The 119,823-nt window shown below is 48.1% G+C and overlaps 2 protein-coding genes and 1 long non-coding RNA gene across 11 annotated transcripts; 1 reads left to right on the top strand and 2 right to left on the bottom strand.

Annotated features, from left to right (window-relative positions):
* Positions 1-16,771: 16,771 nt before the first annotated feature.
* On the bottom strand, positions 16,772-69,693 carry TSPAN14 (tetraspanin 14). Of its 2 annotated transcripts, none has more exons than XM_061161944.1 (9): positions 69,576-69,693; positions 43,876-43,973; positions 28,163-28,213; positions 26,346-26,492; positions 24,666-24,836; positions 22,633-22,758; positions 21,298-21,342; positions 19,439-19,558; positions 16,772-18,398 (listed from the first exon to the last, which is right to left on the bottom strand). In XM_061161944.1, exons 2-9 carry the CDS (start codon positions 43,954-43,956, stop codon positions 18,327-18,329), a joined length of 813 nt encoding a protein of 270 aa, XP_061017927.1. In that variant the 5' UTR covers positions 43,957-43,973; positions 69,576-69,693; the 3' UTR covers positions 16,772-18,326. The 2 variants fall into 2 exon arrangements, with proteins under 2 accessions (XP_061017927.1, XP_061017928.1); XM_061161945.1 differs by lacking the exon at positions 69,576-69,693 and adding an exon at positions 55,729-55,865.
* Positions 69,694-69,879: 186 nt separating this feature from the next.
* Positions 69,880-95,115, top strand: LOC133070154 (uncharacterized). Of its 3 annotated transcripts, none has more exons than XR_009696085.1 (8): positions 69,880-70,094; positions 70,968-71,102; positions 81,161-81,236; positions 81,721-81,789; positions 90,770-90,986; positions 93,505-93,636; positions 94,089-94,166; positions 94,723-95,115. It is a non-coding gene; the product is annotated as an uncharacterized LOC133070154 (long non-coding RNA). The 3 variants fall into 3 exon arrangements; XR_009696083.1 differs by having other exon boundaries at positions 69,880-70,121; XR_009696084.1 differs by lacking the exon at positions 70,968-71,102 and having other exon boundaries at positions 69,880-70,121.
* PRXL2A (peroxiredoxin like 2A) lies at positions 91,762-110,509 on the bottom strand. 6 transcript variants are annotated; one of them, XM_061161940.1, is made up of 6 exons: positions 110,319-110,509; positions 99,824-100,003; positions 97,687-97,778; positions 96,904-97,044; positions 96,168-96,332; positions 91,762-92,548 (listed from the first exon to the last, which is right to left on the bottom strand). In XM_061161940.1, the coding sequence occupies exons 2-6, from the start codon at positions 99,999-100,001 to the stop codon at positions 92,435-92,437; spliced, it is 690 nt and encodes a 229-aa protein (XP_061017923.1). In that variant the 5' UTR covers positions 100,002-100,003; positions 110,319-110,509; the 3' UTR covers positions 91,762-92,434. The 6 variants fall into 6 exon arrangements, with proteins under 6 accessions (XP_061017923.1, XP_061017926.1, XP_061017921.1 ...); XM_061161943.1 differs by having other exon boundaries at positions 99,824-99,986; XM_061161938.1 differs by having other exon boundaries at positions 110,333-110,509.
* Positions 110,510-119,823: the final 9,314 nt, after the last annotated feature.

The following is a 119,823-nucleotide window of genomic DNA, read 5'->3' as shown; positions in this document are numbered from 1 at the left end:
CAGGCTGCCAGCCGGGAACTTCATCTAATTTTCAAATTTGACATCCACTAGATATTATGAATATTTTGATGGTCTGTAGCCTGAGCAGGAGAAAACAGAGTTTGGCACTATGGCCTGGGAGGGATGGTAACCTTCACATCCTCTTCCCTCCCCAAGAGGACTAAAGGTGGATCAAGCACCCCAGAGTGATGGAACCCAGGTGTGAGTGGGTGCTCTTTATGCCCAGGGGGTCACAAGAAGTATGGAGGGCCAGGCTGCCCTTCCCCCAGGTCTCGCTGGCCTGTCCCAGGTTGACCCAGACCATGGAGGCCCCACACAGAGGCTCCTGCCATGCAGCGCTGTGGTCCTGGATGCCACCCACCCTCTTCTCTCTCTTCCCCACTCAGGGAGGGCAGAGAGAGGGCACAATACAGGGCTGCTGGTACGGGCCGGTTGCCGTCGGCATGAGGTCTGGTCCTCTGGCCAGGGCGGTGATAGTGTCATCCTCGTGGTGGTGATACGTTTGAGAGAGGGTGGGCGGTAGCCAAATGGGAAGGACGACGCTAGCGCCCCGTTTTGTGCCCCAGCGGGCAGAGAGTTCCCTGGCAATCCCAGGTCAGTAGGGCAGGAGACCGACCGTGGAGCGCAGCCTGGGCGCAGGCTGGATCGGGTTTCCGGAAAGACGTGCTAGGGCCGACGCGGGTGGGAGTTGCCTGGCCCGGCTCCGCGCTCCACCTCTGGCCCGGCTTCCGCCCGCCGGTCGCGGTCCCCGGGCGAAGGAGGCCGCTAGACTCGGCCTGGAGCGCCCCCTGACGGCCAATCGGAGTGGGCGCGCCTGCCCTTGGGAGAGCCCTACAGAACAAGCAGCTAGCGCCAGCCAAGCGCGCCGGGACGCCCCGGGATCTGCGCTCAGGCTAACCCCTTCCCGCCGCTGGCGCGGTGCGACAGTACACGACGGCGGTCCAGGGCCCGGACGCCAAAGGCGGAGGCAGCGCAGACCAAAGGAGCTTGTGGCAGTTGCGGCCAAGGCAGCGCCCAGCGACTGGAAAGGAACAAGGTGAGGAGTCCCAGGGGTGTTTACACATGGCCCTTTACCGCCTTCCAACTGGTTTTATTTTGTTTTCATTTTTCATCGGCTGATGTGATGTGTTTAACTTTGCATGCTAATGCAGTTCTCTCTGGGGAAAGGGTGCACGCAGGCAATGTTCTTACGCAAGTAACTGGAAACCACCCGAATGTCCCTCAGTGGGGTGGGGAGTGGCCTAATGAGGAACACTGACACTTGTCACAAAGAATGGAGTCTGTATGTCTGCTTTGGCCAAGGAATATGTCCAGGGCGGAAAAATGGAAAGGTGACACTCAGAGGATTGTGCATGGTGCAATCCATTAAAAAAATTATATGTTTGTTTTCGTATAAACGAAGAATATGAAAGAAGACACACATGGTTTCTTGCTTTCTTGTTGGAAGGGGGAGGAAGCCCACTTTAGACCGTTCTGTATTGCTTTATACAGTGAGTAAGATAGATAATTCTTATGAGTGAAATAAATATATTTCAGAAGGGCTGAAATGTGACCCAAGAAAACTGGCCTCTGGACACGGGACAGGACATGCACAGTCTCGTCCACACTGGCACCCACCCCCAAAGAGGGCATGCAGACAAAGCCAGACCTTCCTAGCAGGAAGGCTAGAACCTTGGCAGGGATAATCCTTCCTGTCACCAGAGGTTCCTAAGCTGCATAAGGGCTTGGAGACATTTCTCTGAGACAGAAGAGCAGGAGGTTGGGAGAAGTCAGCGGACTCTGGCCAAAGTCTATGAGGGAGGTGGTGAGGACTGTAGCAGCATGTCCAGTGGGGACCAAGGGCACAAGAGAGGGCATTTCCTTATCCCAGAGTTTCCTATCAGGTATCTGCTTACATCTAAAATCATTTTGAAGTGCAGATCACGTCACTCCTCTACTTGAAACCCTGCAGTGGCTCCTGTGTCACTCAAAGTCCAAGGCTTACAGAATCTGCCTCCTCCCAGCTACCCGCCCCCCCAAAGTCCCTGTTAACCACCGCTCCCATTCTACCTTTCCACAGATACACACTCCCTCCCTTATACTGGCTGTTCCCTCTGCCCAGGGCCCAGCTAGCTCCTTCACTCCCCTCAAGTCTTTGCTCAAACTTTTAGCTCCTGTATATTCCCGATCCCTCCTTGGTTGCGTGTATGCTCAGTCATGTCCGACTCTTTGTGACCCCATGGACTGTAGCCTACCAGGCTCCTCTGTCCATGAGATTTCCCAGTTAATAATACTGGAGTGGCTTGCCACTTCCTCCTCCAGGAGATCTTCCCAACCCAGAGATTGAACCAGTGTCTACTGCATCTCCTGCATTGCAGGTGGAAACTTTACTGCTTAGCCACCGGGGAAGCCTCCCTTATTCTGCTCTATTTATTCCTGTATCACTTACTCTGTAAGAGACTCTTTTACAATTGGTTTGGTGTGGTCTCTCTCCCCCCACTTGTAACAAGCATTGCAAGGACAGTTGCTTTGCTGATCCCCAGTGCTGAGAGCTCTGCTGGGTATGCAGCAGGTGTTGAATAAACACTGTAGCTACTAGAAATGAGAATGGATGATGGAACATTCATGTGGGAATTGACCAGAGGCTGTGTAAATGCTGCAGAACAGGGCTCTGGGGAGATGCTGTTGGAGATTCATACCTGGAAGTCGTGGGCAGATGGGCTAAGTCTCTGGGGCATTAGGTGGACTGGCCACTTGCCCTGGCTATCCCCCCAGGCCCTGACCACAGGGCTCCCTTAAAGGCAGGGTCAAGTCATGGTCAGAGAACCCCATCATCTTGACTTCAGGCAGCCCTGAGCACCACATAAAGACGGACTACAGGAAGGCCTTCCTTACCTTCTCCTCCCACCTCCCGGGCACACAGTCACTTGGGGAAACTGGTCCCAAGCGCACATTTAGGATCTTATCTGGTCTCTGTTTTGTGATCCAAAGGCTCAGTGACAGTCTAGAGAGATTTCTGCTTTGTTACCCGTTAAGCTCCCCTGAAAAATCATGGCCATAAAAATCAATAGGGTCCCTGTATGAGTGCAACAGCCACTTAGAAAATACAATATGAAAGACATCCAGTTCATAATAGGAACCAGATAGGAAACACTGCGAATAAATTTAACAAACATTGTGTGGACCTATGTGAAAAAAAGTAAAAATCCTTGCTGAGGGCACACCGAGGATTTAAGTTGGTATAGGGACACACTACGTTCACAATTGAAAAGCTGCAATACCGTAACATGTTCAGTTCACCTCTGTATCAGTTAGCCTTCAAGATGGTTCTTAATGATCCCGGACACCTGGTATCTGTGACTTTGGGTGGCCTCTCTCACACATACCAGGGTTGGTCTGTGTGATCAATAATAGCATGCACCAGAAGTGATCATCTGTCACTTCTGAAATTAGGTTATAAAAGATTTTTCTGCTTCACCCTCGGGTTCTCTCCCTTCCTCTCTCTTTTCTTTCTCTCAGCATTCACTCTGGGGAGACCATGTTACAAAACCTCCATGTCAAGGAACTGAAGTCTCCTGCCAACAGTTACGTGAGTGGCGGAGGATCTGGTCAGATAAGACTGCAGCCCCAGCCAACAGTTTCACTGCAACCTGATGAGATCCTGAGCTAGCATCCCCCAGCCAAGCTGTTCCTAGTTTCCTGACCCTCAGACAGGGTGTGAGATGTATAAGTGCTATTTCAAACTGCTAAACTTCAGGGTAATGTGTCACGCAGCAATGCATAACTAATACAATCTCAAATAATTCATCTATTTCTACAATTTCAAGCCAAACCTGAAATTTAACTGGTATGTGGGCAAGACACTTTGATAAAGTGTTTCCCAAGTTAGCCAAAAAAAATGAACAGATGAGAACAGTCTAGAAAATACAGTGGAATGTTGAACTCTATATTGCCAGTATTCAGACTTATAAAACAAACATTTCAGTTCTCACACATACACACACACACACAAAACAGATAGATTGAAATAAGAAAGCCCAGTTGTTGTTTAATCACTAAGTTGTGTATGACTCTTTTGCAACCCCATGAACTACACCCTGCCAGGTTCTTCTGTCCATAGGATTTTCCAGGCAGGAGTACCAGACTGGGTTGCCATTTCCTTCTCCATGGAGTCCTCGCAACCCAGGGATCAAACCACTGTCGCCTGCATTTGCAGGCGGATTCTTTATCACTGAGCCACCAGGGAAGCCTGAGAAAGCCCATACTCAGATCCAGATACATATGTAATTATTTAGAATGTGATCCAAATGACACTTAATAACGGGGTGAGGGAGAGGATGGATGTTTATTCAATAAACAGAGCTGGGATAATTAGCTAGATCCTTGCCTGTTACCTGTGATTATACCAGGATAGCCCTCAGTGGTCATGACCTTAGGGGTTCTGTGACATACAAAAGAATAACTACTGCATCATTAGTCATAATCATGGGGAATTTCAAAATAACAGATGGATTCAATAAAAAGGGCTTAGATTAATAAGTCATGGTGAGTCTATAGAATGAAATACTATACAGCCATTAGAACTGATGTTGAGCATATCTGTTGGCATAAAAGGGTAATCGTGATATATTACTAGTGGGGAAAAGCATCTGTAGGATGCTCCCAGTTTCATGTATCAGGAAAAAGAGTACTTTAAACCCCAGCGCCTTCTAAAGAGAGTAAATAGGTCCTAATAAAAGGAAAGGCCCAGGGTCTTCCCTAGTGCTCTAGCTGTTAAAAATTCATCTGCCCATGCAGGGGACATGGGTTTGATCCCTGGTCCAGAGACTAGGATCCCACATGCCACAGGGCAGCTAAGCACGTGTGCCACAGCTATTGAAGCGGGCGTGCCTACAGCTTGCGCTCTGCAACAAGAGACACCACCACAAGTGAGAAACCCGAGTACCACAGCTAGAGAGCAGCTGCCACTCTCCGCAACGAGAGGAAGCGCGTGCACAGCAAAGAAAATCCAGCACACCCAGAAAGAAATAATAAATCCTAAAAAAAAAAAAGGAATGGCCCATGAACTTCTGGAAACCGTGCTAGGTTTGGATATGCACATTTGGGAGGCCAAGCTGTGGTGAGCTGAGTTGCTCCATGTAACACAGGACTGAAAACCAGGATCTCTGAGCCCCGAGAAGGCAGGGGAAAAGAAGCAAAGGGACAGCCACACACCGAGACGGTGGACCACTCTGCGCCAGATCTTCATCAGAATGATTTAACTCACAAAGTGCTTGCTGTGAGATTTATTTACAAGAGAAAAAAAAGTGAACTTTAATTCTGCCAGGACAGAGGAGGGACAAAAAGGAACCATTAAGGGACATAGTAGTGGGAGGCATGTGGGCACGAGTGCCTGGTATTCGCAGAGTTCATGAGGAGGGCTCGGGGCTTTCCCCACCGTGGAATTGCTGGGGTCTGAGTACAGGGTGGAGTGCAGGGTGAGGACACCAATGCTGATGTTAAATAAAAACACAGACACACACATTTGTGATTATAGCTTCAGAGCCCAGGGTTGCAGCCAGCCAGACCTGACCTTCCAGTGGGGCAGAGCTTCTTAAGTAATCAGGTCTCTGCACAAGGCTTTGATCAGCATTCACTGGGGGCGGTAAGTTTTGTCAGAGCCATGTGGCCAGGCTCACAGTAGGTGGCAATGGGAGTTGTTTCCTGCTCCTTAATATGGGACTGAGTTCCTCACTAACTTGGTGAATCAACATACGAGGCAGGGGTGGTGGGTGTTGGGAGCTAATTCTCTGTCCCCAGGCTCCTTCTGATTGACAGGAAAAGTCCTGAGTCCTGCACAGGCGTGTTTCCTGAGCCTGGGATTGATACACAAAACAATGAGAAATCAGCTGATTTTCTACTGCAGTTTGAACTTGTGGCTGCCAGCACTCGGGGAGTCTGGGGATGGGCCAGTGTTCCACGAGATGGAGAGACTGATGGAGAGAAAACACGGGGCATTGTGAAGTCTGGTCGTGTCCCATGGTCCCATGCCTCTCTGAGACTGTCCCACCGTCCTCCCTGTTATCAGAGTCCCCTTCTGCTTCGCCTCCTCTCTGTTAAGGTCATTGTGACCAGTGTGTTACTTGGCTAGCCCTGCCTTTGTCTTGCCAAGGATGCCACAGGGGTGGACTGGACATGACACTAAGAACTTGGACCGGACCCTCTCTAAGGGCCTTTTCTGATGGCCCGTTTCCCACTGGAGGTCCCTCCTAGGCTCTGCTCTTTGATGGCAGCCATCCCACCTCCTTGCTGCCCAGCCCCCCTTCCATCACCTCCCCCAGGAAGCCAGTGACACAGCAAAGAAAAGGTGGTTTCCAGAGATGGTCCTTTGCTCATCGGCTGCCGAGTCCTTTGGGGCTGCACACAGCTCATACGGCAGGGAGCTCTGGGTCCTCAGGTGGAAGGAGTATTGAGTTGGCTGCCCTCTCTCCATCAGCTGTCTGATGCAGACAGACAACCTACACTCGTCTGCACTCCCGCTCCCTAAACCTCTCCAGGAGCCCTGGTCCTGCTAATTAGAAAACGCTCAACTCCATCCGAATTCCCCTGGAACCAGGCCACTCAGCACAAGTATAACAGATTGACTCAATGTCAGCCCAGGACTGATTCTTATTAACTCAAAGAGCAGGAGGCAACTCTGAGACCGCAGATGGCAAACAGGCTTGTGCTATGGGCAGCCGCCCACACAGCCCTCCCCAGGTCCCCTGGCACCTACTAAAGACCACACGTCAGCCAGCCCTGCCTGCTGCCTCTCTCAGCTGCAGACAGAGTCACCTCCAAATCACAGGCCTGGCACCACCAGGCCCCTAGGCCGTCCCACCCAGTGGAGAGGAGCAGCAGTGCCCTCACCCCATAAGCAGCTGGGCTCCCATCCGGACCTGGAAGGGCGAGCAGAGATCACTGCTAATACTTTCTGCATGCCCACTATGAGGCCACAGGCACTGTGCTAAGGCCTTTCTTCTCCTAACTTCTTTAATTCTCAGAATAAGATTATGAGGCAGGCAGTTTTATTATTCCAAGGCCAATTTTGTTGTCAAAGTCGACAGCTGCTAATGATCCGAGACCTAAACCTAAGTCTTAGTGAGCCCTAACAGGTTCCTGCCCTTCCATCCTCCACCTCCACCCTCTGGGTTCTTGTTCTGAGTTCAACAGTCCTTCTGGAGCCATGCAGTGGTCTGTCACTTCCCCAGTGTTCACTCCTGGTGGGTATGGACAAGAGTACATGTGCCTCCTGCTCCCCACCCCCAACCCACCATCTGCCCATAGACCACATCTCTGTCCCTGTGGGATCCCACATACCATTCAGCTTGAAGAGGCATTCGCCACCTCCAGGCTGCTTTTGGGAGCAGTGAGAAGGCTGACCAGAGGCTGTGAGCTTGGCAAACAGCCCCCCACAGGTTGGGTCCTCGGTTACCTACCAAGGGGGGATTCCAGCCCCAATCTTCACTTCCCCAAGCTGTGGGACTTAGGGTAGAGATGGCTGGTATCCTTCAATATCTAGCCTCGCCTCTTCTTCCTGGGCATACAGAGAGACCTTGACTTGGCAGCTTGACATGGCTTCAGATGATGGAACATGGGCACAAGTGATGTACAAGCATCCAGGCCTCTTTCCTAAGATTCTCCCTCACTGGGTCCTCAACCTCTTCCCCGCTCCAACCACCAGCTGACTAGACTAGAGCCTTCAAAGCCCTATCAGAGGGTGGGGTCACAAGATGGAAGGAGTCTGGGTCCCTGAAAGACTGTGTGGAGCAGAGTATTTGCCACCTTAACCCCTCAGCCCTCCCCCAGAGACTGTGGCATGAGCAAAAACATTTATTTTTAAAAGCCATCGAAGTTTAGGGGCTATTTGCCATAATGGTTAGTCTATCCTGACTGTAAGGCAGTGGTCTTCTAACTTGAACCTGTGTTAGAATCACCAAGTGAAAGTGAAAGTGTTAGTTGCTCAGTCATGTCTGACTCTTTGCAACACCCCCGTCCTTGGATTTCTCCAGGCAAGAATACTAGAGTGGGTAGGCATTCCCTTCTCCAGGGGCTCTTCCTGACTCAGGGATCACACCTGGGTCTCCTGCATTGCAGGCGGATTCTTTACCACGTGAGTCATCGGGGAAGCCCCAGAATCACCAAAGGGCTGGTTAAAACAGTGACTGGTGAGCTCCATTCCTGAGTTTCTGATACCACAGGCCCAGAGTGGGACCACAGAATTTGCATGTCTAATGAGTTCCCAAGTGACACCACAGCTGCTGGTCTAGGGGACACACATTGAGAACCATTGCACTGTTGCCGAAGCTGCAATGTTACGCTCAGTATCCCCACTTTACAGAGGAAATGGTCCCCAGTTCCTGTCTGTTTCACTGGCACTGTGCTGCCTTCACACTAGGCCACATCAGTGTGTGGCCCCCCCACATCTACCCCTTCTATGCTCACTGATTGTGTCCTGGGAGTTGGTGTCTTCAGACGGAGTGAGAACAGTCCTTGAAGTAGACATCCTGGGCTATAAACCCAGCTCTGCTACTCAACATGCTTGGCACCTGTGTGGTCAGTTTCCTGTAACGCCAGACATACCCCACCTGCCCAGCAGTGTTGCCCAAAGTAGGTATTTTAATGAGGCTATATGACTATTGCCCTTGAGCAGCAGATACTTGGAACAGAAAGCACAAATATTGGTCCTAGATGAGCCCATTCCAGCCTCACTCCTGAGAACCATGTGGACGTTCACCGGTATTGCTGCCTCCAAGGCCAGTGACTGACATTTGTCCCTGTACAGTATTGGGGTGGAGGAAGGTGGGGGGTGGGATATAGAAAGAGAAAACAAAAACACAGTCGAAAACTTTAAATGCACACCTTTGCCAGGTGTAAGAATTGTGTTGCTGGGAGGAAGGAGGGGAGTTCACCAGCCAGGGACTGGGCCCCCACACCCCAATTTCTTAGAACATCCTTAAAGAGTCTCTTTTATATGAAAATCCTGCAAAGACCCCCCAACCCCTGCAGCTTCCAAGAATGGTTTTAAGATCCACAGAGAGGGCAGATAAGCTCACTTCAAAGTGCAGTTATGCTTGGAAAGAGATTCAGATGCATGTGAGATGTTTAACTTTTAGAAGAGGTGACTGGATGTTCTGTTGACTGTAGAGGAGCCAATTTCATCCTCAGGGCCCTGGTGACCCCACACTCCAGGATCATCCCTCCAGGAGCCCTCAAATCCAGGCTGTGGCCTGGATTTAGCCAACGGGTAATAGTGGTCTCCTTGCAATGGCACCCCACTCTAGTACTCTTGCCTGGAAAATCCCATGGATGGAGGAGCCTGGTAGGCTGCAGTCCATGGGGCGGCTAAGAGTCAGACACGACTGAGCGACTTCACTTTCATGTATTGGAGAAGGAAATGGCAACCCAATCCAGTATTCTTGCCTGGAGAATCCCAGGGACGGGGGATCCTGGTGAGCTGCCGTCTATGGGCTCGCACAGAGTCGGACACGACTGATGTGACTTAGCAGTAGCCGCAGCTTAGATGGGCGAGACTGGAAGGAGTAGCTTGGGATATGATTGAGATTTAGGATTGGAGAAACAAAGACAAATTTGACATGTTCACAGGAGCGGGTGGCCCCGTGGGTCTAAAGTGGCTTTGCTGACAGTGGGCTCTCTGGGCAGCAGACAGCCTGAGCCATCCAGTCCCCACTGAGAAGGCAGCCAGTGCCCTTCGGACCCCTCTGACAGTGGCTGACCCTGACTAAGGGCACCCAGGAGACACCCTCACCCCCAGGCTCCACTTCACAGTGAGAAGTTGGCTCCTTTGGACTCCCTGCCTGGGTCCTATTTTTTTTAAGTGAACTCTGCCAGAGAGACAAGAAGTGCGAGGAAATTTGGAATAAGCAAGAGATCATGGGTGGAAAACTGCATGGTTTAGAGCACAGCCTTCAGTTATCTGATCCTGATTCTCAAATTTCATTGCCTTTGAGCTGTTTTACCACTCTAAGTTGTAGTTAATGCAAAATACTTCTTGTCTATGGACATGCATATAGTATATTTGAATGATCCTTCAGTAAAGGGGAATGACCATTGACCCTTTCCCTCTGAAAAAAAGCCAGTCTCAACATTCCTTTACTCTGCAGATTTACAGTCCACTGCAGTTTCTCCTTTGAACTGCTTGTTAATCTTACCAGATCCATCATTTAATTAATGAGTTAAATCTTTCACATGTGCACGTTTAACATTTAGATGAGTGATGCTGCATTTTTAAAAAATAATCTCTGACAAAATATACAGGAAAGAGGGCCTCTCAGGGATGAGAAGAGTTGCCATGCTGTGCAACCCCCCCACCCGCAGCCCCATCCATATCACCCCCAACAGGAAGTGTCCAGCCTGGATTTGCCCACCTCCAGCAACAAACAGGGTGCTCGGTCCCTCCCGGAGGTCAGTTCTCCACATGTATGATCACAGCTGTGCTGACTTTTAAAAGTAGAACAAAACAAGAACAGATCTAAAACTAAAAAGAAAACACAGCCCTCCTCCCAGCCTCAGACTGCTTGGATCCCCAGAATCACCTACAAAAAAAGCTTGCAACCCCAGGCTCCCTGCAAAGGCACAGTAAGGCTGAAATGGCTGGGTGGTGAGGGCTAGGAGAGAGGGGATGACGTGGCCCAGAAGAAGGTGCCGCCACGAGGTGGAGCCTGGAGGTGAGACCGCTGGGCTCATGTGCCTTAGAACAGTCTTAAGACACTGTTAACCAGATGCCTTCCTGACCTTAGGGCTCTAAATAAAATCCACAAGGTCTTGGAAACAAAGATTTCCTCCAGGGGACCCGGGCTAGCACAGCAGGACTGCATGCACATGCAGACACACATACATACACCCACATATATACACACACACATACGCCTCCAGAACTGCATGAACATGTCTTACACATACACACACATGCCTCCAGGACTGCATGCATGTCTTACACACACACGGGTGCCTCCAGTCCTGCTGCGGCCATCTTGTGTCAGGGTTGGACACACTCGCTTGTCAAGGTGGGAGGTGCACAGACCACCTCCTGGCCTTGGCTTCAGGCCTGCTCCAGGCCCCTCTGTTGGACTCAGCCCCTCTCTCTGAGGCCTGGGGTCCGGGGGGGGGGGGGGGGGGGGGCGGTCCCAGCACTTCTCTGGTCTCTGTTCTCCCTGCCTGGAATGGAACCAGATGAGGTCTCCAACCACAGGAGCCTTCCCATTCCATCCAAACATGTCATCCTGCTAGTTTCAGAGCATCTATTCAGGTTCTTTCTCGTCCAAGCTCCTTTAACCCAGGCTCCTTCCCTGTTCTCCCCCAGATCATCCCTTCAGGAGCTCTTGAAGGCAGGCTGTGGCCCTCTGCTGGCCCCCTTGGCTGGAGAGGAACACTGCTTCCTCTGGGAGCTTCAGGAGCTACATCTCAGGCTGTGTTGGTTTGTGGCAGGGTCCACACTCTCGGCAAGAAGAAACCCCGTCTTCTGCCTCCCCACCACCACGACACAGAAAGCTAACAGACCTTGAACTCCAAACATTGGCTGAGCCCCTACAGACCTAAGTCTTCTTCCTGAAAGGACAAGGAAGTGGGGCTTTTCACTTCAGCCCGGCTGGGAGCTTGAGCTGTGTTTCCCATAACCCAGGCAGCTGAGCCCAGTGGGGACTGGTAGGATAGAATTTCTTCAATAATTGCATTAGCAGTGGTTTTGAGGGGTACCTACTAAGTAATCCATCTAAACCTACGTCAAAATGCTTAGATGAGCCACCTCATCTCATTTAAAGCTTGAAACAACCTCATGTTGGTGTTTTTTCACACACACAAAAAAACCACTCCAAAAAAAAAAAAAAAAAACCACTCAAAGCAGTTAAATAACTTGCCAAAGCCTACAAGGCTAGTGAGTAGTAGGTGGCTGGGAGCTGATAACACCTCTCAAGTTTACCTCAGTCTCTCCTCTACACAAACTCATCAGATACTCCCAGAAACCTTGTGAAATCAAGACCTCAAATTATTTCTACCTGAGAAACGAAGAAATTGAGGCACTGAGGTGTTTGGGGTTTGTATCTGTTTGTGCTATTTGTTTTCAAGCCCAAGCTGACTGAAGCACAGGCCTTAATCTAGAGCAGTGATGCTGCTGGTGCTACAAAGGAGACAGATCAATGCAACCCTACTCAGTCTCCATGGGAATACACCCTCACAGAGCCAAGACCGCCCCCTGCTTCCCCACCTACCCTGGGTTCACTGTCTAGTTGGCCTCTGGCACGTAGCTGCCTGTCTGGGGAACTGGCTGATCCAGTAGGCTGAGCCCATCAGGGTGATCTGCCCTTCTCCAGGAGGTGGGCCAACCCAGCAGTCAGGCAGTGAGCCATCTGGACCCCAAAGCCCCACCGTAGGCTTGTCTGCCGGGCTCTGCCGCTCCCTCCCTGGCAACCTCAGGGCGGCCCTGGATCTCCAGCGCTCATGTCCTCATCCGTACACAAGGATGCCATTCAAACCACTCCTTTCTCACAGGACGAGCTATGTCCGAAGGCAAAGGTGGACTGCAGGGCCACCTCGCTCAGCCTTCCTGCGGAAGCTGTGCTGTCGCGGGCCACAGGCTGCTAGAGGACATATCACCCATCCCGCTGCCCACCGCCCCTCACCCCAGAACTAGTCCATACATCCCAGGTGCTCAGGCCACCCTTACCACTCAACAGCCTGGCAGCACAGGCACACCCCAGCCCTGAGTAGCCGCTCATTACACCGCCAGCCCACCTCCCTGGAGAACTTCTTTAAAACATGTTTTCCTTACAAAAACCTTCCTGGAAGTAATTCTAATAAGAAGATACAGTGGGGTTCTTAATAGCACTTCTAAGAACCAAACACCCTGTAACCAAAATGTTCATCCACAGGAGTGTAATAGGGGTGATTGGCAGCCTTTCCCTTGTCCATCTCCCCTACAGGGGGCTGGTGGGGGGGATCCCCTCATGGCTTTTCCACCATGTCGTCCTCTTCAGAGGCTCCAGGTGGTTCGTGGTAGGGTCTTGCCTCCCTCTGCCTGGGGTGATGGGAATGGGGTGACAGGTGGAGCAGACAGGACAGGAAACCAGATCCTCAGTGCTGGCATCACTGAGTCACTCAGATCAAACCCTGAAACTCACCCCTCCTCTGGAATTTCCAGGTTCAGGAGCCAAAACCTCCCTTCATTGTTTCTGTCAGTTTGAATTGGGTTTTCTGTTACCTGTGACTGTAAACACAAGCCCCATTCTAAAACTAGGTTCATTCACTCATGGCAGTCCTGCAATGGACTGTGAAAATGCGTTGTGGATGGGTATTCGGCCACGGAGAAATATTTCTGAGATACAGTAAGTAGAATTAATTGCAAAACACAATTCTCATTTGTGTGGAAAAGATACTTGAATGTGCACGCACATTTCCAAGGAGGGTATTTCGTGGTGGATGTCACTGGGGAACAGAACACATACTTGTTACTTTACACTCTATGCTTGGACTGTCTCGACTTATACTGAAAAAGAGATTAGTTTAAAAGTCATTTGAGGTAATAAAATTAAGACTCTTAGGTGATAATTTAATTTGGTAGTTATTAAACCATGCTTTTGAAGCCCCTGCTGACATACAAAACGCAGAGCATAGCAAGAAAACAGAGGAAGAGAGAGCTCTCCCAGACCTGTGTGAGGCAGACTTCCTTCTTCTCCAAAGCTGGAATCTCTAAAACTGGCAAGTTCACCAGTACAGTATCCATTTGAATCCCAAAGGTGTATCACAGTCGCTGTTTTATAGTGCCCATTGTCAGGTTGTCCTGAGGTGCCCTGGAGACCCTAAAAGCATTCTGAGAATGAATATATCTTTACTGTAGTCTTTCAGGGCTTCCCTGGTGGCTCAGATGGTAAAGAATCCACCTGCAGTGCAGGAGACCTGGGTGTGATCCCTGGGTTGGGAAGATTCCCTGGAGAAAAGAATGGCTACCCACTCCAGTATTCTTGCCTGGAGAATCCCACGGACAGAGGATGCTGGTGGGCTACAGTTCATAGGGTCACAAAGAGACAGACAGAATTGAGTGACTAACACTTGGGTTTCCCTGGTGGCTGATTGTAAAGAATCTTGCAATGCAGGAGACCTGGGTTTGATCTGAGGAGGATAAACCAGGTCTTGAGTTTACAGGAGCTAAAAGTGTACAGTTCTCTGCATCTTTGGAGTGAGTGCCCAGATGAAGAACGGTGCTGCAGGAGGCCCAGTCTGCCCTGGAAGGCTGGGCAGCATCCTCTTGGATGGCAGATGAGCACATGCAAGGGCCTGTATCAAGGTGGGTCCCCGGGGACGGGTTACCACAGTTTGGGGGCAGACAGCCTACAAACCCTGCGGATGACCCTAGAGCTAGAAAACACCCACCCAAGGTCATACAGCTACTCCACTCACCCAGGACAGCTGAGGGCACTGGACCCTGACGTGGCCTGGCTGAGCTCCGGACACCTGGGCAGAAGGATGTCCTGGGACCACTGGGCTATCTCCTTCCCCTTTTTTGCAGTCTACACTCTGAGCTTGCCAGCCAAAAGGCAATTGGGTGGTCCCCACTGCCGAGACTCAACCCCTCCTCCGCTGCCTCTGACCCAGCCTCCTGTTCTAAGGAGCTCTCCCCCTGGGTCCCTGAGATTGCCAGGGACATGCCCACTCCCAGACATGCCCATTACTGCTCTAGTAGCAGCCCCAAGTAGTATCTCTGGGAGAGAAAGCTATACCCGATTCCTTACTGCATAGCAGGCTTGCTCTGGTCATGGAGGGGAGTGAGGCTGCTGCTCATGAAGGTAAGTAAGCTGCCCAGATGTTCAGCTCTGGTCATGAAGGTCAGAAGTGAGCCTCCTGCTCAAAACCAGGGCCTCTAGCCCAGGGTGGGACAGAGGTCCTTCGGGATGACATCATGCTCTCCCAAAGGCCCACCAAAGCCAACCAGGCATCCAGATCCAGGTACAGAGCTGGGGATCTTCACTTTCTCCAGATGGTTGTCAACCTGCCATAGAGCTCAGTAACTGGATCACCGTCAGGAAACTGATACTTTTCACAGCCTTGCCCTTGGTGCTGGTTTTGCTCAGCAGGCACCAATCAGTGGTTCAGAAGCAAGGCTCACAGGCACCAAATCTATTTTAATTGCAGCTGCAGGTTCAGGGGCAAGGCTCCCAGAGTTTCAATCCACCTCTTCCAAATCTTAACTCGTAACTTACCTTTTTCGTGTTTTGGACACAAAAATGGCTCCTCCAGAGCTGTCCTGGTGACTGAATCAGTTTTTAACTGTTAAGTACTCTGGGTACTTCCTTTGTTCCAGGAAGTTCTGGATCCATTCATTTTTATTGTTACTCCTGTGGGGAAACCCATGCAGCAGCACAGATGGCTTTCCTGCCCCGCCCACAGCCCTGCCCTGGGGTCAAGCGAGCCCAAGGAGGCTGGTGAGTGCCGGCAGGTGCAGCTAGAGGCGGGACAAGCGTGGGCAGGAGAGAGTCAGGCACCTGGGAGCTTGGGCGGCAGAAACAGAGGACTTTGAGGATGGGCTGGTCCAGGGCGTCAGGAGCCACAGGGGCCAAGAGAGAGGCACTGAGTCTGGTGATTGGGCCGAGCAGCTTTCAGGCAAGTGAGAAAAGCAGCGGGTAGTGGCGGGAGGTGGCCAGAGCCAGACAAGCAGCTTCCTGGGAAGGAAAGCTGGAGCCTGGCAGCACAGAGGTCGGTAGGCAGGCTTTCTGGGAGGTGGATATGTGGGATGGGACAAGAAGGAGAGCAAGTGGGAAAGATAATAGCATGGCAGTTCCAGGAGGAGGAGGTGGACAGGAGAGTCACAGGAAGGATAGACAAAGACCCTGAAACTTTCAATCTAGAGTGTATGGGGGCGGGGGGGGGGGGGGGTACAGGAGGGGACATGCAGAGCCACAGGCTGGCCTCTGCCTCAGTCTGAGAGGACTGGGAGTGGCTGGGGACTCAGAGGAGGCTGGGCAGGGCGTGACCGGGAGGGCTGCACTGTGGCTGTGTGGAGAGAGGCCAGAGCGTTGGAGATGCCACGTCAGCACTCCTTGGCCTGCATTTCTTTTCTATCCTCAACACAACTCAGAGTCAGAGGAATGGCTGAAAGTGGTCAGCAAATTCTGTAAAATAATTAAGAAACAAAGCCAACTCTAAATAAGTTACAGGTAGGTAGACTTCACCCTGAACTGGGCTGGGACCTGTGAAGATATTTGCAAGGGGTCGCCAGGTCCACCTGAATAGACGGACGGCAGAGCTGTCGAGGAGCAGCCGCGGTGCACACACCAGCAATGAGAGCCTGCAGACACTGACCCCCCAGGGCGGGCTGGATCAGACGCACCTGGCAAGGTGGGCACAGCCGCTGACCCTCTCCACAGATGGGCCAGCAGGTCTAGGACACACAGCTCACACAGTCGCAGATTCCAGCCCAGTGTTCCCAGGCTCTTTTGCTTGGACCTTACCACCTGGGGCTGTATGCTTATGACCTAAAATAACATTTCCTCTGGGCCTACAGAGTCAAAAGTCCCTGCGCTTACAGCTGAGCAAGCCAGCTTGCTCTATCGTAACCTCCAAGCAATCGCTGAAAGTGGCACGTGGAATCTTAAAAAAAAAAAAATCACCCAATGAAATTTATTTCAGATTGTGTCAACTGGCTACCTTCCTGTGGTGCTTACCCACACCCAATCCCATTGGTTCCCTTGGCAACCAAGTTTACCACCGAGGTGCTTAATGCCATCTTGATATGACCCCAAACAAAAACAACCAAAGCAGCAGCATTAATATAAAGATATATTCCATAAAAGAGTTTGGCAGTCAAAGAAAAGCGTCACACTTCCTAAAAACACAAGCATTCTTCTTCCCCTAATCTACAAAGAAAATTGTAAAAAACAACAAAACCAACGTCATCAACAAACACCCACCAGTATACACCACGCTAGCATGTACACTTCGGCAAGTAAGTAAAGGTAGTGCTCCATCCCTGAACGAGGACAGAACTGGTAGAACAAGATCCAGAGAGGCATTAGAGTGTAGCCCAGCCAAGATGCACAGACACCCCAGCTTCCCCCGGGAAGTTATTCAGGACATCAGACAGACTTCATTTCCAAAAGCAAGCCCCCAGTAAAACCTGACCCAAAGGGTGGACACAATGACCACAGATATCCCCTTCAGGGGTTGGAGGGTCACCACGAAAGTCTTCAACGAAATATATGAGCCTTTATCCAGCTGCAGGCTGAGGTCCATGGCTCAGCCCAGGGGCTGGCTACAGGGCTTCTCTGTCCAAGGAGAGGCAAAAAAAAAACGCCAGGCCGGCCAGCCGGCCCTTAGCATGCAGCCTGGAGAGGAGCCCTGGCCAAAGGTCTCCGGCTGGCTGTCTCTGGATAGGGTTCCCTGGCCTTGCAGTAGCGGAGGGTCAGGATTCAAGTTCTGGGTAACAGTTTCAGTAGCACCAAGACCAGGAGTCAGTGAGGCCAAGTGGGGAGGGGAGTGATGGTATGCGTGTTGGGGGCACGGAGACGAAGGGGGAGTCTGTGAGTGCAGCTAGGTGATGAGGGATGACAAGCTGATGGAGCTGGTTTGTGAGACACTCAAGGGAACTCAGAGGGCTGGCGTCAGTCCCAGACACCGCGTAAGGCTGTTGAGAGGAGAATTCCAGAGGAAATGAAGACGTGGTGTGAGAACATTCTTACCCCTATAAATAAACTATTTACACACTTTAGGAAAAGGAGAGCTGACGCTCAAGAGGAAAGCCATGCCCACCGCCCCCCCACCCCACCCCCCGTGCCATCAGGGCATAATGCTGTTAGGCTGGAGCAGTTCCCGTCCTGGGGGGCAGTGGGGGAGACAGGGGACGAGGCACTCCCGTGGCACCAGCCACGTGCTGGCTCAGGCTTACTTCACTTGGATGTGGCTGAGGATCCTGCCCACACCCTTGACGTGTGCAGACACTGCAGGCCGCACGGGCACTCGGAGGTCCACAGAAGATGGGGCTGCCTCTGAGGCCAGCAACAACCACATGTGCGATGGAGGCCTGGGTGCAGCCACCAGAGCCGCTGGTCCCTCAGAGTCACCTCCCCCACTTAAAGACGGGGCCTCTGACTCCAGGCGGACCCCCGTGGGGGTGTCAGTCACCAGTCTGTGTGGGTGACAGGGGGCCCCTCGGTCTTCGGCATCGGCAAGCAGAAACAGGCCACATCACGCGGATGCTGAAGGCGGGGTGCTGGCTCTGGCCAGGTGCTTCTGCTTCTCTGCCTGTGGACATGACGCTAATGGTGGCGAAGGGCTGCCGCCCCCATGGTGTGGCTCAGCTCTGCTTGCCTGCCTCCGGCTCCTCAAAAGTGGTGGCCTGCCTTCACCGCCTCAATGTCCGAGATCAGGGTCCTCGCCAGGAAGATGCCAAATATCTGGAAACAAAGGGCAGCAGAGGCAGCAGCTGTCAGCATCAGGGCCCAGAGGGCATGGTGGAGAGGGTAGCCCACACTGCCCATCACCCCCACACCTGCCCGCGGCTGAGGACCGAGAGCAGCACATGGGCACCTGCTGAAGGAGACCAACCCACAGTAAAGACAAAGGAGCCCAGGGTCTGCTTTGCCAGGTCCCAAGAGCCTGGAAGAGGTGAACAGCAGCACCGCGGAAGCACAACGGATGCTCTGGCCTGCCCGCAACATGACCCTGCACGTCCCAGACTGCAAACCACGACATGCTTTGTGCCCTGGGTGAAACCGGAAATGACAGGGTCACTGACTGGTTCTGATTCCCAAAATAACAAATCTTAACATTTCCCGTAAACCTGGATTCTACAATAAATACGAGGTTGTCCCTGGCCTGGACTGTGCTACACTTCTGACCTCAGTGACCGGGATAACCGTGTGGGAAGAATGATGTTTTTCTACCAGGAACAGACTAATGTAAACTCGGTGACCTGAGGAAATTGGCTTTTTCACCAGTTTTAAGTTCTTTTTGTGGTTGGTATTCGATGAGCCACTCCTTCTTAAGTCTGAGCCCTTGCCTGCTTTGCAAGTAAATTTTTTTTCTTTCCTTTTCCCAATGCTTCTGTCTCTCGGCCTTCCTCTGAGATCAACCAGCCACTGAGCAAAGGAGGGAAAAGTGCATGGACAGCTGGTGACCCCGAGTCCACATCAGTGACCCTCCTTCCAGGAAAGGTCAGAGCTGTACATTTTCTAAATGGTGTGTTTTTCCATACAGCAGCAGCCTCAGTTGCTTCAGAGGTTGCTTACAAGGCTGCCAGCTTTTCCAAGCCCTGGGTAGTACTGGAAAACTCCTGGTTTCTCTGATTCACTAAATTCTCTAGCTAGTTCTTCTCCTGGCAGACACTAGCCAGCCTACTCACCCCAGGCCTCGGGCACCCCCAGCTACCAGCGTCTTTCCCCATGTGAAATCTGGCTCAAGGGGAGAGCAAGCCACACAGGCGGTGGGAACAGACCTGCAGCAGTGAGATGGCGATGAAGACGCCGGCCACAATGTAGATGTTCCGTGGGAGCCAGCTCTCCAGGGCCTGGATGCAGCCTTTCGTGAAGATGGACTCATCCCATTTGCTCTTCAGCTGCAGGGAAAGACAGCGCCCTGAGCCTGTGACATGCAGGCTGTCTCCACCCCGTTTCCCCAGAGGGCTCCCGCCAAGGGCAGAGCAAAGCTCAGTGGGGAATGAGGGATCTTGGAGGAAGGCGCCAAGGACAGACGGACAGACAGAACTCTCCGGGAGAAGTACATCAACTGGCCTTGGCCTCTGCCCCTCCCTGGACAGTCTGCACTTTATAACCTGCCTAAGTAAAGGCTCCCTCACTGTGATCTTTAACCTTTTCTGTCAGGGTCTCCACAGATTTCAAGATCAACACACTCCACAGCCTGTATCTGGAGAAAGGGGAGCAGGCTGGGAGGTGGGCGGGAAGGAAGATGTGCCTCAAAGAGAGAAACCAGGAGAAGAGGATTCAGCGTTTTCTGAGTCAGCAGAGGGAAGGGAAGGGGCTTCTCAGATCGTGTGCCCTAGCCCATGGGAGACCAGTTCCAGGAAGCAGAGCCTGCGTAAGTGGGCACAAGCCAGCCGGCTCTTTCTAATCCTGACCCCAAGTGGAGGCTCAGGAAGCACAGGGACGGGCCAGGAGCTGGTCCCTATGCCCCCCACCTCCCCACACAGCAACCAGCTCCGGCCCCCTCCCCTGTCAGCATCACCCATGAAACACTGACAGAACATTCATTTGTTAGCGGTGTTAGGGGCTGAATTATGTCCCCCTAAAATTTGTATGTTGCAGTCCTAACCCCCAAGACCTCAGAGTGTGTCTGTACTTGATGACAGGCTTATAAAAAAAGAAGTAAATACATTAAAATGAGGTCCCTGTAGTGGGCCCTAATCCAGTATGACTGGGGTCTCCTAAGAAGAGGTCAGGACACAGAGAGGGAATCCCATTTGAGGACACAGGGAGAAGACATCATCCGGGCCAAGGAGAGAGGCTTCAGAAGGGACCAACCCTGCTGGCAACTTGATCTCAGACTTTTAACCTCCAGAACTAAGAAAATAAACCTGTTTCCACATAGCCCAAGCGCTTCATTACAGCAGCCCTAGCGACTAACACAAATGGTGACAAAATTCGTTAGCTGGAGAAGCTGATGCTGACACAGGCCTATCTCTGTCAAGTGGAGCTCACTGCAGAGGGGGCTGAGGTTTCCCAAACAGGAGGGTCACATCCCCAGTGTCCACCTCGAATAGGAGGGGTTGTCTGCAGGTTCCCTGAGACCCCTCTCTTTCAGACCAGCTGTCATTCACAGCAGCAGAGGCCATCAGAGCAAGGGCTGGGGGAGGCCTCACCTCTTCACATCCGAGTGGACACTCCCTGCAGCCTGAAGAAGCCCTTAGAGGACTGAGCCCCTGCATGCCCTGTCACCACTGTCTCCACGCGGCAGCTGGACCAGGCCATGTGCTCCTGCAGCTCCATCCTGGACCCCTAGATAACGACGCCTCCTAGGATTCCAAGGAGCCTCTTCTCAAACTTATAGCCTTTGTTCCCCCAAACTTCCATCTGACCTCTTTCCACTCATGTAGCAACTGCTAGATTTTAGGATTGTGGTTCACAGAGCGTGAAATCACAGCCATCACTGTTCTTGGGAGGGTATGTGCGTGACCACGTGTGTGCCCTCGCTTGCCTGGTTTCCAGCTTAGGAGGCACGTCTGGCTCCTTAAGTCTCCCCTGGCTTTTCCATCCAGTTTGCACTTTTGCTAAATCAGGGAGTCAGACCCTGGGGAACAGACCTGAAGAATTCAAAATTCATATGCACTGGGGCTCTCACCTGAGTCCTGACGTCATAGCCACACTGTGTGTTCACAACTTTTTGCTGTTAGAAAAACAGAAAAGATTAGTCATTTTGTCTTGAGAAGCTGGTGGTAGAAAGCTCTAGAAAAGTCACAACCAAACACCAGCACCAACTCCATTACAGCACACGCCCTTCCAGCATACTGCCAGCTAACCTTTCATGCCAGCACAGGGTCAGAAAACCTTTTGTGTGAAGGACTAGATGGTAAATATTTCTGACCCACCTACGTAGCTGCTTTTTAACTCTGCTGTTGCAGCATGAACACAGCCATTGACAATATGTAAATGAATGGGCATGGCTGTATTTCAATAAAACTTTATTTACAGACAATGAAATTTGAATTTTGCATGATTTTCACATGTCACAAAATATTCTTCTTCTTTTGATTTATGTTCAACCACTTAAAAATGGCTGAAACCATTCTTGGCTCACAGATGATGCAAAAACCAACAGCAGGCCGGCTCTGGCGCGGGGGTTGCAGTCTGCCAATCCCTGTGCTAAAAGGGAAAACCTACACTTGCTGAAGAATTCACAGTCACTGTGGAGTTGTCAGATGCTGGCTCTGCGGCCTCTGTTGATCTGAGCGCTTCCCGGGCTGAGGAACCTGCCCAGGGCCTGTGGCCCAGCACCGAACAGTGTGACCACGCTGATGGTGCAGTTGTGACTGTCCTCTCGGCTCAGACCCTCTTCAGGGAAACATTCAGTGCTCCTTCAAGGGAACCCAAGGAACCTCCCTGGGCAGTCCAGTGGTTAGGATTTGCAGCTTTCACTGCCAGGTCCCAGGTTCAATTCCTGGTTGGGGAACTAAGATCTCATAAGCCACGCAGTGTAACCAAAAGAAAAACAAAAAAGGTCACCCAAGAGCTCAGTTTCTGGAACTCAAGGATGTTGGTCTGCAGACCAGAGAGGAAAACCCATGAAAAAGAAAGAACAGTAAAAGAATTCTGCGTCACCCCAGATGGCAATGTACTCCACCATCCCAGGCTTCTGAGGATTGGGCATTTTCTTCAGAGAAAGGGGTTCATTACATTCATAGTATCCTGTTCAGGCTCCTTGAGTGAGAGCCCCTCCCGGCAGGGGGAAACATTGTTTTTCTCCTGCTTCACCCAGCCCACTAGAGCCAGGGTGGGCCATGTGAAAACTTTCCTGGAATTTCTACATACAGGATTTCAGAGCTGCACAAGCCCCAGGCAAGTGGAAGGGGAGCCAGGCGCTCATTGCGTCTGCAGGAGAGAAGTGGCCAGAGCCCTCAGGGAAGCAGGAACTGCTCACTCCACTCCAGAGGGACTGTCCACAGGTGGTCAGACTTACTGCGGGGTCAGGCACGCAACAGGAGAAGGGCACCCCACATTTCTCGCGGCTATAGCTGGCGCCACTGCAGTTGAAGTAGACATTGAGGTCCCAGTCTTCAGGGCCATACGCCCCGCAACACTGGTTCTGCAATCATAAAGGCAGGAACCATCAGAGATCCAAGCACAGGGTGGGTGTCTGTCTTAGGGACACGGGATTTGATGTGCCTCCATGTACCACACAGAGAAATCAAGGCCCACCCAATGGACCTGCCATCACAGAGATGTAACCGAAATGACCCTGGTGGTCCTAAAGAAGGGAACTGTGTCCAGGGCCCAACACCCCAGGCTGGCTCAGCAGCACCCTGGCCTCAGCTCCACTCCCTCCTCACTCTGGAACTTCCCCTTCTTCCCCAACTGCCCCCCAAGCAGCCCAGAGCAGGCTTCTGGTTCTCCTTCCTATATGGTCCTCTACTACCCCGCAAGAGAACACCTCCCATGGTCAGTGCGCCTTCCTCCCCAAGAAAAGGCCAAGCTGACCCCAGTCACCTTTTGTGTCTCTTTACAGAAAACAGCTGCTGAACCCCTACTCCCAAGGAAAGAGTTACAACTGGGGTGAGCGGTAACGCAATCAAAGCTTTGCCCCTGACCCAGGATCTCTGTCCTCCCTTCCCACAACCCCTCTCTATCTGGGGAAGCAGCAAAGAAAACCTCCCTTTGTCTAAAAACTCATAAAACCAAATGCACTGAGAGCAGCTTTGTGACATCAGCAATGTCCCAACCAGATGTTGTTTTTGCACTTGTCCTTAAAGCTGATATAGTTACAGCCCTAATTACAAGCCCACAACCAGGATTTCTGCTTCACTTTCATTTCTGAGATAAAAGTCCATCTCTCCCCCCCAGCCACCCTCCACAGTTCCAGGTGCTCTAACGAATATCCAATATTTCACCATGAGAAAAAGAAAGCTCCATCATTTACTGACTACCCCTGAAGAAAGGTTTTTTTTTTTCAAGGAGAGGAAGGCAGTGGCGAAAACTACAGTGTCTTTAAGGCCAATGCAGAGATCCAGCATCCTTGACACCAGCAAGCCCCAGGCTATGTGGAATTGAAGAGCCTTGAATAGAAAAGGAAAAGCTGCAGTAGGCAGTGGTGTCAGGAGAGGGTGGGGTGACGACTTTCACAGATGGACGCGGGTCTCTACCAACAACACAGGAAGGATCTCTGATCTCATAAATGGGTTTTGCTGGATCGAGCCCACGGTACGTGAAACACGGGGCAAACAAGCTCTGTTTAATAAGGAGAACAGATCACAGTTATTTTTAATGCTCTCTATTTTCTTCTCAGAACCAAAAGGTTCCCTATAAAAAGTTTTTGAGGAAGCTAGGCTTTCTGGCAGAGCAGAGATCAAACAATAGCCTTGAAGAGGCCGGCATGGTGGGGAGTGGGTTTCTCCCGGGGGAAGAGGGGCAAGGGATGGGGGACAGCTGTGGTCCCAGCCTCCAGGTGCAGCCACACACAACGGGGATGGAGGTCAGATAGAGAAAAGGTCACCGCCTGGGACTGCTTAGACTAACCTCCGGGTACATATTCCAGGAAGGTTACATTCTTCTTGGTCTGAAGAAGTTTGCTCCAGGCGGCTCTGTCCTCTCAAACAGGAAGGGGAAAAGGTCCCAGGAAGGAAAGGGACAGGAATAGCCTCAGACAGCGAGTCATGTGCCCAGCTCTGCCCCTCAGTGCCCACAGGGCCCAGGGACGGTGGCTGTCTGGGTGGTCCAGGCCTGAGGGAGTGGGGGTGGTCACGAGTGAAGCTAGACTGCCTGCCTGAAGCACCTGGGGGACAGCACCCTGAGAGCAAGCCTGGCCCGTCAGCACACAGGCGTGGACAAAGCTAACCTATACAGAGGCAGGGGTGGCACCGTCCCAGCCTCCCTGCCGAGGGCAGAGCTGAGGGGGGAGGGTCCCATGTTCCCCACCAGCCTGGGCCCCCAGCCGCGCACACAGATGAAGTCAGGACAGTTAAGCTGTCTTAGGGAGAAGGCGGGCACAGTACTTACGGCTTTCTGAAGGGAGTCGATGAGGTTCTGCAGGTCAATGTCGTCCCGGTAGGATCTGATGTTGCTCTCGAAGAACTCCCGGAACCGGTCCCTCACCCAGTCCTGGAACAGGAAGGCCAGCACGGCCACGGCCAGCTCCAGGAAGAAGATGAGCACAATGGTGCTGCAGAACTGCAGGGGGGACACGCAGGGAGCGGGCGTCACTGCACCTCAGCCTCCCGGCCAGACCGCACCCCCACCTGACCCAGAACCTCTGCCTCCCTCTAAGAGCACGGGCCTGGCAGCCAAGAGACCCGCGCTGGAGCTGGGGAATCCCACGTGATGGGCTGGGTACCCTGGGCACCTCATCCCTGCTCACATAGCTGCATTGTTGGTTAGAGTCAGATAAGTGAAAGAACGAGCAAGCTCCAAGACAATGGGCCAGCCATCTCCTGTGAAGGAGTGCCCCCTCCAACAAGGAAACACCCCCACAGGAATGAATGGCTATCCTGGCCCACCAGGCTGTCAGCTCCTTTAGTGTAGAGACTACACTATCTGACCTCTCTCCTCGCACCTACAACCATCGCACTTGCTAAAAACCTGTCACTCCTCCTTTAGGGGTAAGGAAACAGGCTCACTCAGGTCACATACCTGAGACGCAGGCCATCTGAGTTTCCTGGCAGGGCTCTTGACAACTCTGGAATTGCTAATGTTATCAGTACCTACTCTGTGTGCATATGATAGTCAACTGCGGTAAAACATCTGCAGGGCACAGGCAGCACGGGGGTGGAGTTCTGGAAAGGCCACTGCAACCACAGGTCCACACCCCTCGATCAAGGCAGGGTTCCGGCCTGCGGAGCTCATGTTATCACAGCCACTAGCACAGGCCACACCACACACTAAGCATCTATGCCACAGCCAGCAGTATCTCAAAATAAGACACACACACACACAAACATACATACACACAAGGCCCCCCAGAATGTAATCTCCATTCACAGAGAAGCAACATAACCAAACAAAATTGAAAAGCAGGGGAAAAAACAAAAACAAAAAAAAAACCCACATGTTTTCCTTTTAAAATTAAGCCCAGAAAAAAAGGCTTGGCCTAATAAATTCAACAAATAATATACTGCAAAACATGATTATGTGTTTCCCCCACCAGGTGCTATTTAATTTCAGCTGAATGCATTTCAAAATGAATGTGTATCTAAATATAAAACTAACTCTTAGTAACTCAAAGTTCTGCCATAAAATCAAGGATTCTGCACTGTATATCCAACAGATTCATACCCCCTGGAGGAGGCAAAAGATTTCCTAACATTATTGACATCTTCTGATCTTAACCAGGAAGGGCAAAGGTGATTAGCAAACAAACAACTGGAACTGCAGCGGGGAGATAAAAGGTGAGGGAGGCACAGGTGACTCTGCCCACTAGGAGCTGAAAATTAGAAGGGCTCAACGTCTCTCCCGCTGAGAACCTACTTCATCTGATTGTCTCCCGAAACCTTACCTTTTTCAGTGGGCAGCAGGGTATAGAGGGCTGCCTCCTCCCCTCACTGCTGGATCCTGGGGCAGGCTTATAAGAGTGGCTACCTCACCCCACCCACTCCAGCAGGTAAGGGCTAAGCCTGTCCTACAGAGCCCGCATCCTACCTCCCCCACCATACTTCCTCCTACCCCCACGTCCGGGCCACTCACAAAGTTGAGCAGGCAGATGTTCTCCCGCAGGGCCCCCACGCAGCCAGCGAAGCCCAGGGTGAACATCACCACGCCCACCATCAGCACCAGCACCACTGGGTCAATTCCATGCATCCGGGTCACTTTGGTGAGGTCGGAGAGCACCCCCTGAAAGAGGCAGAGAAAGCAGGGTAACATCAGCCTTGAAGAGTCAAGGGTGCCCTGGGGGGGCTGATCTGCAACTAAATGAGGACAGGGACCTGCCTTCTGGGGCTCAATCTTCTCATTAAATGCCAGGCCAGAGCATGGCCCCTGCCCAGCTGCCCTCTTAGAGGCCCAGCAGATCTTTGCCTCCCTCAGCTCCCAGTTGCCCTCCTGCATCACATCTAGGCTGTCAGTTCCTCACAGGCAGACCCCATGCTTCTTTTGTAGCTTGTAGGCTATTGATGGGGTGAAAAGGGGCCCTGGGGGACCCTGTGGTCAAGGCACCCAAAGGCCCTGGCCTTTGGTCATCTGGTGGCTGACCCTGCATGCTATTCATGGAGAACGCCATTATCTTGAGATGGAAACAGCTTCAACTTGAACAGGCTTGCGAACAGCACATGCACCAAGGACAAATGAAGATAGCACTGTCCACTGACTTTTTGTGATGATGCAGATGTCCTATATATATCTGCGCTGTTCAAAATGGCAACCACTGGCCACACGTACTATTATTGAGCACTTTAAATGAGGCCTAGTGGAACTGAAGAAGTGAATTTTAATTTGTTTCATTTTAATTAATTTAGATATAATCAGTCACATCTGGCTAATGGCAATCGGAATGGACAGAGCAGCTCTACAGGATTCAACGGAGGACGAAGCAAACAGCAGCCAGGCCAGACACCCAGCGGGAACCGGGCAGCCAGGGTCGCCAGGCCTAGGCTCCGGGTCTGATCGGCTGCGATGCTGCTGCTCCGTCTGGTCACACGGTGGCGCTTAAAGCACTTAAAGCACTTAAAGGGACCCAAACCTAAAGGTAGACCTTATCCAGTTCCCAAGGCCATGGCAACAAAGCCCACAGACCTAAGTGCTCCTGCCTCCTTCTTCTGGAAGCAAAGAGAGGCTCCACTGAAGGAACAGAGGCCCCTGGGCCTCAGGCTTAAGAGAAAGCTTTAGCTCTCACTGTTTCCTGCCTGGCCTCTCCACCTCCCGAATCCCTACCAACTCACAGTGCAAAAGGTGCACCAAAGGTCCACTCTGCTCACATCCGGTCTAGTCCCCTCCTAGGAGTCCCAAATGCCCCTTGTCCTCCCCTGTCCTCCACAGGCTGGGGGATGAGGTTCAGGAGTGCTAAAGATGTGCCCCTGCAGCACAGGGCACCCAGGGGGCACAACCCAGAGCCTAACTCCCTGACTCAGGGGTCCTATCCGTGGGCGAGAACGAGAGCTTCAGGAATCACCACATCTGTGCTCAGGGAGCTGCCGGCTCCAGAGGCACAGTTAGAGTCCACTCCAGAAGGTAGCCCCAGGCCTGCCCTGGACACAGCTGTGGACACGCCCCGGGATGACTCGGGGCTTCTGGAAACAGAAGAGACGGCTCTCCATGCTCATGGGGCTCAAAATCCCAACTGGCCCAGCCTTGGTCTCTAGCAGCAACCCTGCCACAGGGAAGCCAGGCTAGCCAGGAGTTTTCATCACAAGTTAAGTAACTTCCAAGAACCGTCTCTGTAAAGGTTAATGACCACAAATCATTGCCCTGCACAGGAGGGGCTCTTTGGGGAGGAGTTTGGAGGAAAGGACAAAGCTGAATGAACCTGGTGGACTGCCGCTCAGGGTTCCAGGGACAGCCACACCTACCTTCTCGCTCCACGCCCATAGTCCAACTCCGAGGAAGACAACTCCAGCCAACTGAGCAGGGGCAGGGGAAAGAGAGAGAGAGAAAGTCAGGTCAGAAACCAGCTCCATGAACATGCTTCTCAGAGGAGGGGCCGGACTGCAGGTGTCAGAGGGCATTCCTGGCTCATGTCCACGCTGGGCAGAGCAAGGCGGCCCCTTGGTCCCTGCAGATGACAGGGACTCCAGCAGAACGGTGGGACAGTGAGGCTCTTCAGGTAACTCACACCTGTTTTCCCTGACTGCTGGGACAAAGTTCTTTAACCCCAGCCGGCCCCATGCTTGGGAGGGCAGAGACAAAGATCTCGGAACAGTGTCTGACCAGGAGAGTCTCTGGGGTCAGAGACACTGAGCCACACTCTGCTTCTTTCCCCTTCCACAAGCCCCCTACTCACTTTAATGCACTGTCTGGTGTGTAAGAGGACATCATCCCTTGTGATGCCTGCAAGGGCTCCCAGTGCAGGTAAGGCTCTGCACAGGACTGCCACCCTCCTTGGGTCTCCAGCCCTGCAGACAGACTCCAAGCACAGACAAGCAGCTGCCAGGCTGAGCTTCCTCCCCTACCGTACTTACACTCCACGTGGCGGGACACACCTGTGCTCAGGGAACGCTGGGTTATGTTACTGAATTAAGAGGCCTGCACTGAGCCATGTGCTAACCCCAGAACTGTTTCCCCCAACCCTGACCTCTCATCCACAGGAGCCCACTGGCGCCAAGGTGCCCCACATGCCCCATGACAAAAAGAGACCCCCCCATGTACACCCCACAGCTTCCTACACCAGGGAGGGTTTTTCCAGAGCAAACACCTCCTGGCCTCAGAAATTAAGTGGCCCCCTGTTGTTCTGCTAACTGCCTAATATTCTGCTGGCATTTCGCTGCCATTTATCAGGACCTGGTGATAAAAAACAGGGCAAGGCTCTCTGTGACTGCACGTTTCCCAAGTGTGTTCTCCAGCTTCAGGGCCTCCCTGCCCACTGCAAGCCCTAGGAGGCCAGACTCGGAAGAAAGGCCTTCGGAGAAAGCCCGGGAGTTCCCAACCTCCTCTGGATCACAGGCCACTTTCAGAAAATGTGCACATGCCCTGTATTTTGGAGGGAATTTCAGAGGGTTCACAGACTCCTTATTGCAGGTTCCCAAAGCAGTCTGTGGACTTCAAGTGAAAAAGTCCTGCCAAGACCTGATCTGCCCGCCCCCGGCCCCCCAAGTTGACTAAGTACCACAGGGACTAAGAAGGCCAGGTCGAGAACTCTGAACCCAAGTCCCCCTGAAACCAAGTTCCCTGACAAGTTGATGATTAATCTCTCTATCCACAGCTTCATTCCCTTTCTTGTCCGCCCCTGTTCTCCTTAAGATTAAGGAATATCAAAGAAAAGGGGAGACTGAAACGGAGCAGAACCCTGAGGGACCTTGCCGGGAACAAGCCCCTCCGTGGCCCCTGCTTCTTGCTGGCCTCCCCTCCCCCTGCCTGTTCCAAAGAGCAGACTCAAGCAGTTAATGATTAGAATAATGACACAGGAGTCACAGGACTCCCGATTCCTCCGGAAGGGATTTAGATAACAATCTGCCACTATCTTTAAGTTGTTCGGCAGAAATAAGACCACCACCCTGTGGAGGAGGGCGATTACACACTGACCACAAGAAGTGTGGACCCCAGACTGGTTGGAACCAAAAGGCTGATGATTCAGATTCCTGAAACATTACCTGTTACCTCAACATTAACCAATCAGAAGAAAGTCCACAAGCTAACCACATACCCTGTGGCCCTCACTACTAACATCTGCCTTTAAAAACACTTGTCTGAAAGCCTTCGGGGAGTTGGGGTCTTTTGAGCACGAGTTGCCCATTCTCCTTGCTGGGCATTCTGCAATAAACCTTGTACTTCCCTTCACCATAACCTTGTGTCAAGTAACTGGCTTTGCTGCAAGTTGGGCAAGTGAACCCAAGTTCAGGTCAGTAACAATTCAGTAAGCAGTGAGGGAGAAGACCCAGATCCTAAGTCTCAGTTTAGTTCATTCATTTACTCACTCATTCATTCAGTGGACATTGAGCAAATGCTAGGTACCATCTCAAGCACTGGAGACAGCACTGTATCACGTGGTCAAAGATCCCTCTGCTGCTGGAACTTGGGTGCCATGGAGCTGACATGAGATTCTTTCCACCACATCACACCGATCCCCCACTTTTCAGTCCTCCCATTGGATTAGCCAGCCGATAAAGGGCTTCATTTTCCTTGATGGGGTGCATGACCTTCCATTCCTGAGTGTCTGACACTGTGTGGTAAGCAAGCTGGAAGGTGACCAGTTGCTCTCTGCTGAATCCTATAGATATCCCTCCCCACCATTCCTCACAGTCTCTGATGACTCACTTCCCTCTTTCCAAGCTGGGAGGTCAAGTCTTTTGCCTTAGCTTATCCACCCTCATCCACCACAGTAGTCATTCCCTCCTCCACTGAGGCACTCAGCTTTGGGGACACGAAGGATACACACATGGTTGTCTTCCACTCTCCCTGTCACTCCGCCTCAGTCTCTTTTGAGGGCCTACCCTCCTCTTTCAGAGCCCTCTAAATGCTGGAGAACCTCACTGCTTAGTCCTGACCCCTGGCCTCCCCTAACCCTCTGGATGATGTCATAACTCACACAGCTGACGCACAAACCCCAACCTCCAGCCACAGCTGATCCCGAGTCAAACACCCCAATGTCTATTTGATCTGTCCTCTGAATACAACCAGCAACATTTCAATCTTCACACTCCCCCAAAGAGAGCTGTGGTCTCCCAACTCCCCAGCAGCTCCTCCCAACTCTCCCATTCTCACTAAATGGCACCACTGACCATCTACTCTTAAGATAGAAAACCTAGACCTCAGGCTTGACTGCTCTATCCCTCAACTCCACATTCAACCTACTAGGACCTGCTATTAGTCCTACCTTCAAAATACATAGAGAACCCTCTCTGCTCCCACCTGTCCATGCCATCACCCCTGCAGGGGCCTCCCCACTGTCTCCCCACAGGTCCTGAGCAACTAGAACAATCCTTTAATAACATATATCAGATCACCCACCTCCTCAAAATGCTCCGATGCCTTCCTTTTACACTTAGAATTCAAACTCCTTGCTGTGGCTCACAAGGGCCTGGGTAGCCAGGCTGTAGCCCGCATCTCCAACATTATCTCCATCTCCAACCCAGCTCCCCGGCCCCAGTCCCACCCACCCACCCACCCACCCCCGATCCCTGCCATCTCTGCTGAATCCTACAGACATCCCTCCCCACCATTGTGACTGTTTCTTGAACTCACCTACCTCATCCCTGCCTCAGAACTTTGACTCAGTCCCTTAGCCTAGAATGTTCCTCCTCCACATCCCTTCCTGGCTTCCTCCCTCACTCCACTCAGGTCTCTCCAAATTTCACCTCCTCAAACACACCTCCCTTTGCCATCCTGTGCAGACTGTCTCCGCACGTGCCAGTCCTGACCTCCCTCCCTGCTAGATCTTCATGGTACTCATCCTAGACCACGTGAGCTGTCTACTGTGTCTCCTCCTCTGCCCTCTGAGGGCAGAGATGTTTTCTATTTTGTTTAGGGTTGCCTGACCACTTTCCAGGACAGCCCACCCACCACCAGGTACCACATGGGATGGTGAGGGAGGTCTGCCCCCTGCAACACTCTCGCTGAACACAGTCAGCTTGAGACACCAGCTCCGCACCACCACAGCCCAGTTTTCCTTCTCTCAAAACAATGGGGCTCCAAGAATAAGAGCTCATGTTTTTTTTTTCCATGCTGTTTCAAAGGAAGAACTAAAGTTAACTTGCAGCAGAAAGACAGGAACTGAGGTGGGGGGGTGGGGGTGTCACATGCCAGATCATGGGTTCAATGAACACTGGCCCAAGGCAGGAACTTCAAGGACCAACAATTGTTTTAGAGAAAAGACGACTGAAGGAGGACCAGACAGGGGAAGTGACCTGTCTGGGAGCTCACACAGCAACCTCTTGAATGAGCCAGGACTCTGGCCAGCTTGGCATGGCTCCCTGTGGAGCCCCTTCCCTGCCCCCCACCCCCCTCCCCAGGACAGATGGTCTGTGTAGTTGGGCTGTCCTCTTGGCTGCCAACCATCTGGGAGTGCCTTCCAGCCTCAGAGTAACCTCCTTTGTTTCTCATCTATGACCTGATTAAATTCCTTCTCAAAGAACGGAATCTAACTCCTGCCAAGCCCACAGAGGCCAGCCTTGGACCATCAGGTTCGCACGCCGTGGTGGTCACCAGGGCAAGTAGCACCACCCTCTCCTGGGTAACTAGTGCTACGTTAAACACAATACACCTAAAGAGGCCCTCCACACCCACAACACTGGTACTATTACCCCCGTTTTTCAAATGGCAAAGTTCAGATGTAGGATGACTTGGTTATTGCCTAAACTCACACAGCGAGCTGGTGGAGAAGTCAAGAAACAAACCTGCGTGTCTCTGACTGTCCTGACATCACGTTATCTCACTGCACAGGGCGGCTGCGAATAGTGGGCACCAGCATACGCCCTCCACCACAAGGGGCAGTCACAGTGCCCGGTGGCGTGGGAGGCTGCAGAAGGGGCTTCTAGGCTGTGCAACAGTAAAGCCAATGGAGGATCACTCTGTGTCCAGTCAGGGCCCCTGTGGGGGTCACTGTGAAGATTCAGGAGTGACCTGAGGCAAAGGCCCCCTGTGTAAGAAGGCGAGAGGTTTCCTCTGGGGCATTCTGGGCTGGTCCAGCCCTGCTTTGTTCTGGAAGCCCACATGGAGTCAACTTGCTAAAGTGAGCAAGCCTTTACCCAGCAGGTTCCAGACATGATGGAATTGTAGACACCTGGCTAGGTTCCGCCAGACCGGAGGAGGAGTCCAACACCAAGCAGGCTGAAAGCAGCCCCTCATCACCCACAATTTAGTGGCCCTGGTCTCTTGCAAGATTTCTTTTCAGTGTGAAAGTGCTCAAGCAATTCCTGCAGACATCAGAGCCTTTCCTCCACAGGATCAAGACAAACCACCAGCAGCCGTGAAATGCTTTCAGGTTGCTGGCCTGCTGGCCCCTGACTCTTGTAGATTCCTTTAGCTGAGGCAGGCTCCCTTGGGCCACCTGAGGGAGCCTCCGAAAAGAACCAGAAGGAAACCCAGGAAGAAGCACTGGAACCCAAAGGAGTCCTGAGCAGCGCTGAACAAACAGCATGGGTCAGTTGGTCCTGATTCCGGCTCCAGCCCACAAGTTCCTTGTGACAGGACTTGTGTGAGTCCAGAAATTTCTCTGAACCTGTTTTCCTTTGCAAAATGAAGGTGACCCCTCCTGGGTCAAAGGAGGGTCTCTGGGGCACTGAGCAAGCCCTGCCTTGCCTTGGAGGCAGAGCAGAGTCCTGGGGGACCTTTCAGACCTTACCAGCATTTGCTGGATTGAAGACACTATGCCCCACCCTCCAATGGCTCACAGCTTTGTCCTGACACAAGGTCAGAAGCATCTGTTTTACAGGGCTTCTGGAGACAAGAGTAGAGTTTAAGGAAATAGGTGCCTCCTAGAGGCACTTTTCAAGTGAAGTGGGGAAAGGATGATGGAAAAAAAAACAGGGCAGGAGTAGAAAAAGCTATAATAAAACTTTCAGCTCTGTTCCTAACTCACCTTGTGGATTTAAGAAAACCATCGCTCTCTTCGACTTCAGAGGAGACCAACGATCTCCAAAGACCTCTGCTTCTCCTGCTGCCTAAGCTCCGCCACCATAAATCATGCCAGGTGGAAACCCAATGGTCCTGGCACTCACTCTCCAGAACTGGACATCCTGGCCTGGCAAGTCCAGGGAACACCAGAGATGCTTGTGGTCATGTGAAAGGATGCCAGAGATGGCACAGACCCTAGACCCAACCTGGCCCTGACAGCCAGTGCACTGAGGTCAAGATGAGGAGGGCTTGCCCTTCCAGACTGCATCCACTCTGAAGCATAAAAGGTCTGCTTCTTTAAAAAAAAAAAAAAAAAAAAAAAAGGTTAAACTCAGCCACTTCTGGGTGGGAGTTTGGAAGTTCTGGGGGCCGGAAGGGACGCTGGAGCCCAGCTTCCTCATCTCAGAGGGAAACGGGCCCGGGGCGGGTCAGGGCCTTGGCCTGGGTCACACAGTTATCACACACCAGCCTTTCCTCCTGCCGGAAGGGCGGTTCTGAAAGCCAGAAGCATGTGTGCCCTTCCCGCAGAGCCTGTGAACCCCTGCGAGGGGTCCCTCCGGGATGGGGAAGGACATGCCTCAGGGCTCTGGGGCAGCTTCCACAGACACTCTGTACTCCCAGATAACAGGGGCTCACGCACACAACGCCCCGCCCAGGGATCTGACTCTGGTCAGCCTTTGAAAGAAAGGAAGACAGAGGAAGGTTACAGGCAGCAGCCCCAGGCGACAGCGAGAAGGAACCCCCAAACCCGCCTCACCCCCACCCCAGTCCCTGCCATTGCTGGCACAGTTGGATGATTTACAGTGAGTAGAAAACAAGATACTAAGCTGAGGGTCGGCAGTTCCATAAGCCAAATAGGAAGTATTTTCAGCTTTGCCGGGTGGAAGGTCTCTGTTTCAGTTACTCAATTCTGCTGTCTTAGCAGGAAAGCAACCACAGATAATACCCAAACAAATGGGCAGGGCTTGTTCCAAAAAAAGGCGTATGTGCAAAAATGGGCAGAGAGCCAGGTTTGGCGTGCAAGTCATAGTCAGCCACGTCCTGCACTAAACTATCATACCGAAACCATATGAACCTAGACAGGATTTCCTTCAGCTCAGCCACGTGAACCCCAGGACATCCTATAATTCGGGTTGCCAACCCTGATAAGTTTCTATATTACTTCAACAGGTCTTAATAGCCTAAAACTACAAGTAACTCAAATAATATGTTTCCACAATGGAATATCCCACAACAATGAGAATCAACGATCTACAGCTATGTACCACAGCGAGAATGAATTTCAGACAAAAGATGCAAACTGAAAAGACTTGATATGGATTGAAAGTTATGTTGCTCCAAAATTAACAGCCGCAGCCCCAATGTGATGGTATTTGGGAGGTTAAGAGCGGTTACATGAGGTCATGAGGGTGGAGCCTCCATCATTAGAGGAAGAGAGACTGGAGCTTGTGTTTTCTCTCTCTCTCTCTCTCTCTGCCATGTGAGAACACAGCAGAAAGGCAGCCACGTGCGAGCCAGGAAGATAGCCCTCACCGGAACCTGACCATGCTGGGCACCCTGATTTCAAACTTCCAGCCTCCAGAAATGGGAGAAAATACATTTTGATTGTTCAGGCAACAAAAGCGATGGCATGTGGTAATGGCAGCCCAAGCTGACCAAGACAGAAAGAATACTCGGGCAGAAAAACTGTATCTAGCATCCAAACAAAAGTTACCAGATAAGCAAGAAGTAAAACAAAAACATGACCTATAAAAAGGAAAAAAAAATCAGTAACTGGAAAGAAGACAGGAATGAGAGAGAAGATGGAATCAGCAAAGACTTAAAAACAGATACTGTAAATATGCTCAGATTTACAGGAAAACAAGCAAAGAGAGAAGTAGAAAATTAAAAAAAGATCCAAATGGAACTATTAGAAACAGAAAAACCAACATTAGAAATGAAAAATTCACTAAATGGGTTTAACTTCCAGTTAGACACTACAGAAGATGAGTGAACTCAAAGAGAAAGCAATAGGAACCATCTAAATTAAATGATGGAGGGGGTAAAAAACAAAACAAAACTGAGCAGCATCTCAGTGACCTGTGGGACAACAAGGAATTCAAGGGGGGATGGGGTGTATATTAAAAGAAATAATAATTAAAGTCATCCCAAATTTGATGAAAAATATAAACCCACAAATCCAAAATGCACAATGAACTTCAAACAGAACACAAAAAAACACACCAGCACACATCATGATAAAATCGCTGGAACCCAGTAAAAAAGAGAAACTCCTGCAGCAAGCCAGGAAGGGAAAGAAAAGACGCGTTGTATAAACAGTATACATTTACAAGACATTTAACCAAATGAAATGAAAACATCTCAGAATGTGTGGGATACAAAAAACCATGGAGCATCATCAAACACAGGCATACCTTGGACATATTTGGGTTCGGTTCCAGACCACCACAATAAGACAAGTCACACTAAATTGTTTGGTTTCCCAGTGCATATAAAGATTATCTTTATACTATACTGTAGTCTAATAAGCATGCAGTAGCATTATGACTAAGAAAAAAATGTACATATCTTAATTTAAAAATACGTTACTGCTAAAACATGCTAACCATCATCTGAGCCTGCAGCAACTCATAATCTTTTTTACAATAGTGATTAATCACAGATCCCCAGAACAAATATAATAATTAAAAGTCTGAAATATTCCAAAGATTACCAAAATGTGAGAAACATGAACTGAGCCATTGCTACTGGGAAAAATGGTGCCGACAGACTTGCTCGACTCGGGGTTGCCAGAAAACCTTCAGTTTGTTAAAACTTCTGTGTCTGGGAAACACAATAAAATGAGGTACTTACACTATAGGAAAGAAGAAAGATCTAAAATCAATGACCTAACCTTCTACCTCAAGAAGACAGAATAAGAACAGCATAATCCCAAAACACATAGAAGAGAGGAAAATAATAAAAAGCAGAAATCCATGCAACAGGCTGGAGATGGATGGTGGTGATAGATGAAGTGCAACATGAATGCACTTAATACCACTGAACTGAGCACTTAAAAATATTTATAATTCTAAGTTTTGTTACATAGGTTTTACCACAATTTTTAAATTAAAAAAAAAATTTAACTTTTTAAAGAAATTCATGAAATTAAAAAAAAAAAAAACAGAGACGCATCCCCTAAATTAAAGGAAGCCAAATCCGAGAGTGAAATTTAATTTACAGTGACAGGAGGCAGATCAATGGTTCCTAAAGGCGGGGTGGGGAGAGAATGACTATAGAAAAGCACAAGGACCATTTCAGGAGTGATGGAAATCTTTGATATCTTTATTGTGGTGATGGTGATTATAGAGAGTATACAGCTGCCAACTCAGTGAACTGAACATCTGAAATGGGTATACATTATTCTATTTAATTTACACCTCAATAGACATGATTTTTTAAAAACACATTTCTGGGAGGGGAAAGGTATAAACAAGGTGGGAGTAGGATACTCCCCCACAGATGACAAATCACCCCGTCAGACTGGGCCATGCTGACTATTTGGTGGAAGCAGAGTTACACACACCACCAGTTACTCAGACTTGACACCACCCTGTGAGCGTGTAATAATCACATGTCCCAGGCAATAATCATAGTACACATACTGCCCATCCTTGCAAATTCCTCCTGGTGGTCCCAGCCTCAGATGCTCCTGAACCAGTGAGATCAAGAGCTGAGGGCCTGCAAGGATCAGCCACTCCCAGTTCAAGTGGAGTCTATAATTAAGCAATCCTTGCCCTCTGTATTGGCAAGCCAAAATATGGAAAAATACACAGACAAACACATACCCGTGTGCACCAAACGATAAGGCAATCTATTTCCTATGAACTGGGGCAGACCTTCTGGTGAATATGACTATATAAATGTGTCAGGCCAGTCACAACAATGGACACACCTTCTGACCCATTTAATCTCACTCCTGGGAACCTATCCCAGCAAATAATTTCTTGTCCTTTCCCCAAAGGCAAGAATCTGTGTTACAAAAGCTAATCACTGCATTGTTATCTAGGATAGCAGAAAAATTGGAAAAAACCTAAATGTCCAATAAGGGAATTTTCAAAAATATGATCAGAGAGTCTATTTGGCAACCTGGAATGTTCTATCCTAAGTGATGCTAATATGAAAATGCAGACTGCAAGATGACAAAGATACTTTCACCAAGTGAAACTGAGTGACTGCAGACAGGAAAATGGAGCCTGTAGAAGGGAACACAGTAAAGCTGGGGATGCCTTGTGTAGTTCCCTAGAACTTCCAAGCAAATACAAAAGTTCAGTATATAAAATTGGGAGGGGAAAAGGTACTACTTCTCAGCAGTGAAAGCTAAATATTCTACAAACATTATTAAAACACTAGACTTTTCCATTCTGATTGCATTAAACAACAAAGAAATGGAAGCAGAGAAACCATCTGCATGGGGATCAGGCCTTGGGGTCCAAAATCACGTGGACAGAGTTCAGCTCAAATAAGGGCAATTCTCTAGTGGTTAGAATGATCCAGAGTCAACAGCCCATTGTAGGGTCAGACAAAGAGACCATCCACCCACAGAGATGCCAAAACAGGAGCAAGGGCAGGGAGCTGCTGTTAGGTCCTTCCACGTTAGACTGGCTTTGCCTCTCTTGGGCAGGGTTAGGATTAGGGACTGTCCTGTTTTGCCTGGGGCAGGCCTGGGGCACATCTGTTGTTTCGGCAAAATTCTTAATAACCTCTCTTTCATTCTTAGAAGTTTCCCGACTTGGACCACAAATTACATGCTTACCCTACTCATGGGAGGCATCTGTTACTTTGAAGGAAGGGGCCTCAAGCCATGCTGGTCACAGAACACAAATGTCCATGTTTCTCACCCAGAAACAGGCTGCACAGGAGGCTCAGAAGCGAATTCCTGCATTTTACAAGCAAGGAAGCTGTGGCTCATGTCACTGAGAAGGCCCCAGGCAGAGGGCTCTCTATGAAACACAGGCTGATCATCTGTGCCTACAAGGGGCCTCAGTTCTACACTTTTAATCCATCTCTGAAACAGATCCAGGCAAGGGCTTCATTAGAACCTTTGCAGATTAAACTCAGTGTTTGTGCTGGTAAGCAGTCCTGGAGTTGCCGGCATCATCGGAATCATCCATCATTGAGGATACACTCAGTAAAACCAGGGAAGCCCAAATCCTCTCTGGAATCGGGTGGGGTGAGAATGGACAAAGACGAAGGCTGTATGCCTTGCTCAGCTTCCCTTCCTCTGCAAGTCAAAGTGAGATATTTCAAGAATTTTAATCATAGTGAGGCTTCCCTGGTGGCTCAGTGGTAAAGAATCTGCTTGCCAATGCAGGAGACATGGGTTCGGTCTTTGGTCCGGGAAGATCCCACATGCCACAGAGCAACTAAGCCCGTGTGCCACAAATATGGAGCCTGTGCTCTAAAGCCTGTGAGCAGCTACTGAGCCCACATGCCCCAACTACTGAAGCCCTAGAGACAGTGCTCCTCAACAAGAGAGGCCACCGCAATGAGGGGTCTGCGCACCGCAACTGAGAGTAGCCCCCGCTTGCTGTAACCAGAGAAGAGCCCGTGCAGCAATGAAGACCCGGCACAGACAAAAATAAATAAATACATTTTTAAAAAGGAAACTTAATTGTAGTGAAGTACACATAATATAAAACTAACCATCTTAACCATTTTTAAGTACGACTACTCAGTGGCATTAAGTACATTCACAGAATTGTCAAACCATCACCTCCATCCACAGATATCTTTCCATCTTGTAAAAGTGACACTCTGTCCCCATTCAACAATAACTTCCCACTCTCTCTTCCCCCAGTTCCTAGTTCCCATCATTCTACTTTCTGTCTCTGACTACTCTACGTACCTCATATTAGTGGAATCATAGAGTGTTTGTCCTTTTGTGTCTGGCTCATTTCACTCGGCATAATGTCCTCAAGGTTCACCCATATGGGAGTACATGTAGGAATCTCCCTCATTTTTTAAGGCTGAGTAATATTCCATGGACGAGATGGTTGGATGGTATCGCCAATTCAATGGACACGAGTTTGAGTAAACTCCAGGAGCTGGCGATGGACAGGGAGGCCTGGCGTGCTGCAGTCCATGGGGTCGCAAAGAGTCAGAGACGACTGTGTGACTGAACTGAACTGAAACTGAATATTCCATGGCATGTATAGACTACATTTTGTTTATCCATTCATCCTTCGGTAGACACCAGGGTGGCTTCTGCCTCTTAGCTATTGTGAATAATGTTACTATAAACAAGGGTGCTCAAATACCTCTTCAAAATCCTGCTTTCAATTCTTCTTGATATATGCCCAGAAGGAGAATGGCTGCATCATATTGTAAGTTTTTTCACTTCCGGAGGAACCATCATACTTTTTCTCCACAGCAGTTGCACCATTCTCACCAATGGTGCATAGGGATTCCAATCACTCTGCATCCTCGCCAGCATTTGTTATGTTCTTGTTTTTAATAATACACATTCTAAGGGGTGAGAAGTGATATCTCATTGTGGTTTTGATTTGCATTTCCCTATGTCAAAGTGAGATTCTACCCTAGGAACAGGTCTAACACAACCAAGGAATGATTATAATTTTAAAAAACCAAAAGAAGGGTAAAAAATGTTAGTGTCCTTAAAATGCTGTGTTGGCAGCATTTCCCTGACATCCCTGTGACGAAAACCCCATGAAGCCCAGCTCCATGCTCACCTGGTAAAACATGCAATTCAGAACAGACACAAATACTGGGGCATCCATGTTTCTTGCCTCCAGTAAGATTTTTCCATGGAAAAATCTTGGTCCTGAAGTTGGAAAGAGACAACTTAAAGAAGCGTACTATAGGTATTTGCTACAAAGAATGTTACTGTGAAAATAATTCTGGATGGGGCAACCTGCTAAATAAAACCTCTGCTTGTTCCAGCACCTAGAACTGCTCAAAGAATCAACAAGTTGCTTCTTCAAATTCAAACCCGCCTACTGAGCCCAAGTCCACCATTCAGGCTGTCATCCTGCTCCACTGCTCAGTGTTAATTCATCAAAATCAAACAAAAACTCTCTGCAAAACGATCTGGCAAAATAATCCAAGGTGGAAGAAGATATAAATTAAACAAGATTGGCTCAGTTGGTAACTTTTGAAGCCAGTTGATGGGAGCATGGTGGTGGTGGTGGGATGGGGTTGGGGAATGTTTCATTATATTGTTTTATTTTTATATTTTCTCCATTTAAAAAAGAAAACTCCTCTGAGAAGGCATACCATTTTACACATTTTCAGCAACCTTGTGAAGCAGGCAGCAGGTAGGTGAGAGCAATTCATAAAGAAATTAGCTTAGATGGGAGTCCAGACTGGCACCCAGGAGCCCCCCATGCACCATGTACTTCTCGAAGGGCTCTACACCCCAGTTCTCAGACCTCATTCCACATTTCCAAACCCTGCACAGAAGACAGCAAATCTTTGCCTAGAACTCAGCAGGGAGGGGCCAGGCAGCCTCCCCCTCTCATTTTCCCAACCAAGCTCTCAGTCCTTGTTTTCCTGACTGTTCTTTTTTGTTCCATCCCATTCTGCCCCAGTGGACACCAACTGAAAAATGATTAGCTCTCGACCACACACATTGCCAATTCTGCAAAACTCTGATAACACTGCAGCCCCCTTCAATAACCAAACTGACCTGCTACAATTCTGGACTTTATGAACTCTGCAATTTGAATTTGCTGCTGCCAATGTATTATACTGGGTAGGTTAGTAAAACTTCCCAAGAGCAAAGAATCTGTTCTGAAGAGGCTCTGAAGAAACGGAGATTCCCAGGCCCTCGGCCACGGCGGCCGCAGGAGAGTTTCACTCCAGATGCAAAAATCAGGATGAGAGTCAGAGGTCGAGATGTAAGGCCAACAAGCACAGCTGGCCAGCTGACTAATGGTTACAACAGCTGGGTGGACAAGGCCGAAACGGTCACACCACCTGTCTAAACCAGGTGACCCTGAACTGTGCATCTGGCTGGCAGATGGGGACTCCAGGTGGGGCCAGAAGGCTCTCCTCCAGACAGGTAGCGATGCAGGTCCGGATGTCACACATCTCAGGGAGAGGCAGCCACAGCCCTCCCATTAGGTGGGGTCCACAGGAACCACCTCAAATGTTCAGCACTGCTCTACTACAGGGGCAATGAGGTGGTTGCTAACAAAAGGTTGTCTGGGACCAGAAAAGTCCTGGGTAAACAACCAAGCCACTGAATCCCACCCTGTTTCTCCAGGACAGAACCTCACCCCCCAACCCCAGCCCAAAATTTGGGATAAATCATCAGGAGATGATGCTGGGAAAACAAGGGCAAAAGGCTGAGAAGTTGTGGTAAGTCTGCCTTATTGTCAAGTGTTCCAGTCCAAATAGGCAATGTCAAAATCCTCAGTAGAGGCAAATGTGGCATCATGACCACTCATCCCATCCCTCATTCTCCATCTGGTCCCCCCCAACACTAGCTGCAGACCCAGACACCAGAAAGAGTGCTTATATTAAAGGGAGGTTTTAAAAAGTTTCTGTATATGGTCATGTTGTCTTGTTCTCCTGTACAAAGTCAATGCCTGCCTCTCTCTGAACCAATCCCACCAATATGATCTGATATCTCTCTTAACCCCTTGACCATCTCCAGCTAGTATCCAATTTCTCTACTTTTCATTAAGGCAAGAGTCCTTGAAAGGACTGTCATGAGTCACTGGTCTCCACTCTCTCATGTCCCATTAGCTCCTGGGCCAACTCCAGGTGGGTTTCCACTCCCGGACAGATCTGGTCAAGGTCACAACCTCCACCTTGTCAAAGCCAATGTCAATATTCTGTTCTTACCCCACTCCTCCCTACATGAAGGGCTTCCTCTTGAGACTTCCATGACACAAAAATCTCCTGGTCTTCCTTTGATCTCAGGCCACTCACTCACAGCTAACTTTGGAGTGGACTCTCCTCCTCAGTCCCACCTCTAGCATCCTCACCTCCATATTCAGACTCCTCCTCTCCTCAGTCAATACACTCTCCTTCAATAATCTGGTCACCCTTTCCTCAGATGGTGGCCAAGACTTTCATTTCCAGGAAACTGACAACTCCATGTGTCTGGCTAGGAGATCATTCTAACTCTTCTGCCCCAAATTTCATCTCAGAACTTGGGACCACCACCCACCCCTTCACTCTTCAGAATCTTTCCAAAATCAGATGACACCATCCAACTTATAACCTACTAAGCATTATTAAAAGGAGCAGAAAGTAATTCCAGCTACTTACTGGGAACCATTGAGTCCTACATGACCTGGCTTCTTTGTGCCCATGTCCAAACCTCTGTCCCCTATGCCCTGTACTCACTCAGATCCAGCCAAGTGCATTCCTTTTGTTTCTTGCACATGCCAAGCTCATTCCTGCCTCAGGACCTTTGCACATGTTGCTCTCCCTACCCAGTGCTTTCTTCCCAAGACCCCACATGGCTGTGTATTCATTAGTATTCAGGTCTCTGCCCACAAGCCTTCTCTTCTGACTGTCCTTCCCAAGCACCCTGGCCAAGTGGCTTCTCCTTCCCTGCTCTGAGGCTCTTAAGCTAATACCTCTTCCAGTTGAACACCAACATTACAAGGGCAGGGCTTTACTACCCTTGTCCACCCTTATCTCTAGAAACCAGGACAGGGCTTGGCCCACAGTCCAGTGTGCACAAAGGACCTTACAGCTGATGTCTCATTGAGGCATTCCTGGAGTATGGGTGGAGGGAAACTGACACACATCTGGGTCAGAGCCCCAAGCCTTCCTGAACCCCCAAGGCTGAAGAAAGGCACCTTGATCTGGTCTTTAATCACCTTGGCCTTCCCCATCACAGCACTTTATGGTCTATTTTATAATTTACTTGTTACTGGCTTCAGGAGGGTAGGGCCCTGACTGCCACTTCATGGAGGGGCCAGGTAAACCCAAAATATGTAAAGAAGCACAGTTTACTAATTAAGGACAGAGAACATGGCTGCTTTCAACCACTCACCCAGAAGACGATGTTGTAGCTGAAAAGGAGGTACTTGTACCAGCAGCTGACCTCGGCGTTAGAATATCTATAATAGTGCATCTTCTGAGAAGCAGGATCTGTGGAGAGAGGAAGAGTGATGAGATGGCAGGTTCAATTTTTCGAACCATCTCCCCAAAATCTGCTCCCCAAGGAAGGAGCAAAGGCAAAATACAGATTCAGACTCCAGAAATTCCCAAATTGCCCCCTGTGTTTTTTCAGTAGTCCAGACATAGGTTTAATATCAATGCCAGCTACAGGTTAGACAAAAATCAGTGAAGTCAACTTTCCATAAACAGCCAAAAGAATAAGAGGAAAATTTTGAAAGAATGGAGAATGGCAATTTCTAAAAAGTGTCTTGTGGACTTCTGCTGGGAACCTTCCCAAACATTTAGGTCATCACCTCTTCACTGGGTATTTATTCCCCCACTTCACAACAGTGAAATAGGCGTTCAGAAAGGTCATGTGGCTTCCCCAACAGCAAGGCAAAAAGCCCAGGGTTCAGGACCCCAACCAAGGCAACATGGGGGTGGAGACAGTGGTCCCCACAATCCACGTTCTTCCCGCCCACCGCTACCTGGGGCTAAGCAACCAGGAGTTGAGGGAACCAAACAAAGAAATGAGGGCTCGACTAGTCAGAGTTGAGTTTGGGAAGAAGAGATGAAAGAGCAAGTCTGGGCATGACCTAACAGTGGCCAGTCAGGAGAAGTCACATTTGTTCATCTAATATTTTCTGAGACAACCTCTCAAGCTCAGCCCTCAAGAGGTGAGGAAGGCGGAGCACCCTGGCCTGGGTGGAGAGATCCTGTGAACCCACAGCAGCCAGTCTTCACCCCACTCTCCCTTCCCCTGCCTAACCTCCCACCCTTCAGGACCACTGTTTTGGCCTCCCTGGGCTACAGTAAAGCTTAATTATAGAACACTGAACTGCACAGGGTGAAGGGTGGGGCCACTCTCCTTTATCTGTGTCCTAAGCCTACAAAGGAGGGTGCACTCAAAAGGAGTGAACTCCGAGGGCCTGGTCCACCTTCACTGTGTTCATAAAACACAACGGCAACACAGGGGGACCCTTAACTCCTCCACTATCCGCTGCTCCCAACAGTGGCTGAATGGTGGGGAAGGTGCCTCAAACTGACCCTCAGGGTGGCATCTGAGGCTCACTGGAAATGCCCACGCCTAGCCCCGGAACTCACCCTACTTCTCAGGGTGAGGAGAGGAACAAGAGGTAACCCAGGGCCTAGAGCAAAAACAAACAAGGCTACTCTGGCAGTGGGGAGACACCCCACCCACGGCTGCCAGTAAGAGACCAGCTTCTGCGCCTTGCCACGGAGCAGCCACCACAGAATCCCTTCCTGCTGAGGCAGCCTTGGCGGCCTGACCCCTGGTCTGTAATGTTCTGAGAAAGTGCTGCCAGGCAGGCACATGAAACCACATCCCTCTGGAAATGGCTACTCTGACTGCTCCACCATCGTTCCCACAGAGCAGACCCAACCAACAGGCAGAGACTGGACACCACTGCCGACTGGCCCCCTCCCTCCCAGACGGACGGGAGTATGGTCAAGGCCCAGCTGGGAGTACCCAACCTGCCTGGCCTGAAACCAGCCAGGGAGGGGGCAGTGACCCAGCAGCCCATCCCCACCTCCCCGTCCCACCAGCAGAGCAGCATTTCTACAATACTCCCCTCCCGGAATGCATGTGAACACATGCATAACATACCAAGGGAAGATACTGAACCCGGGGACACAGAGGACCTGAACACAGCCTGGGCCACACAGGATGGCTGCAAGGAGATGAACAGGAACTCTTGGGCAGAGTCCTTCCTTTGGCCACATGACCTGACCCTGAGCAAGGTCTGCCTCTCAGGGCCTCAGCTAAAATGGGGCCAATCCCTAAGGTCCCCAGAGACTGGGGAGGGCTGCTCAGGCACAATACCCCAAAGTTCAGGAATCCTAAAGGGTGCTCCTTGGAGTCATTTAACCTAACCATAGTAAAGAACTCTCCTCCAAGCTCTGAAGCAGTAAACAAAGCCAGGCTCCCTTCTTTCTCCTGGACCTTGGCTCCACAAAGACACCAGCTAATTAGCACTGGCCTGTATGCTTTCCATAGCATGGCAGACCTCATTCCTGCCCCCTAGCCCAGGGCCTCTGAAAAATGTTGACCCTGAGGTGACACACGGACTCTCCACGTGGAGATCCCTGATCTCCTTCTGCTCCGGCCAGGTACATGGGGAGAACATGGAATGGCCAGAGGGAGCTCCTTGACAGGCAGGCTGCAGGAAGCCAGTGCTCTGAGTGTGGGTTCTCTGCAGGGGGCTGGTTTTCTCACCATCTGGTCCCCCCTCTTCCACTGGGCTCCCAGGGTCTCACCCCACAAAGACTCAACCAGGAAATAACTCTGCCTTTATAAATGTCAGGGTTCAAACCCAAAGAATCTCAACAACTGTGATATAAACCCCAAGCCTTCACTCCATGGTAACTTAAACACTCAGAACTATACTAGCCAGGTCCATGCTAGGGAATGATCAGAAATTAACACGCTAATCATCCATGAGATAATGTATCACACTCAGATATGTCACCTTACATGCCTGCCACTCACCCCCAGAACACTTGCTTGAACACTGCACCATTTTCATTGGACCAAAATAACCTTATGAGGTCTTGAGGTAGGGTGTTTTAATGACACTTATTTCCCAATTCCAACCCACAGAAGAGGAAACTGTTGAAGGGAAACAGTGCCGTTTAGTCTTTCTTCACCCACTTGTTTATTCCTCCCCAGGGGAAGAGAAGGCACTCAACTGACCAGGAGGTGGGGAGAGGGGTCCTATACCACACTTCATCAAAGGAGCAGCAAGGAAAAGCTGCCTCTTGCTCTTGACCTGCCAGCTCTGTCCTGGGACCAGGGTGGGTAGAGAAGCAGGTCTTAAGCTTCAGCTAGAAGATCGAGGTCCCCGCATAGGCAAGTTCTGAATTTAAATGGAAGGAGGTAACAGTGAGATTTGTTTGGACCCCAGCCTAAGCCACATCCTCCAACACAAAGCCTTGGGTTTGGGGCAGAATGAAGGCAATGAGCATCTGGCTTGGCAGCTTCAGAACTTCAAGGAAGGAGAAAAGACTGATGAGTGCTCCCCCAGCAGCCTGAGGTGTTACCCACATTTCAAAGAACCCCAGAAGGTGACAAGGATGGTGGTGCTGAAACTAGAACCAGATCCGACCCAGAAGTCAGCCAAAATGACTCCAGAGTGACTATGGTCCCTCACTTCTCACCATAGTTGCTAACCCGAGTAGAGTCACATCAGAGGAAGGCAAAACTCAGCTCTGTACCAGCTAATGAATTCAATCAACACCAAAAGCATTTACCCTAAAATACATACACAGACTAAAAATTCTGCTTCTTAACAGAAGATAAATAAATTTTCACAGCTACTAATGACCACCACAACTGAAAACTCTCCAAAAGCTATGTTGTGTTTTCTGCAGAGAAAACAATTATTTAATTCCAAGTGCTCAAACTGTCTCAACTCCAGAAGTTATTATAACAGAATAAAGCGTTTACATGGCAAGTAGGAAGCATTGTGTTTGTCCAAACATCAACTTCTTAAAACAAGGGGGAAAGTCAGAATTATTTAAGTGTTAAGACAGCTGGTTAGCAATCTGAGAGGAATTGAATAATACACTAAAGTCAATCTAAATAGTAAACACACACACACACATGCAAGAACAGGGTATCCACATTTAAGCTAACTGAAGTACAAAATCATCAATATAAAACAGATATGCTTCTAAATTCCCATATAACAATTAAAAGTAACATAAAATTAAAAAGGAAACAAATGATAAATTATCTGCAGCTGTAGTGATTATGACAAAGGGTAAATACTATGTCCAACACATAGAAATTCATACTTAACAAAAGACTCTGATTTTAGACCAAAGGACAAAGGATATGGGCATTATACTAAAACTGAAGAACAAAACAATTCCTAGATGGAAAACTATTCAAAGTCACCGGAAATGAAATTAAAGACAACTCACAGATAGTGTTTTACACATTTTAGCAAAATCACCACCACTATTGTTGGCAATCCCATGGTGAGGCTGTTGCACTCATACCTTGCTGGGAGTGGAATAAGCTGTTACTACCCTTTGGTAAGCAATACAGTTACAAACATTCAAATTAAAAAAAAAAGAGAGAGAGAGAAGTCCTACCCTTAATCCAATAAACTCATGACTCAGAGTTTGCCTCAAGGAAAGAAACCAAAAGAAGAAAAAGAATGAGTTAAACATTCGAAATCTAAATATCCTAGCTTGCAATTATGAAACAATTTGTAAGCATGCGGTTAGAGGTCAAAATGGAAGCTAAAACCATGAAAATGGCTTCATGGGTCCGTAGGCTTACAAGTGATTTTCTAAAAAGGCTTCTATTGTGGCACTTACCATGACCACCTTTGTCCTAAAATGTAAACTGTGGCCACTGCTGGTGGAAGATGCAGGCCCCACAAGTGTGATGACCTCTGCAATCACTGTAAACAGGGCTCATCTACTTTGGGATTATATTAACTTGTAAGATTGTTTCTTCCTCCATCTCTCTGCTTTATTTAATGAAAAAGGTAGCACATGCTGAACTGTAAAATACTTAGACAATTCAGAAGTGTACAAAGAGAACTGGCAGTGAGAAGCCAATGACAATGGCTTTCAAATTTTTTACGATGCCCCACAGTAAGAAGCTCTTCAGTATTCTCGCCTGGAGAGTCCCATGGACGGAGGAGCCTGGTGGGCTACAGTCCAGAGGGCCTCAAAGAGTCAAATACAACTGAAGCAGCTTGGCACACACAAGAAGCACACTGAACAATCAATCCAGTGCACACATACTCCCATGCACATCTGAGCTCTGTGAAACAATACTTGCCCTTATCACAGGCCACGTGTTCTAGATTTGCTATTTTCATTTTTTTCAAAATTATTCCTGAACATATCCCTGCAAGAATCAATGATCGTAAATTCTGTGTTGAGAAAAAAACAAACAAAAACAGATCCTTGGCCCCAAGGCCCTTTCCAGGGCCTCCCTTAACTTCTAGCTGGTCTTGATGTTAACATTCCAAATGTCTTAGAAAATTCAGTACATGCTATGCTTGTATTACTCTTCCCTGGTTTTTCATTGTTAGGTGTTACCTCTCCACTTCCTGCCCTGGAAGACGAAAATGTAACCGAACCACTCCCCTCACACTCCTTTCCCATATCTCCACTCCAATCACACCCACGGCGACACTAATTTTCAGAGTCTACATTATCAGGACCACGTGAGTCATCACAGTGAGCCATGTAAGCCACGATTACTTTTCCTAGACAACTTTTTGTTCTCTAGAGTTAATAATTCTCATTTTTTCTGTTTAATTTTCTATGAATTATTAATATTCAATCCCAAATTCAATTCAATTGTCAGTTGTCCAAATCTCCTCTCAATAAGTTCACTCACATCAGATGTTCTATTTCTAGTTCTTCTTCCAGAAGAAATTTCTCCTGGAACCTTCTGAGCTACTTTAATCTGGACTGGTGCCCAGAACTCCCTTGGCCTCATTTGGGATACAGCCTATGAAAGAGCCGGTCTTTGCTCACATTTGTGGAAGAAATCTTCAAGGCAAAAGGAAAAATTTTCAGACCTTGTATGTCTGAAAACATCTTTATTTTACCTTCATTTGTGAATAAAAGTTTGGCTGTGTATAGAATTCTAGGTTGGGAGTCATTTCCACTGAGAACACTAAAGGCAGTGCCCTACCATCTTCTACATTCCAGGGTATTGAGAAGTCTGAAACCACTCAGATTCCTGATTTTGTATTAACCTAGTTGTTTCTCTCTGTAAACTTGTAGGACCATCCCTTTCTTCCCAGCACACTGACATTTCAAGGTAATGCTCTAACTGGTCAGGGTACTGGCCTATCTTCATCCACTCAGCTCAACATCTGATGAGTCCATCTGATATGGAAACCTATATCCTTATAGGAAATTTTTTTCTGGGTGATTTTCCCACTTGCATTTTTCTCTGCAACTCCTATTAATGGATAAGGGAACCTGAGCTGATTCTTTACCTTACCTCTTCTGCTCTATATTCCATCTCTTCTTCATCTTTCTTGTCTATTTTCCAGAAAACTCTTTCAAATTTATAATTATTCTAATGATTTGATATTTTTCTCTGCCCTTATTCTTTAAAAATTTTATATATATATTTTTTTTGTTTCCTAAATGTTCCTTTTGTATAATATCCTATTCCTATTTCATAGGTACTTCTTTTATCTCTCTGAGAAAATGTCTAATTTTTTTCAAAATATTCTCCAAGTAGAATATTTATCTCAAGTTGCTCCCCCGCCCCATTTGTTTTGCTTCCTTTCACGTTAGGTACTTTCTTCAGGTATTAGCAATCATTGGTAATCCTCATGACTAAAAGTAAATGCCTAAGAATTGACTAGAAGCCCTGAGTCCCTGGGCAGGTGAGTTTCTGTGCAGGGCGATCTGGCTGGCCCATCTGGTAGAAAGTCCCTGTTGTCAGCATCTTTAGTTCTTTCCTTTTAGGTCGGTCAGGTTCCTCAATGAGGGCTCTTAATCTCCTGCTTGGAAGGTAAGGGGCTGGCTGTCAGAGTTCTAGAAGCCAAGTGGGATAGAAGGCTGGGGAATGGAGATGTTCTTCATATGAACTACTAAGAACAACTGGAATCTCCCAGGCCCTTGGTTTTTCCTTCAGTAGAGGGAATCTCCAATGTCCTGCTAAAGGGAAGAGGCAGTCACCAAGCACCATGGAGAAAGGAAAGGGGTTTAACCACATGAACTGCCTTCAAACAGTTCTTATATTTAGCCACCTCTGAGGCTCCTCCCCTTCAAGCCACCCTGAAACAATTCCTACATTTCAAAGTGGGTCACTCACCCATCCAATTCCTGATTTGCACATTTTTTCTTGCTTTTGTTTCCTTTGCCATTCTCCATGTCCTTGTAGAGTGATTCCTTTTTGAAAATTCCCTTTATCTTAACTTTTGTGGGGTTTTAGGATAAAGTAAAATTAGGCGTGCTCACTCAATACACAGATCTCTGGGAAGATTTCAAAAATATCTTAGTTGCCATCTTTTTACTGAGCAAAGTTAAAAAAAAAACAGGAAGTACAATTTATAACCATATAAAAGGACAAATGAGATTTTGTGGATGTAATCAAGATGAATAATCAATTTACTTAAAATAGGGAAACTATCTGAGTGGGTCCAATGTAATTAGATGAGCCCTTAAAAGCAGAGCTTTCTCCCAGCTGAGGGTAGAAGTAGTCATATTCCAAGTATGCAGAAGGATGCAATGCATTGTTGCTGGATCTAAGACAGAGGAGCTACCTGCAAAGAGCAGAGAGAAGTTCCAGCAGTTCAGGGGAGCCCTGGCTGACAGTTAGCAAGGAAACACAGCCTCAGTTCTAAAACAAACAGCAAGGAGCTAAATTCTGCCCCAAATCCTCCCTCCAGGAATGAACACAGCCCTGCCAACCCCTTGATTTGGGCCATGTGAGAGCCCCAAGCAAAGAACCCAGTTGAACTGTGCTGACCTGACAACACCACCCACCCATATCCTGAGCTAAAACTCTACCAAGTTATTCTGCTGGCTCCTCCCTGCCTCATTCTCCAAACTTAGCCACTGACCAAGATTCAACCTTTCCACCTGAACTCTGAGGCTCCCAGTACTTGTATCTGCCCACAGGCCGATCCCCAGGAAGCGCAGCCATATTCCCAACAGAGTTGGGGGCCCTGCTGCACCTCTAAACAGCGCACCATAGGCCTTCGACTTTCCAGGTCCTCAGAGCCCACTGTGTACTGGGGACCATTCACAGGCCAAAGAACAGGGAAGCCCAAGGTGAGAGGTCTAGGAAGAGACAGGTGACTTTCAAGGGAAATGGGTAAACGGGATGGTCATAAAGGCAGGCCAGTAGGCTGCCTCACTGCCCAAGGGAATCTCACACACAGGAAGGATGTCATGTCGTGCCTCAGCCTAGGGGCACTATTACTCTTAGAGGGGAAAGAGGGCCTCAAGTCCACAGGCTCCCCACTTGGTTCCGACTCACCCTCAGAGTCAGAAGTGTCTAAGTCCTACTCTAACCCATGCCCCTTAGGACCAACTCTCCACACTCAGGGTCTGCCACAAACAGTGCAAAAATGGACATGGTGACAGCAACTACCACAGGGGTCCGGAAGTTTGACTCTTCACCATGGGAAAACACGACAAAGTCAGCCGGGAGTTAGGCTGGGCCCCTCAACCCCCTACCCACCGTCCCTCATCACCGGGTGACAAGCCCTGCCACACAGGTGTGGGGGAAGGGAGGTTCCGAGCTCAGAGACTCTCAGGCCCTCGACCGCCGGACCTGGGAAGGCCTCCAGGTGGAAGTCCAGGAACACCTGGGCTGCCAGCTCTGAGCCCCACCGGGCTGTCCAATGGGCCTGGGATTCTAAGAGCTTGGCTTCCTGTCTGAAACTCTGTTTTTAACCAACACTGCATTATGAGCTTCCACCACCAAAACCCCACAACCCCCAGACCTGCTGAGTCTGAGGAGCACCAAGGGGCCCCTCGCTGATCTGGGGAGGAGACATCTGTCTCCCTCAGTGCTGACACTAGGAAAGAAGTCAAGGGACGGAGGGACGTGGGACAGAGGAAGCAGTGAGGCGAGGACTCAGCGGGAGACATGCTGGGCCTCGAATGGAGGTCACCTAATCCAGCGATTTTCAAACTTACTATTTTTATTACTTTTTAAGCTACAGGAGCTTTTGTACAAAGAGACTCTGACCCAGAAACCCAGCATGAAGTGTGCAGAGCAGTTCTCTTTAAGTGGCTAGGGGGAAGGGGAGGCTCTATGACATACATGCTTGAAAATGATGGGTCTGGCCCAGCTGATCCCAAATTCCACAGAACAGGGGAATCACTCAAGGAGCTTTTTCCAAACTGCACATGGAGACTCGTTCAGTAGTGAATGTGACAGACCTGGAAAGCCACATTTTTAAGAGCTGTCCTTCACAGCAGACAGTTTGAAGGGACTCCCGACTGGCCCAATCTGCAACTGTGTGTGCATCAGAACAAATAATATTAATGCATTTTAACTCACTGGATAAAGTAGGAACCCATGAGTCCATTTTAATACATATAAATGGACAAATAATATATAAATGGAGGGGAAGGGAAAGTTCTTTACAGCAGAAGGATAAATGTAAAAATTCATGTCATTAAATCATCACCATTCAGTAACCATAGAATTTGAGGTTGGGGAATTCCAGAATGACAGAAATAACTGATAATGGGTTCTTAAGTCTGTTCTGGCTATTATAACAAAATCCCAGACTGGACCAAACTGACAGACCAGGCAGCTTCTAAAGTACAGAAGTTTATTCCTCATAGTTCTGAAGGCTAGGAAGTCTAAGAGTAAGGCACCGACAGGGTGGGGTGAAAGCCTCATCCTGGTTCAAAGCTGGCACCTCTTCACTGCGTCCTTACATGGTGGAGCAGCAAGGGAGCTCTGACGGGTCTCTTGTAAGGGCACTAATCCTATTCTTGAGGACTCCACCCCCATGACCTAAGCTCCTCCCAAAGGTTCCGAGTCCTAACATCATCAAGACAGGCACCACACAGAGTTTCAATATGTGAATGGGCAGGGTGGGGGAAACACACAAAAACATTTAGACCGTAACAGGCTCTAAAACTAGTCAATGACAGTTTGATTAGAAACAGCATGTTTACATGGTCTCAAAGTATCTCCCCATAGAACACTTATTAATTACAAAGACCATGATAGTAACTTAGCAGTGGAGAAACCCTGCAGATATCACCTTTAACGGAATGACCACCACTGTCATCACCAGCAATGAGTCAAGCCAACGGCTGTCCCTCCTGACAGGATGCACTGAGGAGAAGTCATTTCTGTGGTGTTCCTGGCGAAAATGCATAACCTGAGTCTTACCTTGGGGAATGATCAAAAAACAAACAAAACAAATGCAGAAAGAGTTTACAAAATTAACTTGCCTCAAGTAAAATGTAGAAGTTGTGGCCATGTTTCTTTTAAAAAAGAGAAGAAAACATTTGGGCAACAAACAATCCTGGGGCCCAAAGAGAGATCTTGAAAATGATACATCAGGCAAGTCATGCCTCACCTGCCTGCCCACACAGGTGAGAGATGGCCAGGCCACCCACAGCTGCTGCCGTTTTACCTCTCAAAGGACTGTGGGGAAGGAGGCCGGGCACCGTGCTGGCCTCCCAGGGGCCTTCCCTCTGCCGCTGAATGTGAAACCACCTGTTTAAATGAGAATGGGGAGCCCTGAGCCCAGGTAACCACAGCAAGCCTGTTTCTGAAAACCCTATGTGTACATGAAATGTCTACATTCACAAGCAGATGCACACAAGATGTGGTAATCCGGGCCCAGTTTAAAGTGACATCTCCAACATGGACAAGAACCCATGAACCCTACATGCTGTGATCTCTGGACCTCAGGACCCAGGGGACTGGGCCTTTTGTCCACCCTGAGGTTCTCCACAAAGGGCTTGAGGCAAGGCCACAGTCACGAATGAATGAAGCCAAGTGTCCAGCAACCCATGAGTGTACTAACTCGCTCTGCGAGTCCCTGGGGGGAAAGGCTTTTACTGTGGGAGATGAACACCTGGGGACCTGTTTCTACATGTCCTGGCTGCTGCTGCTGTTGCCAGGCACCTAGAGTGGGGCTGTGGAGACCGAGAACTCGAGTGAGACCTGCACCTGACACAAGGGGCTCAGGACACGCTTCCCCCTGCTAAGTGGTGTCAGGCAGGTGCAGGAGGGCAGGACGGGGCCCAGGAAGGGAAGAGGCGGCAGGAAGCTGGTCAGGAAATGTTCCCTAGAGCGGCAGCTTTAACCACTACAAGCCAGCATGGTGGCAGCCAGGAGTCTCAACAGAGCTCTGGGTCAGGCCCTGTGGATGGCACCAAGGCACAAGCACTCGGGGGGCACCCCCTAATTCTGCCCAGAGCTGACAGGGCTCGCCAAGCTCTGAGCAAGGCTGCCAAGCCAGGGCAGAGCCTGGCTCCTAGCCTCTGAGCAAGGCAAAGAGCCTGGGGTCAGTCTCACAGAGGGAAGAAAGCAAACTTTCCCAACAAGCTATAAAAGGTGAAGCCTCCTGGACAAAATAAGTAAAATGAAATGCGCTGAAAATGTAGAAGAGAAGAAGAATAAGCAGGGAGGGGAAGGGAGAAGCAGATTTTTTTTTAAAAAACACAAATCAATGATGGGACTCTAATGAAAAAAGCTGAGAAAAATCTGCAAAGAGATTAGAAGCTTAGTACCTAAAACAGTTCCAGACAGCCAGGGGCATCCCCAGGCTTGGGGCCCCACACTCACCCCCAGAGGCCCTCCACCCACCTCTACCTAAAGGCAGGGGGAGGGCAGGCCATCTTAGCGAAATCAGGAAAATCATTTCAAGCATTTTTCCCGCTAAAAAAAATACTACAAAAAAATAAACTTACAGTCTGTTTTCTGGACTATTTATTTGAACGTCAACATATACCAAAAATCTTTTTATAGAATGCTTCGTGTGTCTACAAAAAGCAAACAACATTTACAACCTGATTCTGATCTCCTTGTCGCCCAGCTGGGATGGATGGGGTGGGGCAAGTGGCACCAGATGGCCGAGGGAGGCTCTTAGCCCCCTTTCACAAAGAAGGGCTCCAATTACCTCCTAGGCCCGGTGCCCCAGAGTTGACCTCGCCGACAGGCTTGGAGGAGGCACCCGCAGCTGCCAGCTCAGGCGGCTTCCACGGTTCCCAGACCCACCTCCCAGACACCCCCAGTGCCCTGGGCTACCTGCTGCGATCTTCGTGTCCCAGAGACGAGCTGCCAGACCCCTTTAAAGTTGGCAACTTAAAGCAGGGCAGGAGGGTGAAGACAGCTAAACCACAAAAGAGAGAAAACAGTCTTGAAGGTGGGGCAGGGCAGGATGGAGGTGTCTGAGACAGAGCCTCTCAAACTTGAAAGTGCATGCAAATCACCAGGGAATCTTGTTAAATGCAGATTTTGCTTCAGCTGCTGTGGGGTGAGTCGGCAGGGCAACAGGCTCCCAGGTGTTGCCAGCCCGGCCCACTGACAGGCCTGCGGGCAATACTCTGAACCGTGAGGGTGTAAGAGGCCTTGAGTGAAAAGAAACAGCGCTGACGGAGCCAAAGGACCTTTAGGGCAAGTGACAGGGGCAAGCTCACCCATCTTAACTAGGGATGTCATCAGCTTTCTTGGAGGGATGTTTTAACTGTGGAATTTATTTGGTATTTTAGTGCATCCTCACAGGTTATTTTTATTCCCATTTCACAGCTGTGGAAGCTACTCTAACCAAATGTTTATCAAAGCTGGGCTCCCTGCCCCTTGGATGTTTTCCAAGAGCACAGGCCTCCTGTGACGCAGGGCAGGGCAGAAGCACAAAGCCCAGAGCTGTGACAAGGAGGCCAATCCCAGCCCAGCAGACAAAGACAGGAAAGCCAGGGAACACAGGAGGCCCCCCAGGGGGTAGAGGTTGGGTGGGGAAAGGCAGATGAAGGGCCAGAAACCCATTTTGCCTCCTGGAATTTTTAACAAAATAGAGACAAAATGTAACCTCAGCCTCCTACCCCCTACTCCCCTAACTCCCATCCCCACCTCCCAGAACTAAAGAGGATATTTAAATACAGAGGGTATCTCTGTCTTATAAGTTTTATTTCTACTTTTAACAGCCTGGCCTCATTTTGGCAGGACATAAACAGCCTTCATTCCCCCCTCCCAGGTTTACCAGAGACGGAGTGTGGTACGTCCAAGAAAAGGGTCAACGCTATTGTCTAAGGCAGGACTGTCTGTCTGAGTGGGCTCCCAATGCCACACTCAGCCCCGAGGGCTGCCGTGTGCTTTTGGGCTCACGGTGGGTGGGTTTCCCTGTGAAAGCCACAGACATCTGGGGAGGTCATCATCACCACTGCCAGCCCCTCAAGAACCTGAGGGAAAAAAAACCCTGGGAAGAGATGCCCTCCGTTAACCCCGTCCAATGATATTTCTCCCAAAAAAGTACCCAGAGTTGGCGAGAGGGGCTCAGTGTAGTGAACGAGCATTTTGGACTTAGGTTCATAGAACTCAAAAAGAGTCACGGCTCAAAAACAACCAAAGTTCATCTGAGCAACCTTTCCATTTTCCAGAGACCTTTGCCCATGGAAATGAGTGACCGAGGTCACCCGGAAGGCCAGCAGCACAGCTGGGACACAACGTTTCACCTTACCTCCCTGTGCTTTTCCGGAGCAGCATGCTGCCTCACTCATGGCCTTTCCCACCCTCATTTGGGCCCAACTACCCTAAACACTGGGCTTCCCTGATGGCTCAGCAGTAAAGAATCCGTCTGCCGATGCAGGAGACAGGGAGTTGATTCCTGGCTTGGGAAGATCCACTGGAGAAGCAAAAGGCAATCCACTCCAGTATTCTTGCCTGGAGAATTCCATGGACAGAGGAGCCTTGTGGGCTACAGTCCATAGGGTCACAAAAGAGATGGACATAACTTAGCGACAGAACGACAACAAACAAAAAACCCTAAGAGGTGCATCTGTGTTTCAACATATATGACAGCGAACCTAGCTGTTTTTATTGAGTCTGGTTCAACATTTGCTGCAATAAGGGCACTCCAAGGAGGCAACCCTATCCAGGCCTGGGACCTGCTTCCTAATATATAAGGTTGGCTGATAAAGAGTCAGATAAGACAGCCAGGCTGATCTCAAGATGGATGGGTTTTGGAAAGATAAAATAAAATGCTAAACACGGAAAGCAGTGAGAGCTCAGGAGTTCTCATACCAAACAACTCTATGTCAAAGGCAGGGGGACAATTACAGACTTCGGCTGCAGTTAAGAAAGTTGGAGATTTGTGACCTGGGGCAGGCACACTTTCAGAAAGAGTAACCCTCTTTCCAGAGTAACCCTCAGCTTGGGCTGTGACCTCACACTGGGTAAAATCAGACCCCCCAGGAGGAAGCTCAATTTGCCTATCAAAAACTGAGGATAAGAGATATTCAGATGCAAAGGGGCAGGGGATGATGGGTGTGTATGTGTGTGTGGGTGTGGGTGTGTGTGTGTGTGTGTGTGTATGAGGCGCGTGCACACTATGTCATGTCCAACTCTTGCGGCCCCCGCCAGGCTCCTCTGTCCGTGGAATTTTCCAGGCAAGAATTACTGAATACCACAAACATAGAGACCCTTCAAAAGAAAGAAAAAAAAAAAAAAAACACAAAAATCACTGTTTTCTCAACTACCCCTGCCACTAAATGCTAAGTTTGTCTTGACATGACTCTTTCATGCAGAAGGACCAGGAGGTAAAGGAAGATCACATTTTGCACTTGGGAATGGCTTTTTCTGCCAAAGATCAGAAGGACAGTGCTCCCAAAGGCGTCCGTGAATTCAGTCCTTCTTCTCTCACACGTCTTCAGTGGCACAAACAGGCGAGCCCTTTCTCTGTCCCCACTGTACAAGCCAGCAGCACTGTGATCCAATAAGATGGCAAGACCCTCTTTAAACAAAGAGAAATCTCAGCACCACTGGGAAGCCGGGGGTCCAGCTGAGGGAAGTGACGGTACAGCAAGCAGACCGCACAGCATCGGCTCAGTGGGGAGATTCATGTCACAAGGGCTTCCGCTGGTGCTGTGTGCCCGCTGCCTGCTGCCTGCCCAGCCTGCCACCGCCTGCCTGAAATTCAAGAGCCTGGAGATGGCAGAACAAAGAAAAATGGCTGTGGCTCAGGCAGCGAGGAGGCTGCAGGCCGGCCGGCCAGCCAGCAGGCTTTTCTGCAGCTGAGTACTCCAGCCAGGCACAGGGACACCGGGCGCTGGGGTACAAAGGAAAGTGGGGGCCTAAGACTGACAGCTACCCAGGCACACGCCTGGCCCCCACCCAAGGATGCAGCTGGGCCGAGAGAGCTCAAGCAGAAACCCACTCCCAGAGGCAGTGGGCAGGTGGCTGGGCATCCCCACTCCTTCCCCAGATGCTCAGCACTCTTACCCAGGGAGGTTCCAGGCAGAACCTGGGGACTTGAGAGGGAGGAAGGGGAGTCTTGACAGAGGTACCCAAAGGGCAGGATCCTTCCAGACTTCCGGTGATGGGGAGTGCTGAGAGAGGGCAGGGTCGGGCTAGGCAGCTCACCCAGCATCAGAGAACAGGAGAGGGGCCCTGGAGTGGCTAAGATCTGTTCACCAGAGGACTTCTATTAAGCATAATGGGCTCCCACTGCCAGGAACAATAGCTGCACTAGCCACCCCCTCTCCTCCTCCCCTCCCCTCCCCCCAAAATTGTTCACAATGGGAGGCAGCAGGAAACGGGGCAGAGCCCATGAATAGTTCCACTGTCAGGCCCCAGGCCCCACCTCCTCAGCCCCACAGGTCAGCCCTAGCTGCCACCCGGCCACAATAGAAACTTGTATGCCGCCAAGCTCCAGGCCCCATACAATAGAGCTGTGGGCATGGGAAGCTGTGGACTTCTCACGGGGCGGCATGTAAGGGCAATGGTGGGAGAGACAGGGCAGAGACGCAGGCCTCAGACTCACCAGGGCAGGGTCATACCGAGCACATGGCTTTTTAGGGGAGCTATCTGCCAGCCAGTCCCAAAATCTCCTCCCTTCTTGCCCTGTCCTGTCTAGGCATGAGGTCGCCAGAGCCAGACAGGGGAATATTATGGTCATTTCAGGGACACACGGTGGCCACAGGGGTGGAGAAACTGCCAGAGCACTCTCAAGACCCCCAGAAGGATTCCCAGTAGACATGAACCCTCAAACCCACCCCAGGAAGAAAACCTCACCTGCCCTCACCCCCTGCATCTACTCTTCAAGGAAGCTGCCTGCTCAAAACAGAAAAACTCATCTATTATTTACACCAGGTGCCCTCTAGACCAGCTTTTAAAATCACAAGGTGGCAGTCCTCTCCAGAGCAACCTGAAGTTGCACAAAGCCAGGCAGGGCTGCTGGGCAGGTAGGAGATGGGGGATCTCAGGGCAGCAGATGGTCTAGTGAGACCTGGACAAGAGGCTTCACACCAACCCCTGAAACCTAAGGAGGATCTTTTCTTCTAAAAACTGATTCGCAGCTCCTTATTTGTTTCTCCAAGACTCCAGGCTTCATACCCAGCTCAATTCCTGCAAACTCCTGGGGTCACTCAAGCCCATGTATGAGAAGTTCCCCACTCCCAGCCTCCCCAGACCCTCCCCGGCACTGACTGCCTTCTTCACACTCTTATAATCACACTTTTGGGTGCACAGGCTGCATGGCCCACGGGGCACACCCAAAGGCCACACACACCAGGGGCTCCAGAGGCAGGCTGACCTGAGCTGAACCACATGGGAACCACCCAGCAGCACAGCCCCTCCAGCTCTAGGGTCTGACGGCATAAACACAAGATCCTTCCACAAGGAAAACTCAGAAATGTTCATTCTCCCTCTTGGAATCAAAACGGCATGTTTCTTTTCTGGTCAAGCACCCCATGCCTGGATTCCCCATCTAGCCATCACTACAACAGACCTCTGAGTGTGTACATGCAAGGCATTCCTGCAGCGTGGCTTGTAGCAGCAACCGCTGACAGCAAGCTCAGTGTCCATCCATAGGGGGCTGATAAAGTGAACCATGATTGACCACACAGAGGAATACCATGCCACTGTTAGAAAGAATGGCCTGAACTGCGTGTGCTGAAATCGAACAATCCCAAGATAAACTTGAGGGTAGAAATCGGAACACTGTTAGGTGTGTACGGCTTGGGGACAAACAAGAGGAGGGCAGACACGCTCCACTAGGCACCCAACATCTGGTGATGCTTATTTGGCCTCAGGGGAGCAGAAGTGAAGGAGTCGGGGGTGGAAACATTAATTTTCACTACATATCATATCTTTGAAACAAATATGTATTTTTTAAAATAAAACATGTATTTTTAAAAATAAAAAAAGTTAAAACTGAATTGACATTTAAAACCCCTTGTTTATAGCACAAAAAATTTGGCTTGTAGCTCTCTGCAGGCGGTTCCCTAGAACAAGAAGCGGCTGGGGGGTGGGTGGGGGGGTGTCAGTCTTTGAAATAAAGACAGACATACCAACTCATAGAGCTCCCTGCTCACAAGTCCTCCCCAGGTCCCAAAATAGAAAGTCTTCCTAGGAAGACCAAGAGCGGATTCTGACTAAGGCAGAAGGGAAACCTAAGTTATTCCATACAGAGGACCATCTGTAGCCAGGTCCACTCAGTCTGTGATGAGACTGTAAGACCCCCAGGATCAGTGGGTGCTGAGTCACAGGCATCCCAGGCTTAGGCAGGGACCCTTCTCAGGGCCCTCCCCAATCATCAGTGAGGCTCAAGGTCCTCGTGTTACGAACCCATCCCAATTTTAGCAGCTGAAGAAAGCTGTTTCAACAGATTTCTAGGCCTGGCCCAACTCCAAGGACAGGCTAAAAACAGTTTTTCCAAAATCCCAGCTCTAAACTCCAATCCCTTAACCACTAAACTCCCTGCACCTTTCAGGAAATGCAAGCTGCAAAATGGAGCTATGAGATGGGTGTGCACACTTGTTCCTTACTAAAGGGATACATGCATGTTGTTTAAAAGCCTACTTTAACTGACACATCAATAAATAGTCTGCACTCAGAAGCACTGATGTATTTCCTCCGAGTGATTTTCCCCCTAAGGGACAACAGAATAACTATCTCAGTCTCTCTCCTGCTTCTGAGGGGTATGACACAATGCCTATTAGAACCAGGATGGGCCAGACCATTGGAGTGAGGCCACTTAGAAGGCAGGGAGCTTCCTGTATGGAGCTGTCTCTACCTAGCAGAGGTCCCCTGCCCCACCCCCAGCCCACCACAAAGATCCCCTAAGGACTTGCAGAGTGCCCAGGCCACAGAGAAAGGTAGCTAGACATGGGGGAAGTATAAGTTTGGCTCCCCTACTCTGTAAGAGGCTTTCTGATGAGTGTTCAATGTTCAACAGGAAGGCTGGAAATAAAGGAGTACAAATGAGACTTCATGACAAGCAGAATCACGCAGGCAGCTGGAGCCCTCAGACCTCAGCTACTGGAAACAAGTTCCTGGCCCTTCAGAGGGCCCTCAGGAGCTGTGGTCCATCAGACCACCAACCCTCCATCAGATCAAGGCTGGTCTCTCCCACGGTCTTTGTGCATGAGTGGGCAGGGCTCTCACACCCAGGTAGGCACTGATGCTCAACACACTGAATCCCAGCTGGCACCTCCCCCTTGCCCCCCCAACATCTGTCTTCCCATGGAGAGAGTATCAGGACTCCCCAGCCCAGAGGAGCCCCAGAGAGATCTGCACACCGCACCCTTGCACCAGGGTACACGCCACTGGCTCCTCCCTACTCCCTTGGGAATGAATACCTCAGCACAACTACCAGCCCTTTTGTTGTTGACAGGCCCCTTGTTTACATCATTACTTGCATTTCACAGGAAGCAACCAGGACAAAGGAGAGCAGAGGCAGGACGGGTGCACAGAGCCACTGTTCCCTGCTGGGGTGGAAGCCAGCCTTCAGGAAGTGCAGAAGGCTCCGCACCCCGCAGCCAGGAGGTTTTCTCCACACTCCCCTTTTTTCTCACAACAGCGGGTGGCCTCGTTCCTAAAAAGCTGGCTACTGAGACACGAGCACCTCCAAGAGTAGCAGACACACCCAACAGGGTCATCAGTGCAGGTGTGAGCAAAGAGACAAGAAGGGCAGAGAGAACCAGGAGGATGGGAAGGCCACAGAGAGCAGATGGAAGCAGCTGGGGGTAGGGGGGGATCCGGCCAGAAGGGCCTGGAGCTGCAGCAGTGGAGGGGGTGGGGAGGGGAGAGTCACCCAAGGCACCTCCCTTGGCCCAGGTCAGGCAGTTGAGATAGTTGTATCCAAGGCCTGTGGGAGAGAAACAGATCCATAAAGTTGTCGGACTGGTTTGTCCAGAATGCGGAGAACAGGAAACACAAGGTACAGAGGCCAAGGAAAGAGGGTCAAGTAGTGAGGGTTGTCCAGAGTCAAAAGGCTCCCAAAAGATCTGGAAACAAGGGCAGCCAGCACTGGTGGGCCACAGGGAACCAAGGCCGAGGAGGGTTCACCCAGGGCTGTTTCCTGGGTGCAGAAGGTGGTCAACGGGCCAACTGTGAGGGAGCCAGGGGCCAAGGAGCCAGTAAATGTGAAAAGTAAAAGACTAGGGTTTCTGGAAACAAGAGAGTGATGCCCGCAAAGAGGGTACCACTCTTGAGTGACAAGCATGAATTAGTGATGAGCTCAGGCCAATGCGAGAAGCATGGGCAAGACTGAACAAAGGCTGAAGCTAGCCTCATACATTGACAGTCTCTTTGACCAAGCTAGTCAGGCTCCTCTGAGCCCTCTGCCCCTTCTGTCTCTGTCCTGGTAGATTCCAGTTTTAGCAAGAATCCTACTAAGGCAGTTTAGCCAGGATCCCCCACCCTCCATCGTTGGTCACCTTGCACATCTGACCAAATCCTCACCCTCCTAGTGCAGCATCCCCCACATGTTATCTGATCACCCTAGCCTGACTTCAGCAAGAATTCTGTTAGGTCTGTTAACAAAGAACTACCCTACCCTCTCATAAATTCTCCATCCATCCACCCTTCCGCCTACTATACTCCCTGGCTGTAAATTCCCACTTTTCCCTGTAATATTTGGTGTTGAGCCCAATCCCTCTCCCTTACTGCAAAACCCCATTGTTATAGTCTTTATACCTATCATGACAGTCCTGAAGAAAGTCTACCTTACTGTGTTCACAGTGTCAGAATAATATTTTTTTTTTCCTTTAACAATATGGAGCTCTAAGTCTTCCTGGACCTGGAGTGTGAGAACAACTGGGGCTGGCATTTGGGGCTGGATGCTGCCCTCCCCTAAGAAGCCCCAGGGACAGATCCTGTCTGCCTGGCCCAGAAGTAAAGGGCTGAAACCAACTACAGGGTAGCCAGACATCAGGGAGGTCACCTGGAGAGGAAACAGAGTCTCTTTGCAGCAATGGTCACTCAGTGGGCAATCGGAGCCTTTCCTTAGAGCAGCTGGAGGCTGCAGCCGGGAGGCCTGGAAAGAGCTGGGTTCTGAGCACAGCTTGAGTGGGCACCCCAGACTGGGGATCAAAACACACCCAAAGCTGAAAGTCACACCATGGCCTGAACTGGAGCAGGGTGTGTGGGGTCCAGTTGCCCCTCCATGGGAGACCAAATCTGAAGCTGGTACGATCATATTCCTTACTCCCACCTGCCACTTTCCAATAAGCCTGAGTTTCCCACGGTGCCTTGGGGGGCTTCTGATGCATAATTGCAGACCCTGCCTTAGGACTGTGTCCAGGGATATGCTGCTGCCCTCGGCCCTCCCAGGCTCACCACCCGGACCTCAGGGTATGGATTGAAGAGATTCAGGGAACACTCATGCAATTCCAACTGCTGTTTGAGGGCCCGTCCCCTGAGTATCAGGACAACACATTCCTCAAAGCTTTTTTTCTTTTTTAAGCTTTTTGGGCCCTGCAAAATAGACTGGCCCAGGCCCCAGTAGTTAGTACCGGTAGACAGGGAAAACCCAGAGAGGGGGAGGTTCATCAACCATTTTCTCGGAGTCAACCTTTGCTCAGTCCCACAGCGTGACTTCTCCCCAAACCTTACCCATGCACTAAAGCCTGGCCTCAGCTCTCCCAAATTCCAGGGGAACACAGACAGGCAGCACCAGGAATGCACCTCTGACTAGGATCCCAAAGGCCCCACCACCACAGCTCACAGCCACTAGGCACAGGTGGACAGAGCCCAAGAAGGCAGAGGCCGGTCCCTCCAGCCATCCAGCTGATGGACATCAGGGCTCCAGGAACTTCTCTCTGGCTGCTGAGTGAGGGAGACAGAATAGACCTCCAGAAGCCTGCCCAGGCCCATCGTATCTCAGATTACCAGGCCTGCTGCCTCCTAAGAGAAAATCACAGCCCTGCCCAGCCCCGCCCAGCCCCACTGGATCCCCACCAGGCCCAAGAATGGAGGAAGTGGGGTTCCCAGAACCCGCAGCTGGTGAGCACTTGGCTGAGAGCTGTCAGAGTCATGGCAGCAGTCCCAAAACAGAGTATATCAGCCTAACTCAAGAGCTGCACATACTGCATCTCAAACCTGAAGTGTGTATGCTTCACAGTAACTCCACCAGGAACAGGGAGGGCAGATTCTTCTCACTTTACAGATGAAAAACCCAAGTCCAAGAAAGGGAGGAAAAAAATTCAAAGGCTTGTCTAGGTCACTCAGCTACAAAGTAGGTACAACTCGAAAGCTGGTCTCATCACTGTCCACTCTATGTGATGGACAACATTCTTCACTGGTACATTTAACCAGCAAAGGCACTGACTGTTTCCCACTGGCCAGGTCAGACCCTTTGCTAGTCCAACATACCACTTTCCTGTCTGAACCAAAAAAACATGCTGTTAAAGGAGAAAACAGATGTTGACACATTATGAATTACCCCCATTGCTACAATGAAGATAAGACAAACCAGGAATGTTGGCATTGACTTAGCCCAAAGACTTTCAAAAAACTTGTGTATGTAGTCCCCTGAGCACTCTAATGACCAGCCAAAAACAAGACCATTGCTGTAGACCACCATTACCTCTCCCTGTATTCCTGATAGGAAAACAGAAGCCCTGAAAAAGGAGGAAACATGCCTAAAGATAGTTAACCACAAGCAGAAGAACCTGAGGTCTCACCACCTCCACCAGTGTTTCCTGGCGCTGCTGGAAGTCACCAGGGACACAGCAGGCAATAAAGCACAAAAGCAGGGTCCAAAGTGTAGCCGGCTCTTGGACACCCTGCAAGGGTGGCCCAGGTGGGAAAATTCAATTAACAGAGGGGTTCCACCCACTTCACAGGCCAGAGAACCACCTCAACCCCACATCCAAGCCTGATCTCCATGTGACTCCATCCTTTAGGTAACGTCACCAGTTTACCTTTCCACACCCCGAGGCCTGCAAGCTCAGCCTTGGAATCTCATTGGTGGAAGGGGAAGGGCAAGGCCTATAGGGGTATTTCTGCCTGCTCCTGCTTCCAAGAAAGTTGGCTGCCCCTACTCACCACATACAGAATATGTGGAAGACAAGAAATCCAAGGATTGATGTGTCAGGGCAGAGACAGGGAGCAGGAGCCTGCTTCCCATCCCATAGGTAATACCATCCCTCCTTAAAGGCCACAGGATCCAGCAGCAGGAAACAGGGATCCTGGAACCCAGTTCACAGCCTCGAGTGCCAGGCAAGGAGCTAAACAAGTGCTTAATGAGAATCTCTGGCTAGGGTCTCTGCACCAGTCCTTGGGCTCACAAACTGATGACTGAATAAATGAATAAGCAAAAGAAGAACCCAAGGAACTCAAAATAACTTGTCCAGGGTCAGAGGAACAAGTTGCTTCTGCAGACCACCTCTTACTATGCTAATAAGCATTTTTGTTCACCATACCTCTGCCCTTCAAATGTGGCACCTCAACTCATCTCTAACCTAAATGACATTTCTTTGACTAATTCATGATTGATGTTCCTGGTGACAGAAGCAAAGGACACTCAAATCTAGACCTTGGAAATAAGTTACAGAGATAACGTATTGCACAGTGTTGGGCAGGTGGCAGGTATCAGTGCTGTTCCCCAAATGTTTCCAGTCCTCTTTTGCTCCCCACCCTGCAGGGAAGTATGGCCATATATGACTGCTTTGGCTACTGAAATGCCACTTCTAGGTGGAAGCTTTAAGAGCCAGGGTGAGATTCACGGTGCTCCCTGTCTCCAGGTGCAAATGACCAAGAACGTTCCAATTAATCAGCATGGGTCCCATGGTGAGAACAACAGAAAGCAGATATGCGATGGATGTGGTGTGAGTAAGAAATAATCCTTCATTGCTTTAGGCCTCTGAGATTTTAGGATTGTTACCACGGCAAACCCTGATCTATCTAGACAGCTACAGGCAATGACTCACTCCCCAATCTTCTGTGCATGGTAGTGCTGGTCTTCCCATTCCCTGGCCTTAGGGAGATAAAAGCTACATTGCCAGTCAACCAGCAGGGGTTCAGAGACACCTGCTTTGTGCCCAGACAGATGAGATGCCTTCAGAAGCAGAGAATATAAGGGAACATGCACTGAAGAATTTACTAGCTCCTCTGTGGGCCAGGCTCTTCAGTGTACCAATCAACTTGAATCACCCTGAAAGGATGCTTTATCTAATTTATCTAATTAGATATGAGAAAACCCAGTTTACATTCAGACCTTAAGCAAGTTACTCGGTGACTACTCTGGGCCACGGTTTCACCATCTGTAAAGTGGGACATTAACATTACCCACTGTACTGTGTTGTTTCAAGGATTAAATGAATGAATACAAATAAAGTTTCTTAGATAGTATGTGATATGTCTCAATGAACACTAAGTCTTAATAAACATGATTACTACACATTTAAACATTCCATGTAATTGCTATAAGCTTGTTCGTAACTCTTCCAGTTTTTAAATCCGGCAAAGGTTTCCCAGGACTGGCACAATGGCATTTTGTAAGCATTGCCAAGCTGAATTCTGTCTCGGTAAAAGTTGAAGTCAAATCCCTTAGCACAAGGTAACCTAGCGTGAGGCCTCAGGAAATGCTTCCACAACCCAGAGCGTCCAGAACTCCCAGTTTCCCAGCCTCTATGGAAACTTCACTACCACCAGGACCTACAGGGCAGAGCTCCCTCCCCTCCCCCATGGAGAATGTGTTCTGTCCTCCCACTCCCAAATGTGGGATGAGAGGGATGGGAGGCACCTTCACCCGCCCTCAGAGATTTGCACAGCTACCCAGCTGGTAAAGGATGGAACTTTCCTAAGCAGTCAACCCTTCTGTGGTTCCTTCGTTTCCCTGCCCTTTCTTGCTAGAGGCAGCTACAAACCTCAGGACACACCAGTGGGCTTGAACTCAGGTGCCTGAACAGTGCTGCTAAGCTGAGGTTAAGTTCAGATTAATAAACACTACAGAGCATCTACTACATGTCCAGCCTAGGTTCTAAGACCTCATAGAACTGACAGCCAATCAGGGAGCTGTGAGCCTAGAACAGTGCTTGTAACAACGCCTGGCACCCCACAGATTCTCAACCACACTTTGTTGAATGAACTGAAGACCATCTTTAGTGGTTCAAACAGTGGAGTTCAGAGATGTGAGGACGCAGGAAGACAGGAGGGGAAATCCATCTAGTAGCCTGGGCTTCCAAGGCCTGACCCCCAGACATCATGGATCCTCAAGATAAGACAAAGCTTGGAGATAGCAGAGAGAGGAGCAGGAAGGACATGTGGGGCCATCACAGAGGAGTATGTGTTTCATTCTGAGGATGCTTGGAGGATCCCTGGAAACAAGGGCACTCGGCCTTCCACAGGGCTTTACTGAACGACAGAGGTGATGTAGGGGTGCTGGGGTGCTCTGATGACCAAGGCGCCAGCTTTCGCTTCACCAACAGGGTAGGGTGACCCAAGCACTCTGCAGGCACTAAGTTCCTGTACCTTGAGGTCAAGGGAAGGGTAAAGCTTACCCTGAAGGGTTTGGCAAGCAGCTCCACCCACTTTTATCAACAGGAGGGCAACCCTCTTCTCAGAAGAGGGGAGGAATCCTATGGAGCTGACTGTGGTTCAGAGAGCACACCTGCACAGGCTCCAGTGCAATGCCCTGCACTCAGGGCCCAGGTTGACTTGATGCCCCTGGACCCCACCACCAGGGACAGCCTGGGAAGTGGTACACTGCTGCGGGATCCAGCTGCCAGGCCAGCACCGGGGCCAGTCGCTTCCCCACGACTCCCAACAGCACTGACTGCTTCCAGCCAGAGACCAACTTCGTGTTCCCCCGGATTCGTGTCCCAGCGGTCCCGATGCACAAGTCCCTACACAAATACACGCACACACCCTACCTACCAATACCACCACCCCTACCGGGAAGGAGCAGCGGCCCGGGACGGACGAACTCCACAGCCACAGACCCAACTCGACCGAAGTTCCAGTTATATCAGGAGTTGGGTTTGCTCCCAAGCACAACCCCAAACGACCAACACGGAGAAGCAGGATCACCACCTACTCAAACTCCGGCCGCCCCAAATCCGTGACGGGCAGAATGGGACTTAGGGCCAGGGTGGGCGACTGGGAGCACACTTGCGGCGGGGCAGGGGAGGGGACCGCCCTCCCCGGTCGGCGCCACCCTCCACCCTCTAGCCCGAGCTCCGGGCGGCCGAGGGTCCGTGGCGGAACCGAAAGGAGTGCCCATCCCAAGGCTCGCGTCAGGGGAGGGGAGCAGAACCCAGGACCACGGCGATCTGATCCCTCCCTCCCCGAGTGCTCCCACCACGCCCGCCCCAGCAGGCACCCGTCCGGCAACGCGGACAGGGCGAGGGCGACAGAACCCCGAGCGCCAGCCGGGTCGACCGCTGCGGCTCTCACTCCGCTCGGCGCCCGAGTTCGGTTCAGCGGGGTCCGGACCAAGGCCTCAGCCCGTCGCGGGCGATCTGAGCAGACAAAGCCAGCGCTGGCCGCCGGGCCGCCCCGGGGCAGGAGCGAGGGCGCAGGAGGGACCGACCCTGGACCAGGGGATCAGTCCTTGTCCCCAGAGGGCGCTGGGGGGAGCAGGGGAGGATCGGCTTCAGACAATGAGGGGGGCAGGGCCCGACGCTCCAGCGGGGGCTCGGCGCTCTACTCACCCGGGCGCGGTGGCGGCGGCGGCGGCGGCGACAGCAGCGACGCGGCCGGGCTCGGCCAAGGAAGTTAGAGCAAGTTCGGCGGCGCGCGGCGGTAGGGCGCGACTCAGGCCGTCCGAGCGCGGGGGCGGGGCGCGGAGGGCGGGGCCGGGGGCGCGGCGCCGGGTGGCTGCTGAGAAAGGGGCGCCTCTTCCCTGGGCCGCCCTGCGCGGCACCGCCCTCCGCGCCCCGCCCCCGCCGATAGCCCCGCCCCCGCCGATAGCCCCGCCCCGCCCCGCCCCGCCCGGCCTTCCAGTCCGCGCCCGTGCTGAGCCCGCGCCGGGGCCCCTTCGAACCGCTCTGGGCGGGGCGGGAGGCGAAGGCGGCCCTGGCCGGCGCTCGCTGGTTGGGTTCGTGGCTCAGGCCTAGTGGGGACCTGCACCCCACGTTTGAGGCCTCCGCAATATGCGGACGCCACGTCGGCGTTGTCACTGACCGGACCGGAACCCAGGCTTGAGAAGCGCGAGTTGTGGGGGCCGCGGGGTACGACGAGGGTGACTGGGTAGAGAGGTGAGCCAGGGTTAGAAAAAAATGGCTGAATTAGAAATATGAAAGGCGTTCTTGCCGGGCCCCAGAAGCTGGGAGTGGGGGTAGGATTCCAACCTAGAGTAGTAAATTAACGTTTATTTCTTCACACACCCACTGGCAGGTAAAGACTGGCTCCTGGTAGCCCTGGTGCTAAAAATACTGGGCTTTCTTTGGATCACCTGCCGAGATTTGTTCCTCACCTTCATCCTGAGAAGATGGCTGAGAGGGTTCTTGAGGGGGAAGGGGGAACTAGAGGTACAGCCTGTGGTAGATAGGGATTCACAATGCCCACTGGGCTCTGGTGTTAAAAAGGCTGACCTCTGGGGTCTCAACGCACCTGTCTGAAAAATGAGACCCAGGCACCGCCACTAAGCCTGGAACTCATTCAGTGGGGAAGGACTAGGCGATTTGTTCTGCTGGACAGCAGGAAATTCGAATCTATTATAACTGGGCCAAGAGACTGGCTGCACCACATTGTAGTAAAAGCAACCAACAGGTTAAGTGCACTGTAAGGAGGAGATCTTGTAAAGGAACTGTTGGGTCCATTCCCAGTTTTTTCTTATTAAGGGGGATGCAGCCAGCCTCTGACACCCAGACAGCTCAGAGACCTCCTTGGAGAACTGCCCATCTGTTCATCTAGAGCAGATAGTGGGTGTTTGAGTGCCGGGCCCTGATTTGATGCTGAGGATACAGCTGTAAATAAGACAGCTGAAGCCTTTTACTCCATAAAGCTGATTTTTGGTGGTGGAGACATAATTGCAAGTTGAAGTAAATGCTGGGAGAAGAACAAGGGACTGGGTTAGAAAACAGGAGCCATTCATTCTTTAGGTGGAGCCAGCAGGAAAAATGTCTTTGAGGAGTTGACGTTGGAATTGAAGTCAAGAGAATGAGGAGATAGCATTGGGAAAAGGAAGGCAGAGACATTCCAAATCAAGAACAGCTTGCACCAAGGTCCTGAGAAAGGTAAGCTGTGAATGTGACAAGGAGCTAGGGAGAAAACAAACAAACAGTATGGCCAAAATGCGGAGCCTGGGAAAGAGAACCAGGATGATATGGAGAGGTGGGCGGGGACCAAGACATGTAAGACTGTGTCTAGGTTGGAGACCTGTTATTAAACCATTGAAGGGTTTTATGCAGAAGGCTAATGTATTCTGATCTTTTACTGTGTTAAGAATAAATTGGGTAGGTGACAGGCAAAAATGAAAGCAAGGAGACAATTAGACTCTTATGGCAGCCCTGGCCCGAACTAATGGTGGTTTGGACCAAACTGATGGTCACACTAAGATCAGTAGTTGAAAGATGCTATTTTGGACATGGACATCAATAGGATGGATGTGGGGGAGGCAATGGAGAAACCAAAGAGAACTTTCAAGTTTTCGGCTGGAGTAAGTGGGTGACCAGTGCCTCATTTATTGGATAGGGTAGCCTGGAGGAAAGAGACTACAAGTCAGGCAGGCACGTCAAGAATTCTGTGTTCATGTTGAGTTTGAGATGCCATCAGAGATCCAGTTCAGTTGTCCAGTCACTACACACCCAGAAGAGAGGCCTGGGCTGGAGGTCAGGCTTTGAGAGACATCATTTTAAAGATGATAAGTGCGTTGGGATCTGAGGGAGTCACCTAGGCCAAAGAGGTAGATGCAGAAGAGGTTGGGGTTCAAGAGAGACCCAGAGGAGTCTGAAGAGCCAGAGCAAAAAAGAAGACTGAAAAAGACTTCTTTTTCAGAAGGCTGGGGAAGCGAAAGGAGAACCAGAGAACGCTATATCCCAGAGACTGACAAAGCAGTGTTTCCAGAAAAGAGTGGTCAGCTGTGGTAGATGCTGCTCACAGATCAGATAAAATGAAGAAAGGGAAGGAGCCTTTGATTCTGGCAACATGAAAGTTGTTGGTGCACATGATAAGGGCAGTGTTCCTGGAGTGGTGGGGTGGCTGCCAGACCATGGTAGAGCTGTCGTGTTTGGACAGCTTATCCAACAGGGAACACAGAACTGGGAGAGATCTAGAAGGAATGTGGAATCATAGGAGGCTTTGGCAGAGAATGCTGGATGACCCTAACAGCCATTCTCCCCCATTTCCTTTATTATAGACTTTCCAGTTCTAGCTGGCCACATAGCTTCCTTGAATAAAAGCAAGTTTCTAGGACTCCCTCAGGGCTCTGCATGAACACACGACTCAGTTCTAGCCAACAGGAAGTAAATGGAGGTGACCATGTGCAATACAGGATAAGTAGCCTTAAAGGGAGGTGGTGTGCTGTCCTCAGCCATTGTTTTCTCCTGCCCAGTGGAATATGTTCGCAGGCTTATTCATTGCTGAAGTGGAAGCCATGTGTTGAGGATGTTAGAGTAACAAGTTTTTGGGTTTCTGATGTTTAGGGATCTGCTGTATCTACTCTGGGCTACCTACTTCATCCTTTGTTTTCCAGTGCTTATAGCCATATCTAATTTTAATTTTTGTTAGGATATAAAGGGTTTTGTTAAAATATGGAAAGGACTAGAACAGCCTTGCAGAGTGATGGGAATGATGCAGGAGAGATGGCAGGAGTGATGGTTCAGAAGAAGCGGTAGAAGGAGATGGGATGTGGGCAGGAATGGTGCTGTCCCCTCTGGAAAGGGATGCCCCCACTGTTATTAAGGGGGATGTGGAGGCAGAGAATATGTTTCCAGTGAAAGTTGGGAGTGGAAAGGTGATCATCCACACCTGACGATTTCTGCTTAACCTTGGATGATGAAGAAGGGCATGAGCCTAGAACAAGGAGAGAGTAAAGTCAACTTTGTGAATCATGGGCCCGATGATGTTAGAGGTCCTGCCAGCCTGAGCAGCCTCAGAGACAGCTGCTTCCTGGCACAGTTGGCCACACTGCTGCAGGGCAGGAAGGGGTTGAGGGAAGTGCCCACAAAGCCAGCAAGGCCACCACCCCTCCCCCACCAGGCCTCACTGACAGTTACTGTGACACTCGCCTGCCATTCCCAGCTGCCCTTTGAGACCCACCAAGCTTTACCTGACCCAATTTTACAATAATTTGTTGTGGCTTTCAGAGAGCATCAGGGACACTCAAAACAGAGCAGGCCCATTTTCTTTTCCTTTTTTAAAAACTAAAAGGAATCACAGTGGTTATCATTTTGAAATGTACAGAAATATCAAATCACTATGTTGTGCACCAAGAACTGACAGTGTTGTAGGTCAATTATATACTTCAAAAGCAAACTCACAGAAAAAGGAGATCAGATTTGTGGTTACCAGAGGTGGGGCCTGGGGAGGAGGGGGAATTGGATGAAGATTGTCAAAAGGTACAAACTTCTAGTTGTGAGATAAAGTACTAGGAATGTAATTAACACTGCTGTATGTTACATTTGAAAGTCGTTCAGAGAGTAAATCCTGAGTTCTCATCACAAGGAAAAAAATTTTATTTTGTATCTCTTAATGTATGAGTTGATGGTTGTTCACTAAACTTATTGTGGTAATCATTTTATAATATTTGCAGATAAAATCATTTTACCGTATACTTTGAACTTATACAGTGCCATATGTCAGTTACATCTCAATAGAACTGAAAGAAGGAAAAAAAAGTACCATGTAACCTAAAGCAGAAGAATGGAGATATGGACAGTCCCAACTCATAAAAGGGCTGTATTATAAACAGTGATTTAATTTCCGGGCTAGCCCCTAGAACTGTAATTGCCAAGAATATAACTGAATTATTGCACCTACTGCAAGCCTGAGGTATAGATTATGGGAACAGAAAATAGTACAAGGAGGGGTAAAAGAAAGAAGCTGAGAGTATTTTCTTCTTCTGGACCTGGAGTGACTATAAAATTTAAATGGAGGAACTTGGCTTTACCATCCTCTGACTTCCTCCTTTAACCCCCACTCCTCCCCGCCCCCCCCTTCCCAGTCTGGTCCTTGTCCCAGTGCTGCTTTTGCTCACCCTGGGCTCCACTCTAGCACTTCTGTGTGTGTGTGTACAAGACAAAGAGGTGGGGGATAAAGGGAAACACCTTGAATATAAGAGGGACTTGGTGTCCAAGTGTTTCTAATTCTCAGCCTCTTGATCTTGAGCAAAATATTTTCCGTCTCTGAGCCCTACTTTTCTTATTTGTGAAGTCAAGGTAGCAGAACCCACCTCACAAGCTTATAGTAAGAATCAAATGAAATAATGTTTGTAAAGCATCCTATAAGCTAGAAGAAACTCTGTTTTCTGGGAAAGATGCCTTATTAGGGCCAGACGACCAAGGATCCTCACTTTAGTCAGGATGTTTTGGTTGGAAGTGACAAAATCCTACCCAAACTAGCTTAGGCCAAAGGAGGGAAAATTATTAGAAGGATAGTCAAGTCATTCACAAAATCAAAAGAAGAACTTGAAACCAGATCAATTCTGGATACTAGGGGCTGACCATGCGGGATACACAGACCAGGAGCCCTTTTCTCTCTGTCTCTCCTAGTGCACAGAGCTTGCCCCATGTTGGAGATGTGACTCCAAATAACTCTACACTCTAGGAATCCCAAGGAAGGCCTCTAACTGGCCAAACTCTGGTCATGTGCCCACTCTTGAGCCAATCACTGTGGCAAGGGAGAGAGGTTTCCCTACTTCCACCAGGTATAGGTCAACATGTACATCCCTGTGGTCAGTAGAGCAACATCTTTGCCAAAGAAGAGGTGGTGGGTACAGGACCAGGATAATTCGTGGCAGAGTTTTATAGTATATATATGCCTAGTGTTCCTTAGGCCCTAAGCAGTCACTGAATGGTTTTAGGCAAAATAGTAACATTATTACACTTGTGCTTTTAGAAGATCTGTAAGGCTGCAGTAGGATTGGAGGGAGCAAAATATTAAAATAGGTTAGAAGGAACCTGTACAGTAGTTCAAAAAATTGATAATGAGGAAATGATAAGAGGTGAACAGATTCCAAATATATTTAGGTGGTAGAACTGAGGGGTGGCTAATAGAATGGTGACTAATAGGATTCTGGCTGCATGGACAGTCATGCTATTTACTGAGACCAGGAATCCAAGTGACTGTGTGTTTGGTGAGGGGGTCACAACTTGGACCTCTTCCATTTGAGAGATCTCTGGATAGAGAAAAGATGTTCAGATTGCTGTTTGAAGTTCAGGAGAGACATCTAAGCAACATTACATATTTGAGAGCTGTATTAATCAGAACTTGTGTTCGGTTCCTGTAACATCAACCCAACCACACTGCTTTAACTAAATGGTGTTTGTTGCTCTTTGCTGCTCTATTGAAGACTCTGATATAACGCCAAGTTTGAAGGTAAGCAGAGCAAGACTGGTCATTCAGGGCCAGGTCTGCCCTGTCGGTTTGCTCTGGCTCTCCTTACTGGGAAACTTGCATCCTCAGAGTCAGCTGTGGTCATACAATGGCTGCTGCAACGCCAGCTTCCCACCTGCAATCCGCATATGCAGGAGGAAGAGCAGAAAGGATGAAGCAGCAGCGCCAGTGTTAAGGAAAGCAACCTTTCCCCAGAAATCCCCACTGCCTGCTGCTTATGACTCATTGGCCAAGTCTGGTCACATGGCAGTCCTTAGCTCCAAGAGAGGCTGGGAAATGTAATTTAAAAAAATAAGTCCCGAGCCTGTTTAACAGAAAGAAAAGGAGAATGGTTCTTGAGAGAGCGGCACAGAGATGGTGATTAATAACTGTGAAAGTAGAGGAAATTACCCTGGGACTGGGAGTTGAGAAGGGAGAATAACCGAGGCCGAATCCCGATGAACATGGAGACAACCAGAAAGAGAAAAAGAAGAGGGATTAATTAACCTGAAAAAGAGCAGTCAGCAAGGCAGGTGCAAAGCCAGAAGGGTGGTATGTATACAAGTCGAGGGAAATGAGGGTTTCAGGAAGGAAGGAGTGGCTCCCAGTTTCCAGTGATGCAAGGAGGACTGCAAGACAAGGCTGAGGAGTAACCACAGGGTCAGTAGCTTCAGAGAGCTGGGTTAGTGGAGTAGTTGAGTCAAAAGTGGGCTGGAAAAAAAAAAAAAAAAAGTGGGCTGGAGACTAAATGAGGTTCAGGGTGAGATCGTTAGCTGGAAGATGATGAGGGTAAGAGGCTGAGGGAGAGGTTTGTTTGGATTTTTTAAGAAGAGAGAGACTTGAAGATGTTTAAATGATGCAGGAAAGACAGTAGAAGAGAGATTGAAGAGTCTGAAGGAAAAGAGATGATGCTTGCTGGAGAAGGTGGGAGGGACTGGGATTCAGGACAAGTGGGCAACCAAAAACTGGAGGACAGATGGGGCTCCATGGAGACAAGAGGATGGGGGGATAGCTGAGTGGGATGCAGATGTTTGTGGGTTTAGTGGGGGTCCCTGAGTGAAAGCAGCCTTTTTTTTTTTTTTTTCTTCTGAAAAACAGGAGAAATAGGTCACCTGTTAAAAGAAAGTGGCTGTTTGGTGGGATCCAGGGATTTTTAGAGTAACTTAGTAGAAAATGAGAGAAGCTTTTGAGGAAGGCAGGCAGGAAAGTTTGAGGGTAGTGAACCAGAGTCAGAGTCACAGCTCAAGTGAGACAGCCTTCATCCGTCCTCAGCGACTGGGGTATGTCCCGGTGTAGAGAGCAGAGACAGGAGAATTGATCAAAGTTTGGAGGGAGTTGCTGGAAAGGCATAACAGAAAACAATGGTACAGAGGGTCGAAGACAATCGAAGAGAAAGCACTGAAATGTTGTATCAGGAGTTGTGGGTGTTGGGGGAGAGAAGTGATAGCTGGAAGGGCCAGTAGATGGAGAGAAAGGAGAAGATGGGAGTGGAGCTGGAGGGCCCTCATTGACTACAAAAGACAGGAGTGGTGGCTCGAGGCTACGGTCAGACAGAGGGAGGTATCCACTCAGAGGGAGGTATCCACTGGAGGGAATGATTGCGCTGGAATGAAGGAATCAGTGACCCTTGGAGTGAGGAAGTCAGGGTCAAGTATGGCAGGACTCAGGTGAGTTGGGCACTAACATCTTTCACTCTGAGCTGTCTTGAATTAAGGTTGCCTTTCTTGAAAAGATCAGGGAGCCATGGAGAAAGGTTAACAGAAAAAGTAATTTCTTAGCCTGTCACCCAATGCCTCCCCAAATATCTTTTTTAAAGAATTTGTAAATTTTCAAGGGTTTCTTACTCCTATATGCAACTGCCACCTCGGCTGTGGGTCTTCTCTCCTCAGACAGTATCCCTACCAGACTATAGAGATTTGTGGTAGGAACACAGTGGAGCATACTTTAATGATGGAGGCCAGGATTGTCATAGATGATGGTGACGAGGAGTCCTGCCTATCTCACCTTAGTTGTCCAACCTATAAACTGAGGGTGGGAGAAAGGGGACAGTTGTTTAGTAGGTAACCTCCCAGGGCCCTTCCAGCCTTGACTGCCTGTGAGTCAACCCTACTGTAGTTTCTCCAAATGGGAGAAGACAGTTTTGCCAAAGCAGGAAGGTCCAGATGTTGCCAGTAAGACGTCAGAGGGAGAGTGCCAATCAGCGAGATTAAGAGCAAGATCAACCCCAGCTTTGCCCCTGAAAGCTGTCCACTAGGGGAACTGTGGACTGTGTGCAAATGTGAAAATCACTTGACAGTGAAGAATGATTCCTTCTGAAATAATCTCATGTGAACTGACTTTCACAAAGCTGTGCATTTGTGAAACAACGTGGAAGGGTAGGCTCAGAGTGAGTCACTCACCCCATAACACATAGAACCAGAACTGTTAGCTTTATGTCCAGACCTTTCTGTCTCAATCTTCCACCCCAGTCCTGGAGAGTCATGATCACATGGATTTGGGGATTCACTGAGACCTGCAACCCCTATGCTCAGGCTCTGCCAGGAGGGACCCTTGATAGGAACCCCAGGGAAGGGGACAAAGAGGCACCTGCCCCACCTGCCTGAAGCAGAGCAGAGCAGAGGTGGATGCTGTACCCATCACAAGCGCTTCTGCCTGGCCGACCGCCTCACAGCTCTGGGGACTTTTCCCTGGTTCCATGGGAGAAGCTGGCTGTCCCTGGGGAGCAGTGCGTGCTCGCTGCTGCCACGTGCTCACACTGCCATCTAGGGGCAGCCAGCTGAACTGACTTTACGAACCATTGCTCTGTGTGTTGGGGCAGGAGAAAAGGGCTTTCTGTCGGGTCTGATGCTGCTTCCTTCTGGGGCACTAGTTCTTCTGGCTCCCCTCTCCTAGTTACCCACTGAGACAGAGCCATGCACCTCCTCCTCTGAGTATCCGGATCTCTCTTCCCTGTAAATGTTTCTTCTCTTCCCTGCTTCCACCGTCTCCACAGGCTCTCTGAGATTTCTGTTGCTCATGTGACTTTAGATACCTTCCATGCACTGGCCACACTTCATGTTTATCACCAGACTTGCCCTCTCTCATGAGCCCCAGCCCCAATCTAGAAAGAGGATTTGATTCCATGCTCCCCTCCCCCCAGGCCTTGAGAAGTTCATGTCACTGAACATTGTGCAGAGGCTCAACAAGCCTGGTCCCCATAACCACATCTGAGCAGGTCCTTGTAACCACGGCTTTGACCACAGGCCTTCTTCACACTCGGTGATCCAGTCTGTCACCTCTAGTTCAGGGGTGGCTGCACAGCCAGCCCTTCAGGACCCAGTGTTGGAATCTTCCCTTCAGGACCTAGTGTTGGGATCTGTTGAATTGCTTCTAGCCAGAGGAAGCTGCCTCACCCAGAGTTCTTAGACCCAGAGTTCGCCAAACCCTCTTACCTCATTTCTGGACAAGTGATGAGTGATCCTGACTCTGGCCTCCCCATGGGGGTCAGATGAAGCCAGAGTTCAGTTTGAGTTCAATTTCTCCCTCCACCCTGTCCTGCTTCCCTTACTTCCTGCAAACAGGTCTCTGGATCAGCTTCTGTTTCCAGTGCACTCGGCCACAGCACATGTTATCACCGCAACTCAGAACTTCTGCCCATTCCCTTTGTGTGTTTGTGTGAGAATACAGAAGGAAGAAACCAGCCAGCCCCACCACTCAGCCAGGTCCTTCAGAAGAATGGGCCTGGATGTTCCCATGTCACCAGCTTCCAGAGTGTCACTCACACTCTGGCCCTGGTGTCTCCCTTTGTTTCTCCTGCTCCAGCTACTTCTGGCCAACTGGTCCCCAGTTTCCTTGGGGGGGCTCTGTCTGCTGCTCTCTGAGTCTTCAGCCCTTGCCCTCTTCCTTTTTCAGAGAGGCACATTTGTGTACCCCAAGAGTGAGAAGCTGATTACCTTGGTTAACTGTCACCCTCTACATCACTTCTTGGACAAAACTTTTGTGCTAGTTTTGCAGGTTGGTCTGCCTTGCATACCTGACCAGTCCATGGGGTCCTAACTCAGAGTCCAGGACCCACCCCTGGTCCAGCCACTCTGTCCAGGACAGTTTTGGGGTACAGAGCTCTATTGAGGGGACTCCAGTGGAGCTGCTGCGTGAGAGCCCCAGGAGAGGGCAGTGATGCATGGCAGATGAGTGCATAGTGTCTCTCCGGTGTGCTGCTAGGGCTGCTGACTCAGATAAAAATGAACAAAGTTAGATCTCCACATTAGCATTTGTAACCAGTCTGAGTAAGAGTGTGCAGATCCGGTTTTGTGATGATTATAGTCTTATTGGTCAATTTTTAAAGGTGTTTAAAACATTTATGAGACTGAATCATCAGAATTGGGAAGAGTGTCATTGATTACACTTAACTTCAAATGTTCAGGGCAATATACTTTGTTAAAATTATAAAAGGTCAATTTGTTAACTGTGAGAATTTGTTGTTATTTAGTCGCTAAGTCATGTCTGATTCTTGGTGACCCCATGGACTGAAGCATGCTAGGCTTCCCTGTCCTTCACTGCCTCCCATATTTTGCTCAGAAAAGTCCTTCACTACCTCTGGGATTTTGAGCAAAATCCCGGAGGCAGTGAAGGACAGGGAAGCCTGACATGCGACAGTCCTTGTGGTTGCAAAGAGTCAGACATAGTATATGAATATTTAAAGAAATGTTAACTGTTTCAGTTTTCCCATGTTGCATGTGAGACAATGTGTGGAGCTGGCTGTGTTTCTCTGTGTACACAGAGTTCCTTGGGCTTTAAAGAGTAAGCTGTGGGGAGCCCAAGGGGTGCTGAGGGTCCGTTCAGGGAGCAGGACACTCACTGTCTGTGCACCTGCGGGTGAGAAGGTGTCTGTCCAGTGCTCTGCCCCACGGCCCAGCTGAGGCCAGTGAAGGGGGCTGACCCTGTGCACTAAGGTAAGGGATTCACTGCTGTGCCCCCCAGCCCTCACCCAACACAGGCCTGAAGTTGATTCAAGGTTCTTTTGAATCATGAATGTTGGGGAAGAGATGAGTGCCAGATCAGGGCAGCTGAGGTCTCTGCCTGGCGGGCTTGTCAAAGGCTTCCTGCTTGAAAGGGCAAGCCGCACAGCCCACCCCAGGAGCTGGCTATGTCTTTAGGCCCAGCTCCCCAGTCCCTCCGGCCCCCAGGGCCCTGGCCGCCTCCTCCTCTTGAGTGTGGGCGGTGCCAGGATAAGGGCCTGGCAGCAGGCTAGTCTTCTCTCCCCCTAAACAGGCACAATCAGAAAGGGCACAGGGAAGGCCTAGTGCCAACTGGATCCACTGACAGGCAGAGCAGCTCTCCCAAGTGCTTGTCTGAATTTGCATTCCTCCCCAGGCCTCCACTACCCTTGCAGGCCCATTGGGCTTCCCCAGCCATACTGATTCTATACAATTTAATGTGCCCTGAGCTTCATGCCACATCTATAACCCTCTCTGAGGGGCTGAGGGTGAGGGCGCAAAAAACTTTTGGTCAGTAAATCAGATACAGAGGTTTACTAAGTAGATAGGATAATACTATTTTTATTACTTTATTAAAAAATATTTAATTAGTTAATACATTCACATGTATTAAAGTTCTAAAGGGCTTTGAAACGGACCTTTTCTTCTCACCTGTGTCCCCAGCCACCAGTACCCTATTCCTCGAGGCAAATACTGTTACTGGTTGTTCATGTATTTTCCTATCAGTATGTTATAGAAGACACTGTTGGTTGAGTCCTCAAATCCATTCTGTTTTCTTTTTCTAGGGATAGAGTCACCAAAATTTGGCAAGGTATAAACCCATCCATGAGAAAGACTACATTCTCCCAGCCACTCTTACAGGTAAGCATAAGCATACCTCACTTTACTGAGCTTTGCTTTGTTTATGTGTGTGTGTGTGTGTGTGTGTGTGTGTGTGTGTTTACACATTAAAGGTTTGTAGTAATTCTTCATCAAGCAAGTTTATAGGCACCATTTTTTTCAACAGTATTTGTTCACTTTGTGTCTCTGTGTCACATTTTGGTAATTCTCATAATATTTTAAACTTTCATCATTCTTAATTTTGCTATGGCAATCTGTGATCAGTTATCTCTGATGCTACTACTATTGCATAAAGATTATGACTTGCAGAAGGCTCGGATGATAGCGTTTTTAGCAACAAACTTTTAAAATTAAGGTATGTACATTATTTTCTTAGACATAATACTACTGAACACTTAACAAATTACAGTATAGTCTAAACATTACTTTTATATGCACTGGGAAACCAAAAAAATTCATATGACTGGCTTTTTTTAAAATTTTGCTTTTATTTACTTTATTGCAGTAATCTGAAACTGAACCCATGATATCTCCGAGGAATGCATGTGCAGCCCTTAATCCTGGCCAGTGGGATGTGAGTAAAAGTGATATGTGCTTCCTCTAGGTCATACTTTAAGGGAAAGAAGTACGTTTAGCCTTTGACAAAATTCAACATCCTTTCATGATAGGATTAAGTATGATTAAGTGTGGAAGGATCTGTTCCATACAACAGATTAAGTATGGAAGCATTGTTCCTCAACATAACAAAGGCCATATGTGATAAACCCACAGCTAATATCATACTCAATAGTGTAAAGTTAAAAACCTTTCCTCCTAGGATCAGGAATAAGACAAGGATGCCCACTACCACCATTTCTATTCAACATAGAACTGGAGGTCTTAGTCATATCAATTAGGCAGGAAAAAATAAATAAATAAAAGACATCCAATCAAAATTTCATCGAAATGAAATCTGTTTACAGATCACATGATATAGAGAACTCTGAAGGCCACCCCAAAACTGCTAGAACTAATAAATGAATTTAGTAAAGTTGCAGATATAAAATCAATATATAAAAATCAATTGCATTTCTATACACTAACAAGCTATCTGAAAGAGCAAGAAAGCAATCTAAGCTTTCTAAGTTAATAGATAGCTAAGTTAATAGACATCTATCACTGGAGAAGGAAATGGCAACCCAATCCACTATTCTTACCTGGAAAATCCCATGGACAGAGGTGCTTGGCAGGCTATAGTTCATGGGGTCACAAAGAGTCAGACACAACTGAGTGACTGAGCACACAGTAGACATCTATAAGCATATTCCACACAACAGCTACAGAATACATTCTTCTCAAGTGCCTAGGAAACGCTCTGGGCACTTACTTGGCTGCATCATGTCTTAGTTGCAGCACATGGCATGCAGGCTTAGATTCTGTGTGGCATGTGGGATCTTAGTTCCCCAACCAGAAATCAAACTCACAGCCCCTGCATTGCAAGGTGTATTCTTAGCCATTGGACCAGGGAAGTCTCCCTAAAAAACATTCCTAAGTATAGACCATATGTTAGGCAATCACATAAATCTTTAAAAATTAAAATAATTGAAACCATACAAAAGCTTATTCTCTGATCACAGTGGAATGAAATTAGAAATCATTAACAGAAGGAAATTTGAGGAATTCACAATTATGTGGATATTACGCTTCCCTGGTAGCTTGGACAATAAAGAATCTGCCTGCAGTACAGGAGACCTGGGTTGGGAAGATCCCCTGGAGGGGAATGGCAACCCACTCCAGTATTCTTGCCTGGAAAATCCCATGAACAGAGGAGCCTGGTGGGTCTCATGGGTCCATGGGGTCTCAAAGAGTCAGACATGCCTGAGTGACTAGCACACAAACAACATACTCCTAAATAACTAAAAGGTCAAAGATGAAATCAAAAAGGATATTAGGAAATATTTTGAGATGAATGAAAACAAAAACACCACATACCAAAGTTTGTGCAACCAACACAGTGCTTAGATGGAAAATTATAGCTGTAACCATCTATATTTTAAAAAAAGGAAGATCACAAATCAATAAGCTAACCTTGTACCTCAAGATGCTAAAAAAGAAAAGCAAACTAAACCCAACACAAACAGAAGGAAGGAAATAATAGAGATTAGTGCCAAAATAAATGAAATAAAAATGTAGAAAAAAATGTAAAGAGGAAATCAACAAAACCAAAAGCTGATTCTTTAAAAGGATCAACAAAATTGATAAATCTTTAGCTAGACTAGTAAAAAAAAAAAAGACTCAGTTTATTAAAATCATCAATAAAAAGGGCCATTATTTTATTTTCAGAAATAAAAAAGATTATAGCAAAAAAGAAAGCAATCTCACTTACAATAGCATCCAAATAATTAAATAAATAAAATATTTAGGAATAAACTGAACCAAGGAGGTAAAAGACCTGTACACTGAGAACTATGAGACACTGATGAAAGAGACTAAAGAAGATACAAGAAATAAAAAGGGACGGAAAAGAAGACACAAATAAATGGAAAGATATTCCATGTTCTTGGATTGGAAGAACTAATATTGTGAAAATGTCCATCCTACCTAAAGGAATTTACAGACTCAGTGCAATCCCTATCAAATTTCTAATGGCATTTTTAGGAAAACTTTTAGGGAAACCTATCCTAAAACCCTAAATAGCCAAAGAAATCCTTAAAAAGAACAAATCTAGAGGCATCACACTTCCTGATTTTCCACTATAGGGAACGTTTTATGCAAAGATGGGCACAATTAGAGACAGAAATGGTATGGACCTAACAGAAGCAGAGATATTAAGAAGACGTAGCAAGAATACACAGAAGAACTATACAAAAAAGATCTTCATGACCCAGATAACCACGATGGTGTGATCACTCACCTAGAGCCAGACATCCTGGAGTGTGAAGTCAATTGTGCCTTAGGAAGCATCGCTACGAACAAAGCTAGTGGAGGTGATGGAATTCCAGCTGAGCTATTTAAAATCTTAAAAGATGATGCTCTGAACGTGCTGCACTCAATATGCCAGTAAATTTGGAAAATTCAGCAGTGGCCACAGGACCGGAAAAGGTCAGTTTTCATTCCAGTCCCAAAGAAAGGCAATGCCAAAGAATGCTCAAACTACCACACAGTTGCACTTATCTCACATGCTAGCAAAATAATGCTCAAAATTCTCCAAGCCAGGTTTCAACAGTGTGTGAACTTCCAGATGTTCAAACTGGATTTAGAAAAGGCAGAGGAACCAGAGATCAAATTGCCAACATCTGTTGGATCATTGAAAAAGCAAGAGTGTTCCAGAAAAACATCTGCTTTATTGACTATGCTAAAGCCTTTGGCTGTGGTGATCACAACAAACTGTGGGAAATTCTTCAAGAGATGGAAATACCAGACCACCTGACCTGCCTCCTGAGAAATCTATATGCAGGTCAAGAAGCAACAGTTAGAACTGGACATGGAACAACAGACTAGTTCCAGATCAGGAAAGGAGTACGTCAAGGCTGTATATTGTTACCCTGCTTATTTAACTTATATGCAAAGTACATCATGTGAAATGCCAGGCTAGATGAAGCACAAGCTGGAATCAAGATTGCTGGGAGAAATATCAATAACCTCAGATATGCAGATGACACCACCCTTATGGCAGAAAGCGTAGAGGAACTAAAGAGCCTCTTGATGAAAGTGAAAAAGGAAAGTGAAAAAGTTGGCTTAAGCTCAACATTCAGAAAACTAAGATCATGGCATCTTGTCCCATCACTTCATTGGAAGTAGATGGGGAAACAGTGGAAACAGTGGCTGACTTTATTTTTGGGGGCTCCAAAATCACTGCAGATGGTGACTGCAGCCATGAAATTAAAAGACGCTTGCTCCTTGCAAGCAAAGCTGTGACCAACCTAGACAGCACATTAAGCATTAGAGACATTACTGTGCCAACAAAGGTCAGTCTAATTCAAAGCTTTGGTTTTTCCATTAGTCATGTATGGATGCAAGAGCTGAACTATAAAGAAAGCTGAGCGCCAAAGAATTGCTGCTTTTGGACTGTGGTGTTGGAGAAGACTCTTGAGAGTCCCTTGGACAGCAAGGAGATCCAACCAATCCATCCTAAAGGAAATCAGTCCTGAATATTCGTTGGAAGGACTGATGTTGAAACTGAAACTCCAATACTTTGGCCACCTGATGAGAAGAACTGACTCATTGGAAAAGACCCTGATGCTGGGAAAGATTGAAGGCGGGAGGAGAAGGGGATGACAGAGGATGAGATGGTTGGATGTCATCACCGACTCAAATGGACATGATTTTGAGTAAGCTCCAGAAGTTGGTGATGGACAGGGAAGCCTGGCATGCTGCAGTCCATGGGGTCCCCAAGAATCAGACATGACTGAGTGACTGAACTGATGGACTGAATGTTTGTTATGATCCACACAAAGGCTTTCACGTAGTCAATGAAAAGGAAAGATGTTTTTCTGGAATTCCCTTGCTTTCTCTATGATCCAATGGATGTTGGCAATTTGATCTCTGGTTCCTTTGCCTCTTCTAAACCTAGCTTGTACATCTGGAAGTTCTCAGTTTACGTATTGCTGAAGCCTAGCTTGAAGGATTTTGAGCATAAAATGAGTTCAATTGTACAATAGTTTGAACATACTTTGGCACTGCCCTTTTTTGGGATCAGAATAAAACTGACCTCTTCCAGTCCTGTGGCCATGAGCAAAAGGTTTCATAGCCCCAGCTCTGGGGGCTTAATTCAGAGCTCTTTTGTCTCCATCAAAATGTTGGTACTGACCTGTTTGGGGTCCTGTAGCATCATATTTCTGTAACTCTGTTTTACCCCATAAAGTGAGGAGTAGGATCAAGATTTTAACTCATTGAGTCTATGCTGGGAGCATTTTGAGTAGGAGATGGAACCAGCATGTCTTGCTGGATGTAGAGAGTAGTTTGAGGTGTTATTTGTTGGAAAGAAGCTCTGCCAGGAGAGGAATTTCCAGGGACCTGGCCTCTGCCTCTGGCTACTCCATGACCTCTCCCATTCTAAGTATGGCTGGACCAGCCCTGAGCTTGTACTTGTTTAATGAGAAACTTCTCTCATCAACTCTTTGGTTCCTTTGAAACAAGAAAGATAGGATAAGTGCTCATTTCTTTTTTTTCTTTCCCAGGTTTTATAATGAATTAATTTCTAAAAAATGAATTAATTTCTTTTCATCCAAAGACTTTTTTAATTTTAATTTTTTTAGATTTAAAAATTTTTTTAAAGGATTGTTGTGAACTTATGAATTTAAACATATCTTATATGTTTTAATCCATCTTAACTAAAGATGCTCATGTTGTCCCATCTTTTGTAAGAAAGAACCCTTCATGGTGGATCTTGTAGATCTTTCTTTCTACAAGCCTTCGGTGGTTTGGGGGCACTTGCTTGATAACTGATATGACAAGATATTCCAGGTCATCTTGTACACATTCTCTGCCCTAAGCTTGTAATCAGCCATTTCTCCAATGTTGGAAGATGACAGTGTGGACTTATCTGACTCTTAGAAGAGATTCTTCATGTTTCTGGACTGAACAACATAGTAATTAGGGCATGGGTGTCTCTTGTCTAACTCTCAAACAGATACTCTGTTCAAGGCTTAAGATATAGATGGGGAAAATTCCTTATACTTCTCTAACATGTCACAGCTGTTTCTCAATTTAAGGCAGTGGTTTTCCACCTTGCTGCATACTAGAACCCCGTAGGAATCTTTTTTAAAAAATACTGGATCCATCCTGGATGCACACCCAGAGGTTCTGGTTTAACTGGATGAGGATGTGACCTGGGCGTTAGTTTTAAAAATGGAAGCAACTGGATGGTGCACAACCCTGGCTGCACAGTTTAACATTCCATATGTGTTTTTACACTTTACTTCGTATGTATGAAGCTTTAAACATTACTGTTGGGCAATCTTAAAATTTTATGTAAATTGTGTGCTACTGAGTATAGCCTTGGGAAGCTTGATTTTTACCTAAGGTTGTTTTTATGCATCCCAGTTGATGCTTACACCCCTGGTTCATTCATCCCAACTATTATATTAACAGCTTATTAAAACCTTACTTCCACACCATCATTTTCTGCTCTCTTTTACTGAAAAATTCATGAGCAGTTAGTTGTTCAGGTCAAAGATCTTGGAGTCATCCTTGACTCCTCTTTTTTTTTTTATAATATCCCAAATTTATTCATTTGGAAATCCCCTTAGCTCCATCTTCAAGCTTCAAATGTATCTGACAATTTCTCACCACCTCTACTGCTACCACCAGCTTCCAGTGATCATTATCTTTTGCTTGGATTATTGCAGTAGCATCCTAAGTGGTCTCCATGGCTCATCTTCTATAATTGATCATTGCAACGCAATCAGAATAATGTAAGTCAGATCATTCCTCTTCTCAAAACCCTCCAATAGATTCCCATCTCTCAGTAAAATTCAGAAGTTTTACCATGGTCTGCCAGAACATGGTGTACATTTCCACCATCTATCTCACCACCTTGTCATCTTGTTACCAAGGCCAAGGTCATACTGCTTGCCTCATGCCAGGCCAATAAATCGAGAGAGGGATTGTTGGGGCAAGGAATAGCAACTTTATTCAGAAAGCCAGCAGACTAAGAAGATGGTGAACTAGTGTCCCAAAAACCATATTACCTGAGTTAGAATTTGGGGCTTCTAAAAGGAGAGGCAGGTGGCTGGTTGTTGCATACTTTTTGATGCAGGGATCCTTTATGATTGCCACAGTCCACATGGGTGTGGTTACAGTGTTCCTGTAAACCTCCAAGAAGACAGTTGCTATTTCCTGTTCTTCAACTTTTTAAAAGTCAGAGCCTTGAGATTGGACTATTCTGTGTTTTTCAGGCTATAGGCAACACTCGTTCACAAAGGTGCAGCACCAGCGTGACTAAGCACGGGCAAAGAGCACAGGAGTTGGAGCTAAAGCAGTAGATCCAATAATGAGTCAGGGTTTTTTTTCTCTCTCAGACAGTCTCATCTACCTCTGCCCCCTCATTTATGTTGTTATAGCCACACTTGCTTTCTTTTTATTTCTTGACTATAACAATCCCATCCCCACCTTTGGGCCTTTGGATTTGCTGTTTCCTCATTGATGTGAGAAGGGTAATGCTTTTGAGAAATCAGCGTATTGAGGAAGAGAACAAAGAACCAGGTAAATAAAGCAGGCTCTCCCGTTTTCCCATGCCTATGTACCTTCCCTCTGAGGTTCAGAGACTTGATCCTATCTGAAATGAGCTCCTTAGTACCCTGTCTACCTACCCAAATCTTCTCCACCCTAAAGTTTCAGTTCCAGCCCAGGCTTCCACTACATCCATGTCCATGCCATCCCTGACCCTTGCCATCCAAAAACTATTTTACAAAAATCATCTGAGACTACCAGGGGCAGTCTGGTTCTGGGTAAATTCTCTTTTAAGGTGTGAGCGCTGGCCTTCTAGACTTGATGCTAAATTCTTTGAAGATGATTCTCAACCTTGGTTGTATATTGGAGTAATCCAGGAGCTTTGAAAAATGTTTTGTCTGTGTCTCACCCTGGGATTCTGATTTAATGGGCCTGGGTGTGTGGCCAGGGCATCAGAATCTTTCCAACCTCCTCAGGCAATTCTATCGTGCAAACATTTAGAGAACCATCAGCTTTCCTGCAAGGACTCTCTCTCTCTGCAGGTAATTTAAATTATTATGGATTCTTGATTAGTTTATAAAATAAAGAAAAGGGAACATGCTACTGCTTGTCAAAGGCTGCTGAAGCTTCAAGCCTGAAATGCACAGATATTAACAGGTTTGATCTGTAGGGTCCTTTAGATTCTTGCTTCTCAAAATGTGGTCCATGGGTCAGTAGAACATCAACATCACCAGGAGCTTGTTAGAGGTATGAAAACTCAAGCTCCACCCCCCCAATCTTGAGAACTGTGGAACTTTCAGTACAAATGATTTTGTCCAGTCCCCATATTAGGAGACCTGAACAAAACTATGTTCCCTAGCATAGTTTTTAGCACTCAAGGTTGTTTCTTGGGGAGACCCAGCCCCCTGAGTCCTTGCCTGGGGAAGCTCAAGGCTGTCAAAAGAATTTACCCATTGCTCCAGCCAAACATCTGACCATAGGCCTCTGACCTACATTTTCTTTTTTTCAGTTGATGTATATTTTATTTTTTTAAACTTTTCATTTTATATTGGGGTATAGCTGACTAACAACATCGTGATGTTTTCAGGTGGACAGCAAACGGACTCCGTTTTCTTCCTTTTGCTTTTTTTGACCTCCCTTTTCTTAGAGCATTTACTTTAAAAAAAAAAAAAAAAAAACCCTCACAACTGTAAATGCTGTCTCTGTCCCTTTAAGATGTGTATGTTATCTCCTGAAACCCAGGAGTATTTTCCTTAAGGACCTGTGAGCATCCCTCTGAAATGTCCTCAGCAAGACAGATAGGGCTCCATCTTCCAGTCTCTGTGGAAGGATGGAAACCTAACCTGCTGAACGAGCCAGTTAACAGAGACAGCCTGATCACAGTGATCAGTACCCCCACCTGCCGTTTGTAATTTTCCACCACTTTGACTTTGTTCAAATCCCGGGTCATCTCCCCTCCCACTCCTTCATCTTCCCTTTAAAATTCCAGTCACCTTTGTGCACAGCCTGGCTGAATTCAGTTCTATGCTGAAGCCTCTGCCCTAACTGTGGGGGTTACCAAGTAAACTCCATCTACACTGCCTTTAACTAGTGTTTGGCTTTTCTCTAACCATCTTCATTTAACAAGATCTTTAGGTGATTTGCATGTATATGAAAGTTGGAGAAGTACCATTTCGTATTTATCATTCCCTCAATGACTTCTAATAAACAGCCCTCAATGACAGATATGAATTATTATGACCATTCTGTGATTAAGAGATGAAGGTCAGAGCTTTGCTTAAAGTCACACTAAGTTAAACTAGAACTTGAACTCACCTCGTAACTCAGTCCAGTGCGTTTTCCATAATGCCATGCTGATTCAGGAGAGAAGGCACAATGCATGTGAGGACCCAGGAGTGAAACAGCTGATGAAGATGATCACAGTAAGGTTCCTCTCCAGGCATCCATTTCAGCGACATCTTGCAGGCTGTGCTTTTCTTTGGTTGTAGAACTGTTTCAGAATCAAGTGTCTTCTAGGCACCAAAGAATTCTCATCTGGAAAATCCTATCATTAGCTGGAGTCCCAGGGATCACAGCTAGTAGGGGTGAGTCACTGTGTTGACCCTCTTCAAGTACTGAGGAGTGCTGCCTCCAAGAAGCCCAGCACCTCATGGGCTAGTGCACACACCATACAGCCACCACATGAAGTCAGACCCAGTCCTGGTCTTAGTCCTGAACTAGCCACCCCTTCTCACTGTACGCTCAGTGCCAACATGCCTACCTTCCCAGCTTTACGTCCACCCTCCATCTTCATTTCTTACTTTCCCGGATAAGCACTAACTCCCTTCCTCCTGGCCAGCTTGGCCCCTTGGGTAAATTCAGTAGTTCCCCCTTATCCATGGGTTTGCTTTCCACCCTTTCAGCTGCCTGAAGTGAACTGCCCTCTGAAAATATTAAATGGAAAATCCCAGGAAAAAAAAAAGCCTGAAGTTTTAAATTGCACACCGTTCTGAGTAGCATGATGAAATTTTGTGCTGCCCCGCTGTCCTGCGTGGGATCCACAACCATCAACATCATCTGCTTCTGGCATCCAAACCCCAACACTGTCATGGCTCAGTGACCCAGGATCACCTGAAGCAGGTAGACGATCCTCCTTTCTTACTGTCAGGTCAGCGGTCACCTAACCCTACAATGCCTACATCATTCACCTCACTTCATCTCAGCACATACCATCTCACATCATCACAAGGAGGATAAGTATAGTACATTAAGATATTTTGAGACCACAGCCACATAACTTTTATCACAGTATAATGTTATAATTTTTCCATTTTATTATTGTTTTTAATCTCTTGTCTAATTTATACTTTATAATAGGTATGCATGTATAGGAAAAAACACAATATACATAGGGTTCAGTGTCTTCCATGTTTTCAGGCATCCAGAGGGGTTCCTGGAACATATACATGTAGAGGGGGACCACTGTACTCCTCTTCTCTGGACTCCGGTCCCTGCCTTCCTACTCCTGGGCTGGTTTGGTGCCCTGAGCAGACTCTCTAGGGTCAGGCTCTTGTGGACATCATATTTACTCACACAACAACATTTCAAACATAACAAACTAATGAATTAAGTTACATTTTATCTTCTCTGTCCTTTTTCCCCTTCAGTTACCAAATTGGGCTAAAAGAGCATCAATAAGAAAGCAACTACCAATTTTAAATGCCAATTCATTTCTCTAGAAAAGACAGCAAAATCACTCACATGAAAGACAGGATGAACTTTTCTGGTCATTTGGAAACCTCTTAGATCATTAGAACGAGAGGAACTCCTTTACCAACCATACCCCATACACATGCAGAGTACTGATTTTTCCATTCAGGTGTCTTTGGCACCAATGATTTAATAAATTCAGCCATTATTATGGTAAATATTTTTATTGTTAGTTTTATCAGAAATGTGTATATACAGACAATTTTTGATGCTTAATTTTATTAGAACCAGAACCATGCTTTCTAGAAGATTGTTTCTTCTAGAAAATCAAATCTCCAAGATTAGAATGGAAGACAATGAGAAAATAGATTTTACTTTATTATTTACCTTTATCAAGTCATCCAAAGCACATGAATTCTTTTATGTATTACTTTAACATTATAAAATAAATCATTATTACTGTGAAAACATGAGCCAAAAACCTTGTATCTTTAATCTTCAAGTCAATCATCAACTTTTCTAAGATTTTTAAAGATATGAAAATAAAAATCATTTCAAATAATAGCACTTAAACACCATGTACATTTGTGATGAAGTGTAACAGTCAACTTTAAGCCTCAGATTTTCCAGGTTTTAGCTGAAATAAGCCTTATTAGCGTCTTAGATTTTTATCAGTTTTGTTTGGGGGCTTATTAGACCTTATTTTGCCTTATTAGACCTATACAGAGTACAATATTAAAATATGTTAATGGTCTATACTGAGAATATGGCATAATAGATGGGTTTATAACTCCTTAGGGACAGCAGTTGACCCACAACACATCCTGCAAACACAGGTGAGAGCCCTTGTTATCCCTGAGCTGGGCAGTTTCACACAATCATTTTTCCACTGAGGCTGAAGTCTGTGGTTTGATCTTCCTAGCAGCTTCCAGAACAGAAGTCAGGTTTACTTTGTCTCCAAATTCTTTTTCTCGGTGCTCGAGAAGAATGCCCTAAAAGGAAACAAGAGGGTACATCAGTCCTTACTCTGAGAAACTCATGAGACAGACTCTTGAGCGCCAGCTGTCCATTAAGCCCTATGCTTGGGGCAGCAAGGAACAGAGATCCAAATCAGGCTGGGCTCTGCCCTTGAGAAGTGCCGTCTTTTGGGGAAGGTGGATCAGGAAGCCTCCCTCGAAATAATCTGGACTGTACATGCAGCACTTTGGCAGCAGGAAGTCAGGAGTGATTAATGTAACAGGGCAATCAAGGAAGGCTTCACAGACACTACAACGTGGACGGTGAAGGGAGAGGTGCAGGTAAAAGGACATTCCAGGCAGAAGAGAACAGAATGAGCTTGCCCAGAAAAGCCTGATGGTATGGAAGTGGAACTCCGAGGTCAGACCGTGATGGGCACTCAGTGACGACCTGAAAAGGGTGACCCTCTCTTCAGTGTACCTACAAGTCTTAGTGCATTTAGTGAGGCGTAATGCGCTAAGACACAGTATGCCCTAAAGTACCCTAAAGTGGTAAAAAAGATAATATACTGAGATCAGCATCAAGGAAGCCTTGTTAGAGTTCTCTGACACTAATAAATTAAACTCAGATTGAATTTGAAAAGTAAACACTTACAGTTTTACATGTTCTTTGTACCATTATTCATAAAGACTTTAAAAAAAAAAAGTACCACCACCCCGTGGGAAGGGTGATGTCCTTCCACTACTGGGAAGGAGATCAGGAAATTAAATTATATTTACTTGCTCATCAGAGCAGTTTGCAGACATTAGAAACACTGAGGAAGAACATATGATGACATGAGGAAATGTTCACGATATACTGTTAAGTTAAAAAAGAACATCTAATTTAGAAAGATATCATTTTCTAAAAAAAATAAAAGGCCCCTCGGCTCAGCTCTGTTCTAACACGTTGACCCTGGTAACTGAGCTGTCCCCATCTTCTCCATTTTCAGATTTCCTACGTTGAAAACACATTATTAATTTTAAAATTAAGTATGCTTTAAAGATTATTACAGAGAAAATCCCTACTGAGTGGCACTTGGCACAGTGGAACTGCAAAAACTCTGCTCTCAAGAAACACGGAGGTGAGTCCTGAAGCTGGGCCAGCCTGGTCAACCTTCCACCAGGAAGGAAGAAGGCAGAAGCTCCAAGGGCACTAACAAAGTCAAACAACACACCTAGCAACATCAGAGTGAGCCAGCCAGGCTTAGGGAGCCTGTAAGCACCAGCTGAGTCACTGCCAGGCAAGAGGAGGCTGGCAGGGGAGCCGGGCCCTGCCCTGGGGGCTGAGAGGCAGAGATAGCAAGAGAAGGAATCCTAGGAGTCCAGAGTGGGGAGAGGCTGAAGGATCCTAAGGAAGTGGCCTGCCCAAGTGCAAGGGTACTGGAAGGGATCTTTGGGAACCATCTGCAAGGAGGAGCTATGGGCAAGGGAAGGGTGGCGTCTCTGCAGCAGGAGAGATTCATTTCCTCTGTACCACACACCAGCTGTGTATCTTTGGCTGCGTTATTTCATAGGCCCATTCTCTTACATGCAGATGAGAACAAAAATACTGACTACCCCAGACTGACTGTAGAGAGGACATGAGATCATGTAGAGGAGCACCTGGCACAAGGTAGGTAGTCAATGGCAGTCCCCGTCACTAAGACACGCTGATACATTTACCAGAAAGTTAGCAAACAGGTTTATGTTATACCAGACACCAGATCATGCTCGATTCTCAGATAAGCAATTGCAGATACCAAGGTTTAAAAAGAAAAAGACATGAAATACAGCTTAAAATTGAATGCTTTCTGGAGAAATATTGTCTGATATCCCTTATGTGGAATCTAAAAAGAAACGATACAAAGGAACTTACTTACCAAACAGAAAGAGACTCACAGACTTAGAGAATGAACTTATGGTTGTGCAGGTGGGGGGATGGGTGGAAGGAATAATTAGGGAGTTTGGGATCAACATGTACACACTGATATATTTTAAATGGATAACCAACAAGGACCTACTGTATAGCATATGGAACTCTGCTCAATGTTACGTGGTAGCCTGGATGGAAGGGGAGTTTGGAGGAGAATGTATATATGTGTATGTATGGCTGAATCCTTTTGCTGTTCACCTAAAACTATTAATATCACAACACTGTTTGTTCATGCTTTCGAACTGTGGTGTTGAAGACTCTTGAGAATCCCTCGGAATGTGAGGAGATCAAACCAGTCAATCCTAAAGGGAATCAATCCTGAATATTCATTGGAAGGACTGATGCTGAAGCTGAAGCTCCAATACTTTGGACACCTGATCCGAAGAGCCCACTCATTGGAAAACACCCTGATGCTGGGAAAGATAGAAGGCAGGAGGAGAAGGGGACAACAGAGGATGAGATGGTTGGACGGCATCACCAACTCAGTGGGCATGGTTTAAGCAAGTTCTGGGAAATGGTGAAGGACAGAGAGGCCTGGTGTGCTGGAGTCCATGTGGTCACAAAGAGTCAGATACGATTGATCGACTGTACTACTTTGTTAATCGGCTACACCCCAATACAAAATAAAAAGTTTTTTTTTTTTTTTTAATTGAAGGCTTTCTGTTCTCACTAGCTTATTTCTCCCTACCTGGTAAAAGTATGCAGTTAGCAATGTCAATAGGGATCTCCACCATGAAGACCAACCCTGTCTTTTTGGCTGTGCCACGAGGCTTGCAGGATCTTAAGTTCCCCAACTAGGAATTGAACCTGTTCCCCCTGCAGTGGAAATGGTGACTCCTAACCACTGGACTGCCAGGGAATTCCCAACCCTGTCTTTTTTTTTTTACAGATAAGCCCAAGTATTAATGTCATGCCTAAAGTTGGCGAGACAGGCCTAGAAGTTTAGAAGTCAGACCTTGAGTCTCTGGGTCCTCCTGCCAGGCCCTGGAGCTGGCACCCACTGAACCCTGTCCTGGCTCTGTACCTACTCGGCCTCTGCTGGCACTGCCCTGAGTCTGACATGAAACATCTACCCACCACCTCTTTGGCCCACAGAGTCTTCATCTCTCTACACCTTCTCCTAGGCCCCTGTTTTGGATCCCCACGGCTGGGACCCAAGCCAGAGTTTACAGAGAAGTGTGCCCTGCCACCAGGACCCCATGCGGAAAGCACCCCTCCCACCACAGCTTCCAGCTGCTCCCCCAACGAGGTCTGTTTCCATTCCTTCTCTCGTCACTTTACTATCCATCCTAAATGACAGGGAACACTGCAAGGGAGTAAATTTTTCACAGAATAAAGATTCTGCTTTTGTTCTAACGTGGAAAACAGAACTCGACATCAGAAAACCTGGGTCGGTCCAGGCCCCCACAGTGCCACTGAGGAGCTGTCCTCGTTGGTGCGCTCACTCACCTCCCTCACAAGTTACTCACCTGCAAGGTTCAGACTATGTTGTGATGTTACTGTGACGGGGGAGGGGGCTCTTGTGTGAGGTGCTGAGAGAGCAGGAGGGCGATACAGGACTATTTCCCTCCCTTCCCCGTCCTCATGCTCCCTGGCTTTCTGGAAGGAAGGCTGGGAGACTCTGATTAGGGAAAATCACCCTCCCACCAATAGATCGGCGTCTTGTGCTCACAGACCCCCAAGTGAACGCTAGGAATTTACCTGCTTTCCTGGTCCCATCACAAAGACTCCCCCAAGGATGAAGCCCTCGCCTTCAAGGTTTCCAGAAAAGCCTCCATTCCAGGCCCGGAAGAAATTTCGCCAAACGCCCAGACGGACAAATCCCATGAACACCATCTTCCGTCTCTGTGGGCCATAGAACTTTTTCTGCAGGATTGAGGAAGACAGACCCCATGTGAGTAGCCCGTATGCCTGCCTTCCTGCCTTCTGCTGGTTCACATCCTCCACCTGACACACACACACCGCTCCCACCCAAGAGTGCTCTAAACTGTCCAGGACCAAACAGAACCCTGCAGCTTGCAACTCTGACTCTAATCTCTTGCAACAGACGTACAGGCTTCTTGGGCCCGACCAAGAGATAACAGTCCTACACTCTGCAGAGGGGGGTGTAGGGGAAAGAATAAGGGCCACAGTGAATTACGGGACAGGGGTTGGTGCTGGGCACCCCCCTACAGGGTGGGGGACCCAGTGGAGCTTTTAGCTATTTTCAAGGCTCCCATTCCCAGGTCACAAGTCAGGAAGGGCTCAAGTAAAATCTGAAGGACAGTTTTTAAGTGTTTTTTTTTTTTTTTCACTCGTGCTCTGCTCAGAGGGCTGGGGGCAGCTGAAATGGAGGCCAACTTCAGCTCCTGGCCAGACAGGCTTGGAGCCACCAAACTCTTCATGCACGAGCACCATCCCCAGCAGTCTGTGTCTGACTGGCTCACACCACACATACCTCTTCATCCAGGAAGATTTCTCCTTTGAAATAAGGCTGGAAGTCCTTAACTTCATTCTTGATGTGCTCCTTTACCACTGCATAGAGGGGGACGTCCAGCTCGTCCAACCTGGACTTCAGGGAGGACAAATCTGCAGCCTCCTGCAGAAAAATGGAAAGGTCAGGGGCACGAACTCCTGGGACGGTGTGGGCCAGCCAACACCGTCTCCTACATGCCCAGAGTATAGCAAAGACATATGCACCAAATGCAGGAGAACAGACTCTCATGCCCACTGTACTCACATGATCAGCAAGACTGAAATCCCCGAGTTTTGGATCCAAGGCTGAGGGAGGCAGTGAAGTCACCACCTCCAGCCCTCAGCCATCGAGCAGGAATGACAGCGGCTCCCCAAGAAGAAGGAGACAGTGGGTCTAGTCTAAAAGTGTGGCCATGCTTCCCAGGGTGCCAAAGCTGCACCATAGGTGAGACCGCCCACATCTGTACCAGTGACAATCCAGACAGCTCATTTCAGTAAGCAAAGCCCTGTGCTGAGCACCAGGAACACGGGAACTGGTACAGGACACAGTACAAGACTGACAGGCCTTGGGATCACCAAAGGAAAGTCAAGTATGGTGCTAACCCTCGGATAAGGTCAGCTCTTACATGAAGAGAAACAGAATTAGACCAAAAAAAAAAAACCTGGAATAAATAACAGACTGGGCCAGTGTTGATCCTGGCTGGAAATGCCCTGGTCCCCACTTGCTAGGATCCCTTCCTATGAACAGGTCCTCAAATGCACTCACCTCCCGACAGAGGAAGCAGCCTGGCCTCCGCACAGCCATAATCACAGCTCCATTCTTCTCCCAGAGTGCCTTCGCTTTAAAAGTTACTGCATCTGAAGAGAAGAAAAGAGAATTCAGTATCATTTCCTCTCGCCTGCCCCCAACCTCTAAGCACCTCATAAACAGCAACAGGCCTAACAGAGGACCTGGAAAAGTACTTCACACGTTGAGAAAAAAATCAAACAGGAAATACAGACAGGCAATATTCATCTTTTGGAGGAAAATGAATCTAGTGTAAGAGTCCTACTCCCTAATTAGAAGCCCCCTCCCCCATAAAAATCTAGTTGTGAACTTGAATATCCCAAACTGGAATATTTCTGGAAAAGTAGTGTATTCCTTTGCTGGTCTCAGTGGACCTTGTAACAATGCTTTAGGGATAATACATGGCTAAAACTTGAACGAGATCTTGCACTTGGCCAAGAAAATCCCAACTCTGAAGGAAGTATTTGAAGAAATTACATCAACTGAATTTTTTTTTTTTAATGTAACCTTAATATGTTAACTCCAGTGTTATCCACAGGAGAGGGCAGAAAATGGCCAACAAGGAGATGCTTTGGGTAGCAGAGTGGTGCAGCTCAAGCCTGGCTCTGGTCAGACTGAGTCGCATCTAGGTGTGAGCCCAGGCAGGCTCTGTCTCCTCCTTGAACCTTCCTTTCCCTATCTATAAATGCAGATGCCTAGCAGCTCCACTTTGGGCCACAGGGAGTATTAAAACATGGATATAAAAGAGCTCACTGCAGCATCTCATAATAGAGTCAGTGAGGGCTGAGTAAGCACTATCCCTTATTATTTTGGTGAGGAATCCATGTGCCTGTGAAATGTTACATAGGAAAATAAAGGTGGGAGAGGGTTGAAACCAAATCATACAGGGAAATTCAGGGTTGAACATAGTGAAACAGAGCTCTCCATCTGCAGGGCTTCTTAGTCCTTTACCAAGGGGACCTACATCATAAATCTGCAATCACAGTTCCTGCCTTCCCTTCACAAGCTTCCTCCCTTACTGAACAGAATCAATGGTCTCCCTTTGAGGGGTCAACCCGGAGACAACCCAGTCAGTGAGCCCCGACTTGCACCTAACTCTCATGCCCACTGAACCCACACTATGGGCATGACTGACACCCCCTGAACTTCGGGTCCAAGCCAAGAGCACAGGAAGGCAGCCGAGTCATCACGTGTGGCTCTCAGCCATCCAGCAGGGACTCCAGTGGGCTCCCCAAGAAGGAGACAGGCGGGTCTATTTTAAAATGTGACTGTGCTTCCCCAGGTGCCACAGGTGAGGCTGCCCACATCTGTACCTGTGACAATCCGGACACCTCATTTCAGTAAGCAAAGCCCTGAGCTCGCATCAGGAACATGGAACTGGACACACAATATTTTTCTCTCTTTCTTTTTTTTTAATTTTTCAAACTTATTGGACTCAGGAGCTCCTGTTTTCAAAGATCCATGCCTGTGAGCATGCTAAGTCACTTCAGTCATGTCTGACTCTTTGCAACCCTATGGACTGTAGCCCACCAGGCTCCTCTGTCCATGGGATTCTCCAGGCAAGAATGCTAGAGTGGGCTGTCATGCCCTCCTCCAGGGGATCTTCCCAACCCAGGGATCAAACACACGTCTCACTTCTCCTGAATTAGCAGGTGGATTCTTTACCACTAGCACCACCTGGGAAGCCCCAGGCGCCTTGAATTCCTCAGAACACACTCTGGAAGGTTTGGTTGAGTTGACCGTGGTGCAGTGTTACTAAATATTACGGAACAATTATTAAACTTAGAGAGACAACATGAGAAAATGAACAATGCTTTTGATAAGAAAAAGCTAAATTGTAAAAGAAATCATGTACACTAAGATCATAACTACATATTACAACATGTATACCTGGAAAAGAATGTGCAAAAATAAAAAAGACTATTGTGTTAGGGTAATGGTAATTTAAAATTTAAATTATCAGTAATTTTAAAAGTGTTATTAAATTTTTCCTAATGTTACACTGCCTTCTCAGTGAAAATAAAAAGAAGGAACTACTTTAGAGAGGAAAAAAAATAAGTAGGCCTGCATCTCAGTGCCCTGGAAAAGTACTGATGCTGGTGGGGTCACCACTTACCCTTCTCCAGTGTTTTCAGGTCTATGTCCTCCAGATACTCCAATGCTGCTTTCTGGGGCTTGGCCAGAAACATGTCTGTGTTGGCCAGGAACAGTGCCAAGGCAGCAGCTCCAATGGCCCCCGCACCAATGGACCACATTCCCATGCTGAAGAAACTGGGATCCTGGAGGAAAGACATTTCTAGGGATTGAGAGGAAGGAAGAAGATGTTACTGCTCCCACAGGACAGCTGTAATCTGATCTCCAGGACAGGGCTCCGGCTGGGCAGCTAATCAGGGTGCCAGAGGCCAAGGGAGGGGGAGCTGCAGCATCAGAGATGGAACTGGACAAGGGCTGCTATCAAAGGATCTGCCACCATGGGAGCCTGGGGGGTTATGACGGACACGTGGAGGTTCCTGCCCCAGGGAGCTCACTTCCAGGTCAGGAGCCAGACAACAAAGTGAAAGCCTCTCTTGCTGCTCCCTTTCCCATGCCCAAAGCTGTCACCTCCTGGTCTGATGGTGTTCCTCCAAGCTGCATCCCCCAGCACTTCCCTCCCTCCTCATCAATGCCTGTCAATGCCTTCAGTCCAGGAGTCACAGCTCCCACCTCCCTGGGGAGGGAGCAGCTTCTCGTGTAATTAGATTACTTAGAGTGCCAGTCCCCTTGTTGTTATCCTATACTTCCTCCTCGCTGTGAATCCCTCAGACACAGAGAGACCAGTCCTCCTATTTCATCCAGCCCCCAACAGTGCCCAGCAGGGCCTCACTCAAGGCAGACAGGCAATCTGAGTACATTTCTCCCAACTGAGAAGACCTTTATTTTCTGCTCATTATACAAATAAAACAGGCTCAAAGTGAAAACAAGCAAATAACAAAAAAGGAGCATTACATAAAACCATAGTTGACAACAAAGCAAATGTTCTCTAAACATCTACCACTTACTCTATAGTTTAATAGAGATGGCTACTATTAATCTGACACTTCCCCCTGTGAACAGAACTACACAGATGTCTGCTGAAGGAACGGGGTCAGAGTCTGAGAGAGTAGGCACCGTGTAAGAAAAGAGCATGGTGCTGGGGGGGCTGTTCCAGAGGGCTGGGCAACAGATGTCTGCGCCAGGCAGGGGGCTCGGCAGTTGAAATGGAGGCACAGGCAGGTCCTATGGAATCTAACCTCATCCTCAGCTCATGCTCAGGGGCTGCACTAGGACTTCCTCTAGTTGGGAAGCCTTGTGCTTCTGGGTGCAAGCTCCTCGAAGCAACCCACATCTGTAAGAGTGGCAGATATCCTATCCAGCCTTCTTTTCCAGACAACCACTTACAGTATCTGTCTTTCCATTTGGCCCCCTAGCCATCCCAGAATCTGATTTATAGGAGCCTTCCTCCCTAAGTACTAGCATGACTTTATCTGCTAGGATCACTGGGTACCCTCCTGAGGTGTGTATCTATATGTCTGTGACACTGTGGCCCACCTGACCAAAGACTTGACTCCCCTCTGTAAGACTCTACTCAGGAGAGGATTTCTCCAAAGGTTTAAGCAAAGGCCCAGAAATTCGCATGTCACAGCCAAAGGAGGGGGCTGGGAGGGATCCACTAACAAGAGGTGAGGTTGGGAATAACGAGGGCTTTGGGCAGAAATGGGTAGGCCAGATTAGTGTTTAGACCAGCCTGCAAAGTTCAGACTTGAGTTCAGACATAAAAGGGGACTTCCAGGCAGTGGGTGTGGGGTGTGAACTGGGAATAACCAATGAAAATAGCGTTTAAGAAAAAGTAATCTGGCATCTGTACCAGAGGGAAGAGGAAAAAGCGGAGGGGGGGTGGGGTGGGGTGGGGTGGGGTGGGGTGTGTGTGTGTGTGTGTGTGTGTGTGTGTGTGTGTGTGTGTGTGTGTTGGCGGAGGGACTGAGTGAGCTGGGAGAGAAGCATATCGTATAACCTCAAAATGTGCATTGGCATCAGGGAGAACTGAAGAATTTCCAGTCTTACCTCAGAACTAAGGAATCATAACCTGCATCTTCATCAGATATGGCAGGCAATTCACAGGCACATTGGAGTGTGAGATGCATTGTCTTAGAACAAAGAATTCAGGTTTTGTGCTTGGCTGGACATAAGCCACAGAACAAAGTGCAGCTATGAAGGTAGGCTGGCCTTGGAGAGCTGGGCCTTCCTCAAGGGCCAGCTTCTGTTCCCTCAGCTCATTGTGGGAGGGCAGCCACAGTGACAATGAGAGTCAAAAGCCAGGACATGTCTCCTCGCCTCTGCCCGGCATGTCCTGCCTCACTCATTCTGTTCTTCTAAGACTCAAATACCTCTTCCAGAGGTCTTCCTGGATGCTCTGCTTACCCCCACTTTCCCTCTAGAGGGGATTATTCTCCCTAACCCGCGTCCACATTGCATCATGGTCCTTCTGATGTGTTCAACACACTTATTTGGACCTGTTTTCAAGCTGTCTCTCTTTTGACTCTGTTCCTCAATTTAGCTCTGAATTCCCAGTGGCCAGCACAGGGACTGTTTGTGGTCCACAGTGGGTTTTTTATAAACGTGTGCTGAAATGAATTTGACAAGATTGAGTGATGGAAATGGTGATTTATGGATGACCAAAGCACTTGGGCCAAGCAGGAAAGAACATTCCACAGGCCGACTTCCAATTTTTTTTTTTACGTGGCAAAGTTATACATTACTGGATTACGGTTCATAGAACAATCAGGGGGAAAACCACAGCTCTCACCTGCCTGCTATAAACAGGAGATTCTCCAGAGTGTGGTACAATTTCTGTACCTTGACGCATTTCCAAAGCCTCCTTGGACTACTGATAAGTGTGTATGATTCAGATCCACATGGCACGGTCTCTGATCACAGATTTGATACCATTTCTGCATCAGTTCACAAAGGCCAGCTTAAACCTACCCTTCCAAAGGACTCGCTTCAATTCCTGGGACACATCATTGCATTCTAGGAAGTCCGGGGACCCTCACGGTCAGCTCTGCATCCTTCTAACACACCACTGCTGTTCCTGGAGACAAACAGGCTCCATCTCTCCACTGCCCATTAATCATCATTGAGCCTATTTGCTCCTGAGTACAAGGGAATCAGGTTCAAATAGACTCAACATTTATTTCCAAACATTTATTCAGCACTGATCTGTTTAATAAGTGGCAATTTGGGAATTTTAACTAAATGATAACCAGTCCTCTAGGAGCTACAGGCCTAGTACACCAGTAACAGAGTGGAAAGGTGAGGGGAAAAAAAAAAGGTGAGAGACAACACGTCAGGCAAGGTATCAACACTGGGCTAGGGCAGTGCAGGCATGAAAACGCTTCTATCTGGTCTGAGTAGCCACAGATGCACCTAGAAGGAAGTGGCTTTGGAGAGACTCAGAGAGCAGGATGGAAGAACTAGGCCAGGCTGGGACTCAATAAGCCTGGGAAACAGCAGACTGGCTGGGTGTGAATGTCCTACAGGCCCCTGACTCCCTACCTCAAGTTCATGAGCTGGAACACAAGATATGGGCTTCAAAACTCCCAGGAGCTTTGTTCAGCACCCCATCTACACCTCTAGCTATGATCTGGAAAGCATGAGCACAGTCACCCCTTTGGAGAGCTCCGTCCTCAACCTCAGGCCCCAAAGCACTAGGATGTGAGAGTGTTATCAGCACCAGAGGGGAGAGGCGGGCCTCTCCATGAACATATGCTCCCAATGGGCCTCTAGCAGCTGGCCTTCTGCCAGAGGAAAGTTATGAAAATTGACTTCTACCTATAGTGTATAGATCCACCTCCCAGCCAAGCTCCCCTAAGTTGCAAAACAATTCCCAACCCAACAGGCCTTGGAGCATGTGCCATGCAACTCGCTGGCTCTGAAACCTGAATCACAGCTATTTCCACTCACAAAAAAAAAACCTGGAGGTAGAGGGAAGCTTAATATCTGCATGGAACAATGACTAATCACATGAACCTAATTGGAGAGAACCTAACCTAACATGGCTACTAACTGGAGAGAGAGGGTGGCCGGTAAAGTAGCACTTACTTAGTACCACCCAAAATGAGTGCCTTAATTTCACTCTCTCTACAGTCTTATGATGCACCTAGTCTCCCGTTATGCAGCTGACAACACTCAAGTTTAGAGAAGTTCAGTACCTTCTTCCATTCACAGAGCTAGCAGGCAGCAGTACTGTCTCCTGGATCCAGACCACTAAGACCCCAAATCTTTCTACTACCCAGGCCTCTCAAAGCATTCACTGGTGGGGTTTCTGGAGTTCAGGGGGCCTGGTTTCTTTTGTCCTAGAATTTTAAAAGATCAACTTATTTTTTCATTCATCACATACAGTCAAACCACATGTTGAAAGGAAATTCACCATGTGACAGATGTCTCTTCTCTTTCCTCCCCTGTCTATCCCCCTTCTGTTAAGGAAAGGGTCAGTGCTTCTCTGAAAGATAATAGCGAGGCTGTTTACAGAAGAGCCGGCACCCACCTGACACCACCACAGTATTCGGTTCCCCACTGTGGGACTTATCTGATGCGGGCTCTCCCACAGAAGAAGGTGAAGCCTGATAAGACGACAACAACAGCTGGGGTAGCTCGGAGTGGCAGCGCTGGGCTGGGATGAGCGTGGGAGCAGGAGACACAGCCGGGTTCCTGAGGCCCTGCTGGCTTGATCCCTCCCCCAGTCTCCTTTTCCTCAACTCCAAAATGAGGGGGTTGGATAAGGTGAATGGCAAAGCTTCTAAAGCACCCAGTGACATGCAAGATTCTATGAGGAACAGCTCTCTTTGGAGCCTGTGCATTCTGGGTTCCTGATCGTACCTCCACCCCCTCTCCCGTCTCAAGTTCAGAGTATTTCTTCCCCGATGCCCAGAGCTTCGCAAGGCACCTCCCCTCGCCCACGTATGGTCCCTTACCCCCAACCTTTCAAACCTGGGAACCAGGTACTCACCATCCACCATCCGCAGTGTGCACACCCCGGCTTCTGCTGACCCACTAGGAGTAGGCAGGGAGCAGGCGGCAGGAGAAGGCGGGAGGCGGGGCTCTGGAGTCCCGCCTATGGCCCTAAGCTCACTCTCTCCAAAGGCAGGACCCAGGCCACCCAGAAACCCTGGGGCACCTTCAGCTGCCAATAGTCAATCTCCAGAAAACATCAATATGGACAGCTGCCAAGACCTCCTAGTCCTTCAAAACACTGAGCAAATGTTGAGTCATTTGCAGTCATGCAGATTATAACATTTATCAAGTGCCAACAGACTCCCTCAACAGACTCCCTCCTCTGCTTTCTGGAGCAGGCTAACGAAGCAAAGTCCTTAACGCAGCCCTTAACGCAGTCCTGGGGTCACAGTAACTGAAATAAAAGGACATGTCCCTTTCTCCATGGCTGCTTGTGTAACAGACAAACAAGCCGACTCCATGCTGGATCTATTCCTTTAGCTCTAACCCTTGTACTCTGTGCTTAGTCAGCTCCACCTTTGTGAAAGAACATTGCCTAGAACCTGAAATATACATGAAAGCCTATTCTCAAGGCTTTGATCTTTAAAAATAACAATTGTCTTGTTGATGGTTTATAGGTATACTGTGACCAGACCTACTCTGACAGCTGCAAGAACAAAGAATTCCTGCAACAATCAGCCATGTTCCCTCCCCTTTCAGTATAAAAGAAGCCTGAATTCTAACTCAGGTAACATGATTCTTTGGGACACCAGTCCACTGTCTTCTTGGTCTACTGGCTTTCTGAATAAAATCACTATTCTTTCCCCTGACACCTTGTCTCCCAATTTACTGGCCTGTTGTGCAGTGAGCAGTACAAGTTAGGCAGACTGCTCCCTCGCCCCATCCTCCACCCTACACCACTAAGGCCACTTACTTACTGTCTCTTCTTCACCTCCCTCTGCCCTCCCTTCTTTTCTTGCCACTTCGAGACACTTCGGAACCCACACTCCGTGCCTCAGTGACCTCACCTATGGCCAGTGCTTCACCCACCACCTTGGGATTGACTTCCATGTTCCAAGTGCTCCTCTGGACTCGAAGTTTCCACTTGAGAGTTCTATAGTTTTTCTCTGTGACCAAAAGCTGACATCCACTAAAGTCAGTTTCTCTTCCAGAGTTCCTTTTCCCTAGCTCAGTGAATGACACAATCATGGAGCCAACTGTGCAATCCAGAAAATGAGAATTGCATTTTCTTCTTCATTCTCCCTCATCACTGACACAAAATCAGTCAGGAAATTCTGTCCATCTTATGCAATGGGTTCACTACCCGTCCTCTTCTCACCTTCATTGCTGCTGTCCAGAGTGAAGCCCTTATTACTTTGCACCTGGCCTCAGTAACTACAGATCTGAGGTTGGCTGGCTCCAGGCCCTCTTCTGCTTATTCTCCATGCAGTAGGCAGATCAACTGTTACACTTCCCAGCCTGATCACACCCTTCCCTTGCTTTCAGATTATCACTGGCAACAAACTGCAACCCACCACCAGGGCTCTTCACAGTTCAGCTTCAGGCCACCATTCTTGCCTCACTCCCAGCCATTTCCGCACCCTCCTTGGTCACTCAATGTGCAAGGACTATAACATGCCTTGCTAGGCCTCCGCACTGCAGCTCGTGTTGTTTCCGTTATCCAGAATGCCCTCCCCACCCAGGCCAACTAGGTAAAGGCACAGTACATATTAACACTTTCTCTCCAGAGCCTTTCCTGAAAGCCTTGACAATTGACTGCTCCCTCACCTCTGGTTAGACTGCATGCATGCGTGCAAATACACACATAACTTTTGCACATTGTACAAGCAGATGGATTTAGTGTATTTAGTTATTTACAAGTCTATCTACACAATATGGTAGATCAATCTGAGGGCAGGAGCTGCCATCTTTATCCATTCCTGCAAATTCAGCATTTAACATAAATCCTGTCAATTACTAGGCATTAAATGTCTGGATGAAATGATCTCAATTTTACCCTTTGAACTCCACAGTGAGGCAGAGTTGGAACTACTTTGTAGCTCATTTGACGTTAAAGAAAATACTTGAGCCTGGGGCTTAGGTGACCTTAGGTTGGTTCCTAGCTCCTCTGCTCATTGGCAGGGTGATCTGACGCAAGCTCTGAAGACGCTCTGGGCCTGGGTCTACTCATGCATACAGAGGAGGGAACTAGAAAATTTATGAGGTTGTCTCAGTTCTGACATCCAAAGACTCTGAAGTACTGCATGACTGCACCTCCAGGGTTCTGACATCCAGAAAGTTATGGGGACACGTGCCACTACTGCTCTGCTGCTGGGTGTGTACAGTCTCAGCCTCCACTTCCCCAGGCCTCATTCTGCCTGTTCAAGGAGCTGCCTCTGGGCAGGAACTGATAAAAGTCTTACTAAAACAAGGTATCAGCACTGGGTGGGTTAATTCATGCCTGAAACAAGTAGAGGCAGCATCATATTCCAAACATTAAGGGTACACCTGCCCAGCCAAGCCCCACCCAGGGAATCTTCCCTACTCAGAATGAGCTGGCTTGAGGCAGAGACAGAGCATGAGGAAGAAAGGGGTCCTCAGGAAGACAGAAGAAACTAGGAGGCTGGAAAGTATGCTTCATCTTCTTTTCTTTGCTCTTGCTAATGCACTTTCCTTCAGAGTTCTAGTTCAGCCCCTCTTTCACTAAGTAAAAGAAGAAATTAAGGCCCAGAGATGGAACCAGCTAGTCCCAGGTCACTTCTGGGAAAGACTGGTTAGTGGCTGTGCTGGATCTCAGGGCTCCCAACTCCCAGTTCATGGCTATTTAGCTTGCATTAGACACACCTGCAGAGGCTGGAACAGTGTGGGGCTCAGGAAAGGGACCCACAGATCTTCAAGTCGGCTCACTGGTCTGAAAAAGGCTGAAAGCAAAACTGCTCCTGAACAGAGCCTGGGAAATCATGCGGCCAGAGAGAGCACTAATCTCTCCCAAGTCCAGTGCTTTGCAAGCAGTTTATAATTCAAAGTCAAATGTTTTCTTGAGGGTCACACTGCCCATTCTTGGCTGAGAAGCCATTCTGTACCTCTCCTCCCCACAGTCACAAGGTCCTCCTAATTCTGGATGATAAAAAGATAGCCTTGAAAATGACAATTTGGCAGCTGGTATCATGGCACCTAAGGCCCCAGGAGCAATAGGGGATGCACTCCCACCCACCCTTGTCATCAAGCACCAGGGAACTAGCCAGGTCCAAGGAGCTCTCACCTACTTGCCTCAGTCTCCAACTTCCTGCTCTGCTCCTTGGGGTGACTGTCTCCCAGATGCCAGATTCAAAAAGTTCTGATCAGATGCTGAATGCAGAACAAGAGTACATCTCAGCTACTGGGAAACCTGCCAGTATGAGGAATGTGAGGACTGGGAGACATCTTTTCCTCTCATCAGTATCTTGAGGCTAGAAAGTCTCCTCCCACCCCCTGGCCATTCTGCCCTCTGCTTGCATAGCCTCCAGTCTGGGCTCAGTTATATGAGTGTGGATGGGAAGGCAAGCGCAATACCATGAAAGACACTGGGCTTCAGGACAAAAATCCTATTTCTTACTCTTTGATTCTGAGAGTTCACGTTGTCCCTCTGAATCTCAGTGTCTTCTTTAAAATAAGGGCACTTTCAGAAAGAAAATATGAGAAGAGCAATGACGAATGAATTGCAAGGCAGCACTATTCTCTTCTTTGCAGGGCTCATATTCACTCATTCTCCTACAAGGGCAGGAGATATAAAGCAGAACAGACAGCAAACACTGAACAGCTGCTCTAGCTGTGTCACTGCAGGCCTGCCTCCTGGGCCTAAGTTCTGGGTCTGGAGGGAACCCTGGCTTTTCTCTGGCCCCTCTGCCCACTCTCTAATGCATACTCCGGGCTGCCCTTCTACAGCCCGCCAGCACCAGAAAAGGCAAAGGGCCCTGCCCAGCTGTAATCTCCCTGGGCCAGAGGCTGTTGAGCTCAGGGGTGAGGCTGGTTCCCTCCAGACAGTTCTTGCCACACACGCCTCAGCGGAGCGACATTTGGAGTGTCTCTGCTCAACATTTCACAAAAAGGCAAGTACCCAGCTGGCAGGACAGCTGCCTTATTTCTGGGATACTAACAGATCCTGGGGCTTCAAGCCCCAGAATTCCAGTCCTCACCAGACTTTCCAAGCACTCTTTAAGTGACAGGAGCAGATAAAGTAAGAAATGTCTTCATTCACCTCAGGAACACTGCATGAGATCTCAAATAAGTGGCATGCCTTTATAAAGAAGGGCAATATAGGAAGGTTCACACCAGGAATAACTCAAACCTAATTCAAATTGCTGCACGCTGTAAGAACCTGGACAAGGCTCTGAATTAGTAAAACAGGAATGATTCCCAAATTACAAAAGGTAACCTACAGAGTTGTAGAACTGAAGGATAAAATGTATGCGTGGTGCTTTGTAAGCTACCTTACAAAGAGTGACAGAATGTGAGGTGTAATTCTTACTCATTTCTCGATTAGTCAGTGATTGCCCCTAAAATGTTGTCTGTACATGAGATGGAGGGTTCCTAATGGCCAGATACGTTCCAAGGAGACAGGGTTTCTCATCTGCCTGACTGAACTGAAACAGGAGCATCCGAGACTTCCCAAGCTGGCTCCCAGACAAGGCTTAGCTAAATAAATCTGAAGTAATTATTTTCTGTTTTTAATCATCTGCCAAGTTCAAAGGAAAATACATTAAAAAAAAAAAACTAAACGGAGGGGTAGGGAGCTGGGTTGTGGAAACAGCCTCCTGTGTAAAGAAAAAGAAGCCCAGAGTCAGCTGGGGCTAAACCCCAAGCTGGCTTCTGGCCTCCCTGGGGGTGCTGTCTCCCCACGACCCTGGCCAGGCTGGGCCTTAACCACCTTCTCCAACTGCTTCAGCTCTGATCCCTGCAACAACTTCGAGGCGCGACTGTCTGATCATCAGTGCCTTGATTTTTCATTCCCAGACTTCAGCACAATGTTTTAAAATCCGTACGGTTGGGCTCTTTTCAAAGTTGCCTTTGTGGGAGGGAGGCAAAACAGGTGCCTCTGAGATAATGAAAAAATGAGAAACCGCTGCCCCTTAAAACACAGAGCCCCACATGACCAGGTTCTTGGCCTCCACCTGCACATTGCCAGCTGGTCCGCCCGCCACCCCTTGGGCAACAACCCCAGGCCCATCCTGCCTCGGCCCCACAGGACAGACGCGCCAAGACAGAGAGTCCGTTTCTCAGTTCTTTGTCCCAACAGTCTAGGCAGGCCGGTGCCATCAGCCTCTCTAAAAGCCTGGGGGCGGTGAAAAGGGTGATTTTGGGGGGAACGGATCAGCGCCGGTCCCGAAACCTGGTTTTCTGACAGCAAACGCTGGGTTTTTTTCGCGGAGCGCGGGGCACTGGGGTGGGAGGGGCGTCGTCCTCCGTGGGAGTGGGGGCCCCCTGGGGCTCAGCAGGTGCGGCCGCACCCGGCCGGCTCGCAAGCAGCTTCCCGTGGGCCCCAAAGCTGATCGCCGGGCGGACCTAACGAGTCCGGCATCCAGCTAACCTGCGCGCGCCAACCGGCCTCGCTAGTCCCGTCCTACCTCGGTTTCCTCACCTGCCTTCGCGGACGTCACGAGTCTCGCAGCCCCCTAGCGCGCCGCACGTAGGACTCTCGCTCCCCGGCCTCCCGCCTCCTCTAATGTACGATGCCGGGTGGGCTGACTGACAAAACCCTCCCGGGCCCAAAGGGTCCCAGGGGTGGCCCCCGCGCCTGCGCAGGTTCGCGCCTGCGCCGCCGCGCGCGCCACGCCCACGTGGCCCGGCCCGCCCACCGCGGCTCAGTGCCAGCCACGCTGTGGCGCTGTCTCGCACTCCGAACGCGGTCCAACCCTCTGTGGCTCTCGAGACCCGCTCTCCTACGGCCCCTCGTTCTCACAGCTCCAGCTTAGCTCAGTCCTTCGCGAGCGGTGACCCTAGACTCCTGACTCATTTGTCAGGAGCGCCTTCTGGAGTGAAAGAAGGCTCTCGACTGCCCTATTTGGATCTGGAAGTCCTGTAGCCCGAGGACAGACCCTTTGAGTCAGTTCAGTCACTTAGTCGTGTCCGATTTTTTGCGACCCCATGGGCTGCAGCACACCAGGCTTCCCTGTCCATCGCCAGCTCCCGGAGTTTACTCAAACTCGTGTCCAAAGAGTCTGTGATGCTATCCAACCATCTCATCCTCTGTCTTCCCCTTCTCCTCCTGCCTTCAGTCTTTCCCAGCATCAGGGTCTTTTCCAATGAGTCAGTTCTTTGCATCAGGTGGCCAAAGTATTGGAGTTTCAGTCCTCACCGTTTTTGAGCAGTTAATTTTTCAAGGCTTTTCTGTCTTTGGGGTTTTTTTGTTTGTTTGTTTTGCATAGGGAGCGAGAAGCTTTAGGTTGGACGCATTGTGGTGAGTGTCCCTTCAAGCTTTAGGAACAAATTCACAATTGCCAGCCTCTGACCCCATCCCGTAGCCTCATTCGCGCTCAGAGTGCTGTCTGTTGGGTAGAGGGTGGTGAGTGGCGGCCTGGCGCACTGGCTCCTGGGATGTTGCCAGACCTCACAGATTCTGAAGTCAGGGTCTAGTCTGACCCAAATGGTTCTTCCACACATTCATTTACTTGTTAGGTGTTAAATGTCCACACTATTTTATAAAAGTCTGCGATTGAGAGAACACCTTTTCAGAGATAGGAAGAACTGATTCACAGGACAACACTTAAAGTATCACTGGGACCACTGATCAGTCACGAGGTAGCACAAAGAAACAGCATAGCAGGGCTGACACACCCACTGCATTTTGCCCCCTGCGTTCACCTGGCACTGCCTACTGGTGTGCAAAGTCCAGAGGTCTGGTTCACCTTCCCAGCCTTCCCAATTCAGACTCTAAGTATCTTGCAAATTTATGGGCCATTTAAGTCTACAGTCCCCAAACTTTTTGACACCAGGGACCAGTTTCATGGAAGATAATTTTTCCACAGATGTGGGGATGGGGTGGTGGTGGTTTCAGGATGATTCAAGCACATTACTTTTATTGTGCACTTTATTTCTATTATTGAAGGAAATGGCAACCCACTCCAGTATTTTTGTCTGGAAAATTCCATGGACAGAGGAACCTGGCAGGCTACAGTCGGTGGGATTGCAAAGAGTCGGACAGGACTGAGCAACTTCACTTATTTCTATTATTATTATATCAGTCCCACCTCAGATCGTCAGATCCTAGAGGATGGAGAGCCTTGCTTTAAGAGACCTGTCCTTCAGCAGATGGTGAATTCCTTTTCTTCATCTTTAGAAACCCAGAGCCTGGCCCAAGGCCAGCACAGAAGTATAGATGGGAAGTGTTGTAAAAGAGAGGGTGTTTCTAGGTTGGAGGTGAGAGAGATCAGTTTGAGTGATCTTGCAGATTTCTTGCAGGAGTAGGTATTTGAAGGCCTGAAGATATTTGGTATAATTTGGTACAATTTAAGTGTAGTCATAAGAAGACAATTTACCCCCAGAGGGCCTTTCTCACTCCTGATAATAAATACCTTCTTACCCCATGAAGGGGAGAGGGAAAAGGCTTATTGTAGCCATCCTGAAATAGGATATTTGATCAACAGGGAGAAAGTTGCAGGGAAGAAGAGCCACTTAGAGCAAAACAGGAAACAACTTCCCTTGGGTATATGGGTCCCTGGAGACTGACCATTAATGACAGAGCCATCCAGGGGTTGTGGGTAGCAGAATCCTGAGGTGGAAGGCTCCCTGAGGCTGCAGCTCTGGATAATTATCAAATGCATGAAGCCAGGATTATATTTACACTTTTGTAGCATTCCAAAGCCATGGATTTCAAAAGCCAAGCTAGATCTGATAGCTAATTAACACACTCCTCACACTCCCAACTGGTCCGAGAAGGCACAGGCTGAACTCATTAAAAAGTGGTCATCACACCAGAAGAATAAGTTATGGGCAAGTAGGCACAGGAAAACTCACAAAACTCAAGGATTAAAAACAAAAACACCAAGACCAATCTGCCAAGCTTTAAAGAGAAAAGTAGTTCTGGTGTCCTGAACCATGAAAATAACCTAGATTTTGAATTTAGGGGAGTAGAACTGAAGGTTGACTAGAAGCTTTGTGACAACTTAGCTGTGTTACCCTCTCAATAGGGACAGGGAAACTGTTCCATCCTTCACAAATCCCCTGGGGCAGGCAGAAAGCATTGCTAACAGGGGGCAGAGATTTGTAAGTAAAAATTTGTGATTCTTGCAATGTCACAGCTGCCTGTAGACTGATCTATCTTCATCTGTTCACTCAGCAGTAATCCAGGCCAACAGCATAACATGATGCTCTAAGTTGGTGGTCCTGCCGTGTATCTGCCTCATTGGGAACAGTTCTGGAAGCAGCTAGCATCAACATGAAAGTAAAGTAAAAATGGGTGCTTGATTTCATCTTCTCAGGCCAGGTTCTCAATCTGTGGATGCATAAAAGTCAAATCAAATTTGGAAACATGTATGAACCACAGAAACAGATGTGTGTGGATCAGCTCCAGCTTTCTACTTGCCAATAGCTCCAAATTCCACTCTTCATTATTTTTCAAAAAGTATTATAAAGATGCTCTTCCTCCACAGCATGCCTCACAGCAAAACCTCTCTGGAGCCCTCAGTAGACAATACCTGGTTCACCAGATGGATCAATGAATAACCCAGAGCTGGATGGTATGCTCGATCATTCTGTCCCTAGGTTGACATAGCAGGACTGCCATGGGTGTCCTCACTTATGATATTTGCTCCATCCACATTTATTCAATTAGACAGCTTTAGTTTGCAAGTAACAGACCCCAACTCATGCTGCCCTGAGGTGCTCCTGCGGTTCAGTATAGTCATCAAGTATTCAGGTCCTTTTGCTTCTTTGCTCTGTTAGCCTTGAGTTCGTTCATGTTAAGTCTGTTTCCTCTTATGGTCAAAGGATGCTTTCTGAAACCCAGCATGGGGAGGGGCCAGTTAGGCAGAGAAGGGAACAAAGTCGAGAGCCTCACTCTGATTGGCCAGTCATGGTAGACAGGGTATTTCTGTGCTCTGATTGGTCTAAGTCTGAGTTAGTGCCTATCTCATACATCACTGCATGCACACTTTAAAGGATAAATAGAAGTGAAATTAATGTGTTAAGGTATTCCTAAAACATCTTCACATCAAAAGTTTAACTCTTCTGCATTTTTAGACTCAGAATCATTGATGTCTGCATTTGTCACAGAGAAGGGAATGGCAAACCACTTCAATATTCTTGCCTTGAGAACCCCATGAACAGTATGAAAAGGCAAAAAGATAGGACACTGAGAGATGAACTCCCCAGGTCCGTAGGTGCCCAATATGCTACTGGAGATCAGTGGAGAAATAACTCCAGAAAGAATGAAGGGATGGAGCCAAAGCAAAAACAACACCCAGTTGTGGATGGGACTGGTGATAGAAGCAAGGTTTGATGCTGTAAAGAGCAATATTGCATAGGAACCTGGAACGTTACATCAATGAATCAAGGCAAATAGGAAATGGTCAAAGAGGAGATGGCAAGAGTGAACGTCAACATTCTAGGAATCAGCAAACTAAGATGGACTGGAATGGGTGAATTTAACTCAGATGACCATTATATCTACTACTGTGAACAGGAATCCCTTAGAAGAAATGGAGTAGCCCTCATAGTCAACAAAAGAGTCCAAAATGCAGTACTTGGATGCAATCTCAAAAACAACAGAATGACCTCTGTTTGTTTCCAAGGCAAGCCATTCAGTATCACAGTAATCCAAGTCTATGCCCTGACCAGTAACACTGATGAAGCTGAAGTTGAACGGTTCTGTGAAGACCTATAAGACCTTCTAGAACTAACACCCAAAAAAGATGTCCTTTTCATTATAGGGGACGGGAATGCAAAAGTAGGAAGTCAAGAAACACCTGGAGTAACAGGCAAATTTGGCCTTGGAGTACAGGATGAAGCAGGGCAAAGGCTAATAGAGTTCTGCCAAGAGAATGCACTGGTCATAGCAAACTCCCTCTTCCAACAACATAAGAGAAGACTCTACACATGGACATCACTAGATGGTCAACACCAAAATCAGGTTGATTATATTCTTTGCAGCTAAAGATGGAGAAGCTCTATACAGTCAGCAAAAACAAGACTTGGAGCTAACTGTGGCTCAGATCATGAACTCCTTATTGCCAAATTCAGGCTTAAATTGAAGAAAGTGGGGAAAACCATAAACCATTCAGGTATGATCTAAATCAAATCCCTTATGACTATACAGTGGAAGTGAGAAATAGATTTAAGGGACTAGATCTGTTAGACAGATGGAGGTTCATGACCTTTGCAGGAGACAGGAATCAATACCATCCCCAAGAAAAAGAAATGAAAAAAAGCAAAGTGGCTGTCTGAGGAGGCCTTACAAATAGTTAAGAAGAGAAGCGAAAAGCAGAGAAGAAAAGGAAAGATGTATCCATTTGAATGCAGAGTTCCAAAGACTAGCAAGGAGAGATAAGAAAGCCTTCCTCAGCAATCAATGCAAAGAAATAGAGGAAACCAATAGAATGGGAAAGACTAGAGATCTCTTCAAGAAAATGAGAGATACCAAGGGAACATTTCATGCAAAGATGGGCTCAATAAAGGACAGAAATGGTATGGATCTAACAGAAGCAGAAGCTATTAAGAAGAGATGGCAATAATACACAGAAGAACTGTACAAAAAAGATCTTCAGGACCCAGATAATCACAATGGTGTGATCACTCACACTCACCTAGAGCCAGACATCCTGGAATGTGAAGTCAAGTGGACCTTAGGAAGCATCACTACAAACAAAGCTAGTGGCGGTGATGGAATTCCAGCTGAGCTATTTCAAATCCTGAAAGATGATGCTGTGAAAGTGCTGCATTCAATATGCCAGCAAATTTGGAAAACTCAACAATGGCCACAGGACTGGAAAAGGTCAGTTTTCATTCCAATCCCAAAGAAAGGCAATGCCAAAGAATGCTCAAACTACTGCACAATTGCACTCATCTCAAACGCTAGTAAAGTAATGCTCAAAATTCTCCAAGCCTGGCTTCAGGAATATGTGATCTGTGAACTTCCAGATGTTCAAGCTGGTTTTAGAAAAAGCAGAGGAACCAGAGATCAAATTGCCAACATCCGATGGATCATCGAAAAAGCAAGAGAGTTCCAGAAAAACATCTACTTTTGCTTTATTGATTATGCCAAAGTCTTTGACTGTGTGGATCACAATAAACTGTGGAAAATTCTGAAAGAGATGGGCATACCAGACCACCTGACCTGCCTCTTGAGAAACCTGTATGCAGGTCAGGAAGCAACAGTTAGAACTGGGCATGGAACAACAGACTGGTTCCAAATAGGAAAAGGAGTACAAGGCTGTATATTGTCACCTGCTTATTTAACTTATATGCAGAGTACATCATGAGAAATGCTGGACTGGAGGAAGCACAAGCTGGAATCAAGATTGCTGGGAGAAATATCAATAACCTCAGATATGCAGATGACACCACCCTTATGGCAGAAAGTGAAGAAGAGCTAAAGAGCCTCTTGATGAAAGTGAAAGAGGAGAGTGAAAAAGCTGGCTTAAAGCTCAACATTCAGAAAACTAAGATCATGGCATTCGGTCCTATCACTTCATGGGAAATAGATGGGGAAACAGTGGAAACAGTGGCTGACTTTATTTTTGGGGGCTCCAAAATCACTGCAGATGGTGACTGCAGTCATGAAATTAAAAGACATTTACTCCTTGGAAGGAAAGTTATGACCAACCTAGATAGCATATGAAAAAGCAGAGACATTACTTTATCAACAAAGGTTCATCTAGTCAAAGCTATGGTTTTTCCAGTGAGAGTTGGACTATAAAGAAAGCTGAGCACTGAAGAATTGATGCTTTTGAACTGTGGTGTTGGAGAAGACTCTTGAGAGTCCCTTGGACTGCAAAGAGATTCAACCAGTCCATCCTAAAGGAGATCAGCCCTGGGTGTTCATTGGAAGGACTGATGCTGAAGCTGAAACTCCAATACTTTGGCCACCTGATGCAAAGAACTGACTCATTTGAAAGGATCCTGATGCTGGGAAATTAATATTGAGGGTAGGAGGAGAAGGGGGTAACAGAGGATGAGATGGTTGGATGGCATCACCAACTCAATGGACATGGGTTTGGGTGGACTCCGGGAGTTGGTGATGGACAGAGAGGCCTGGCATGCTGTGGTTCATGGAGTTGCAACAAGTTGGACACGACTGAGCGACTGAACTGAACTGATTATCCTTGGGCTATTAGAAACCCTGATGATGCAGCATTTCTTAAAAAGAGTTCCATTATTGTCTTCTGCTCAAAATCAACAGGAAGTTTTGATAAATAGATGTTTTACATCTTAATGGCAGTCCTTCAAAACACATGAATTGTGATAATAATCTCTTATTGCTTTGGAATTTCTTTTATCTATATCAAGATATTTGGGGAATTTTCCTTTGCTTTATAATCCTTTGGCATAGATCTTGTGAAATATAATAGACCTCATATGTGTGTGAGGGGTGATTGAGGGATAGCTTTATTTCTTGGCTCTGTAAACCTCTTTTATTTTGATTGTTGCTTTGCAGGAAAACAGAAAAATGAAGTCATTCCTTTGATAACAAAATTTCCTTTACTAATATAAGTTTATTTTTCACTTGCTATTTCCATGAATTTCTGTGTTTACAACGACTTTTTCACTCTAGTGCCAAGTCATGATGTAGTCTCTTAGAAGATCTTTATACAGCAATTAAACTCAACTCATGGAGTATAAATAGTCTGCACTTGTAACTCAATGCAGCTTAACTAATATAACATCCAAGTTTTATAAGGAAACATAAATGGCTGAAGTGAAGTGAAGTGAAGTGAAGTGAAAGTCACTCAGTCATGTCTGACTCTTTGCAACCTCATGGACTGTGCAGTCCATAGAATTCTCCAGACCAGAATACTGGAGTGGGTAGCCTTTCCCTTCTCCAGGGAATCTTCCCAACCCAGGGATCGAACAAGGGTCTCCTGCATTGTAGTCAGATTCTTTACCAACTGAATTATGAGGGAAGCCCAAATGCCTGAAAGTAGTTGTGAAAGTTACATGAAAGAACAATGAGACAAAATACATCTTACTAAGTATCAAAATACACCATAAAACCATTCAGGTGAATACAGTGTTTTCTAAAACCTCTGCTTTGTCTGTAATTATATCCCAGTTTTCCATCCTGCTATTAATTTCCTTCTCACTTTTTTTTTTTTTTTTTGCTGGACACTAAGGTCCAGGTGAGCTTCCCTGGTCACCAGTACTCTGAATATTGTCACACATCACTGCTGGAAAAGTAACACTTTTCGTGACTCCACAGTTAGAGGATGACCAGAAGCTCTGAGTTTGGCACTTTCTTAGACTTGGCCCTATGTACTTCTTCCCTTGGCTAATTTTAATCTATATCTTTTCCCTATAATACAATATAGCTGTAAACATAACAGCTTTCAGTGAGTTCTACAGGTTCCCCAAGTGAATTATCAAACCTAAGTGTGGTTTCAAGAACACTAAACGTGAAGTTGGTGGCAAAAGTCTTACTCCCTCAAATGGACACATATATACATATGGCTGAGTCCCTTACTGTCCACCTGAAGCTATCACAACATGGCTAATCAGCTATACTCCAATATAAAAAAAATTTTTTTAATAAAAAATATATACTAAAAAAAAAGAAGTCTTGCTCCCTCAAACTCCTCACTGTCCTTGATAGTTTCAGTGGCATCTGGGTTATGTAAAACCCAGCTAAGAACTTTTCTATTGATTCACTTTATTAAGTTATATTTTTCTGAATCATTGTCCATTTCAACTACATTTTAAGATATATGTATTTAAAGTTGACCCCAGTCTGTGGGATCACAGAGTCAGACACAACTAAGTGACTTTCACTTCACTTCTCTTCCTAATGATATTCTAAAAGAACTCTGCTTTTCCTCTAGTTAGATCCCATTTCTCAATCCAGTTATCAGTTTCCTTCCTTATTGTTGTTTGAATTAAAAAAAAAAAAAATTAGTTGCATCTGACAGGAGAGATTTTTGTTGTACCAGCGCACGCCTTGGAAAGACTTAAGTAATTCAAAAGATTGTCTTTTTTTTTTTTTTTTACCTCGAATAGCCAAAGTAATCTTGAGAAAGAAGAATGGAACTGGAGGAATCAACCTGCCTGACATCAGACTACACTACAAAGCCACAGTCATCAAGACAGTATGGTACTGGCACAAAGACAGAAATATAGATCAATGGAACAGAATAGAAAGCCCAGAGATAAATCCACGAACCTATGGACACCTTATCTTCGACAAAGGAGGCAAGGATATACAATGGAAAAAAGACAACCTCTTTAACAAGTGGTGCTGGGAAAACTGATCAACCACTTGTGAAAGAATGAAACTAGAACACTTTCTAACACCATACACAAAAATAAACTCAAAATGGATTAAAGATCCTATAAAGAAACTATAAAACTCCTAGAGGAGAACATAGGGAAAACAGTCTCTGATATAAATCACAGCAGGATCCTCTATGACCCACCTCCCAGAATATTGGAAATAAAAGCAAAAATAAACAAATGGGACCTAATGAAACTTAAAAGCTTTTGCACAACAAAGGAAACTACAAGTAAGGTGAAAAGACAGTCCTCAGGTTGGGAGAAAATAATAGCAAGTGAAACAACAGACAAAGGATTAATCTCAAAAATATACAAGCAACTCCTACAGCTCAATTCCAGAAAAATAAATGACCCAATCAAAAATTGGGTCAAAGAATTAAAGAGACATTTCTCCAAAGAAGACATACAGATGACTAACAAACACATGAAAAGATGCTCAACATCACTCATTATTAGAGAAATGCAAATCAAAACCACAATGAGGTACCATTACATGCCAGTCAGGATGGCTGCTATCCAAAAGTCTACAACCAATAAATGCTGGAGAGGGTGTGGAGAAAAGGGAACCCTCTTACGCTGTTGGTGGGAATGCAAACTAGTACAGCCGCTATGAAGAACAGTGTGGAGATTTCTTAAAAAACTGAAAATAGAACT

This window comes from Dama dama, chromosome 15 (assembly GCF_033118175.1).
Source record: "Dama dama isolate Ldn47 chromosome 15, ASM3311817v1, whole genome shotgun sequence".
NCBI lineage: Eukaryota > Metazoa > Chordata > Mammalia > Artiodactyla > Cervidae > Dama > Dama dama.
The sequence above is the reverse complement of the archived record's forward strand: the minus strand, read 5'-3'. Positions and strand labels throughout refer to the sequence as shown.

Coding starts and splice junctions, on each gene's coding strand:
- TSPAN14 (XM_061161944.1), bottom strand. CDS start 43,956: ATGCACTATTATAGATATTCTAACGCCGAGGTCAGCTGCTGGTACAAG. Junction 26,493..28,162: donor TATGGGCGTGGAGCGAGAAG/GTAGGTGTGGCT, acceptor TGCCTCTTTCAG/GGGGTGCTCTCCGACCTCAC. Junction 18,399..19,438: donor TCGCCATCTCACTGCTGCAG/GTCTGTTCCCAC, acceptor CTTTGTTTCCAG/ATATTTGGCATCTTCCTGGC.
- PRXL2A (XM_061161937.1), bottom strand. Junction 96,333..96,903: donor AAATCTTCCTGGATGAAGAG/GTATGTGTGGTG, acceptor TCAATCCTGCAG/AAAAAGTTCTATGGCCCACA. Junction 92,549..96,167: donor TGATGGGACCAGGAAAGCAG/GTAAATTCCTAG, acceptor GTTTCCTTTTAG/GGCATTCTTCTCGAGCACCG.